A 115388-nucleotide genomic window follows, 5' to 3' on the forward strand; every position below is an offset into this window, starting at 1 on the left:
ACGCCATCAGCTGAGGGTGCTCACGGCCCCGCCTCCCCGCCTGGGACTCCCTCTGGTTGGGAGCAGAAGCCGGGCAGGGGTGGGGGCAGGGGCTTTTGCACGCTACCGCTGGCTCCCTGCGCCAATCGCGGCCCCGCCTCCCAGCCACTCCCCCCGCCCCCACCAGGTATCTGGCCAGCGCCCAGCCGGAAAACCAGAAAATACAGAACATTGCTCGTGACCGGTATTTTCTGACTTTTTTTCCCGGCCAGAGGGCACAAAAACCGGACTGTCTGGTAGAAAACCGGACACCTGGCAACCCTAGATGGAGGGTCCAGCCATTCGGGCAGGGTTGGAAGGCCCGGTGCTACGAAGCCCCCGTAAGACTGGGGCTGATGCTGTGATAGAAGAATCCGAGACATGTAGGACCTCGAGACGTCTTCTCATCCAGCCCCTGCCAAGGGCATGATCAAGGAATCCCAGCCCTGAAGGCGAGTTTTGAAGGACTGCGCCAGCCAGCCGGGCGCCGGGGCAGGGTGGGGGGTCACTCTGCTAAGCTCGTTCGCGGGCGTGGCTGGCAGGGAGCACGGCTGGCCGGGGGGCGGGAGCGGGGTTGGCCCGGGCACACGCAGATCCCGGGGTGCTGCCCGTCCCGCACACGGTGCCAGCAGAGCACACGGGCGAGTCCGGCCCCAGAGCTTCCATCCCGCCCCGGCCCCTCCCCACCACTGCGTAGCTGCGAACCGCCTGGCTGGAAGACACACTAACGCCGGGTGAGCGTGTCTACTCGCTAGGCAGGACGCAACTACACACTGATACTCATGAGAATAAAACTTACTTCAATCGAAAATACCCGACATTTTCATGTCCCGTATTTTCTCCATTTGCTTCCCGGACAGAAAGCTCAAATACCGGACTGTCCAGTTCAAAAGCGGACACCTGGCAACCCGAGTGGTTGTCCCAACTCATTTCTGCCCTCTCCCATCTACTTTTCTCCCCCTCTATTTCTCTCCCTGCCTTTGAGTCGGTGTTTCCTTCCTCACTGCAGCAGCCAGCCGTCACGCCTCGTCTTCACCCCCCTTTTCCCCAGTCCACGGTCGCGTCGGGCGTGTCTGCACCAGGAAGCGATTTCAAAATGGCGACATTCCACTGAAGAACTCTCCATTTAACAAGTGCGAACTGGCGTGTCCTCATGCCGGGGAAGCCTCGAAATGAGTCCGAGGCAGCTCCCTTAACGTGGACGTGTGGGAGCCGCAGGAAGCACCGAGGAGTCATTCGTTCGAATGACTCCGGGGAGTCGTCCACACGGCTGCTATTTCGAAAGAATTACAGGTTGAACCTCTAGTCCAGCACCCTCGGGTCCTGACTGGTCTGAACGAGAGAATTTTCCGGACCACAAGAGAGCAATGTTGTCTAGCAACATGACTAACACTTCCACGGCTTGCCGGGCCGTTAAGCGGATATTTGGGGCAAGGTAGAGCTAAAAACAGCAGAACACTGACAGCCAGGAGTGGGGGCTGTCAACAAAGTGTTTGGCACCCCGGGAAACGGGACAAGTGGACATCCGGCTCTCTCCAATCATTCTGGACGATGGATGTTTCCGGACCAGAGAATACTGGACAAGCGGGGTTCAACCTATATTTCTAAATGAGCGTTATTCCCCGAGGAAAGCAGGAGCAGAGAGTTCGAATTAAGCAGCCCGGTATTTCGAAATAACAGGCTTGGTCGTGTGGACGCGCCGCTTATAGATTCCACATAAGAGGGATTATTTGGAAATAAAATCCGAGTGTAGATCAGGGCTTATTAAATGCTGCCACTTAGCACGGCCCTTGTATGCCAGGGAGTTACCGTTTCAATGAAAGGGAGAAGGGTAATTGGATCAGGTCGGGCACAGGCTCATTGATTTGCGGGGGTTACACTTGCTTTGTACCGGGAAGAGTTTCTCTAGACTAGGAGGGGCAAAGAGACTTCTTTTTGTGAGAAACAAAAGCAGAATGTGCACTGAATAAATGCAGCGGTCAGGCTGGCTAACACACACCGCTGTTCTTGCCACACACAACTGGGACCAATAATGAGAATAATTAATGGCCGCGGATTCCTTGCTGCCTATTGTGTTAATGTTTACAATACCCGTAGGACACAGACGGGAACAGGCCAGTGTTTATGTGCGATGCACCAGGCAAAACCACATGTTCTATTAATGGCTGGGAGGCAGAAGAAATGACACTTTTTTGGCATCTTGTTTAATTTATTCCAACTTTATGTAGTTCAGCTTTTCCAAAAGAGAAAAGAAAAAAAAAAAAGCATAATGATTTCTAAACAAAACAGAAGGTACACACTGCAGACCGGAGCAGATGCTCGCTAGCATTACGTGAAAAGCAGAACAAACCCCCTTGGATGTTAACAGAAAACAGGTAGCACCAATTTGTACGCCGCCGAGGCTTTGCGCGCACACACGCACACAGACACACAAATGCACAACCGAGAGGACTCCTGCCCCTCCCTTTTTAATCTCCTTCGTAATCTCCTTTTAATCTCCTCTTCCTTTGCCCCACAGAGGGAGGAGCTGGGGGGTTACTGCCCCGGGTTCAGTGCGTGTTAGTTGCTGATTCCATGGGGTATTTGGATCCCTTCTGGATTATTTTTTTTTCTGGGTGTGACTGTTAACCCTTGAGGCTTCCTTTGGCCGTGACTGCTCAGCAGCTGCCTTTAAGCCTACAGCTGTTACTGGTAACGAAGATGCTGTGTGCGTGTATGTGCTCAAGGCAGGGGGATATTTACCAATAGAAGGCACTGGTTCTGTTCTTCTTCTCGCCAAGGGCCAACTTGATCACGAGAAAGTACAGTAAACGGGGCAGCAACTACTGAGAGCAAAAGGAGAAGGGGTCAGTCTGGTCTCACCCTACTCCAGGTTTCAGCAAGCGAGCGGAGGGAACGCCCAGGCCGGGAGTTGTGCGACATTAGAAACCAGTGACGGTCCAGCCACGCCCCCGCCTTTCATTTCGGCAGGTAAAAACAGGCCCACTTCTGGCCAGATGCAGCCCCTCTGCCAGGTCTCTGGGCAGCACACGGTGCGCTCCACCCCCTCGGCAGCTCCTCCGAGGGACTCGGACGTGCCGGTGGCTGGTTACTGCCCCCCCAGCGCGTCCCTGCATTGCTTCCCCGCGGAGGGACTTGCTGTCTGCTGGAAGGTTTTCCAAAACCCGGTCCATCTTCGGCCTGCCCGTCCACGAGGGCCACTGCTGGCTCCAGCAACTCGGCCAGCTCCCCACTCCTGGCCCACGTGCTCTGCCTTGGCTTCCCAATCCCAGTCCTGCCGGCTCACCAGCACCTGCGAAATGAAACCACTTGCACCCAGGCGCTGCGACTTCCCTGCCCGCGGCAAAAGCGGCTCAGGGGTTTGAGGCAGGGGCGGGCCCCGTCTCCCTCTGAACGTAGACACGTCTTCTAAAGGCCAGGGGTTGTGCTACGGGTCACTGCCCTGCAGCTGTCCCCCGGAGGCAAAGAAAAGCTGCTGCTTGTTCCCTGTCTCGGGGTGTTTCCTGCAGGAACAAATGACGCGTGTAAAGGAACCGCAGAGACGGCCTCGGCTCCTGAGCCTCAGGGCAAAAGCACCTGCCGCTCCTGGCGTTGTTTATTAAATCTATACGAGAGAGAAAGAATGTGTGTGTGTGTGTGCGCGCACGCGCCTGTGTGTGTGTGTGTGTGCGCGCGCACGCCTGTCCGTGTGTGTGTGTGCGCGCGCACGCCTGTCCGTGTGTGTGTGTGCGCGCATGCCTCTCTGTGTGCGCGTGCGCGCGCGCCTGCCTCTGTGTGCGCGTGCGCCTGTCTCTGTGTGCGCGCACGCCTGTCTGTGTATGTGCACATGCCTGTCTGTGCGCGTGCGCACACATCTGTGTGCACGCCTGTCTGTGTGTATGTGCGCCTGTGTGTGTGTGCATGCCTGTGTGCGCACGCTTTTGCGTGCATGCACACCTGTCTGTGTGCACGCACACATGTCTCTGTGTGTGTGTGTGCGCGCGTGCGTGTGCAGGGCTTTACAAAGCACTATCTATACTGCACTGAATGGCTGATACTCCCTGCCACGTCCGAGGGACGTTGGCAGCCGTGTGGGAGTGCAGGTTTTAGATGGGTTTTTGCTATTTCGAAAGAGAGAGACACACTCCCTGGACTGTTACCCTAAATCTGCAAGAACCCTCCCCCCGCATTTGCTCCTTCCACTAAAAAACGTAGGGCCCGCAGGGACATATCCAACACCAGCAATTTAACTACGGGTGGCCGGGCCCTGGATTACCCCCGTACCGGTCAGGCTCCCGGCCACCAGAGGCGAGGTCGCCCGGCCCGGCCCCAGACTGGCGCCTGACGAGTTGGGTCGTAACTCAGGGCCTGCTGCTGAGAACGAGCCCCCCTCGGAGCAGCCTAGACGTGAGCGCGCAGGGCAGGGGACTGGCGCTGCGGTGACGGCTCCGCGCTCTCTCCGTGGCCCCTGGAGGGAGCAGCTGAGCTGCGCCCTGGCGCGATCCGACGGGGGCCGCGGGAATTCCCCCTCCCGTGGCAGGCACGCGGCAGCCAGGCCCGGCGGAGAGCGTCCAGCGGAGGCGACCTGCATTATTTACAGTCTTTGGTCTCGGGGGGCAAAGATTTCCAGCCATCTCGTTCTGAGCACGATCACCGGGGCTCTTTGGAGACGTCCAGGGAGCGCAGGACTCTACGTTGCACAGGGCGGCTTGGCTTTCCCCTCCGCCTCCGGCAGGGGCCCGATTTACTTGCACTAGGCTATCGCTTGGCGGGGGGGGGGGGTGTCTCTGGAAGCACGCTCATCCCAAGCACACTGCGGAGGGGGGCAGAGCCAACAGCCGCCACGGCTCTCGCTCTCGGTGACGGGAAAGCCGAAAGAGAAGCAAGAGCTGCCCCTGCCCCCCCGGCACCGCACGCCCAGCCCCGTCCTGCCCCCCGGGGCTGGAGGCAAGAGAGCGAGGGCCCCGGGCAGTGCACAAAGCCAGTTGCTTTCAGAGTATAAATAGACACGCTGAAACCCATGTAAAATCCAGCACTGGGGACAGGCCGAGCTGTCTCCACGGAGCAGGAACGCGTCCGGCTACTGCATGCGCAGGGCGTGCGCGCCCCGATCCTCCTGCTCTTGCGGCGTGTAGAAGAGGTGGCACTCCGGGTCTCCGCGGACGGTGGGTGCCCCCTGGATCACCTTCCCGGTGAAGGGGTTCACGCACCAGCACTCTCCTCGCTGGCCGTTCACCGACATCTTGCACTGCGGGGAAAGGGGGAGATGGAGTTAGTCACGGGGTGGGAAAAGGCTGCAGAGGGCTCCTGGAGAACGGTCCCCCCCCGGCGGATGAAATCAGAAGGCTGGCAGGCAACGGCTACAGACCAACGTGCCCTCCAATTGTTTCTCCAGCCATGTGCGGAATAAATTTTGTGCGGTGCACCAGGGCCGGTGCAGATGCGCATCACCAATAGACACACACGCTGCCAGCTGTGGGCGCTCTGCCATTCTGCAGGGCGGCACTTGACTCTCTCCTGGGGGCGCGCCGCTCACAGGGAGCACTGGGGCGGACGCCTTCGCTTTGTGGGAACCGTCTTACACTGACAATACACTAAACTGCAGCTGACGGACGGGATCCAGCCCCAGAGACGGACCCGGAGGGCTCCAGGCCAGAGAGCTTGGAGCCAATCTCAGAAGCCGCAAAGCCGGGGGAATCCCCGAATCTCACGTCCCCTGAGCCACAAGATGCTCGGAGATGGGGCTTTTGTTGAGGCCCATGAACATCTTTTACCCGTCTTGAAAAGGCTTCCTCCTGAGAGCACCCGGGTTGCTTTGGGCCCATGCATGCAGCCACCTCTGGGGTGGGGACCGACAGCCAGCGCACTCCGCACTGGGCCAAGGGCACCCGGCAAACCCTGCTCTTGCAGAAAGGAGCAGGGGATCGTCAGCAGCCCGGGTCCGGATCCTCTCTCCCCATGAGCCACTGCCACCCCCATCGCCGGAGACTTCCAGAGGCCACAGCCCTGTGCCCCCTCCGAGTGCAGCGGCAGAGCGCCTGCCTGCTACAGCAGCGGGGCTCCGAGTGTGGCCGACTAGCTCGCGGGTGGGCCGGGCGGCGGTGGGGAGCGCCCCCCGCGAGGTTGGAGCCAGCGCCAGCTTCCTGCTGCAGGGAGGGGGGGAGCCTGGCGAGTGGGATCCAGCCTGGGGGGGAAGGAAGAGCCTGCTGCTCTCCCTCCCCTCGGCTGGAAAACCGCCCGCCTGGAGGCTCTCCCTGCTGCTCCCATTGGCTGGAATCACAGCCAATGGGAGCAGCGGGGGCGGTGCCTGGGAGCAGCGGGAGGCAAGAAGCCAGATAAGCGCCCCCCCCATCCACCTCACGCTCAGATCCTGCACCCCCATCCCCCGCACACCCCTCCCGCCGAGACCCCAATCCCCTACCTCGCTCCTGCAGCCTCCCACCCAGGCCCCCAGCCCAGCCACCCCCCACGTCCAGCGTGCTCCTGCACCCCCTCCTGCTGAGACCCCCAGCCCAGCCTGCACCCAACCTCCCAGCCACCCCCCACGTCCAGCGTGCTCCTGCACCCCCTCCTGCTGAGACCCCCACCCCAGCCTGCACCCAGCTTCCCACCCAGCCCCCCATCCTCTCCTGCACCCATTTTGTCGTCCTGGGGCGTTGGCTAATGGGCTGCAGAAAAGTCTCTGTTGGGGGGAACAGGCCCCGGGCCAGTGGGTTTGAGAGCCCCAGTGCCACGGGGTAAGTAGTAGCCAAGCGGGGGTGGGGGGGGGGGGTCCTGACGTCCTTAGCAGCTGCCCTAGGCCTCCTGGGGAGCGTCATGCCCCAGTTTCTTTGCACGGGGGAAAGGGCCCGTGTCTGCTCCTGTGAGTCCCTGGCTCCCTGCCTTGGCCTGGAGAGGGCCCGGTGGCCGCCCTGGTGCCTGGCACCTCAATGCCCCGGCAGAGGCTCATTGGGCACGTTAACGCTCAACTCGGACGACTTTCCACCTCTGGACCGAGGGGCGAAAGCCCTGGGAGAGCTCACCCCCCCCCCCGGGCACCCAGGTTCTCACGGGGGGGCTGGAGCGGCGGGCGGGGGGGCTGCACGCAGGGAGGAGCTGGGCGCGGCGGCTGGGCCAGGTGCAGCCCAAGGGGAGCTGGAGGCAGGGCTCCAGAGCCGACCTCCCCTGGCCAGGCCTGGGAACAGCGCTGGTACCAACCGGCTGCGCTTCCCTGCCAAGATCCCCCCGGCGGGAGCCTGAGGCCGGGGACCCCTAGGGCCGCACAGCCCGGCACGGCGGCTCCGGGTACACACCCTGCGCCACGGCCTGGGCATCAGGCACTGGACTAGCCCCTCCCCCTCTGCCGGAAGGGCTTGTGGGTGTTTCCCAGGGCTCCCTGCCAGCACCCGGGGCCCCGACCAGCCGCCCTGCCTGCCCTGATGTGCCCCAGGCGGGAGGCCGGAGGCAGCACCGTTTCCGCGAGCCAGGGCTGCTCGGGTAGGCGGCTGCCGGCCAGGCTGTCCTCCCTCGGCCCCGCACAGGGCCGAGCAGACGCAGCAGCTGCGTTAATTACCCCGCTCTCGCCAGGTCTGGATGCTGCCCCCCGTCCCACGGGCATGCCCCCCGCTGCCAATGGGGCATGCGGCCAGGCACGAAATCGGGGCCAGGACTTTGTTCACACGATGGGAACGTTCCAAGCCGGGCGGATCCGGGAGCAGGCTCCTCCGCCCACCGCCCAGCTGTGGTACCGTGCTACAGCCTGCCCCTGCACCCCCCGCCTGCGAAACCTGCCCTGCGCCAGGCCTGGGCAACAGCCCCGCTTCCTTCCGCCGGATCATCTGGTCCCGGAGAAGGAGCCAGCCCCACGGGGTGTGGTCAAGCCAAGCTAAATACGGCCCCGCCCAGCCAGCTGGCCCTGAGCCTCTCCCGAGCCCCCAGGGCAAGGAGGTGCCGAACCACCCCGCCCGTGCGTCACGCTCCCAGCTCGCAGCAGGTGGGAGGAAGCGACCGACAGGCCCGTGAGCACCAGGCTACAGCTTAAGGCAGCTCCTGGGCACTGAATATGCAGAGGCCACGGAGGGAACAGCCCTGACAGGAGGGAAAAGCGACCAATAGGAGGGCGGAGGGGCAGATGTACGAGAGGCAGTGGGGCCTAGCGGCTAGAACGGTGAACTGGGATTTCAGGGAGCAGAGTGCTGGCTAGCCCACGAGCCTGCGGAGTCACCCTGCACGAGTCATGCCAAAGCTCCCTGCCTCGGTTTCCCCACCTGTAACCGGGGGGTGATCGTGCTGGCCTGGTTTGTCACGTGCCGTGCAAGCTGCGGATTTCAAAGGGTTAGACAGGGTCACGGTCCTCGAGAGAGATGAGGAGACGAATGCGCCCTGCTGCCAACCACGCAGGGAAGTATTTGGTGGGGTACACAGGGGGAATGCGACAAAGCACGGGGGGGGGGGGCGTTTTAAACCTGGGCGGGGTGCTGGCGCCTCCCAACTCCAGCCCTGGCTCGGAGCAAGGCGGGCAAGAACGGCGTCGCCGGCACAGCCCAAGCCGGGGAAAGCTGCCCAGCACCACCCTGCCGCCGTCCGGGGCCTTGATGTCCGCTCCTCCCTGGGTCATAGACCTTTCACCGCCCCCGGCGAGCCCTGTCAGCGTTTTCTAGATGCCACTCCCCCCCCCCCCCGGCTCTCGTGCACTGGGGCACCAGAGCCCCACACTCACCTGCTCCTGCCCCTCCCGCCCAGAGCTGGAACGCCGTGAGGAGCAGGAAGCGCGGGGCTCCGCTGGGTGAGAGGCGCGTGGGGCAGAGGGGGCAGCCAGGGAGCCTGTGGACCCCCCCACCGCACCAGGGAATAATCCTGCCCAAGCCCCTGGGGAAAGATTAGCCGGGACCCTCCTGGCTTCCATAAGCGCAGAGGGAAAAGTCAACGTCCCGATCTCCCCCGCCAACCCGCGGCCTGGCTGCCAGGGCTCTGGGGCGGCGCTGTTTGCTGGGACTTGGGTTCTCGCACGAGGGCTGCCGTGAGCTGCACTACTGTCCCCTCCCCCTCCCCTCGTGCCCTCCCAGACAGCAATGGCTGGACGGCGGCCTGCAAGCAACCCCGAACGCTCCGCCCCGCGGCGAGGGGGCCAGCGCGGCGGCATGCACACGGGGGCGCCCGGCGCTTGCCTGTTTGAGGTTGTAGAAGCCTTGCTTGTCGCAGTTGGGGATGTGCAGGGCGTAGAGATGCTCCAATGGGCCGCGCTCATCTGGCAGGCGCATGGTCGAGATGCGTTCCAAGACCTGATCCAATTCCTGCTGGCAAGGGGTCTGAAAAAAGGCCAAGAAAAGGGAGGAGGGGGAGGAATCAGGAGACCAGCAGGTTTCAGCCAACACAAAAGAGAGGACAGATTCCCTCCCCCTCTCTCGGACGTAGGCAGGACAGAGTCAAGGCCGCTGACAGCTGCCTAGCAGGAAGAGGGATTGGTTCCCGACTCTCGCCCAACACAGCCTTCGGCTTTACCAGCACAGCTGCTTTCTCCTCCAGGGGCCGTCTGTCCAGGTCGCTACATCTCCACACGGGGCCCCCCAGACCTCGTGACCCACACTGGCAACCTGCTCGGAGTCCCTGGGCCTCTAGATTCGCCTTCGTACTTACCGACAGCAAACGAGCACAAGCAGCTTAATGTTTGTCTATCGGGGGAAATACAAGAGACTAAGAGAAACTGCTGGGGGATTCAACTCGCTAGCCATAAAAGAGCCACTGGGAGCTGATCTGACTGCTCAGTGTTTTGTGATCTCTGCTATCCTGCAGGGCTGTGCCCCTCCCCTTTCCCAGCTCTGCTCAGTGTTTTGTGATCTCTGCTGTCCTGCAGGCCTGCGCCCCTCCCCTTTCCCAGATCTGGGAAGTGTCCGATGACCAAATGAGCTGCTCCGTTTGGGGAACAAATGAAGAGCCAGTCATTGGACTGCTCCTGTTCTGCCCGGTCCTAGGAACAGAGCAGGAGGCAGACATCTTCGGCAGGGGGAGGGCTGGAGAGGGCTGCGCTGCTTTGACGTTCCTTAGCACTGAGAGCTCCCAGAGCAGCTCCGCCTTCCCACAACACTGCCCTGTGGGATGCTTACCCACAATGCTTTGCTCTATCTGTTGCCAAGGGAGCTAGTAATGTGGCCAGGAAATGTCAACAATGGGCAGCAGAAAAATCGGTTTGACCAGTTTTCGCTTTGGGCGACTTTTGCCTGTCCTCCGCGACTTTTGTCGCCAAACCTTCCCAGTGTAGACAGTCTAAGGCTTCGTCTACACTACACTGCATGGGTGGTGTCACTAAAAGTCAGGCAATATAAACACGGTTCGTTGGCACTGTGATGGACAAAAACCGTCCACCCCTCCCACTGGCGTTTGCTGTGCCCGTAGGAGTACGCCCCCTCCAACAGAGCACTGTTTAGACCCTTGGCAACGCTTCCCTTGGCAACGCTTACGTGTTCAGAGGGGTGGGGGAGAACACCCGTGAACCACGAAAGCTGTGTCACTCAACTGACAGTGTAGACAAAGCGTAAGGAGACGTCCGCCCTGGAGAGCTCAGAGCGATGCAGCCGAATGGGTGCAGCTGTGCCCCTGTAAAGTGTCCCATTTGCTGCTCTCTGCCACGAGGAGCAAGTTCTCCTACTAACATAATTACATCCCCTCACCCCCCCCCTCGTGTTGGCCGCTGTGCCGGCAGGAGAGCATCCTCCCGTGACAAGCACTGTCCACCCCGGCGGGTGTTTTTTCACAGCGGGGCATGACGTAAGTTCTACAGACACACGGGCGAGTGTGCACACGGACTCAAGGCGTGCGCAGGTGGAAATGGACGTCTCCAGCCACAAAGCCCAGGTGCGATGATGCACTGCGCGCCGCGGGACAGAATCCCTTTCCCCTGCTTTGCACTGATTTCCCCCAGGTCTCCCGGTGGGGAGATTTCCCGAGGTCCCCCCCAGTTCCCCACCGTTTGCACCCCCATCCCACAAGGTACTCGGTGGCTGAGCAGAGATTGGGCAGCAGCGATGCCTCCGTTGCCCACTAGAGGGACCAAGCGGCCACTTACCAAGACCCTTTCAGGGGTCACTCTCACGCCTGGGAAACGGGGCATGGAGGAAGCTTCTCCCGCCAGGCTAGAGAGTCTAGCCGGGGCTGCTCGTCACAAGCTGCCTCAGCCCACCCTACATCCTCCAGGCAAGCCCCTAATGTGGGCTGAGCTGAGGGAACCCACTCTGTGCAGACTGAAACCCTCCCTGGCCCACTCCGATCTGCCCCCCTTACACCGGCGGTTTTCAAGTGACAGTCGTGACCCAGCACTGGGGGGTGGGATGTCGGGTGCTGGGTCTCGTTGCTACAGGGGGAATCAGGTGACCAGTGGGGGGCTCAGGCAGCTCCCACAGACTAGGGCTGGGTGGGGGGAGCGCGCACAGGGCTCTGCGCACGGCCCATGCCCCAAACACTAGCTCCGCCTTCCCATTGGCTGGGAACCAGCTGCTGGCTGCTTTTGGGGCACAGCCTGGTCTGTGGGGCCAGGAGAGGCAGGAAGCTGCCTTAGTCCCCCCTGCTGCACCGCGGATTGGGGCAGGAGACGCGCCATGTCAGCCCCTCCTGGCACCCGCAAACCTGGAGCCCCCTCCCACACCCCAAAGCTTTTCTCCTCGGCTCCATCCCGGAGCCCGCACGCCACTCAAATTCTGTTGGGTCATGGGCACCAACAATTTTCTTTAACTGGGTGTTGGGGAAAAGAAACAAAAGTCTGAAAACGACTGCCTTACGGGACTCCCCTGAGGCCAGCGCCAATGCATGGCACCGACGCACTGCACTGACTTTCCTGGGGACAGGACGGTTACCGAGGTACCGTGCTCTTCCTCGGTAATTGGGAGGTTGCCGTCTGCGGACAGGAGGAGGACCGTGGCCTGCTGGGACCTGTGCTCTGTGTGGGCCAGGCGTCTGTAGGGAAGAGGACAGCCCCTGGGCTACCGTGTGCCATGCCCTGTAGCCCTGTAGCCTTTATTTCCTATTTGGCAGATGCAATCGGGTCCAGACAGCATTCTCGTTAATCGTGCTCCAAGGAGCACGGTTTGCGGCCTGTGGACTGTGGCTCTAAGGGCAGCGCAACTCTGCCACGGCACAAAGGCCATGCCCAGTGCAAAGCCAGAGAGGATCATCATCTGTCACTTTGGCGGTGGACCACGAGGTTCGCCGCGCATCCTCTGCTGTAAATCCCTCCCCCAGGGAATTGATCCACGTTGGGCGCGTGAGGGGCGGGCTCCAGTGGCCCTTCGGGAACGGACGCGAACCCGTACAAGGAGAAATCGCAAATTCCCACCGGGACGCTCATTGGAGTCATCTCGGGAACAGGCGGCGAAGAAACGATGTTTGCCTCATTTCTTTGCCTTCTTAAAAAAATGGCTTGTGGCAAGTGCAGGGTGGCCCTGATCCCCTCCCCCATGCGATATGAACTCGTTTTATGGACACCGATATGCAGAACTCGAAGCTGCTTCGGACAACAGTCCTCACGTGACCTATCCAGTGTCACGTCGCAGCCTGCGGGATCCAGACAGCTTATTGTGGTGTGTGTCCCCCTTGTATATGAATGGGGCAGGGATTGGTTTCAAGCAGGGTTTCCCAATCTATGGGTTGCGACCCATTCCAAAAAGGTCGCCAAGTGTCTCACCAGGTGGCTCTGCCCCCTCTGCTGCCCCCATTTTTGAATTGCCTTGCGTCACCAAATCTTCCTGAATTGTCAAAACGGGTCCCCGTCCGGAAAAAGCCAGAACCGCTGGTTTAGAGTTTCAGATGTGCAAACGAAAGCCATCCAGGGTGTTTCCAACTGGACGCCTTAATGACGGGGCGGTCAACGTAACGACGTGAGAGCAGCCTTGGTTGTTGTTAAAGTCTAAGCAGTGGTTGGTCTTAGGAAGACACGTGACCACCCCAACTGGGAGGGTCCAACCAGGTCATTTTCCATGGAAGGGGACAGAGAGAACAACAGGCTCCCGCCCAAAGTGGAATCTATAAAACACTGCGAAGCTGACCCTCCCTCTTTGGCAGGACACCTAAGGGAATAGCCGGAGTCCCCAGGGAGAAAAAGATCGCCCCTGGCTTGGAGACTTGCCCGAAAGAAGGACAAGTTTGCAATAAGCGAGTTAGAACCAGCTCTGCGTTTTCTTATTTCACTTTTCTCATTTACTTTACCCTCTCCCTTTTCACTTCTGTCTGTACTTAATATAAGTCTTGGTATTTATGATCAAGCCCAGTGTAAATAATTGTTGCCGGGGGAGGAAACAGGGTGCACACCCCCCTTCCATTGTTAAAGGGGGCTTACCTGAATGTGCTTTCAATGTCTGAAACTCTCACATGGCGAAAGTTGCGTTTGTTGGGGGGGGGGGGGGGGTTGATCCCATGTGGGGAGTGGGTTTCCTGGAAGCTGGGCCCCAAATTGCATTCTCCTGAGACCCAAAGAGGTTCAGTGTCGGTACTGCTCTTCGGGGGCGGAGGGGAGGGTAATGGTCTCAGCTCTGTGCTTGGGTAGGGGGAGACCAGGAGATCTGGCCCAGCAGGACAGGGTGGTGAGAAGCCCCCAAGAGCAAGGAGGTGAAGGTCAGTGGCTTTATCAGCACAGAGGGTTCTTCTGGGACCGTCCCCCCATCACACAATTGATGTTTTCCCCCTGGGAGTCTGCAGCTGAAACCAGACTAAAGCTGTCGACTCTTTCACCTTCCCTTTCCCCGCGCCCCAGTGTTTGCCAACTGACCCTCATGGACGGTAGCCGTAACTTCTTCGACTCGTCGTGGCTTGGGTGATTCTTGCCGACTTTCCCCAACTGTCTTTGCTGTTCGTTCGCTTTCTCTCGCAGGACAGCAAACGCTTTCATGGGCTTTCTTCCTCCACCTGCGCTCACCACCCCGGTGGTGCCGTCCACATAATTATCAGAAGGGACTCCTTCCGGCTCCTCATCACCGTTGTCTGCAGACAGAGCAAAGAAGGGAAAAAAACCCCGTCACTCACACTATTCCTTCTGGGATGGTTTCAGTGCTGGCGCATTATCAAGCCATAATTGTTTACTGCTAAATTTAATATCACATTAGCCCTTTCCTACGGAAAATAAGGATGGATCCTTTCATGAGAGAAATTGAAGAGGGTCCAGAGAAGAGCAACGCAAATGATGAAAGGTCTAGAGAACAAGGCTGAAGGAATTGGGTTTGTTTAGTATGGAAAAGAGACAACTGAGAGGGGACATGATAGTGGTTCTCAAGTACCTAAAACGGTACTACAAGGAGGAAGGAGAAAAATTGTTCTCCCTGACCTTTGAGAATAGAACAAAAAGCAATGGGCTTAAACTGCAGCAAGAGAGGTTTAGGTTGGACATTAGAAAAAACTTCCTACCTGTCAGGGTGGTTACACATGGGAATAAATTGCCGAGGGAGGTTGTGGAATCTCCATCACTGGAGATATTTAAACGCAGCTTAGACAGACATCTATCAGGGATGATCTAGACGGTGCTTGGTCCTGCTGTGAGGGCAGGGGACTGGACTCGATGACCTTTCGAGGTCCCTTCCAGTTCTATGATTAGGGTATAATTACTTCTCAAAAAGATAGTTTAGAGGAAAGGGGAAATCATTTCTGAGACATTCTTTCTGGTTTTATTTGCTCTTCTAAATCACTTAGCTAGGAATGTTCTTTTCCCAACACAAGTCCAGTTGGGTTTACGGTGCTAATTATATTTCAGCTTCCAGCTTAACCCTGAAGTGATTAATAATGATTCTTTGGTTCTATCTATCGCCACCTGTGTATCTATAGGAAAACTGACTCCGTATGTTAAAGCAAATGTTCAGGACAGTTCTTAGAAATATCCACCACTTGTGCACTATTGCCATAATTTTTTGGTCAATCCTGTCATTTCAAAGAGACTTCTTGACAAGTCCAACTTCCTTTTATTTTACGTGGATGGTTGGTCACAAGGCACATCACTCATGTTAAACTTCACCCAAACAGGCTCCGTTTGGCGACTTCGCTCGACTCCAACACAAGCGCTAGGGCCACTGTTTTCAGCAGCAAAGCCTACAATCGCATTCGCCATGGCAAACTCAAGCTACAGGACAACTCAAGGTAGCAGCTGGACTTTCCCCAACACTCTGTCCACCCTCTGGCTCTCCTACGACAGAATGCGGGATATTGCGACCAGTCCGTTGCCACCTAGACCATGGTTGGCACTCGGCTGCAAAGCACAGCTACTTTCTGTGACAGCAGTGGGGGGAGAACTCACATTCTCCCGCTTGCTTCAAAAGCGCCAACCATGACAACGCTGATTAAAAGAACCTCCACTAGCAATTGGCTGTACAGAGCCCAGGACACACAGAGGAGCAGTAGCATGCACACACATAAACAAGTCATTACAATAGTCAATAATTGAATCCTAGAACACTAGAACTGGAAGGGACCTCGACAGGTCATCGAGTCCAGTCCCCTGCCCTCACAGCAGGACCAAATACTGTCTAGACCATCCCTGATAGATGTCTATAAAACCTGCTCTTAAATATCTCCAGAGATGGAGGTTCCACAACCTTCCTAGGCAATTTATTCCAGTGCTTAAACACCTTGACAATTAGGAATTTTTCCTAATGTCCAACCTAAACCTTCCTTGCTGCAATTTAAGCCCATTGCTTCTTGTCCTGTCCTCAAAGGCCAAGGAGAACAATTTTTTTCTCCTCCTCCTTGTAACAGCCTTTTAGATACTTGAAAACTGCTCTCATGTCCCCTCTCGGTCTTCTCTTTTCTAAACTAAACAAGCCCAGTTCTTTCACTCTTCCCTGATATAGCTCATGTTCTCTAGACCTTTCATCATTTCTGTTGCTCTTTTCTGGATCTTCTCCAATTTCTCCACATCTTTCTTGAAATGTGGTGCCCAGAATTGGACACAATACTCCAATTGAGGCCTAACCAGCGCAGCGTAGAGCGGAAGAATGACTTCTCATGTCTTGCTCACAACACTCCTGGTAATGCATCCCAGAATGACGTTTGCTTTTTTTGCAACAGTGTCACACTGTTGACTCCTATTTAGCTCGTGGTCCACTATGACCCCTAGATCCCTTTCTGCAGTACTCCTGCCTAGACAGTCGTTCCAATGGTAGTCTTTCACAATTCTTTAAAAGCCTTGAGAACTAGGCCATACTCAAAAGAGACATGCATACAGTCTCTTTCACCACGTAAAAGACCATCTGTAGGACTCCAGCCTGTAAAACCTACAACACATCAACCAATAACAGTAACTGCAGCCTGAAGTAAACTGGGATTTGTTTTTACGATTTGATGTAATTTCACTCCAGGCAATTCAGAACTCTGGCTGTCAGCACCGTGTGCAAAGTGAAGTAACGGTACAGCTGCGTTATGGGCTATATATGCATGGCTAGACCACAGTTCACGTAACAGTCTTAATTGTACAGGTCTCCCCTGCATCCTAGGAGACTACGCTTGTAAAACAGTGACATATTTCTACAACATGAAGTTGTATCAGGATGTAAGTGTGCGGTCAGGACCCAAAGAGAGAAAGTAATACCACTTCATGCTCTCCGTGTCAATCCAGGAGTTGGGCAAGGATTTAGACTCTTAATTGTTTACATACCAGTGTCTCCAGTTTAATTAGAAACATCTGACGGGGATGGGGGGAAAGATGATGACAAATTAAATTGCCTTTAAAATGAACAGAATTAAAGAAAAAAAATACTGTGCCAAACCTCAGCTTCCTCCAAGTCATTCGAGGGGTTTTGGCCTTTTGATGTTATAAAGCTGAACTAAGACATCATTTGCTCTAGATATCGGTCAATTCCAGTTGAAAGTGAACGGTGCCCTGCCAATACTGTCAGGGTTTCAGACCAGCGGAGAAAACGAAAGGGGGCTATTTCACTCAACCATCTCCTAAGTAGTCCCCGGCTTCATTCAGAAAATAACCGAACATGAGCAGGCGCTAACGGAAAGCAAGTCAATCCAAAGCCAGTCCTTTCCTGATCCCCTCCCATTGCTTCCTCCTTCTCCCTGCAATACACACACACACACATGTGCCCAAGGACGCATTGTTCTAGTAAAACAAGGCCAGAGGATAAACCTCTTGCCGGCTGGTTCATTCACAAAATCTGCTTCACACACTATTTTCAGACATTTCCCGCCCCTCCCCCCCCAAGCAAACAAACAAACCCCCCCCCCGAAGGAAACATTGGATGCGAGCAATGGGAGCGCGCCCACACCCTGGAGAGGGGAGAGTGGTTTTGGAAACAATGGGATGAGAAGAGTTAAGCTGCAGCAGGAAGCAGGGGCCAGAAATCTCCCTCTGGTAGCGCCTGCATCCCTTCCTCTCCAATGCAGACACGGCCAAGGCGAGCCTCGCTGTCATCCCCTCCGAGATGGACTCCTAGAACATGCCCTGCCTGGGAACGATGGGTGCGCGGTGAACGCCACTTTCCTTACGGCCGGGATGGCAGACTTGATGCTAGCTCCGTCGTTCTTCTTTTCAGAGCTGCGAGCAGGCCGCGGCACGACCATGCAGCCCCGTGATGCCGACGGACATCAGAGGAGTAAGAGGGGCGGGGGACCCGAACCACCTTAAAATCAAGCTTCAATCTTGATTCCTTCGGAGCATCAGAGGGGAGGCAATTCTTTGCATGGCTAGTTCCTCAATAAAGGAGGCAGCTAGGTGGCCAGGCTGAGTCCTTCCATGCCCTAGACAACAGGTTCTAAAATGACCTACCCAGTGGTTCGTGGATTATTTGCTGGTGGGCCATGAAGAACTGGCTGGACAAATCGGGTTGGCTTTCCTTGCTCCCAGCAGCTATGCTGCATTGTTGTCAACTACAAGGACTTTTACTCTCCAATGACCAAAGAACTAAGTGCTAGATGAGGAACCCGAGAGGATGGCCCGCGCTTGGAAAGCCCCAGGATTCTGTTAATACGTGTCAGGTGCTCAAATGTGCCTGTCCCAAAGTTCCTGCTAAGCTGCGCAGCAGCTCGGCCATGCAGCTGCTTAATGAGCCCCACCCAGGGGCTCAGGGCTGCCTGGCTGGAAGAGGGGCACGCCATGCGCAGCAGCCCTGGGCGGGGTTCTTTAAATTGCTGCGGGGCCGTGCTACTGTGCAGCTTAGAGGGAACCTGGCTGAGTGCCTGAGTAAAGCAGATGAGACTGGATTAGGATGATGTTTGACAGAACCCATTTCAAAGAGAACACAAGCTAAAGAATGACATTTTTACAATCCTAGAACACTAGAACTGGAAGGGACCTCGAGAGGTCATCAAGTCCAATCCTCTGCCCTCATGGCAGGACCCAGTACTGTCTAGACCATCCCTGACAGATGTCTGTCCGACCTGCTCTTAAATATCTCCAGTGATGGAGATTCCACAACTTCCCTGGGCAATTTATTCCAGTGTTTAACCACCCTGACAGATAGGAAGTTTTTCCTAATGTCCAACCTGACCATCCCTTGCTGCAGCTTAAGCCCATTGCTTCTTATCCTATACTCAGAGGCCAAGGAGAACAAATTTTCTCCCTCCTCCTTGTGACAACCTTTTAGATACCTGAAAACTGCTATCACGTCCCCTCTCGGTTTGCTCTTTTCCAAACTAAACAAGCCCAATTCTTTCAGTCTTCCCTCATAGCTCATGTTCTCTAGACCTTACATCATTCTTGTTGCTCTTCTCTGGACCTTCTCCAGTTTCTCCACATCCTTCTTGAACTGTGGTGCCCAGAACTGGACACAATATTCCAACTGAGGCCTAATCAGCGCAGAGTAGAGCAGAAGAATGACTCCTCGTGTCTTGATGTTGCCTTTTGAAAACCATTCGAACCAGTTATGCCACCCATTAACCCTGAAGTATCAGGTGGCGCAAGTGTAAGGCCGACAGGCAGAACCAAACCTGGGACCTCTGGAGTTTAGCGCATGAGCCGCTACCACATGAGAAATGCATGGTCACTGCTTATGGTGAACTCAGTGATCCAAGCCTAAGCAGCCAAAAAGTTTCCAATCTGCTCTCTCCCCAATAACAGTAAAAACATAAGAATGACCAGACTAAAGGTCCATCTGCCCAGTGTACTGTCGGCCAACAGTGGCCAATGCCAGGTGCCCCAGAGGGAGTGAACCGAAGAGGGAATCATCCAGTGATCCCTCCCCTATTGCCAGCTTCTGACAAACAGAGGCTCAGTATACCATCCCTGCCCATCCTGGCTAATAGCCATTGATGGACCTAACCTCCATGCATTTATCTAGCTCTTTTTTTAACCCTGGTAAAGTCCTAGCATTCACAACATCCTCTGGCGAGGAGTTCCACAGGTTGACTGTGGCTGCGTGAAGAAAAACTTCATTTTGTTTGTTTTAAACCTGCTACCTATTAGCTTCATTTGGTGACCCCTAGTTCCTATGTCATAGGAATAAGTCAATAGCTTTTCCTTATTCACTTTCTCCACACCTGTCCTGGTTTTATAGACCTCTATCCTATCGCCCCCTTAGTCTCCTCTTTTTTAAGCTGAAAAGTCCCAGTCTTTTGAATCTCTCCTCACATGGGACCCATTCCAAACCCCTCATCATTTGTGTTGCCCTTCTCTGAACCTTTTTCAGTGCCAAGTTATTCTGCTTGATTTGGCACATTTCGCCTGAGGACAGGACACACGTTGTAATTAATTAATTAGGCCTCACAACACCCCGGAGAGATTGTCCCATGTTGCACATGAATAAACTAAGGCACAGAGAGGTTAAGAGCATTGCCCCAGGAGACACAGCAAATCGGTGACTGAGGAAGAGACCCCAAGAGTCCTGAATCCTTATTTCCTCCTCTAACCACTAGCCCATGCTTCCACTCACAAAGACACAAGGGAGCCATTATAAATATGCAACCGAGGTGGAGCAAAGCATCTAAGAAGCCAGTATTCATGAGCGCGAAGTTGCTTTTTGACCCGATTTTTGACTGCGGCTCGAACGGCCTGGAAGCCCGTCTCTTGCGTTTTCAATGCGCACGGGGCCTTCGACCCTCGTTTTATACCTCTTCGTTCAAGCGAAAGCCATTGCGGTGGCTGCAGACAGGTTCCCTGGGAGAGGGTGGGGAGGGAGCACACGCATCACACCCACCCTGGACACCTGTCCCCCGCCACCCTTCCCGAGGAGTCTTTGCACGTGTAGGAGGGTCCAGGGCCGTGGCTCCAAAGCAGATTTTGCTCACATGGAATTCACAGAGCCAAGAAAGAGGCTGGCAGCAGCTGCCTCAGCCATGTTCCAAGTTCCTTGGAACGGGCACTTGCCAGAACAAAGGTCCCATGTGATTTCCTCCCCCACAACCCTCTCCCCCCCCTTGTTTGCTCACTGGCATTGCTCGCAGACACAGGGCTGGGGTTTGAGGCACACGGCCTTGGATACTCCACTGGGCCTTACCTGGTAGCACGTGGTTACCAGGCAGTTGCAGGACTGGATGCAACTCTCTGCAGCTCAGTATTTACGATCAGCCCACTGCTCCTCGCTCCCCAAAATCCCCCAGGGGGACTGACTCGGGGGGCGGGAAAGACCACAGTGAAACCCGAGAGAAACAGTCCGAGCGGAAGCAAAGGAATGGGGTGAGTGAAGTTGGGGGGAGTTGTGAGGAGAGAAATCCAGTGCCTACTGAAGTCAGGGGATGGTTTGACTTTGCCTTTTTAGCCGTGTCCCTTTAGCAAGCACCTAGATCATGGGTTCCCAAACTAGGGGGTGTGCCCCTCTGGGGGGGGGTGAAGAAATTCCAGGGGGGCACAAGTTGACCCAGCCCCTCTCACCCCCGTCAATCTCACCCCAAGTTTTGCTGCTATTTTTTGGGAGGGGGGGGGCATGAGAGTTTCTCAAAAATCAAAAGGGGGCGTGATGCCGAAAAGTTTGGGAACCACTGACCTAGATATTTCATAGCAGGAAGCCCAAGCGCTTTTACAGGTCTGTTCTCCCCACCCACTTTTTTTGGTACCTACACACTCACTCAGTGGCACAGTGTAACCATCGTGCTAGACTCACCAGCTGGCCCGCAAACCATCTGAAACGCTCGGTGGTCAAACAGGTCTGGCTTGGTAACGGGCACAGAACTAACACGGGTTCTTCTCTCGCCACTGGTTCCCGCTTCCCATGGAAGGGCTTTGGTCACCTGGACTAGGGATGGGAATGGGTAACCAGCTGACATCGCCCCTACCGGGTACTGGTTAACCGGTACTCTGGAGCAACCCCCCATCCGCGGCAGGGCCGCGCACAGAAGCTGCCCCCTCCCCCTCCGTGTGCAGGGCGGAGGTCACGGCTCAGAGAGGGTTGGGTAGCCCTCAGGTAGTTAACCCCAGTGCCTTGGACACATTCCAGTGTGTTCGGTTATATTCTCCCCAACCTAAAACGTCTTGGCAGTTTCAGCGGGATGCGGTATTCTCCCGCCCTGGTCTACAGCAGCCTGCAGTGGTTTTGCGGGACGGTGCCGTGACCCACCTGTGGCTGCCTCCGGTTCGGGTCGCTCCCCTGCCTCGGCTTGGACAGTTGTGTCCTGTCCTGATTGTCTGTGGACCTGTCAGACTGCTGCCTCAGCGTTTCCTTGGGCTCCTACCTCCAAGGGTCCATCTAGACCCCTCAGGGCTCCGTTCTCTTCCCTTTATAGTCTCTTCTGGATCAGCCTCCGACTCCTGCGGTTGTGGCTCTTCTTTTTCTGCCGATGCCCTCAAATCTAGTGCCCGTCACTGATATCTAGCTTCCCTTCCCCCCATCCAAACTCTGCCATCCCCTCGCAGAATGTCCTCATCCCAAATTTAACCCCGAGCTCTTTCCTCCCTTCCCACGGGCTCCAGATTCAAGTATCCCTGCTCCTCTACGTCCACTTTCAGGCCATGGCCACGGTCACGTTTTCCACTGCGATCCAGCATCTCTGCTCTGTTTCCACCGTGAAACCCCTGACCTATTACCGTGACTAACTCTGGACTTGACCACTGCGCCTTCCACCCGTGCGGCCTCTACACAACGCAGCTGGTTAATATCCTCCCTTCCTGTCCTCCTCATCAAACTTACCCTAAAGATTAGGCAGGGATCTGACTGGCCTCCCCCCGCCATCCCCAGACGGATCCTAGAATGCCCCTCCTGTATCCTTCTCCCATTCGAGTCTTCCACGCACTCCTTGGAACGCCTTCCTTCTTCTCGTTCTCCTCTCCCCAGCTACTCAAATCCCTCAACAGCACACTTGTCCCTGTATCTGCCACTGAGGTATCTGACCTATACCGTTTGCCTCATTTCGTTTGTGGAGGCGGGTTCCGTCACGCTCTCTAGGACGGCACAGTCGTCGTAGGAGTTAGCTAATGGGATTCATTCCACGATCACTGGTTACACGTGCACGCTCCCTCGCACAGCCGGGGGTTGTACTCTTGACACCCCTAAAACTCCTGCTGAAGGCACAAGGTGTTGACAAGCTGCCTGTGCGAGAGCCGTCCACCCACCGTTTGGAAGGTGCTTTGAGATCCTTCGGGAGGAAAGGCCCGGCAGAAAAACACATTATTTCTGCTGTCCGCTCGTTACTGTGCAAGCCGGGAGTGAATGATGAAGCAGAGAACAGTATGTTCCGGCTGGTGGTTGCTTAGCAAGTTCCTCGTCTTTCCAGAGCTGCTGGCATGGGGGAGATCCAAAGGGTACCCAGTGCTCCCCGTTGGCTGTAGCACAGCACAGGAAACTGTTTAAATCCTTGACAATCGCTGCTCAGCAATGGCTGACTGCGTGCTAGCAGTGTGCAAGTTGCCAGGTTTGTTTTCTTTACTTCATAAGAACGTAAGAAAATAAGAAAGGCCAGACCAGGTCAGACCAAAGGTCCATCCAGCCCAGTATCCTGTCTGCCGACAGTGGCCAATGCCAGATGCCCCAGAGGGAGTGAACAGAACAGGGAATCATCAAGCGATCTCTCTCCTGCCATCCATCTCCATCCTCTGACAAACAGAGGCTGGGGACACCGTTCCTTACCCATCCTGGCTAATAGCCAGGGCTCAACGATCGCAGTGAAAACCACTCTCCAGCCCCGCACTGCGCTTGCGCGAACAGCCGGTGAACGAGGCGACCGGCTGAAATCTACTCGCCATGGGCGAGTAGATAAGCAGATTTGTCGAGTCCTGCTAATAGCCATTAATGGACTTAACCTCCATGAATGTATCTAGTTCTCTTTTAAACCCTGTTCTAGTCCTGGCCTTCACAACCTCCTCCGGCAAGAAGTTCCACAGGTTGACTGTGCGCTATGTGAAGAAGAACTTCCTTTTATTTGTTTTAAACCTGCTGCCCATTGGGCTGAACACACAGCTGTTCTTTCACATCCATTTCCTGGCTAGTATACATTGATTTAGACCTGGATTTAGACCTGGGATACCTGCAGCCCGTCGGGTGGGTGTCCATGAGACGTTTTGTTCACTGTTGCCCAAGTGGACAGGTTCACAAGGGTTTTTTTCCATGCCAGAGTGACACACCCGGAAAGCCAGGGCCTGTGTGTGTGCTGAGAGCACACAACTTTTGCCTGAGAGAGCCGTGCACTCCCTCTGCATGCCATCAAAGCCCCGCTACGGATCAATCCGCACCCCTTGCAAATTCTAGGTCCCCAAGCTCAATGAGCAAAACCACCCTGCCCCGGAAAGCGTCCGGGTTAGGACAATCTTGAAGCCTACTGAGATGAAGGAGGGTCCCTCCCGCGGCCCGTCCATCAGACGAGGTTGTCCATCGCTGGGCTAGCCTACGCGCTGTAGTCCATGCACAGCGCCGCTTCAGATGTAAAAGGGGGCGCCAGGCAGGTCTTACCACACACCGGCTCCTTATTTGGCATGCAGAGAGCAAAGAGCTTCAGTAACTGGAGAAGCAGGATGACGGCGCAGGGCATCCTCCCCTCTCCAACCTCCTGGCTTCAAAAACTTGTTATTTGACACTGAATTGCCATGTTGCCTCGGTTGCTACCGGAACCGTTTAACCCACCGTCATTCAGAAATGGTGTTGGAGACACTCCTCCTTCCAATCATGAGCCCAGAGCATCTCTATGGCAACTACAAAGCAACTGCTTACACAGAGAAACCACAGCAGGGAAAAGATAACGTACGGTTAGCTTCCTTGCAACAGCATTGAAGAACGGCCAAGTGGAAGATCAGCCAGTATCGTGTGACCCTCCACAGACCACTGTGGGCCACACAGACCCTGTCTCGATATTACCCTTTTATAGCCAACTGGCAACCTGAAAGCCCTCAATGCTTTCATTAATAACTCAGATAAAGTATACTTGTAAAGTCTGCCAACGACACCAAGCGGGGAGGGGTTGCGAGCAATTTGGAGGAGAGGATTAAAACTCAACATCATTTGACAATTCGAAACACCGGTCTGAAATCAACCAGAAGAAGTGTCACGAAGACAAGTGCAGAGTATTTCACTTAGGAATGGAAAATCAACTGCACAACTACAAAATGGGGACTGACTTAGCAGGTGGAAGTGCTGCTGAAAAAGTATCTGGAGATCATCACAGATCATAAATTGAATAGGAGCGAGTCACCAATATGATGCAACTGCCAAAAAGATGAACGTTCTGGATTTACTAACAGGACTGTCATATGTAAGCCATGGGAGGTCATTGTATCACTCTTCTCAGCATCGGTAGTGGGCACCAAACTTGCGAGAGATGTGGATAAATTGGAGAGAGTTCAGAGGACAGCAAGAGAAAGGACAGAAGATTTCGAAAACCTGGACTATGAAGAGAGGTTAAAAAAACTGGGAATGTTGAGACTTGAGAGAAGAGTGAGGAGGGATTTCATAACAGAGGAAGGGCTAGATAAATTCACGGAGGATAGGTCCTATTAGCCAGGATAGGCAAGGATAGTGTCCCTAGCCTCTGTGTGTCAGGGGCTGGGATTGGGTGACCAGAGAGAGATCACTTGATGATTCCCTGTTCTGTTCATTCCCATTGGCCAGTGCTGGCAGACAGAAACTGGGCTGGATGGACCTTTGGTCTGACACAGTCTGGCCGTTCTCATGTTCTTAACAGTCATCAGATATGCTAAGGGCTGTTATGAAGAGGACAGTGATTAATTGTGCTCCATGTCTACTAAAGGCGGAACAAGACATTTAATCTCCAGGGTGATTTAGGTTAAATATTAGGAAAAACGCTCCCTCGACAAGGATAGTAAGTTCTGGAAGAAGCGTCCAAAGGAGGCTGTGGAATCCCCATTGCTGGAGGTGTTTAATAACAGGCTGGACAAACACCTGTTAGGGACGGTCTAGGTTTACTTGCTCTTCCTCAGTGCAAGGGATGGACTTGAGGACCTCCGAAGGTCCCTGTTATCCCTACAGGTCTGTGATTTATGAGGAGTCTGAAGCTGTTTGCAACCAGACCTTTATGAAGAGCAAACAGCTCAGACACAGTTCAGGTGTTCCTTAATTACAGGAAGAGCTCTGACTTGATAGGCCCTGGGGAAGACTCCCTTTGCTTAGCAGTATCCCAGGTGCAAAGGGAAGAGTTGTGTAAGAGAGATCTGATTTTTCCTCCTCCCTTGTGAACTTGTGAGGAATTAAGGCCCCAGATCAGGAAAGTATTTATGCACATGAGGAATCCAACCGAAGTTAACGAGATCACGCATGTGAACTGCCTTGCTGAACTGGAGCCTCGTACAGCTAACTCTGAATTCCTGTAAACAGCCGTTATATGTTTTCTCAGGCTCTGGAGAGTGAATCACTTTCTTGGCCTGACTCTTAGGGCTTGTTCATACTGGCACATTTTGTCACCGAAAGCTGCCTTTTGGCGACAAAACAGTGAAAGTGTTCACACTGCGATGTGACTTTTGCAGGGAAAAACACCCAGTTTTGGTGACAAAAAACTTCCACTCCTGCGAGAGCCTTTTGTCTTTTCCCCTCCTTTTACTGTCAACAAAAAAACAGTGTGGACTCCGCTGTTCGTTTTGTTTAATGCTTCCATCAGCACTGCCCTGATGGCTGTGCCCAGTGTTTTGTGATCTCTGCTGCCCTGCAGGCCTGAGCTTCTCCCCTTTCACAGCTCCAGGAAGTGTCTGACAGCTGAGTGAGCTGCTTCATTTGGGACCAAATCATTGGAGTGCTCCTGTTCTGCCCTGCTAGGAACACAGCGGCAGGCAGGCTGCTGCAGGGAGAGGGCTGGAGAGATGGATGTGCTGCTTTGATGTTCCTTAGCACAGAGAGCTCACAGAACTACAAGGGAATCCCCCAAGCAGTGCAGGGATCGGCTCTTACCCACAATGCTTTGGTCCATCTGTCGACAGGGACGCTAGCCACGTGGCCATGAAATGTCGAGAATAGGAGGCGGTTTGATCCGTTTTCACTTTTGGCATCTTTTGCCACCAAACCTTCCCAGTGTAGAGACAGACTTAAACTTGTGCCCTTTCCCTGGAAAGCAATGACACTGAAAAGGATCTAGGGGCCATAGTGGGCAAACAAGTCCCAATGTGATAGTGTGATAAAAATGGGTGATATCTAAACAGGGGAGTTGCGCATGAAATCAGGGAGTGATTTTACCTCTGTACATGGCCCTGGTGAGACTCACACTGGAAAACTACTTCCAGTTCTGATGTCCACATTTTTAAAAGGCTGTTGAAAAACTGAAGAGGGTGCAGAGAATGAAGCAAGGGCTGGAGAAAATGCCTTGTAGAAAGAGATTTAGCGAGCTCAATCTATTTAGTGTATAAACAAGACCAAAAAGTGACTTGATTGCAGCAGGTACGAGTGGCTTACTGGGGAGAATAGTAATAGAGAGGTAGCAGTGTTAGTTTTTCCTTTTGGTTTTGCAAGATCAGACTATGTAGCACTTTAAAGACTAACATGATGGTTTAATAGGTGACGAGCTTTCGTGGGCCAGACCCACTTCCTCAGATCATATTCTGGAAGAGAATGGCATGACCATATATACCGAAGGATGTTCTTTTTTTCATTGTATTCCTTCGGTATATATGGTCATGCCATTCTCTTCCAGAATCTGATCTGAGGAAGTGGGTCTGGCCCACGAAAGCTTGTCACCTATTAAACCATCTTGTTAGTCTTTAAAGTGCTACATAGTTTTTCCTTTTGGTTTTACTGGGGAGAAGATACTGGCTACTAAAGGACTTTTGAATCTAGCAGAGAAGGTCAAAACAAGACTAGAAGCTAAAGCCAGATACATTTAAATCAGAAAGAAAGCACAAAAATTTAACAGTGAGGGTGATGAACCATTGGAACAAGTCACAAAGGCAAGTGGTGGATTCTCCATCTCTTGAAGTCTTCAAATCAAGAGTGGATAGAGTCATTGCACTTAGCGCAAGGGCGACTGGGTTAAATTCTCTAATCTGTGTTATGCAGAAGCTCAGATTAGATGGTCTAACGGTCCCCTGACTAGGCCACGAGTGTGTGGATCTGTGAATCCAACCTGCACTGACTCATTAGGGAACAGGGTAGCTGACCAAATAGGTTGTCTCTATCCCTAAAGTCTAGAGGCCAGATTCTGCTCTTAGCCACACAAGCCAACTCCCGCTGAAATCAATGGCTGCTACACACAGGACCCGAAGGACAGAACTTGACCCTCGGAATCTTTGGCGGAATATTTTTGCACGCATTTGGAAAAGGATGCGGCGTAGTCCTGCCAAAAGTCTGGCCTTCTCCCTCAAGGAAGCATAAAGACTGAAAAACAAGAGGAAAATGACTAGGAATACCGTTAAAAAAACCTCCCAAAGGTCAAAGCAATGCCTCACCCTGCCTTTTAGAGCGGTCTGGCCCTCCAGCTTTCATTTTGCTCCATTCTTCCTTTGCAGCTATATTGGCTTCCATTGTTGTTATGACTATGGCATGCAAATGGAATGGACTTCAGCGATTGGTATTATTAGGCTTTAAATAACATCTCACTTTTCCACAGACAACTTTCCAGACAGTGCTTTGATCCAGAGCTTTCCCCCTCCCCGTCCTCGCCCAAATCTCATTGTGCATTTCCTCCAAGTCTGCCTTGGAAAAATGTAATATTATTCTAATTCCTTTCTACCTTGTCCTCAGGATCAACCCCAGGCCTCAATTCCAATGACTATCAGTGTCGTTTGCAGGGCTGGGTTAGCTAAGAAACTAAAATATCCTTGGACGCCTCTGCAAGCAAATCTCTTATCTGCTTTCTCCCCACAATCACGCGTCCCCCTCAACCCCGCCTCACATTTCTTTTAAGAACATTAGTTGTCAAACTGACTTACATTCTCCATGATCAAGGATATTGACTACTGAAAGGAGGTAAAACATTTTTATTAGATTTCTGGCACTTCGTGCCACATCCCTACATCCCCTGGCAGTGTCAAAGGGCAACAGACGTTCTTTACTTCTTCTCTTACCACTACTAGTAAACAAGCGCCGTGCTCCACCGTAGAAGCAGCCACTTGGACATCAGTCAAAGTTCCTCACTCCGACTATATCTACATGGTGGGTTTTTTGCACAAGAGGAAATGCAAATAGAGCGCTCATTTGCATATCTTGCACTCTCATTTGCATATCTTCTTCTGAGCCTTTTTGCAGAAGAGGTTTTTGCGCTAAAAAGCCCCGGGGAGATGGGTTTTTTTCCTGACAAATGGTCCCTTTTGTGCAAGATCCCTTATTCCTTAAAAAAATGAGGTTTACAAGCTCTTGTGCAAAAAGATTTTTTCCCCCGACATATGGCCCTGTCTACACAGGGCTTTTTAGCGCAAAAACCTCTTCTGCAAAAAGGCTCGGAAGAAGATATGCAAATGAGAGTGCAAGATATGCAAATGAGAGTGCAAGATATACAAATGAGCGCTCCATTTGCATTTCCTCTTCCACAAAAGACCCGCAGTGTAGACAGTCTCCGGCTAAACTGCCACTGAAATAAAACAGGAATTTTGCCCGAGTATCGGTTTCCAGATTTATCCCGTTTTTAAGGGCTTATCTAGATCAGAGAGTTTCACTAGTTTAATTAAAGGACTGATTTCCAATAGGTTTAGTTAAACCAGTGCAAACCCCCGGGCGAAGACTTGTTTTAGTTACAACCAGGTTTATTTCACTTTATCTGAAGTCAGTTAGGAACTGGTTTAAACTAAACTAAACTAAGCCATTCAAATGGACATAAAAGCGCGTCCACACATAGTCCGCGCTTTATTTTAACCTGTTTAAAAATGATTTACGTTCAACTCTCACCAACAGGTAAGGCCTAAGACTGCAGAATTCTTTGGAGTCCCATGAAAGATGCTCTATAAAAGAAAATAGCATCAGACAATCTGGCCAAAAGCAGAGGATGACTTTATCCCTGCCCAAGCCATTCAAAGGGTAGGGAGAAAGCATTCACTAAATATCAGCTAGAGAGAAAAGACCAACCAGGCAGATGTTATTCACCTCAGAGTCTTACGAACAGCCATATTGGGTCAAACTAATGGTCCATCTAGTTCAATACCCTGTCTCAGAGTGGCCAGTGCCCTATGCTTCACAGGGAATGAACAAAACGAGACAGTTTTGAATGATCCATCTGCTGTCATCCAGTCCCTGCTTCAGGGAGTTGGAGGTTTAGGGATACCTGGAGCAGGATGTTGCATTCTTAACCATCATGGCTGATATCCTTCATGAAAGCCTTCCCTCTGTAGCTAGATCTTCGCCTCGATTTTCTCCACCAGTAACATACGCAACTCCAGCCACGTGAATTCCATACCCGGAGTCAACGTACCTGGCATCGATTTTCTGGGGGTGGCCTCACAGCAGGAGGTCAACAGGAGAAATACTCCTGTCAACATCTCTCACTATTGGCAGTACTGAAGCTGATGGGGGCACCCTCAGCATTTGATTTAGCGGGTCTTTACTAGATCTGCTAAATCGAGCCCGGAGAATCGATCACCAGAGTGTTGATCCTCTGGCAAGTAGAGAAGTCGCCCGAGACATTAACTTTCACATTGCTTCTTTCAATCTGCAGGCTTGGAGCTCTGAAATTCTACCTGCCCTGCATTCACCCTTCAGGGAGGGAAATTTCCTTTCAGACAGGTAGCAGTATGAAGTGAGACCTCAGGACAGCGTGCCGGTAGAATTTCACTGTGTTATTACTCATCTCTTGCACAAACAGGCTGGATTTCATGATGTCTTTACGCACCGTTTCCAATTTACCTGCTTTTTGGGCCATTTGTGGCCTTCACCTGAAGTCACACATAGTCTCCTGCTGAGTGAGAAGCAGGCAGGAGGAGTTACAAAATCCATGCTGTAGCTACTGCCATGTCTATCGAACACGCGGTCATGTACAACTCCTACATCAGCAGCTTTTTCCCTGCCATCCAGTCTTACCAGCCGGCACGTATCTTTCCATCCCTGATATGCCGGTGCTATAATCACACCTTCAGCTGCAGTGTTGGCATAATCTGAGGCCAGGTCTACACTAAAAGGGAATGTCAAATCAAGATACACAATTCCAGCTACATTAATTACGTAGCTGGAGCCACTGTACCTTGTTCCAAGTTTCCTCACTGTCCACACAGTGGCAGGCCAATGAAAGCAAACCATCCTACTGGAGTACCAGCCGCCGACGGGGATGCCCTCTGAGTTTGATTTAGTGAGTCTTAACTAGACTCGCTAAATCAAACTTCAGAAGACTGATTGTGGCAGTGGCGATCTTCTGTTTAGTGAAGACGTGGCCTTAGAGCTGTGGTTCTCAAAGTGTGGTCCATGGCCCACAAGTGGTCCATGACCAACTTGCAGGTGGGCCATAGGCTCGCTACTGACTCCCCACCCCACAGTAGAAAGGTCTACTTTGAGTAGGTTGGGTTGTGGACCGAAAAGTTTGAGAGCCAGTGACTTAGAGTCACTTCCATTCTCCATTGGCTTTAGCGTGCTAGGTAGAAGGATCATGGTGTTATTTAAAGAAAGACAAAGCCGTGAAGTACAATGCACATGGCAAACAGCCACCCACGGCACCAGGCTGACTGTTAGATGGTGACGGGTTGCCACAAAGGAGGAAAGAAAACTCGACTTACATGTCTATACGTTCTGAAGAAAAGCAGATTGGTCAGGCATACAGGCACCCTTGTGACTTCCATGACCTTTATACTGGACCGTTCAGCCTCTCAAAGCTCTTAACAACAAACCCAGCAGAATCACTTTCCCTACCCTAGAACTGCAGCCATTTCTAGAGTGCAACGGGGCTGTTATTTAACTATTGTCCAATAGTTTGGGACAGGAAGGGAAGAATAAGCTAAATGAGCCTGTTTGGGGGGGGGGGGGGGAATTAAGATGTCAGACTGTACGTAGCCAACCTGGAACTGGACCAGAGCATTGTCACAAATGCCCCAAATTCTTCCGAACAACACCATGAGATCTTCTCAGCTGGAGTACTGTGTCCAGTTCTGGGCACCACATTTCAAGAAAGATGTGGAGAAATTGGAAAGGGTACAGAGAAGAGCGACAAGAATGATTAAAGGTCTAGAGAACATGACCTATGAAGCCAGGCTTCATGAACTGGGCTTGTTTAGTTTGGAAAAAAGAAGATTAAGGGGGGACATGATAGCGGTTTTCAAATATCTAAAAGGGTGTCACAAGGAGGAAGGAGAAAATTTGTTCCTCTTGGTTTCTGAGGACAGGACAAGGAGTAATGGGCTTAAAGTGCAGCAGGGGAGGTTTAGATTGGACATTAGGAAAAACTTCCTAACTGTCAGGGTGGTCAAATATTGGAATAAATTGCCAAGGGAGGTGGTGGAATCTCCCTCTCTGGAGATATTTAAGAACAGGTTAGATAGACATCTGTCAGGGATGGTGTAGACGGAGCTTGGTCCTGCCTTGAGGGTGGGGGGCTGGACTCGATGACCTCTCGAGGTCCCTTCCAGTCCTATGATTCTATGATTGACCCCAGAGGGACCACGTTGGTGGAAACACAGCGCATCTTCAACTCCGCTTCGACACCCCCTCACGCACACCAGAATGGCTGGCCAAGAGAGGCCTACGCAAAGGAAGAAAAGCTGGTCTACAAGCACCTGCAGTGTTCTGTTAAGTTTAACAGTTCCTACGAATAAATTCTTCCTGCAACCCGTTACGTAGCACCCCCCCCCCCCCGGCCTTTCAGTTAATAAAACGCTGCTGCTGCGACCGCCCCCACATCTGCTAGTGTTTTAAAAACAGATACGTCTGGTTCCATTGTGCTCTCGGTTTCACTGCTGCTTTATCTCCATCTCCTGGACCGGGCCTTTGTTTTGTTTTGTGCCTTTTTTCCACAGGGACTCCACCCCAGGCAGGAATGAAAGCTCCCACCATGGCCCGCTCCTGCGTGCCGAAGAAAGCCTCCCGTCTAGGCGCTGAAGCCGATCCTAAGGGTTCTGGCAGAGCGGGTTCAGAATCTGCAGAGCATTAACTCGCTAACTCCCCTGCCTCCCACTCTCCCTCCATCCCCCTGGAAAAAAAATCAGCGTTGTTGGCTACAGCCATCTCAGCCAATGCCAGGAAAAAAAAAAAAGAGAGAGAGAGAGAGAGAGAGAGAAAAGCTCACTGCCCCTGCAGTGTCTGAAACGTCAAGTTTGCCAAGTTACAACAAACAGGAAAAGCAAAAGCAAAACACAGCCCCCGCCCCCCTTCCATCAGCCCACTTAGTTCTGTGCTGATGCCAGGCGCAGCTCACAAACAATGGCATTGAGAGACTCCTCCGGCACATCCTTCCAGGTGGCCAGAACAAAAACCCAGGAAGTCTGCGTCCGACGCATGTGGAGTTTTAAATCCCTTCCAGTAAGGGCAAACAAAGGGTCTGCACGCAGGGGCTGGAGAAAGGGTTAACAGCAAGCCGGACGGTCAACACACCGCATAAGAGCCCTTTGCATGAGGTTCGCAACTGCCTTACGCCTCAAACGGCTTGTGCACGTCCTACGAAGGGTCACAAATGGCAAAGAAGGGGCAAGTCTGGGGTGGAGAAGAGCGTCAACAGCAGGGAAGTCTGCCCATTCCTGAGCCAGGCCAGTGGGTCCCCATCACTGGGGTGGATAGAACTCCAAGTCGAACTTCTCTAGTCTGGGGCCGTCAGGACCTGATGGATGATGAACCAGAGAATTTACCGCACCGTGGGAGGTCAATATTGTCTAGCAACATTTTTAACTGCTAGACCAGTTATTCTACTCCTTACTGGGCTCCGAGAAGACAGTTCGGGGTAAATGAGAACTAAATCACAGCACAGTACACTAAGCACCAGGACTGGTGGCTGTAAACAAACTTTATGGGATCATGGGAAACTTGGCCACATCAATGTTAAGACGACATCCAGCTCACTAAAATCATGCCGGACCATGGAGGTTGCCGGACCCACGTGCCGGACTAGAGAGGTTCAACCTATAGTGATCCCCCCTGCCGACAGGAATACCCCGCTGGGCCTTGGTGTGCCCTCATTCCCCGATCCTGTTCAATGCTAAGTGTGCTGCCTCAGGACGGGGGTTTCAAACATCCCGAATCCCATTGCTGTGAGTGTGCTCACAGCTAAACAGTAGGAAGCTGGGATTGGAAGTGACAGCTGAGGTGTTAGTCTGGTAGAGGAGAATTGCTGCCTGAGACAGCTGGAAAACCTAGTGTCACGCCGATAACAGCGCTCCATTTCACCGCTATCACCATCAAGCACGAGGACGGCACCTGTGAAGACCCTGTCTATAGCACTGCCGCAGCCGGTATCCTGTAGGTCAGGTCCTTCTCTTACGCAGCAGAGTGGGAGCCGGTCCCTACAGGTAGGTCCACGTTACTCAGGGAAAGGTGTTGCATTTCTCAGACCCCATCTTCCGCATGAACATTTTCTGGACTGTGCATTCTTGAGCCGGTAAATCATTCCCTATGAGGGCACGCATCTGCACACAAGGGAATCGTGCTAGACTGGCCTCTAAGATTCTCCCCGGCAAACCGCTGGCTTTTCACTCTTCCAAGAGGAAGCTGAAGCTGATGGTTTCTTGGCACAGGCTGGGGATGGAGCAAAGATGTTGAAAAAGGAGTCAGCTTTCTCAGTGCCATGCTCTAACCGGATTTCATGCTGCAACACTTGGTTCGACAATCTAGTCTATCTGCTGCCAAGCATCTTCTCTCAGGTGGCTGAGAAATTATGTGTATGCCCCATCCCAGCAGCTGCCCATCAGGCACACAGCTGGAAAGCAAAAGCAGCTCATGTTCTCCACAAACAAACTCTTACCAGAGTGTATGCCCTGGCTCCAAGTGGACACATTTTTCAGATTCTGGAAATGGGACATTTGAAGGACAGGTTGCAACGTAGCCAAACCTGAACTCCCATGATCACATGCTACCTATTGATATTCTCATCTGGACTCATGATGCTTCACCTCTTCTTCTAAGCTGTGATGCTGTTTGCGCGGCATTTATTTCAGTGATGGAGAAGCAAACCTTAGATCTACAGCGGGGATAGCAACTTGGGGTTCTTTTGGACCGAAGGGTTTTATTAATTAGTAACAATATCTAAACCTAACTACTTGGCTCTTCAAAGCCGGAGGAGGGTTCACATTCATCGGTGACATATTTACCCACGCAGAATCCATTTTTATCTTTCAGAGCCTTGTTGGGCTCCATGACATGGGCCTGGCAACCCTGGAAAAAACCAAGGGGGTGTTCCCAGGGTCTAGCGTTGCCAGTTCTGGTTGGACGTCTTCCTGAAAGTTTCGCCCCATGACACAAACTTCCCTTCAAGATTAAGCTTCAATTCTGTAAGAATCCAGGACAATCCTGGAGGGTCGGCGCCCCTACACGGCTCTGTCGGGCGAGGAGTAGAATTCAGAGAAGCTGCTGAATCAAGGCTGAACCCGGGAATGTAAAAGAACAGCTCCTCAGACACCTCTCCCTTGCTCACCCTGTGAGCATCCTGATCTGGTAACCTGAGAACTCAGTTCAGTTTATTTACCGGCAGTGCCCTTCAGAGTGGTAGAAAGTTACAGTTTAGAAAAGGCTATCGTGACCCAAAGACGACATGAGGAGGGGGTAGGGAGAGACCATGTCCACAGACTGACCTGTTGAAATACAGAGGGATCAAGGTACAAACAGATATTTAGCCAGGGCTGTGACAGTGAGGGGCCAAGGAAAAAGTAAACAGGGTTGAAGCTGCTTTTGGGATTCAATATAAGATGGAAACCCTCCCTATACACTCATTATAAGATCCCACAGGGCTTTCTGCAGGAAGAGTGGTGCTAAGCCATATGTCAGATTCCAGTTAGAGTTATTATAATATGCAAGCCTCAGTCTCATCTGGGTACCTTTAAATAATGGGTCGAATAGTGGCCAGATCTGAACTCCTGTGATCACGTGCTACATATCGATATTCTCCATGCCGTCTCACCAGGACTCAAGATTCTTCACCTCCTCTTCATAACGGTTATGCCCCGTTACGGTCTGCAGGCCGATTCCTCTCCTGTGCTACGCTGCCGTGCATTGTGCTCTATGCTAATCAAGAGCAGCATGAATCCCAGGAGCTTTGGTTGGTGCAAAGCCGTGGGCAGCGCCAGCGCCATCTCAGACTGGTACCAAACCACATCCCCCAAGGCGAGGACTTCATGGCTGCCTCTCTGCCGTGCGTAATAATTCCATTGCACAGACCCCTCCTGCCTCCACACCAGTGCTTGAGAATCCTAAGACTGGAAGGTATCTCAAGGGGTCATCTCGTCCAGTCCCCTGCTCTCGCAGCAGGACCAAGCATCAGCTAGATCATCTCTGACAGGTGTCTGTCCAACTGCTCTTAATCTCTAGTGATGGAGATTCCACAACCTCCCTAGGCAATTTATTTCAGTGCTTACCCACCTTGACAGGAAGTTTTTCCTGGTGTCCAACCTAACCCTTCCTTGCTGCAACTTAAGCCCATTGATTCTTCTCCTCTCCTCAGAGGTCAAGGCGAACAAGTTTTCTCCCCCCTCCTTGTAACACCCTTCTACATACTTGAATGGGAAATCTCCATTAGTTGTGACCACTATAGAGCTTGTGACACACACCTGAACAGCTATGATTCAGCCCAGCAGAGGGCGCTGAAGACACATACACATATCTGATTGCCTGCTCGGTTCATTCCCTCTGGCGTTGGACACTGTGGGCAGACAGGACACTGGGCTAGTTGGACCTTTGGTCGGACCCAGCCTGGCCGTTCGTATGACCGTTCGCCCCCCAGAGAGAGGTCTAAAGCACAGTCCTGGGAGGTGAGGCTGGTTAGAGCAAGTTCATGTAGAGGTCTGAATACCAGAGGTGAAATCCTGGTGTTCTGTTCCAACACGTTGAAAGGCCTTTCCCTGGATCAGTCTGTGCACTAACACAAATGTGTAGCAAGTGGTCATCCCTTACAGTTCAGCTTATGGGTGACATGAGTGTGATATGCATCGCCAGCACACCTCTGGAAATTACTGCAAAACTATTGCTGGGCCTTCTGCCAAGATCCCCTTTCTTTTAAGGCAGCATTTCTCAAACTGTGGGTCCCGCCCCCCCGGGGGGTTGTGAGCAACTGAGAGGGGGGTCGCGGTATCACAAGTTTGAGAACCCCTGTTTTAAGGCAATAGAAGCAAACGTGATTCTGGGAGGCATTAGCAGGCGTGTTGTGAGCAAGACACGAGAAGTCATTCTTCTGCCCTACTCTGCACTGATTAGGCCTCAGTTGAAGTATTGTGTCCAGTTCTGGGTGCCATATTTCAGGGAAGACGTGGAGAAATTGGAGAAGGTCCAGAGAAGAGCAACAAGAATGATTAAAGGTCTAGAAAACATGAGCGGTGAGAGAAGGCTGAAGGAATTGGCCTTTAGTTTGGAAAAGAGAAGACTGAGAAGGGACATGAGAGCAGTTTTCAAGTATCTAAAAGGATGTCACAGGGAGGAGGGGGAAAAATTGTTCTCCTTGGTCTCTGAGAATAAGACAAGAAGAAATGGACTTAAACTGCAGCAAGGGAAGTTTAGGTTGGACATTAGGAAAAACTTCCTACCTGTCAGGGTGATTAAACACTGGAATAAGTTGCCCAGGGAGGTTGTAGAAATATATCTGAGTGGATCCAAGCCCCAAAGGGTATACATGTAGTCAAAGAAAACAAGAGGCCTCGTTTTTGAAGATATTGAACACACCCGACTCCCACTGTCTTCACTGTCTTCTGATTAGGGCTGTAAAATCCCGGTTAAGCAGCTAACCGACTAAACGTTAGGTTAACCGAATATTGAACCGATCAACCGATTAAGCAGGATCCAGGCGGGAGACAGTTCCAGCCCAGCTGGCACAGACCCCAGCCCGCAGGGCTCCCGTTCCCAGCCCTGTGCTTGGGTTGGTTGCGGGATCTCTGCCCCTACCAGAGCAGCCCCTGTCCACGGTGGACTGGACTCCCCGCAGACAGAGGCTGCTCCGGACTCCAGGAATCCCCTTGGTGCCAGTCGGTGCCTCTCCATCTGCCGGAAGGGATGCCACGGAGTGGCATGAACCCCTCCCCGCCAGGACTTATGCAAGCTGCCTTGGAGCACCGCCCATGCAGCAGAGTCCCTCCTGAGCACTGTGTATTACCCACCCAGATCAGCCCCCCCTCGCGGAGCCGCTGCCCCCGTTCAGAGCACAGCGCTGATCTCTGCCTCCGAGCAAGCAGAGGGCCCAGTCGAGACACCTGAAAGACGTTGTTGTTAACACGGATCCGCCTCACACAAGGAAACGAGACAAACAGGAGACAATGCAACATGGGCAGTCGGTGAAGGTAGGTTGGGGGGAGGCAAGTCTCCAGCCCCGCCCCTCAATGCCACCCCTTGTGCCTAGGTCCCCCACCCCCGCAAAACCATGGGGAGGATGGGTGGTGTGCAGCCCGGACCACGGGGAGGGTGGGCACTTGGGGGCAGTGACGCTCTGCCAAGAGCAGGCATTCTGGGGCCGGAGTCTGGGAGGCGCCAGGCTGGCGGTGCCTATCCCCACCTATTCCACCTGCCGCCCCTGCAAAACAACTTGTTCAGACCACAATGAACTTCTGCTCCAGGAATTTCTCATTCCCCTCCCAGGTATCTACACTCGTCATCCCGACCCGCTTTTGTACCAATGCCAGGCAAACGCCAAGCCAAACGCCTTTGCTAAGAAGGATTTCCACGTGAAAAAACAAATGGAGATTATGACATGCATTCTGCACTCTTGCTAGTCACCAGCTCCCAACTGGAGGGGTGTACGTATTCAAAAGGATCAAGGGCCTGGAGGGGAGGATGGAGGAGGAGAGACAGAGATTCAAGTATGCCTAGCTTGGGGTATGCCTATGCCTCGTGGAATGAGGAGTAACGGTAGTTCGAACTAGGAAGCCTAGTTCGAACTACCTAGTTCGTGCCCTGTGTAGCCGCACGGCACGGGGTTCGAACGAGCGGGGATTTAAAAATGGCGGCTCCCCGCTTATGCAAATGAAGCCTGGGAAATTCAAATCCCGGGCTTCATTTGCAATTGCGGTATGCCTACATTACCCTCCTAGTTCGAACTAGGAGGGTAGTGTAGACATACCCCTGGAAAGGAGACCACCTGAGAAAGGTCTATACACCCAAGAAAGAGTTGCCAGTAACAGAGGAAAAGCAGCCCTGAGGGGTGCATGGGAGAAGAACGACTTTAAAACCACAGAAAGGAACATATGGATTCAATACCAGGCCTTTTAAAAACAAACAGCATAAGCTAGTTTTAGGGGGCCACTATCCGTAGCTCCCTTCACTAGATACAGTAAAAAACAAGTTAGATAAAATACTCATGTACACATCCCTATAGCAACACTTAGCTCTTCGATAACGCTGTCCAGCCCAGGTTCTCAAGACCACCTCGAAAAAAGAACAATGAATCAAGCAAGCCTCATCACATCCTTCTAATACAGGGACGTATTGTCCCATTTCACTGATGGGGAATGAAGAGGTGCAGATTCAGAGTTGAAGCAATTTGCCCAAGGTTACATGGAAAGTCTACAGAAGAGTCAGGTCTAGAATCCAGACCTCCCAGTCCCAGATCTTAACCAGTCCTCAGTGAGGACAACTGTATGCTGTAGGAGTTAGGAGTAGAACAGGCTATATTTGATAAGCATAGTTCCAACTATAAATATACGAGGAGGTCTCAACTAGCTGTTACCACTCAAGAAAGAAAACTTGGAGACTCTGTGAATAATTCTCTGAAAACAACCACTCAATGTGCAGCAGCAGTCAAAAGAAGCTAACGATATTGGGAATCCCTACGAAAGGGATAGACAATAAAACAGAAAATACCTCATATTGCCTCTATATAAATTCACGGTGTGGCCACATTTTGAATAGTGTGTGCAGATCTGGTCGCTCCAGCGCAAAAAAAAAAAAAAAGGTATAGTGGAATTCAAAAGGTACAGAAAAGGGCAACGAAAATGGTTGGGGTATGGAGTGGCTTCCATCTGAGGAGAGATTAAGACTTGGACTTTCAGCTTAGAAAAGAGGCGACGAAGGAGGGATAGGATAGAGGTCTTTAAAATCATGACTGGTGTGGAAAAAGTGAATAAGTAAAAGATATTTACTTGTTTCCATAAGAACTAGGGGTCACCAAATGAAATTAACAGGTATCAGGTTTAAAACAAACAAAAGGAAGTTTTCTTCACACAGCGCGCAGTCAACCTGTGGAACTCCTCGCCAGATGATGTTATGAAGTCCAAGTCTATAACAGGGTCCAAAAAAAGAGCTAGATAAATTCAGGGAGGATAAGTTTGTCAATGACTATTAGCCAGGGTGGGTAGGAATGGTGTCCCCAGCCTCTGTTTGTCTGAAAATGGGTGACAGGGGAGGGCTCACTAGATGATTCCCTGCTCTGTTCATTCCCTCTGGGGCACCTGGTATTGGCCACTGTCGGAAGACCGGACACCGGGCTCGATGGACCTTTGGTCTGACCCGGTACGTCTGGTCTTGTGTTCTTATACTCTAGGAGCTGCCTTACTGAAGTCAGAGATCCTGTGAAAATGGGCTATGCAGACATCAAACCAGACCACTCCTCAATAAAGACACTGATGGGCAAGCACCTTCTCTGCCCCCTGCATAAGGAACAGTCCTTTTACTTTCCCAATGAGTGTTTGAGATTGTCTGTGATGCCCCGGCCAAGGAGGAACCAGCAACGCCTGCTAGATGCAGTGTAATACCACGAGAGTCTCAGAGAGAGCGCCACAAATTCACAATTAATAGTCTCCGGGTCTTGCGAGGGGGAAGGTCATTCAGCCCCATGCAGGGAGAGCCCTGACTTTAGAGAGGCTGCTCTCAACATCTGTTCAGCAGGACACACTCCTCACGACGTGACGGCCACAACTAACAGAAGACACATTGACAGGGTCCGGGCTGAGACAGGTGGCAGCACTATCCTGCCGGCCCCAAGGACCCCACCTACCGCTTTAGCCTGGAGAGACGCAGCTGCTGACGGCTGGTTCTTTCTTTACTCGGTCAGTTACCCAACGTGCCACCTCCTCCCCCGATTCACCCGAATGCAGAACTGACACTGTGACAATAGAGCAGTTTACATCCCTCCCAGGAAATGGAAACTGGGCTACAGAGGCTGGAGAGTTCGGCGAGCGCGGTATCCCCCTGATCGGGTGGTTCTTATAAAACAGGTGGGTGAGCGTCACTGGTTTTCAATACAAGTCCTGCCTCTGAGCTAAACGTATCACAGGACACCTGGCAGCAAGGAAATAGGGATGTAAAACAGGTAACTTGCATAAGCAATCTTATAGCCTCTAAACCAGTGTTTCTTAAACTGTGTTCCGTGGCACATCCGTGTACCGCGAGGCAGTCGGAGGCGCACCATGGAGAACAACGGAGTTAAAGGGATAGGTGACTTTTTTTTTAACTCAGTAACTTCCCCCCTGACCCTTTTTCCCCTTGACTATTTTTTTTTTTGTGCTCAACCAAAAATCCATGGTGTTCCTCATTAAAAAAATCATTAAGAAACACTGCTCTAAGCTTTTTCATCCGTGCGCAGATTTTTTCCATCCATGTGCGGAATAAATTTTATGTGCACTAAGGCAGGTGCAGATGTGCACCACCAGTAGAAACACAAAAGCTAACTGCGGGTGCTTGGCAAAGCAGCTGGGAGGCATTAAGTCTCTCCTGAATGGCCACACAAGCGCACACCTTCCTGCGCACCTTGGTGTGGAGCCTTTGGAGGAGGCACAGTCAGTCCATGTCACTGACACGTGAATAATTGAGTCTGGTTCCCTCTGTCTAAGATAGAGGAGGGCAAAGTATGGACCAAGGGCACCCGCTGGAGAGCAGGACCTGGGACTTGCCCGGCACCGCTCGTGCCGGGGGTCCCAGCAGCAGCATTCTGGTTGGATCCCACGCAGAGGGGCGGCTAAGGGCTTTGTGTGCTGCCACCACTATGCAGCTCCCATTGACCGGGAACCGCAGCCAATGGGAGCTGCCGGGCATCACCCACAGGTGGAGGCAGCTCAGAGAGCCACCGGACCACGCCTCTGCATAGGAGTCAGACGGATGGCGGACATGCTGCTGCTTCCGAGAGTTGCTTGAGTTGGTAAGTGCAGCTTGGAGTCTGCACCCGAGCCTCCCCCCTCACATGCAACCCCTTGCTCCATCCCAGAGCCCCTTCCTATCACCTGACCCCCTCAGTCCCAGCCCAGAGCCCCCTCTTGCATCCCAGGCCCTAACCCAGAGCCTAATCTTCCAGCCTTCACCCTCCTCCGTGCCCCAACTCGGAGCCCCTTCCTGCACCTTGAATGCCTCATTTCCGGCCCCTCCCCAGAGCCCACACCCCCAGCTGGAACCCCCACCCCCTCCTGCACGCCAACCCCAATTTCGTGAGCATTCCTGGCCCTCCATACAATTTCCATACCCTGATGTGACCCTCAGGCCAAAACATTTGCCCATCCTGATCCTCAATTGTGAGCTGATCCTCTCCACATGGTACCTAAGTAGCTAACGAGCTTTACGTACAAGTAATATGGAAATGTATTTTAAATCTTAAAAAAAAAAAAAAGTTATACCGGCAGTTCAGTTTTGCCACCCGAAATATAAACCTTTACTGACTGCCCCAGCAGCAACGTCTCTGCTTCCTCTCTAGAGCGCGCATTGGCTTCCTCCCGACGCTTCGGCAGCCTGATTTCCCCTCGAATGGCACTGCCAGGCTATCGGCGCTTCGCAGCCCCTGTGGAGGTTGCACGGGAGAAGGAAACACCGAGGTGCTCGAGCGCCCTGCCAGTGGAAGGAACAAGCCGCTGCTGGAAAATGAAACCTTCCACTGCCTGCCAAGAGCATCTGGACAAAGGAAGCCGGAGGAGAGAGGGGGACACACAGTTCGCGATGTGCAATGAAGTGATTTTAAAGGGGTGGGGGGGGACGGGCTCCCCAAACATACTGCACAGGTGCCTGGCAGGGCTGGCCAGAGCCTCCCCGGGATCCGGCTCTCCAGCAGCAAGGCAATAAACGCGGCCGAGTGCTCCCACGGGAAAGGAACGGGCCGAGGCAGGTGTGCAGCTGGCCGGGTGGGGAGATAGCAACGGAGCTGACTGCTTAGGTATTGCAAACACAAGAGAGGCCCTGCCTGACCCTGTCCCATCTGTTGCCTGTGAGGCAAGGAGGCCCTGTTCGGGCATGCAGATAGCCTCCAAGCTGTGTCAGGGAATGGAAATAGCATCGGTCCAGGTCAGCCACGGCATGGGAAAGCCCCACACCGGGGGGCGGGAATGACGTTCCACTGTGAGCTCCGTTCTTCTCCCCCAGGGGCAGGGGAGTTGCCTTTTCCACCCGCAGGACTGATACGTTCAGCTTCAAACCCCTCGGGTTCCCCAAAAGACTCACTTGAGACCAGAACGCCCTCGCGCCTGCCACACACTCGGCCTCCTGGCTTCTCTTGCCCGCCCCCGTCTCCGTGCTCCTTGTGGGGGTTCTGCTCCGGGTGGGGTTCTTGTACATTTCAAGAGGGATCAGAATCGCAGCAGTACTGATTCAGTCCCCGCTCACGCCGTTTCCTGCTGTGCCTCTACCTCCCCTGGTCCCTGCGGAGACGGTGCTGGGGGGACCCGCTTTTAAGCCAGAGCCCCTCAGCACCACCTCCTCCCGCACCCTCCCACCCCCCGGCTGCCTCTCTCTGATGGAGGAAGCAAGAGGGGGAAGCGACTAATTGTATCACTAGTCGATTCTTCAATAAAGCTTATGCTTATCGGACAGTCAACTAGTCACTTACTTCCCTCGTTGACGGGCCTCGGATTTGTCACACCCCCGACCTGACCCTTAGAAAAGAGAGAGAGGAAGAGAAAAAAGAGCCGTGTCAGGATGGAGGACAAACACAGGCACGTCACCAGCCCCTGTGAAGGACGCCGGGGGGGGGGCGTGAAATCTAGGACAAGGCTTCTGCAGAGCAGCTGGGCTTTTACCACTTCAACAACCCTCGTTTGGGGGAGGCAGCAAAAATAATTAAAAAAACATGATGTGGACGGACGGGGCTCAGATTTGGGGCCTGCTGGTTCCCACGGCAGGAGAGCTCCTTGAGAGGTTGCGTTTTCTTGTGAATGCAGACAGCTACACGAGAGGACGTGAAACCGGCGCTGGATTTTACACCTCCCAGATGATTTCGCATTCCGCTCTTTCCACTGACTGCCGAAGGCGGATGGCAGGAGAATGGGAGGAATTCACACTTGCACATTATTTATTAGACCCGGCAGTTACAAAACCTCTGGGCATCACCAAGCCATGGAAACAGGAAGAGGCACGTGAGGACTTTTTCCTGTTGGACAGTCTGGGGGTGTTTTAACTAACTTTAGTGAATGACAACTGGCATTTGAACAACTTCTAATTCCTCCGTTAATCTCCCACTCCGCATTCAAATTGCCCCAGGAAACACATTCCTGTGCCAAGTGCCTTCCAAAGATTTTCACCACCTATTGTACCATTCATAAGTAATGAGAACAAGCACAGAAACACGCAGCTTCTCTTGCATGGTCATCCTTCCGTCTAGATAGCACATGGCTAATATTGCAACAAATTAGCTGTTGTGTGTATGTGTGTGTGCAATAATGCAACGAATTAGCTGGTGCTCGCGCGTGTGTGTGTGTGTGTAATAATGCAACGAATTAGCTGGTGCGCGTGTGTGTGTGTGTGTGCAATAATGCAACGAATTAGCTGGTGCGCGCGTGTATGTGTGTGTGCAATAATGCAACGAATTAGCTGGTGCGCGCGTGTGTGTGCAATAATGCAACGAATTAGCTGGTGCACACGCATGTGTGTGTAATAATGCAACGAATTAGCTGTTGCGCGCGCGTGTGTGTAATAATGCAACGAATTAGCTGGTGCGCGCGCGTGTGTGTAATAATGCAACGAATTAGCTGGTGCGCGCGCGTGTGTGTAATAATGCAACAAATTAGCTGTTGCGCACGTGTGTGTGTGTAATAATGCAACGAATTAGCTGGTGCGCGCGCGTGTGTAATAATGCAACGAATTAGCTGGTGCGCGCGCGTGTGTAATAATGCAACGAATTAGCTGGTGCGCGCGCGTGTGTGTAATAATGCAACGAATTAGCTGGCGCGCGCGTGTGTGCGTGCACATGTATGTCTAATATTGCAACAGATTAGCTGGGGTGTGTGGGTGTGTGTCTAATTTGCAACAAGTTAGCTGGTGTGTGTGTAATATTGCAATGAATTAGCTGATGGCTCTGTGTGTGTGTGTGTCTAACACTGCAACAAATTAGCAGGGTGTGTGAGTGTGTGTGTGCGTGTGTTACAATCAGCTCAGCTGGGGGTCACAGATCTAACAGAGACGCCCCCTGGGCGAAGGCAGGCATCCCTGCTTTGGGACTGCACGCAGCCTCTGAGATCAAAAGGCAAGGGCAGGAGCGGAGGGAAATGCGATGCCCAATGCAGATGGACACAGGACAAATGGCATTAAAAAGGAAAAACGCACCAGCCCTCCAGCTAAGCGCACCCGAGCGTTTGGCCGGCCCGGCCGCGAAGGGAGGGTACAAAACCGGCCGACTAATTCACGGAGATGGCTGGATACTGTGTCCTAATGGGCAGGTGCATTGTCACAGGGCGGGCTCGTCACCCAGGGCGCCTCCCGCTGGTCATGCAGGGAATTAACATTTTTGGTGCTGGAGCGCCCCCTTCTGGCTGGGGTCTCACCCGCTGTGACTGTTACTCTCCACCTCTCTGTCAGGGCGCACGTCTCTCCCAGACCGCGGGGCCCTCCTACCTGGGTATGGCCCTGCCGCAGCGCCCCCACGCTCTGGGGTACGCCCCTTCTGGAGACCTTCAATCTCCCCCATGCCCCCCTTGCCTCAGGGGCCCACAGTCAGGCTTCAGCCAGCCCCTGCCACGGGGCCAACTGCTGCCTGAAATGGCCACTCAGCCCTAGCAAGAGGGTGCGGACCTGCTGCCCTTGTCCATCCTGGCTTCCTCCCTGCAGCCCTAGTACCTCAGGTCTCAGGCCCTGCCGAGTTTGCCTGGCGAGAGCTCCCCAGCCCTGCCTGCCCTTCTCCTGGGCTGGGTTTCAACCCCTTAAAGGGCCAGTGTGGGGCAGATGCCCCATCACATGCATCCAACGAGACTTCCCTACAGGTGGAAATAGACAGGTTGCTGGCAAAGAGCAGGGATTGCAATTTACTTTGACCAGAGAACTTCACTCCAGGTGTAGAGTTGGCCCCTATTACACCCCTGTAAGCAAAGTCAAAATCCGGTCTACTGGTTGGAAGTGAACATAAGAACATAACATAAGAATGGCCGTACTGGGTCAGACCAAAGGTCCATCTAGCCCAGTAGCCTGTCTGCCGACAGTGGCCAGCACCACATGCCCCAGAGGGGGTGGACCAAAGACAATGATCAAGCGATTTGTCTCCTGCCATCCCTCTCCAGCCTCCGACAAACAGAGGCCAAGGACACCATTTCTATCCCCTGGCTAATAGCCTTTTATGGACCTAACCTCCATGAAATTATCTAGCTTCTCTTTAAACTCTGTTATAGTCCTAGCCTTCACAGCCTCCTCTGGCAAGGAGTTCCACAGGTTGACTATGTGCTGTGTGAAGAAGAACTTTCTTTTATTAGTTTTAAACCAGCTACCCATTAATTTCATTTGGTGTCCTCTAGTTCTTCTATTATGGGAACGAATGAATAAGTGCTCTGTCTATTTAGGGCAAAGTGATTTGTAAAGCTGACTGCTGAGAACAGGTTAGCCTTGTCCACACTAGGGGACCTTACCACTACATTTTTTCCAGTGTTAATACCAGATGGTGTCAGGTAATGTTTCTCAACCTTTTTTATGAAATACTTTTTTTTTAAAAAAGGGTCCAAGTACTCCCTTTTTCAAAACAATGTGTAAGTACCCACAGTACCTACAGTTTTCAGACACACACTTTTTTTTTCTCTAGTATTGCAACACATTTGTTTAAACAACTTAATCATAGCCAGGTGGGCAATGAAAATTTTGGGTGTAAAAATTACAAAAATAATAAAATGCTGTAAAACTTAACACAAAAGTTCAGTTTTCTCCAAGTTTCCGTTGTGTTGACGTACCCCCCAGACTTCTCTCAAGAAACCCTAATGTGGACAAGATTTGGCGTTGTCAGCATTGTTTTCAACATCTAGTAGCATTCTATCATGCGACACCCCTGTAGGGCTCCTAATTATGTTATCACCAGAGGAAATCTCTGATAAAATATCTTTGCACAGACGTGGTCTTTAAGGTTCGACAAGAGTTCGTTTCTGAAATGATGCCAAAACCAGTTAGCTTCAGGCCTGTAATTAAACCACTTTCCGCATTGACTCAGATGCGCCCTCTGCTGATGCCCACTGCAGCAATGGGTAAGTTTCCTAGTACAGGCAGTCCCCGGGTTACATGGATCCGACTTGCATCGGATCCCTACTTACAAACGGGGTGAGGCAACCCCGCACTAGCTGCTTCCCCCCAGCAGACATGGGAGACGCGAAGCTAGCGCGCCCCCCCTCCTCCCCCGCAGACCAGGGAGACGCGAAGCTAGTGCCCCCCCCAGCAGACCAGGGAGACGTGAAGCTAGCGCCCTCCCCCCCCCCCCCCCCAGCAGACCAGGGAGACGAGGAGCGGCTTTTCTCAGCAGACACCTCAGCTTGAGAATAAAGGACTGAGGGAAGTGAGGCGTGGGAGAATAAAACTGAGCTCTGGAGAAATGTTTGGCTAGAGTTTCCCCTACAACCGTGGTCCCCAACACGGTGCGCGCGGCGCTTGCAGGGGAGGGCGGGGGAGGAGCGCCGGCCCAGGCGCGCGGCACTTGCGGGGGGGGGGGCCCGGCCCCGGGCGCGTGGCTATGGGGGGGGCCCCCGGGCACATGGCCTGGCCCCGGGCACATGGGGCGGCGCTTGCGGGGAGCATCGGCCCCGGGCGCGCGGCTATGGGGGGGCCCCGGCCCCGGGCGTGTGGCTATGGGGGGGCCCCGGCCCCGGGCAAGCGGCTATGGGGGAGGGCGCCCCCAGGCGCGCAAGTGTCCCCGCCCCCTGGCGGGCGAACGGCCACGCCCCCTGGCACCCGATAACCTCAAAAGGTTGGGGACCACTGCCCTACAATATGTACCAGTTCCGACTTACATACAAATTCAACTTAAGAACAAACCTACAGTCCCTATCTTGTACGTAACCCGGGGACTGCCTGTATACACAAAGCTTCAAAAGTCACTTAGCTAGATACAAAGCTAGATACAAAGCATTACAAAGATAGCTTCCGCAATCATCACCCCTAATATCATTATCTCAGACACTAACCTCCCTCCCTACCTCACCCCCCTGCTCTAAAATCTGATTTGTCAATTTTATATGTGTTCACTTTTTTTTTTCCAATTGTATCCCTTTGGTATATATGGTCGTGCCAATTTTCTTCCACAATTTGATCTGAGGAAGTGGTTCTGGCCCACGAAAGCTCATCCCCTAATAAACTATCTTGTTAGTCTTTAAAGTGCTGCATAGTCCTGTTTTTTGTTTCAGCAAGACCAGACTAACACAGCTACATCTCTATTACTTAGCTAGAGATAGGGCTTCCAATGATTAGATCAGATTTTGACCTTATAGCGGTGTGAGTAGGGACCAATTCTCCACCTGGTGTGAAGTTCTCTGAGCAAAGTAAAATGCAACCTGCCCATTGCCTGCAATTTCCTCTCCAAAAGGAGCAAGACCCACTTATATATGCTAATGGCTTCCACACACACATCCTGAGAGAGAGACACCCAGACACCAGGCAACTGCCTGCTTTTGGGAAAGAATTCACCATGAAAAATGATTTTTCTCTCTCAGTGTGGCTCACATTAGCTTTCTGAAAGGCGCCAGGTCTGTTTCAGCATTGCAGCTCTTACTCACGAGTGGTCCTACAGGATCAGCTCTCAATATTATTACTGTTCCTAAACTGTGTCCATCAATGATGCGATTCACTAGATGCTTAGTCAAGCTAGAGAACAAAAGGGGGGAGGAAAAAAAAACAACCCTGTGACAAATTGAAAATTCAACGTGAGTTGCATAACTGTATGAATACTTCTTTTCAACCCGAAGGGATTCCTGCAGAAATACTGAGGTTTGCTGCAGTTCCTGGGTGCTACTTAGTGAAAGGGCTCCTAGATTATATTCTTCAATTGCTTTCATCCCTCTTGCAGTCTTTAAGATGCAACTGAGGTTCCACTGTTTGGCTCCCTCTGCTCGTCCCAAATGGCATGAGAGACAAAGCTATCGTCCACAGGGCCGGGGGAGGAATGAGTTATCAATGACTGAGATGCCTGTCTTTTCATTGGAGTCAATTTTACATCTTTGTGATTTAAAAAAAAAAAGTGAGAAAAATTAGAAATTTACTGGGAGAAAATCCCATGAGAAATATGTTCTTTCAAATAGTTAAATGAGATGTATTAGACTGGGGGGATAATCTCACAACAGGAAAAACAGAGGGAGAAATGGAGACTGAATAAAACTGTCCCAACGGTAAGAGCCGGGGCTGGTGAATAATTTCCAGAAGGAAAGAGGGACGCTTTCTCTCACTCAGGCTATTTAAAAACCAATCAGATACTCTGTAGAAATCAAGGAAAGAACCCTGCATTTGCAGGGGATAGGTGGAATGGAGAGGTCATTTCCCTGAATAATAATTCAGCGCAAACTTTGGTCAAAAACATCTCAATTTGTACCTTTCACCTCAACTCACAGGCTCACCTCAACGATACCCAGAAATAATTCTCTTACAATGACTTGTCAAATCTTTCCAATGTTAAAAACAATCTCAGAGGGGTAGCTGTGTTCGTCTGTAACTTTAAAAACAATAAGTACTTCTGTGGCACTTCCGGGTGTGTCTACACTACACCGTTATTTCGAGATAACTAACGTGATTTCGAAATAACGATGCCAGCATCTACGCAGCCATTCCGTTTATTCGAAATCATTTTGAAATAACGGACGGCTTATTCCAAAATCTGTAAACCTCATTCTACAAGGAACAACACCTATTCCAAAATAGGTACTTCGAAATAAGACGTGTACGGACGCTCCATTGCAGCTATTTTGAAATAGTCCCTCATCAGGGCCATTCTAAGTTATTCCTCCCCAGTGCCTTCTGGGGCTCTAAATCGAGATAGCACGTCTACATTGGGGAAACCGGCCTCGGACTCATTTTGAGGCTTCCCGCCAGTGTAGAGGTGCTATTTCAAAATATGCTATTTCAGAATAACTATTCCAGAGTAGTTTATTTTGAAATAAACGTGCAATATAGACGTACCCATCAACAATATATAGTATCTTGAGTTTTCATGGGCAAAACCCATTCAAATGAGTTGGAGTGGAGATAACAGAAACCAAGAGATCTCTCTAGCAGCAGCAGCAGAAGTACCTGCCAATTGTTGGACCCGTATTAATGAGGCTAATTAACTGAGCTGGATGTGTCCCATCCATAGCTTTTGACGTGGAAACATTATTAAATCCAATTTTGGCCAGTATCGGTCGGCCCATTGAGACCACTTGTTAGTTTGCTCGGCAATTTTTGTGAAAGTCTGGGGAAGCACCTGCCCTAGTCAGAAAGGGGACTGTTTGCATCTCTACAAGGCTCACCAATTCCCTTTTCTCTCATCTGCCTTGTACTAAACCCTACTGGGTCACGCGCACCTGGATTACATACATCTTTAAAAGAAGCCATGCTACTATTTCGCTGGCAGAATGAACGGTAAGGCAGCCACGGTCTGACAGTCATATAACACCTTCCCGCCAGAACGACATCCAAGGCTCTTGAGGACAATAATCACTCCTGGGACACAGGGCCAGTTCGTGCACATCCTGGGCTCCTGCAAGCGCAATTGATTATGAGGCCAGAGCTACTCTAAAAGGGAAGGTCGAAGGCAAGAGACGCAGCTCCGGCAATGTTCACTACATAGCTGGAGTCGACATACCTTGTTTCGAGCTTCCCCGCCATCCCCACAGCGGGAGGCCAATGGGAGTCAACATTCCTATCAGCGTCCCTTCCTCCTCGCAGAAGCAGGAATCCAACTGCCAATGGGGCTGTCCTCGGAGTTTGATTTAGCAAGTCTTAACTAGACTCTCTAAATCGAACTCTGAAAGATCCATCGCAGCAGCATCAATCTTCTGTTTAGTGAAGACATGGCCCACGGCAGGATTTTAGAAGCAGGCTTGGGGAGGAAGGGAAAAAGTCAGAGTTGTGCAACCATATCCAAGCAGAAAGGCAATGGTCAGGGAAGGGAGAATGGTTCTGAGACACCCCTAGTATATGGAGCAGGTAGCATCCTGTCTGCAATAACTAGACAATCCTGTAGGATCCTTCAGCTGTGGGAGCAACAGGTAAGGTGAGAGGAACGACAATGCAAAGTTCTTCATCGGGGCCGGATAGTCACCAGTGATGCATTTGAATGTGGGTCACTAGATAGGTCTACAAAGTCGTAGCTGCCTAGCAAAACTTGGGGCACTCAGGCATCTCTACCACTGGCAAAAGCAGCAGCATGCAAACAGCCCACTCTCTGAAGTGCTTTGCTCAATTAGGACCTAAGTCGTTCTGACTAAGCCCTACCTTCAGCCTCCAAACCCAAGCCAGAATCCAGAAAAAAAAAGTCACCTCTGCTCTTTGGTTTCACTGAGAACCTGCTCGGCCCACCATGAATCATGCACCACAGCTGGCAAGTTTTTTCACAGCTCCTCTCAGTCAGTCAGTCAGCAGAGCGAGGGGAAAATTGCAGACCACGCACATTAGAGGTATAACCATCTCCCCTGTTCAAACGCTTGGCACTCTGTCTGGGCATGTTTACCTCAGGAAGTCAGCCCTCAGGACAGCTTTGCTGACAGAAAACAAAGGTTAATTTTTTTTTAAAGAAACCCTCACTAACGTGGCTGCTCTCCCTTCACTCTCTGGTACGCTGCTCCCTACAGACAGGTCCTTCCTGGAATTCGAGCACTGATAGCTTAAAAGAAAATCAAAACAAGCCCATTCATCCAGGGTCCTCTCAGGCCAACAGAGAGGGGGCAGAAAAAAGGCCAAGGAGACTGAACTGATAAATATCAAGGTGGCAAACACAACTATTATCATATGCCGAAATCGCAGCCTTATTAATGTTTCATCACTGGTTAAAATAAAACCCTTCTCTAGGAACCACGTGCCTTGTGACCTACTGTAATTTGCCCTCCTGTCACATGACTTCTCATTCTTTGGAACCCGACACAGTCAATGTTATGTTACATATCTAAGGCATGTCGTTTTGCAGACAGGTAACTGTCTTCCCAATTATTCCCTTGCATTTTGTTTCTAGTTTCTCCCCCCACATGCAAGGTGTGGAATTAAATGCCTCACCTGAACAATGGACATTACCTATTAAAACATAATAATGCCTAATATAAACAAAACACAACTTAGCCTTGCAGAATAGGAGTGTCTCCATCACTTGACAGTCATACGGGGTCTATGAAACACACAAGCAGTTCTGATTCTGTCCAACAGAGAGCAATCACACACACACACACACACACACAGGACAACTCATTAAAATTTAATGAAAATTAGAAAGCCTTCCGAAGATCAGTACCTACGGGATGAGCTCCAGTAGCTAGAGATGCATGCTCCTCATCTCTCTGAACATCATTGTAATTTACTTACTGCAAGAAATAATCATCACAACTCTCTAGATCACATGAAATATGAAGAACAGATTAACAGCAGCTAAGGAACTGCTTTTTCTTGGCACCAGCCAAGTGCCCATGGGATTTAATGAAAGCTCTGTTGCCTTGATGCAAACACCCAGGTGGCAAGACAGGGAAATAACAGACACTGCACCAAACGCCACAAAATCCAGTACCAGGCGGAATAGAAGCAGTAATTTCCTCGGCTAGAAACTGAAACTCAGGCACTGTTGATTCCTGAAGCCCCTTCGCCTGGCAGATCAGAGGTACAAGGTGACAAAACCCTTCACCTCTTCTAAAAGTCATAACCCGGGAGAAATCCCCCACCCAGACTCACACTGAGCCAGTTAAAGGTTAGGTTAACCCAATGTTTAACCAGTTAACTGATTCATCGGACTTGGACATCCTTAATACGCACAATGGAGAAAGCAAACCCAGTGAGGGTTTCTTCTCTTCCCAATAATCTGCCTCCTAATTATCAAGTCGCATTCTGAACTTCAAGGCTCAGCCCTCTGAATAAGACCCATATTCAAGAATACCGTAAAGTTCACCGAAAACGGTAAAACACGGTTGTCTGGCATTAAGTACCAACGTCATACTAAACACACACACACACACACACACACGGCCCAATTTTCCAAGGACTGACAGCTCCTACTTCAACCAGCCTTTGAAAATCAGACAACTTACTGAAGCGCCCATGTTTGGAAATGACAATTTCAGGGCGCATGGAACTACCTGCAATTTACCAGTGCGCTAACAGCACCCACCCACGAACACTGATCATGGGCAATTCCAAGCATTTGAATGGTGGGAAATTAACGTCTATGATACAAGGAGCTCAAGGCTGTGCCCTATGTCACTAGAAAGGTCGTTTCCCTTGGCTTTGCAGCACAGGGTTGGATCAGACCACTGTCTTCGATGTGTCAGAGCGCCCATTATCTCTATATGCGCAGCCAAACAACCATCTCGTCCATGGTTCCTCTTGGAAAAATTCCTCTCACTTAGTGCTGCCGGACTCTTTGTTTTTACGATCTCTGAGCTCGCCAGGGGCTTGGCTGAGGTCAGCACCTGGGTGAGGAACAGAGGCGTTGCTGGTGGGGAGAAGTTGCCACTTCTGTAACGTCGTCCTCCCTTAGGAAGTTTTGCTCTTGAATCATCAGCTAGGACAATCTGCAATGTTGGTGTCCCCTGGACTCCTCCTGGCTTTTGGAACCGGGAAAATTGCCCTTTTTCATGCCAAGAGTCCCCCACGTCCTCTGTGAGAGCCGCACGCCGCCAGGGTAATTCACAACTTCAGGGCCGACAGGTTTGGCCGTCACGCTTCTCGGTGCCGAGGGACAAAGCCGCTAGGAAAACGTTACAGATTGCTCAAAACCTGGCACCCCACCTGCTCAGCGACACAGGGGACGTCAGGATTGCGTCCTCATCTCCCCGGCCTCTCGTTGGACTGGCCTTAGTCCACAGAGGAGCTGTCCTGCCTTGTCTTTGAGCGCAACCTTCCAGGTCATTGGAACAACAGGACTGTCGGCCTCAGGAGCGTGCCGGAGAGCACGCTGCCTTGGAAACTGGCTTGTCGATATAGACCTCCATGCCCAAAGAACCGGCTGAGCACGAACGGAGCAGCCTTCAGAGCCAAGTACAAACTCCACTTCCCTGGCCGAGCCTGACCACAATCACACCACACTGACAACGACAACACACAATCAAAACCACAGTATAAAGGAAGTCCTGTCCTGAAAGACTGCAGAGATCCCTTTCTATACTTGTAGGAGATGCTAAGTCCTATGACCCATATAAGAACCAGATTTGAAAATTGCAAGCCACATAGGTATCTAGAAAAGTTCCCTAATTCTTCACACTGCGTGCAATCCTGCTCCTACGAGAAACCATGGAAAGACTCCTGCTAACTCAACAGGGAGTTGGATATGGCCTTAATATAGAGGGACTCTTTGTTAGCAATGAACTTGAAAGCATGGCTTAAGAAATCAAAGGGCTTGTAATTCCCATCGATCAAGAAGCTAAGTAGCTCCCAACTTTTTTTTTCCTTTTTCTCCCTTTTTTCCCCGCACTTCTTCTACGTTTGTTAAAAAAAAAAATCTAAGAAATTAAATACAAAACTCCTCTACAATAGCGTAACATTAAAAGTCAGGAAATGCAAAGGTTTAATGGTATAAGAATATTAATTCAGATGCACGATACATCGGCAGTGTTTGCTACAATTCTGTAGTTAAACGTATTGCTTATGCCATTACCGTTTCTATTACAAAATGCAGGCCCTAAGCCAGAAGTTCACTGGCTTGTTTGGCTGAGCTCTGCTGTAAAATGTTCTGACACACATGGGGAAAGGATGCCCAGAGCTAGAGACCCCCTTCCAAACTCCCTCCCAGAACCTAGACCCGCTACACCCAAACTCCCTCCCAGATCCCAGCCCAATACCTCCCACACTCAGACAGCCCACCTCCCCCACCCGGAGCCTGCACCCCACACCTCCTCCCGCACCCCAACCCCTGCACTGGCCTGGAGGAAGCGAGCGAGGGTGAGGGAGAGCCAGCAACAGAGGGAGGGGGGACAGAGTGAGCAGAGCAGGAAAAGAGCCTTGAACCAGGGCCAAGGCAGGGCCAGAGGGAACTGGCGGGGCAGGGGCGGGGCACAGGCCTTTGGGTTTGCGCGATTCGACCATTGGCGTGCGGAAACCCTGGCCGCGCGGCTGGTAGTTCGTGATGGCAGGTGCCCGGCACAGGTGCGGCACCGCCCAGGCAGGCTACGTCCACGCAGAGACCCACTAAGTGTGCTGCCCGGGGGCCCAGAGGAAGTGAGCAGGGATGCACTGAAGGGCTTGAGGCAGAGGCGCCAGGAAGGTTTCGCCTTGAGAGTACCCAGCAGGATGCCGCCCTGCGGCCTGGCCCCATCCACTCGCCCTGCGCAGGCTCTGTCCGGCAGGGGACGCAGCCGGGGCCATGCGCAGGGCCAGTGTCCAACAGCATGGTCAGTACTCGCAGGGTGCAGCCCTGTGCTCCCCCTGGGTGGCGACTGCAGCTGCACCAGCGGGGGAACGAGGCTGGACACACGCTCAGGCCTGGCTAGACGCCCCTCCCTTTCCAAGGCGCGCTCCCCGCCTAGGACGGAAGCCAAACTGGAGGGGTTTTGTTCAGCGTCACAGGCAGGGGACACGGTTTGGAAGACAACCCTGCTCCCGGGACCTGGGGCGGCCAAAGGCTCGCCAGCAAGGACGCTCTCGTCCCCCCTGCGGCTTGGCCTCACGTACGGGCGCAGGCGGGTGGGGGCGGGGGTCACACCGTTCCCGGGAGCGCCGGGGATTCCGGGACGGGGCAGCAACCTCTCTAAGGCACAAGTCGAGTTAGCAACGAAAACGATGTGGTATTCCAAAACCGGACACTCCAGCAGGGGCGCCGGAACCACCCCGTCCTGCCTCTTCCCTCTGAGTTCCTGCCCTGGTCCCTCCTCTTCCCCCAGAGTCCTTGCCCCTTTTTCTACAGGCCCAACCCCACCTCTTTCTCCAGGGGCCCCACCCTGGCTCTGTCTTTCCCCCAGAGGCCCTAGCCGGATCCTGTGACCGAGGCCCTGCCCCCTGTTTACTCCTCTTTCCCTCTCCCCCCCGACACTCGCCGCTTCTCCCGTCCCTTGTTCCATTCCTTGCCCAGGAGGGACTCACCTGCAGATCCAGGGCTGGGAGCTGCAGCCACCTGATGCAGGTAGGAGGTGGCTCTGGCTGAGTAATTAGGGTTGCCAGATGGTGTCACCAAAAATACCAGACCCCCCTCTCCCCTCCCAAAAAGAAGTGCCAGGAGAATTTTGTTGAGCTCCCCCGGCCGCCGTGTCCATCAGGTGCCAAGCCGAGAAAAGCAGAAAATACTGGACATTTTATGTGTCCGGTATTTTCTCAATTTCTTTACCGGACAGAAGGCACAAATACCGGACTGACCGGTTCAATACCGGACGCCTGGCAACCCTCGGAGCAGGAGCAGGCATGAGTGATGCCCCCGCAGCTCTTCCCCTGCAGCTACCAGACTTTGGGCGTCCGGTCAGTCGATCCGAGTGGACACTATCAGGTCCCCTTTTCCAATGGGCTTTCTGGTCGCAAACAGGATGGCTGGCCTGGAGCTCTACAGGCACAGTCGGGAGCCTGGGCCTCGCGGACAAGACCACCCACCCAGAGCTCCATGCTGGCTGGGGCCCCTCCCCATGGCCCTGTCCGGTCCTCGGGCTCCCGTTAACCTCGCCGCACGCCCCCAGAAGGGCACCTCCCCCCCATCTTTGAAACCCTCGGCCCCGAAAGATACAGAGTGGCGAATACAGCTAGCTAATGTTCCTACACGTGGGGACGGGAACTTAGCTTCTCTGGCTTTATGGTTTCCACAGTGGAATTTTAACATTCAGCACAGAACTATTTCCATGCAAGAGAAATCTCCAAATACCATCGTATCTATGCACCTGTACAGACACAGGCCTGCATGGGCGCAGTCGTTAAGTGGTGGGAAAGCACAGTATTAATTAGGTCTTTCCTTACAAGCGCACAGCACTTGGCACTATGATAAACAGCCAATAAGTGATACAATGAAATCAGGACTTCCCCCCACCTCTCATGCTATTGCTCTAGTTCCTTTCTACGTTTGGTGATCAGACAATGCAAGACTTTTTTTGTAACTCACGGGCTCAAAGCTCGCGGTGACATTTTTAGACGTTTTTGCATTTTGGGTCTCGTGCCAACATAAGTTCTAACGACATATTTAAAAAAAAAAACAAAGAGATCTGTAAAAAATCTGCCCCGGTGCATCCAAAGAGTTGGCAGTAGATCCCAAAAGCCAAACTGAATAGAAAAACGAGCTTGAGAAAAATGTCAACCAGAAAACCCCAAGATAAAACTAGATATATTCTAAGTCATGTAAAATAGACTTAGAAGCCTTCTACTTACTGTTCTGTATTTTTTAAACACCAGAGGAAAAAACTTACAAAAAATTAAAGTAACAACTTTTACACACACAGAGAGAGGCTACTTGAATATAAATAAGTAGTGGAAATAGGTCAGCTTTTTCTTCCTCCTTGGCCACTGAAGTTTGATACTTTTCACTTGAAATTAGCCTGGCCAGTGGCTGCACACATATTGTACCAGCGAAAGCTGCAGCAAAGGAAAAGCGGGGAACAGCCACATTTCCTCCTTGCGGGAGATCCAATCCCTAAACCAAAGAAATCGGCAATGGTGTTTGTATTTACCACACGGAGCACTGGAGTCATCAGCTTTCCCCTGGCTTGCTGTTCAAAAAGAGCTGGATTTCACCCCAGATGTAGCTCACCCAACCCTTCTATCGCTCCTACACTGGGGTAGTTTTGAGGCTGAATTACAAGTGAAAAGCACTACAGAAGTGCAAAATATTGTGTGTGCTGGTGAAAAGCACCCGATCAAGAACGGAGGATCACAGTACTCCATTTATCTGCACAAAAATGCTCTATGGGGCGAAACTTTGCAGTATGGTTGGAACTATTAAGGAAAGGGGAGAAAAGACGACAGAAAATATAATGCATATGCCACTCCAAACCCACAGGGCACCCACAACTTGAATCGCGCCTGCAATGCTGATTACCCCATCTCCCTGCTTGGAAAAAGGCAAAAGGAACAGCTTTCCTTACTATAAAGATGAGGGCTGTCCATCTTAGAAAGGAGACAAGGACGGAGGGGGATAGGATAGAGATCTATACAATCGTGACTGGTGGGAAAAGGTGAACACAGAACCGTTATTTACCCTTTCCCACCATACAAAAACCAGAGGTCACCCTAGGAAATCAATAGGCAGCATTGATAAGCAAAAGGAAGCACTTTTTCATACAACGCACAGCTAGTCTGGGCATCTCATCGCCATGGGACGTTATGCTGGCAAGAAGAACTAGACAGGAGGATAGGTCCATCAACGGTGTGTGTGTGTGTGTATACACACACACACACACACACACACACACACACACACAGGCCTTTCTCGGAGACAGGATACTAGGCAAGACGGACCCGGGTCTATGGCATTTCTCAGGTTCTGACATCCTCCCAGGCTCAACGGAGGGGTGACGGAATGGAATTTAAGGCCTATGATATATAGGTCCCTTCTGACTTAAACTCTATGAAACCTCTGAAGTCTCCCAGCAGTCCCTGAAACGCACCCACCTCTGCGCCCACCAGGGTCAACCAGAGAAATTCTATCTCCGTGGCTCCTTTGGACCTTGGCCTCCCTGCTGAGCCAGTCTATGAAGGGAGCAAACGGAAGGAAAGTTTTGTGTGAGAGACACAAATACATTCCCGCTGCCGATGTGGCTGGAGAAAACCAATTTGTTTCACGGTCCTAGGAAGATCGAGCAGGGAGTAACATTTGATCACTCTACAACCTGGGACAGATTCCATCACCCAGTCGGAGAGTGGCCGCCAAGTTGAGTGGTGTAGCAACCCCAAGCACCAGGTCCTAACTACTCACACAAATTTAGGCCAGTTACCCCTGCCTCATGCTTACCTTAAAGAGCCACGTGTCCATGGCATCTCTTCTACCCTGTTTTGGAATGTAGCCTACAAGTGTAACGCCAACCAACCCCTGGTCTCTGCGGGCAGAACCAAACCTGGGACCTCTGGAGCTTAGTCCATGAGCTTCTGCCGCTGGAGCTAAAAGCAAACCGGCTGTAGAGCAGGCTCGTAATTCTCTCTGTAAGTAGTCTTGGTGACACTACCTAGCAGCTAAACTGCAGCCGTGATTTTAACCAGCGGTGGCTGCAGCTTTTCAATCCAAAAAAAAAAAAAAAATCACAAATTTCGTATAGCCCTTCCTTGCTAGCCAATTTGGCTGTTAACAAAACCAACACACAAAAGTCATTGATACCAAGTAAATAAAACTCCGGGAAACTTTAGATATATAACAATCAGTTGCTATGCAAATTGCAAAGGTTTAGTAGGCTGACTGTAAGAAACTATCGCCACGGAGGGCAAGCTCTTAAACTTCTGTTTCTGTAGCGCTATCCTAGCACACACACGGCAGAGCTTGCGTGCAGGGGATATATTAATACCTAAACACATTTTATATTTGCATTGCTCTGTATATTAGGGAGCATTAGTTGGAGCGTTGACAGCAGATCTAGAGAAGTGATTGTTCCTCTTTATTCAGCTCTGGTGAGGCCACATCTGGAGTATCGCGTCCAGTTCTGGGCCCCCCATGACAGCAAGGGTGTGGACACACTGGAGAGAGTCCAGAGGAGGGCGACCAAAATGATTAGGGGGCATGTGACTTGTGATTAGTAAAAAAATGATTAGTAGAGCACGTGACTTGCAAGGCGAGGCTGAGGGACTTGGGTTTGTTTAGTCTGCAGAAGAGAAGAGTGAGGGGGGATTTGAGAGGACGGAGAGAGGCTGTTCTCAGTGGGGGCAGATGGCAGAACAAGGAGCAATGGGCTCAAGTTACAATGGGGGAGGTCTAGGTTGGAGATTAGGAAAAACTATTTCTCTAGGAGGGTGGGGAAGCTCTGGGCTGGGTTCCCTAGGGAGGGGGTGGAATCTCCATCCCTAGAGGTGTTTAAGTCCCGGCTTGACCAAGCCCTGGCTGGAATGATTGAGTTGGGGTTGGTCCTGCTTTGGGCAGGGAGCTGGACTCGATGACTCCTGAGGTCTCTGCCGGCCCTGGGATTCTAGGATTTTAAGGGGAGGAAAAGGAACGGGGCTGCAAGCGGAAAGGGCAGGACCATGATTTCAACACTAAGGCCCCTACTTACTCCAGTCCAGGGCCCCAGGAGACCTTAATGCGCCTCTGACTGTACAGTCACCCAACAGCCGCCGTGGATTTCTGATGAGTAAACTGCCACGTGCATCAATCCCCTTTCTAAATGAAGCCCATTGGGCTCAAATCACGCCGGTTGCTGCTAGCTTCCAGGTCAGTTAGGGGAGATGGGTTGGCAGTAGGTGGCTTTCAGCCCCACACCCACCTGTGCAAATCTGATGGGGGGTAGCACTGACGGCTCATTGAGCACCCCCCCCCCCCCCGCAGGGAAAGCGAACTGCGTTCCCCAGTTTCCCACCCGAGAGAAGGCATGGTCTGAAACAACACGAACGAGCCCGCCCAGCCGTCTCCGGAGTGGAATGGGCATCGCTGGTACAGGGAAGGGTCACTTGTGCCTCTGGTGGATTCATGTCTCTTTCCCAAGTTCGCACAAAGAAAAGAAAAAAATATATATAACCAGCCAGTCAGCGTGCCAATTGTGAGCCTGTCTGTAGTTAACCTAGGGCCCAGTCAGGGCTCAGACACAGCAGGTTGGGTTTCTCCCACTGCCACACTCATGATCCCTGGCTCCAAAGTTGTTATTGACCAATATGGAGACAATTGCTCCCAAACGGACGGGTGGCTAGTCCATATTCAGAGAAAACAACCCATGAGCGGAGACCCGGTGTGTTTTGCTTGCTTCCCACATTATTTTTCAAGTGCACAGCCAGCTTAGAGAAAAATCCAAAGAGCTGACTGAATAAATACAGACCAGGGTCAAGAAAAATAGCAATAAAATATTGTCTTCTGGGTGCAAGACAAAATAACTGGAGATTGTGCAAGAGCATCCTCATGTAAACACTGCACAATCCCAGGAACTGTAATAAACCGAAAGGCAACACTGCTCTTGCCCTTGACCCCAGCGCGCTTTTGTGTAATACACACACCAGCCAGGAGGTCTGAATTCCGAGGATCTTCTAAGACCCTGGCATTAACCAGTTAGAAAAGCCAAAAGATGCAGCTTTGCTGGGAAACAATTATGATCATTCTGTTTGCCAACTTTTCCCAAGATAGCAAAGCTTCTGAAACTTCAACCATTAGGCAAATGGTGCCTGCCAGCTTTACACACACACACACACACACACACACACACACACACACACACACACACACACACACACACACATTCTAGTGAAAGGCTGTACAGCTTTCCACACACACACACACACACTCTAGTGAAAGGCTGTACAGCTTTCCACACACACACACACACACACACACACACACACACACACACACACACACACACACATTCTAGTGAAAGGCTGTACAGCTTTCCACACACACACACACACTCACTCTAGTGAAAGGCTGTACAGCTTTCCACACACACACACACACACACACACACACACACACACACACACACACGCTAGTGAAAGGCTGTACAGCTTTCCACACACACACACTCTAGTGAAAGGCTGTACAGCTTTCCACACACACACACACACACACACACACTCACTCTAGTGAAAGGCTCTACAGCTTTACACACACACACACACACACACACTCACTCTAGTGAAAGGCTCTACAGCTTTACACACACACACACACACACACACACACACTTACTTTCTAGTGAAAGGCTGTATAGAAATATTGAAAGCTTGTTAAAACAAAAGTCCTGGCAATTCAAGATTCCAGCAGGTCATTAGGGGCTGCGAGTAGAATGATGACTTTAAAAAAAAGGCATCAGCTCTGAGCATAATACTAGAATATTCCTGCCCCCCAAAGAGTCCACAAAGTCTGGACTATGCCCATAAGTTGAACCTCTCTAGTCCGGCACATCTGGGTTGACAACATCCATTGTCCGGCATGATTTTAGTTAGAGGGATGTCCACTTTTCATGCGTGTGGCCAAGTTTCCCACCATCCCATAAAGTTCACTTACAGTCCCCAGCCCTGACTCTCGTTGTTCTGTGTGGTTATTTAGTTCTAAATGACCCCCAAGTCTTCCCAGAGCTCAGCAAGCAGTGGAAGTGTTGGTGATGCTGCTAGATAACATTGACCTCCCATAGTCCGGCAAACTCTCTGGTTCGGCACCGGTCAGGTCCCCAGGGTGCCATACCGGAGAGGTTCAAACTGTAATATGAAGAACAGACATTTCAATGGTGCCTTTCCCGTGGAATGATCTTAGCAAGCTTTACAACCCTGGTGTAAGACGGTTAGTGACATTAAAACCACACAACATGACAGAACAGAAAGTGACAGAGAAGAATGTCACCAGTTAAAACTGCCAGAAGAACGTTAAGGCGGCAGGAAGTGTCTGCCACGTGTGTCGGACCGGACATGTTACTATTACAAATGATGAAGCCAGTAAAATTACTCCAGATCTACACCTGCAAAATAAGAGACCACCGAGAGTTAAGACCATAAGAACGGCCATACTGGGTCAGACCAAAGGTCCATCTAGCCCAGTATCCTGTCAGCCGACAGTGGCCAGCACCAGGTGCCCCAGAGAGGGTGGACCGAAGACAATGATCAAGTGATTTGTCTCCTGCCATCCCTCCCCTGACAAACAGAGGCCAGGGACACCAATTCTATCCCCTGGCTAATAGCCTTTTACGGACCTAACCTCCATGAAATTATCTAGCTCTTTAAACTCTGTTATAGTCCTAGCCTTCACAGCCTCCTCTGGCAAGGAGTTCCACAGGTTGACTACACGCTGTGTGAAGAAGAACTTGCTTTTATTCGTTTTAAACCTGCTACCCATTCATTTCATTTGGTGTCCTCTAGTTCTTCTATTATGGGAAGTAATAAATAACTTTTCTTTATCTGCCCTCTCCACACCACTCATGATTTTATAGACCTCTATCATATCCCCCCTCAGTCTCCTCTTTTCTAAACTGAAAAGTCCCAGTCGCTTTAACCTCTCCTCGTATGGGACCCGTTCCAAACCCCTAATCATTTTAGTTGCCCTTTTCTGAACCCTTTCCAAGGCCAAAATATCTTTTTTGAGGTGAGGAGACATCTGTACACAGTATTCAAGATGTGGGCGTACCATAGAGTTATACAGGGACAGTAAGATATTCTGGGTCTAATTTTCTATCTCTTTTTTAATCATTCCTAGCATCCTATTTGCCTTTTTGACCGCCGCTGCACACTGCGTGGAAGTTTTCTGAGGCTGGAAACTCAGTTCTCAGTTAAGACACGACTTGATGGGAGATAGTAACAAACACTGGGGTGAGACAGGGCAAGAGTTCCAAGGAGACTTGTGTGGCTGCTTTAGCGTACATGTTTTGAGGGTGCCCGGGGCTGGGAGGGCTGGCAGTGTAGCCAGGAACCCTGCAGTGGGGGGCGGGGGTGCCACAGGATGGTGCATCCAGGGATTCCCGGCCCTGGGGAACCCCAGCCGGGCTGGGGGAAGCAGAGGTTTTAGGGAAAAAATTGGGCGAGAGACGGCTGGATTAAGATGAAAGTCTGAGGCCACCTTAAGTAAAAACCTGGGATGTGCCTGTAGCGACACTTGACTTCTGGGGAATACTGTAAACGAGAGGACGGGTCAGACATTAAGGCCCCCAATGCGCCCACCTTCATTGCTACTAGGAAGGCCGCCTTCTACGACAGAGCTAATAAAGAACTTCTAGCTAGTGGCTCAGAAGAGTCTTTCATAAGGCAACGAAGCACTCGGTTCACAGTCTCCGCTTGGAGCAGGATCTCCAATTTGTAGGGAGATCATTAATAAGCTCCCTAAGTCTCTTGCCGTACTTGGGTACTTGAGTGACGCCCCTCCCCCAGGCGGGAAAAGCTGCTATTGCTGCTAAGTCAATCCATGGGTGGTAGACGAAGACCCAGATGGGGAAGGCAGCCAAAGCCCCGCCCCTTCCTCCAAAGCCCCGCCCCTTCCTCCAAAGCCCCGCCCCGTCACAACCTTCCTCACGCACAAGCCCCACCCAACCCCAGCTGTGGATTGGGGCTGCTGTGTGGTGAACCCTTTCCTGTATATTGTACGGTCCCAGTGTGCCCCCTCCTCAACCTAAAAGTGAAGCATTTGATGTTATCGCTATGGCAGAGGGAATCTGTAAGAACAGAACACCTGTGCAGGTTGTGCTTGGGCCCTTCCACCAACTGAGCGATTGTAGAGCGCACAGGTGAACAGGAAGCAACCTGCCTCAAATGTGTTTGCTTGGTTTGTAAGCCATTCAAGCCATCTCTGTAGACCTCAGAGGTACACTCTGACCCAAGCGGACGTGTCCCAGAAATGGACGACCGTCTCTCAAAGTTTCTTGGGCACTGTCCCGAATCTTTGAGAAGAGAATCACTAGTGCGAGAAATCTGCTGGATGGTTGGTATCCTCTGCCTACCCTTGTATCCAGGAAAGTTCCTGTGAAATGTAGACGCTACAGTGGAGTCAAAATGAACTTAAGGTTGATTTGGTCGTCCAAATCGGGAACACGTGATCCTCACGAATGTCCACACTTCCTGACACACTCTGCCCCGATCAGCCAATTCTCTAGCCATGGGAAAACGATTATTTCCACACAATATAGATGAGAGCAAACCACTGCCAGAGTCTTTGGAAATACTGTCAGTGCTAAAGGCCCAGAGGAGACACCTTATATTGGTAGCACTTGTTATTTAGCAGGAAATGAGAAAACCTTGTGTGAAGAGTGAATAGAGAGACATGAAAATAAAACGATGCATCTTCTCAGTCGAGAGTTGCAAACCAATCTCCTACTTCTCATGAAGGAATTATTGCTGCCAGGGTCACGATCATGAATTTTTGTTGCTTTACATATTTGTTTAGAGACGTGAAGTCAAAAATTGGCCTCCACCTGCCATTCTTTTGGGGAATCAGGAAGTATTTTGACTAGATTCCTTTTCTCTTGTGTGTTGCACGGGAACTGATTCTGCAGCTGCTACATGCAGAAGAGAGGTCACCCTCTTGCTCTACCAATTGATTGTGAGAAGGGTCCCTGAAGAGGTACAGGGAGGGGGAATGGGTACGAGAACTAGACTTGAAATGAACAGCGTGGCCAGATGTTACAGCTTCCAAAATCCTTATGTCCACTGTTGTGTGCTCTCATGCATCCTGAAAACAGGAGAAGCGGCACCAAAAAGCAGGGAGGGGTATGATGTTGCAGCTGCAAGATCTTGTTGATTGCACGGTTGAAACTTGACCAAGCCATCGAAACGGTCACTGGAAGGACACGGATGACTGAGAAAATGTAGCTGAAGAGGTTTGGGTGAGTTTTTTTCAGTATCTCAGTCTCTTCGGTCTACACGATGTTCAATATGGGGCTGGGTGTACCCTTTGTGCCATATGAGCCTCATATTTACATAAACAAATTCTTAGGGAGCTGAGTCCTTTCAAGTGTAGAGAGATGTATCCGTGGAGGCTGCAAAGAGCTTACAACTGCCAAAGGGGAGGTCTTCCATAGTACTCAACCTGTCTTGCAAGCCCGACACCAGTAACCAAGACACACTTCTTATGACCACGACAATGGAGATAGACCATCTTGCAATATCTGCTGGGTACAAGGACGCGTGGAGCCACAGATCCTGGGTGCCTGCGGGGGAGGAGTTGTAGGGATGGCCACCCAAAGGAACAGGGAAGGGGCATGAGGAGGCAAACCAGTTAGTAATTAAATTTTTGGCGGGGGCACAAGGGAGCGGTGCCCCCCTGCCGTGTGCTACCACGAGTCACGTAAGCCTGGAGCGATGTCTTTCCCAGGAGCATTCCCTCTTGTACTATGGTCTTACACTGGTTCCAATATTCTTCTGGCAGATGATTGATAAATGAACTGAGTTTGTTCTCATTTAAAATAGTTGCCCTTGGACACAAGTGCCTCTTGGTTTGCTATCCTGAACCTAAGAGCGGCTGAAGAACAGAATTTGCAATCGAAAAAGATTGAGCCTCTAGTGCGGTTTACTGGTGGGAGTTGATTTTTGAGTTATGTTGATTGCCTTGCTCCTTAATGGCATCCCCATGTAGGTAATTCGGAGCTAGGGGGAGAAAATAGAAACTCCCATTCCCTAGCCAGAATAGTGGTAGAAATGTAGCCGTGTTAGTCTGGTGTAGCTGAAACAAAAAACAGGACTGTGTAGCACTTTAAAGACTAACAAGATGGTTTCATAGGTGATGAGCTTTCGTGGGCCAGACCCACTTCCTCAGAACCACTTTTTATCCACCCCCTTGCAGATAGGTGGCGCAATAGCGAGGATCTACAAAACCAACTTAGCGAACTCCGTAGGAGCTTCACCGACTGGAATAGCGATCTTCATAGCTACTGAAGTGTGTAAAATACCTAGGAATGTCTGGTGGGACTTCTGTAAGCTCCTCTAAGGAAATCCGCAGCAGAACTACAAGCGGCACCATCAGTTCCCGAAGGTGCCTGACGTAATCTGCCAGAGAAGGCGGTGGAGGCATGACAGCTCCATCCGGCAGCAAGGACGAAATATTAGTACAAGGGAGCACCTTCTCCTCAGCCCTGGACTCTCAAAGGTCTCTTCCTCCAGAGCCCGGCATGGTAAAGGCGGTTGAGGAGCGTGAGTTCTTCTCTGTTCCCTTCGCATTGCAAGGATCCTCGATGTCACTCATTGGTCACAACAAACCCATGGATCCAAGCTGGGACCCTGAGGGGGATCAAACGGCATAGACGAAGGCAGCCATGTTGGTTCTTCCCAGGAAGGTGTCATTTAAGGTCGATCCTTAACGAATAGGTCAGTTGTAGGAGGGAGAACGATGTGTCCTAGAGTAGGTAGGGGACATGCACTGAAATTGGTGCATCCAATTAGTCCTCTTCCACATGCCCCAAGGAGCTGTTCAGCTCAAAGAGTGGAGAAGAGTGCCATGTGGTATTTTAGAGGAGTTGGTTACCGAGAGAGTCTTCACACTGACAAACCGCCAGCACTCGTTAACCCAGGGAACTCCAGTCCAGAAGGTATTACAGGTTGAACCTCTTTAGTACGGCAACATCCATGGTCCGGCATGGATTTTAGTGAGCCAGAGGTCCACTTATCACGGGTGTGGCCAAGTTTCCTGCAGTCCCATAAAGTTTGTTTACAGCCACCAGTCCTGGCTCTCAGTGTTCTGGGCTGTGATTTAGCTCTAATTTACTTCTAAATGTCTTCCCAGAGCCCAGCAAGCAGTGGAAGTGTTGGTGATGCTACTAAATATTAACTTCCCAAAGTTCAGCAAATTCTCTGGTTCAGCATCGGTCAAAGGGGTGCTGGACTAGACAGGTTCAGTCTGTAACAGGATTTTAGGATCCCTAAACCAAGGACCGGCCCACAACATTTTGGCACCTGAGGAAGGGAGCTCAAATGACACCCCCATGGCCCCTCGCTTGGGCCAAAACTTTGAACATAAGAACATCAGAATGGCCGTACTGGGTCAGACCAAAGGTCCATCTAGCCCCATATCCTGTCTGCCGACAGTGGCCAGCACCAGGTGTCCAGAAGGGGTGGACCGAAGACAATGATCAAGTGATTTGTCTCGTAACATCTCTCTCCAGCCTCTGACAAACAGAGGCCAAGGACACCATTTCTATCCCCTGGCTAATAGCCTTTTATGGACTTAACCTCCATGAACTTATCTAGCTTCTCTTTAAACTCTGTTATAGTCCTAGCCTTCACCGCCTCCTCTGGCAAGGAGTTCCACAGGTTGACTACACGCTGTGTGAAAGATCTCAATTCTGCCTTCTTCCTGTTCTACTCCTCTCATGGCACTCCACCATCTCTGTGCATCTAGAGCAGAGAGAATACATCTGCACCAGCAGCAGACACAATTTTCTACACTCTGGGTCCCCTCCCTGCAGTCTGGCACCTGAGGCAGCTGCCTCAGTTTGCCTCATGGTAAGGCCAGCCCTGCCTAAACCCTTGTGTACTGATGGTAACAAAGACTGGGTCGAGAGGAAAATCATGCAGCTGGTAACCAAGGGTCTGGTATGGGGTGCCCTTGGTACAGTAGATACATGAGCTGTCTTTGTCCTGGGCACTCTTGGTATTCTTGCATTGATGCTGAGTTTTATTCAGAAATGGGTGTGGTCTCTTCAGACCTGGCCCTGACGCTCTGGGTAGGAGTACCCCAACTCGGTACCAAGCCTGCCGTAGATGGCTCACTTCTCTGCGCCTTTGTGGGCCTAGCCTCACTCGGGAGACAGCCCGGAAGTCCCCTTGGGAGCGGAGGTCTCCACGGCCGTCTTGTGAGACAGCGACTGGGACCTTCTTGGAGCTTTGCGCCTGACTCCTTTCTGCTTACGGACAGAGGAGGAAGAGAGCGGCAGAAGTTTCCTAACAGTGGAGAGCCTGGCAGTGCCCAAACCATGGCCTCATGTCAGCGCTTCCCGCCAAGGCTCTGCCCTCAGGCCACCCCTTCCCCCGACCCTAATCTCGATGGCTCTTCTCTGCCCCCTCCCTGCTTGCGCCACCAGTAAAAAAGCCCCGGGTCAGTGTGTCACCCATGAGAACACCTTCCCGGGCGATGCCTATTGGTTCCAGTTAACCGGGGGGGGGGGGGGGGGCTGGGGCCTGCTCCAGCCCCCATAGGGCCCGCTGTGGAGAGGGACTGCTCTGGCCAAGCTGGAGCAGCCTGGGCGCACCACAAGGGCTGCTACAGCTGTTCAGAGCAGCCCCTATCCGCGAGGGGAGGGAGAGCTGCAGGCAGGGGCCACTCCAGCCTGGCTGCGACGGGCGGGGGACAGGGGGGAATCTAGCCCAGGCAGGCTACCCCCACCCCCGCACAACCCCCCTTTCATCATTTAACCGGTGAACCCATTAAACGGGATTTCACATCCCTAGACCACACCAGGGAGTTAACCCGCCACAGAGAGCGGAACAGTTTACCCTGCTATAGCGATCTGGTCAATTTCACAGAGGAGACAAGCACCGGGCGGCAGGCTGATACGTTTCAAGGAAGAGGATCTGTATAAGTGAGCAGTGAAGGTTCTCTCGGGAACAGCCCTTTCACCAGGCTCCAGATGTTTCAGGGCAAGTGCTTATATAGAGGTGGGGAGGCCTCTTTACGGTTTCTCATTTCCCTTTAAAAAAAAAAAACACACAAAAACCCCTATATCCTGGTTTTGTTCAGAGTACAAGAGAGTCATTCATCATTTTTCTCTAAGCACAAGGAATGATCTTACCTCCCCATCACTCCTAAATCTCTTGCTCCCCCCCCCCCCACACACACAAAACAAGAGAGACTCAACAGCAAAGAGGTAAACACACACACACACACACACACACACAAAACAAGAGAGACTCAACAGCAAAGAGGTAAAAACTCTCAAGATACTGCAAATAGCTTGAACACAAAGGGCCAGATTCTGAGCTAGGGTGCCAGCCCCAAGGGCCAAACCGCAGCTGAAGTGAGTGGTAAGCCAGAGAACCTGCCTAATTTTCACCAGATTGAATTCTTTGATGATGCAATACGAGTTGTAATGTACATACTTCCTTTTTCTATCTCCTCAACAAAAAGACCCTAAAAGGAGGATGGACGATAAATAATTGTGGCAGGATATTAATTTTATTTTTAAACAATTTTGGCTGATGATAGTGTTTATTTTTCAGCACTGTTTTCATTTTCATCGGTTTAAATAGTCACCGTTGCATGAAATTACAAGTGTCGAGCATTTTTTTCCATTTAAATGTTCAGTTGTAAGCAACGGAGGGGCAGCATTTTCTGACTCTGCCCATGTGTACATTTATCCGTTTGTACATGTGGATTGAAACTGACGTTTACCAACATATATCCGTGCAATTCTTAATCCTGCCCAGTCGAATGATAAAGCAGCTCCTACTCCTTCCTTCTGTACTAAGTGCACTTGCACTCACCTGATTCACCAGCTCTGGAAACTTTCCCTGCAAAATCCTTTACCTGCTGGGTTCCAGAGCAAAACAGAGCAGGCTCATGGAGAAGTTTCCAAACTTAAATTGACCCATGCGGTTTTGACGCCAATCCACCCAATTCATGCTTCTGTGAGGCCTGCATGGAAATTGGGGGGGGGGACCTCAAACGTGCTGAATTCACTGGGGTGTTTGAACCCAGTCTCTCAGGGGTGCAAACTCTCAAATATCGAAGCCACAGGAAAAGTTCAAACAAACTCATGCAACGCTACACGGGAGAGCTTTGCTGAGTCGTCCCTGAAATCTGTGAGCAAAGACACAGGCTCAGAGACTGCCCTGTACTGCCGAAATGTGGAGGGGACAAGCTTGGACAAAGCAGCAACTCCCTTAAACTTCTGTAATCCTTCTGCCCTCGTCTGAATGGAAGTTCTAGAAGCCTATTGACATTAGGGAGCCATGCAGCTAGGGGGGGCAGGTACCCCATTGAGCTAAGCTACACAGGGGCACTCAGCTTCCACACAGACAGAATCCCACCTCCTCAAAGTGTCCCGAAATCAGCTGGTTTAGGAGAAACTCGCCCCTCTCACCCGTTAAGTCCCCTTCTTCCCCACTTTGTCATCACAGTTTGGAAACATGCACCATGGGCATGTGGCCTGTACCGGGCCAGTCCTAACCAACTGGCAGCCCCAGGCATCAAGAAAAAAAAAAGGGTGGGGGAGTAACCAGGGAAACCTGGGGGAGGGAGATTCGGGAGCTCGGGCCAAAACTAAGATCGGCTTTGTCCGCGGCCCCTTGAAAATGGCAGCCCCAGGCGACCACCCGGCTCACCCGCCCCTAAGACCGGCTCTGGGCCTGCAACATTTTGCCCATATCACCTCCTGTCTCTCGACAGCCACCTGAAAGTCTTTTTATTGCTCATTCCTAAAGGAAGGGAAGTTTTGTTGCTGTCGCTGGAACTTGCCCCTGTTCTGACTGTATATAAGATAACAGATGGTTCTTGTGACCCTACTCAAGAAAGGTGCAAGAACTATGCAAGTCATGGCCTGAAATAAGGGGATTAACCGGACTTTAGAGGCAGTTAAAAGATAAAGGGAGCTGTAGCGAGGCACACTGGTTTCCCCAAATGCTCTCAAGGGAGTGCTAAAAGCTGTGAATAGATACAAGGCTGTGAACAAGTCGTTAAAAACAAGTGCGCATTTGTATGATAACCATCCCCGCGTGAAAGTCTTACTGTGTGTGTGTGGAGAACAGGTTTTACTAAGTGGAAAGAGACTGAGACCAGACATTTAACCCAAGTCTCAACCCTGGGGCTTTCCACTCTTTTTATCCACACCCTTCCACTCTGTCCTTTTGCTTCTTTTTAAAGTCTCAGAGGGGTAGCTGTGTCAGTCAGGGCGTGTCTACACTAGGAAGCTATTTCAAAATAACTAAACTCAATTGAATAGTGGTAGAAATGTAGCCGTGTTCGTCTGGTGCAGCTGAAACAAAAAATAGGGCTTGATTAGTCCTTTTCATACGTGTTCGTTTTTTTTATTTGTCTCCTTTGGTATATATGTGTGACGGGGCAGAAACGCCCTGCACTTCGGAGCGCACGGGGGCCGCATGCCTGGCGGCCCTCGGGACAGGGCGGGGAGTGACGGAGCCGGACAGCCCGAATGGCCCCGTCGCAAGCCACGCGGTGGTGTGCCGGGTGCTCCCGAGCAGCCGCTGCGGCCAGACGTCTGGGCAGCCCCACACAGAGTCAGGCGGGGCGCAGAGATTTAAACTCCGGACGGAGGAGAGAGGAGGGGGGAGCGTCGCTAGCGTCCCCCCCGGGAGAGAACATCGGATGGGCCCAAGGCCGAGGAGATAAGCTCCGGCTTGGCAGATAGAACCCAGGTGGGGAGAGGAAGCAGCCCAGGGCGGGCAAAGTGGAGCCTGTGGGCTGGCGCGTTTCGGCTAAGGCCCCGCCAGCCGGACCGGACAGGCTTGACGTCCGTGTGCTTAGGGCCCTGGGCTGGGCCCGGACCCCCCCTCCCCATTGTGGGAGGCGAACCAACCAATATTACGAAAAAGACCTAGAAGACTATTAACATAATTAACTGGGACGCCGCGGGGCGATCGTTAGGGTGACGGATCCATGGGACTAGGGGACGGAAAGGGGGCGAGCGAGTGAAACACACCCTCCGGGGCTACGGGGGTGGCGCGGTTACAATATGGTTGTGACAATTTTCTTCCACTATTTGATCTGAGGAAGTGGGTCTGGCCCACGAAAGCTCATCACCTACTAAACCATCTTGTTAGTCTTTAAAGTGCTACATAGTCCTGTATTTTGTTTAAACTCAATTGAGTAACTGCCAAAAGCAAACTAGTAGGAAGAGTTTGAAGCTACAACCCACTGAATTCAGGAACAAGAAGAGATCAACTTACAACAAGCACGGGGTCTGGTGATAAGGGTGATGAAGTGGCCTTTCTCTTTTACAATGAACAGTTCAGTTTCTGGACTTCTAACACTCCGGTCATCTGAAGAAGTGGGCTGTACCCATGAAAGCTCATGATACCATCTACATGTTTTGTTAGTCTTTAAGGTGCTACTAGACTATTTGTTATCATAAAATTGTCCAGAAACCTGCTTCTGCTCCCATTCAAGTCAACAGGAGTATTGCCATTGACTTCACTGAATGAAATTCACCTCCTGTGCAGAAGGCCCACAAGCAGCCATGGGTCCATGATTACTCACAGGAGCAAATTACATCAATCACAGGAATCAGATATGGAAAAGATCCTTTACTGTCATTACAAACACTCCCGCATTGTCTAGTGCAAAGACTTATCCCGGGACACTCAGCCACCTGGAGAGCACCAGGAAAGGAAGGTGGGACAGATTCAATGATGAGAGGAAACCGATGGTATTTTTTAAAGAGAGGAAAGGTGCCAGGGTCCTATCTTGCTTTCACTGATGCCAATGGCCAAGCTCAAGCCTTAATTCGGCACAGCTAGACAACCCAGCATCAAATGCTGCTCGCTGGACTTACTCTTGTAACTCCATTAAAATCAGTGGGCTGATGACATGCCTAAAGAAAAGGGGCCTCGGAAAAGGCCACCAACAAAGGGGAATTATTTCCATTAAATAGCAAAGAGTGTATTGGCTCGTGTATACAGGCGGAGATTAAGGATGTCTACGGATTCCGCAGTACATTCAACCTGGGCTGCTTTATGCTGGATCCAAACATTGGAGCAGGCAGTCCACCTGCACCATTAATAAATGTGTCCAGACAAAGCACACCAAACCTGACCCTTCCCCCCTCCCCCCAGGATAGCCCCACAAAGGCCTAACGCCCCAGGAGGCAGAACAACAGGTTTGAGCAGGTCTTCAACTCAGTGGAGCTAGTCTGAATTACCATGTCAGAGAAGAAAGACAAAGACAGAAAATAAAACAAAAAACAGGACTATGTCTAGTCCTGTTTTTTTGTTTCAGCTACCCCAGACTAACACGGCTACATTTCTATCACAGCAAATAAAACCACAGACAAAACTAAGTGTAGGCGGAAAAGAACAGAAATGAAGGGATATAAAAAGCAGAGAAGAAAACAGTTAAGTTCACCGTGCCTTAGAGCAGGACACAGTAGAATCTCGGAGTTATAAAACCCTTGGGAACAGATGTTGTTTATAACTCCTCAACGTTCATAACTGAACTAAACACTGTGGTTGGTCTTTCAAAAGTTTACAACTGAACACTAACTCACATGTTTGTCCCCTCCCCTTTGTTTTTATTAGTTTCCATTTAACACAGTACTGTACGGTTTGGGGTTGGAAGAGGGGCTGGTTTTTGCTTGGGTTGGTTTCAGCTGCTGCCTGATTGTGTACTTCTGGTTCCAAATGAGGCATGTGGTTGACTGGTCAGTTTGTAACTCTGATGTTCATAACTCGGAGGTTCTGGTGTACAGGTTACTTCTATGCTGCATTTTAAACTCCACAGCCGTGTCTCTCACAGCCCAGATCTAGAGACTCTGGCTTATGCAAGGAAACTAAAAACCATCACCAACATCGCTGCACAAATAACAAAAAATGGTTATTTCACTGCAACAACACCAATATAATGCAGAAGGCTGCATCTCTCACAGCAAACAACAGTCCCAATTGATACTGTCAAAACTTCTGGTTTGCTTATCTAAAGAGTTTGAAAATCCCAAATGGGCGCCTGTTTCAATGAGACGGTTACAAAAGCTTATGCTAACTGTTTGGTGTTGCATATCTCTCATGGTGTGATTTAGATAGCCACAAGAACAATGGGGGTCACTTCACTTGGTATGAGGCCTACACAAGGGTAATTTTGCCCAGAGGAAGCAAGCAAGGTGTATAATTAAAATACAAGAGAGCTCCACACAGCTCACATTCTATGGGGGGAGGTGAAGAGACGAAAAGATACCGTCTTGATTAAACATTACTAGGAGCTCCCTCACATTTTAACTCTGGGCTGTTTTTGAGGTCAGCTGGAACATTGCAGCCCTGCTAGAACAGAGCAGTGTCCCGGGAAGAATTCCACAGTGAAACACAAACACACCTTGGAGTTGAGAATTCAAGACTAAGCAAGATAACAGAGGAACAGCATGTTGCTGGACGGGTGCTATTTTCCTCCAGTTTACAGCCCACCAAAGCAGAATCTCTCTTCACCTGCTGCACCCAAAGCTCACACAGGGAAACAGGAGAGCGTGGCAGGTGCTGACAGTTTTGTTTGGGAGTCTTGGAACAAAGTCCCATGAGGAGGAGGGGCGAAGAGCAGAGATTGCCTTACAGACAAAGAACTAGGCGGCTGCTGCACATGTGGAAGGTCAGATTTTCCAGCGGAGACCAATGTCAAGGTAGTTAGTAAGGTAGGTTACTCTCAGGACACCTCAGAAGCATTAGAAGGTTTGGTGAAGCACAAATCTTGGACAGTGGGTGAAGGCCCAGGGAAGGCGAGCCCTAGCTCCACCCCTTCCACCCAAGCCCTGCCCCTAGAGCCAAGCCCCACCCACCCTACGTCTGATCCTTCTATTGCCAGCCGCCCCTGGTACAAATGGTTTGGAGTGCTCACTCTGCGGTCAGGAATACTGGACTGGAAGTCCTGTAGGACCAGACTTCTGTCTCTAGCTAGTGGGAACTCCCCGAGCTGAAACCCTGAGCCGCAACAGTAAGATACAGGACACGGTCTTTCAGGGATCGTACCTGCACGTGGACCGGATGCCCTACATTCTCTCTTAGCATACCCTGGGCTCCATGCACAGAGCTGTGTCCTCTGGAAGGCAAGTCTCTTCTGGGGTTCCAACGCCCTTGTCAAGTATTGCCAAAGAGATTCCCTGGGATGATAAAGCGGAGGCCCAGGGCTTTGCGTGATGTATTCTTCCAGCCACCCTGGGGTAGAGACATGGCAGGACAAAACCAGAAGAAGGTGAAGGAAATCAAACTAATGGTGACTAAAAGGGACTTTCATCCTCCTGGGGAAACTTACAAATGGATCCATCTCAGAACAGGCCCATTACTTCGTTTTCCATTATTTTTGGAGGCTCACTTGGCAAATGATTGAAGATTTACATTTCACCCCTTCCTCAGCTCAGCCGCTCTCCCAAGCTAGACCTCACAGTGAGACCATGGTGCTTAGGGTCGAAAGGGGCTGCACATGCCACATTCATTCAGTTCAACAGGAGTTACAGGTGCTTGGCGCCTCCTTGGCTCGGCCAACAATATCGATCTTGGTGCCTTCCCTTTATGGCCAAAGCAGACAGAGATGGATTTTATCTTCTTTGCTAGATTAGGCAGACAAGGAAGCTGATAGGGTTGCCAGATGGTTTAATCAAAAATACCGAACACGTCCCTCCCCCACCAAAAAACACACCAGGGGATGGGGAGAGACCAAAGTTGTTGAGAGAGAGAAAAAAAAAAAGGACCCCGAGAGTTATTAAGCAAAAAAAAAAAAAAAAAAAACCAGCATTCAAACATGATGGCCCCTTTAAGAAAAGTCTTTGGGCTTTTTGCCGGCAGCCATCTTGTTTTCTTGATCGGAGCCAGAAGGCAGCTTCCATGCAGAACCATGTAAGCGCGGGGGGCTGGGCCCGGTTGCTGAGTGTGTGTAGGGTTGCCAGGTGTCTGGTATTTTCACTTCCTGGTGGGGTGGGGGGGGGGAATCAGAAAATACTAGACATTTTAGATGTCTGGTATTTTCTGAATGTTTTAACCGGACAGGAGGCAAAAATACCAGACTGTCTGGGTCAATACTGGACACCTGGCAACCCTAGAAGCTGAGTTCCAACAGAGAGAGCTCCTGTCTAAACACAAGTATCTAGAGCAGTAAGAGCACCGCAAACAATGAACTGGATGGACCAAGCAAGCTGCATTTTGCATTAAATACCCCTAATATAATGCAAATACCAAAAGAAAGTGTCAGAGACACAGGCAGGAAAGAGACTAGCTTTTACGGGATATTACATCATCCGCTTGGTTTCCCTCATATCCTGAGACCCCCATGGCTACGGGGACGCTGCATGAAAGAAAGCTTTGCCATTTCTAAAAACAGACTGAAATCTAATCAGAGTAAATATGTGAGGAGCCTCTGTTCATAATGCTGAGCAACAGCTTGAGGGGGCGGGGAACCTTTTTGGGCCGGGAGCTCCCAGGAAAATCAGCCGGGGGCCGCACACAAATGAGAAGCCAACAAACAGACTAACAAACAACCCTCACCGCCATGGCCCCAAATTGAGGGGAAAGACACTCCCCACATTCCCCTCACACGCCAGAACCTAGGGGGGCAGGCTAGTGGGTTTTGTGTGCTCCCGCCCCACAAGGGGAAGTGAGGGGTCAGAGCGCCAGCGCAGGCTCCCCAGTGCTGGAGGAGGGGAGCCTTAGCCCCAGGCAGATCCAGGCAAGATGGGGGCTGCACCCTTAGGACGTGCACAGACCTAGAACGTAATACATGTTGGATCTCGCCGGCTTGGCACTCTTGGAGTGGTCCCGAAGGAGGGAGTGTGCCTGACCACAGAGGTCAAGCCTCCGGCTCTTCCAGAGCTCCCTTCCTGGCTACCAGCCTGGTCAGTGCCCTGCCTCAACCGTTGACGGGGGTCCATTCCCGGCTGCTGCCCCGCTCCGGTTCCTGGGGCTCGTCCCCTGGCCGGCGGAGTGACGCGCTCAGCTGGCAGGACTCCCTGCCTGGCCCTGCTCCCGCTGCCAGCCGCTGGCTGGGCTTCCTGACACCAGGACACTGGCCCTCCCGGCTGCCCGCCTGGCTGAGCTCCCGGTCCCTGCCAATCTCTGTGGCTGGGGTTCTCTGGTCCAGGGACATCCAACCACAGATATTGCCAGACCATAAGAATCCCAGACCGCAGAGCTTCAACCTCTACAACAATAGCAAATAATAGCCCATCGATGTTTATTCAACCTTCAGCTATTGTTTCAATGGGCTAAGAACCCGTTTTTGCTCCGATTTTTTTAGCATTCAATTTACTAAGACTAACCCAGCCTTTTCTCGGAGGATTTCAAAGTATTTTACAAAGGCCAATGAAGTCTCACAGGCCCACCCGGGGAAGGTAGGGCCGGGGGTTGTTGAAACGCTCCATCTCTGGGATGGGAAGGGGCAGGTGTTTACAGAGTACACAGGAATACTGCACAATAGCTAAGGCTAGGAACTGAATAGCGTATCAACTTGCAACTGCGGGAGGAAGTTAGGAAGGCAGGACCGGATCGCTTGACTGGGGATTAATACCTCCAAAACATGCCAGGGCATCTTTAGATGCCCCACCTGCTCCGGACCTTTGTTTTAGGACTCGTGAAAGATGACTGACAGCCCAGGCTAGCAGCAAGGGAAAGCTTCTTCATTTAACATGTCTGTGTGCCCTGGATTTCCTTTTACAAACCATTTAGATCTCACTCAGTTATTTTAGTCCCGTTTGGATTTTTCAACAGGATTTGTTCAATGTTTCAGACAGCACGACTGGCACAGAAAGGACACTCATCATCAACAATGAAGCAATTCACAAGAACTAGATTAGCAAAGCAGTTACCTGTATAAGTTTTATCACCTGTGAAAAACTGCTAAGATTAGCCATTAATCTGGCTCTGGTCATAGGACATTTCCCATGGCCTTCAGGGATGCAAGAACAGGCTCCAGATGGCTGCACATCCACTGTCTATCATCATTACCTGCTCAGCGTCAGTAAACCAAGCATTAGATGTTTTTAAATGTGCCACTGAGACAGCATAACATCATCATGACGCGCCATGAACGCTGCATACAGACATAGTCACCTCATCTCAAAAAAGATCTCTTGGCATTGGAAAAGGTTCAAAAAAAGAGCAACAAAAATGATGAGGGTTTTGGAACAGCTGCCGTATGAATAGAGGTTAAAGAGACTTGGACTTTTCTGCTTAGAAAAGTGAAGACTAAGGGGGAATAGGATAGAGGTCTATAAAATCATGACTGGTATGAAGAAAGTGAATAAGGAAACGTTATTTACTTGTTCCCATAACATAAGAACTAGGGGGTCACCAAATAAAATTAATAGGTAGCAGGTTTAAAACAAACAAAAGGAATATTTTTCCCCCTCAGTGCACAGTCAACCTGTGGAACTCCTTGCCAGAGGATGTTGTGAAGACCAGGACTTCAGCAGAGTTCAGCAAAGAACTAGATAAATTAATGGCAGATAAGTCCATCCATACTTATTAGCCAGGATGGGTAGAGATGGTGTCCCTAGCCTCTATTTGTCGGAGGCTGGAAATGGGTGAGAGAGGATGGATCACTTGATTTCCTGTTCTGTTCCCTCCCTCTGGGGCATCTGGCATTGCCCACTGTTGGAAGACAGAACATTGGGATAGATGGACCTTTGGTCTGACCCAGTATGGCCGTTCGTATGTTTATCCATGTTCTGTCATTGAATCCAGGTTAAATATGCTCAGTTTAAAGGCAAAAATGGTTTCACTCGATCCTACCAAGTAAGCTGGAGTCAAGCAGAGTTTTCTTTCTTTCTCCCAAAACATCGCTGGCATTAAAGGTTTGTCAGACCAAACTGTGCCGCCACTAACACCTGTGCAATCGGATTGTCTTCCATTCATGCTAACAGTGACTCCTGGACAATACCTTTCCACCCACAGATTTGAACATGTGGAGATGATTGGTCTTTGAAGTGAACTGTGGTGCATTCGCTGGATAGCGCGCCAGAAGGTGTAAAATCTCTCTCGTTCCCTCTTACCTGTGCAGGACTAAGGCTGTGTCTACACTACATGCCTCTGTCGGCAGAGGCATGTAGATTTGGGTTGTAGGCAAAGGTAAATGAAGCCGCGATTTAAATGATCGCGGCTTCATTTACATTTACATGGCTGCCGCGCTGAGCCGACAAACAGCTGATCAGCTGTTTGTCGGCTCGCCGCTAGTCTGGACGTTCCACCTGTCGACATCAAAGCCCTTTGTCGGCAGCCCCGTTATTCCTCGTGGGATGAGGTTTACCAGGGCTGCCGACAAAGGGCTTTGATGTCGACAGGGGGAACGTCCAGACTAGCGGCGGGCTGACAAACAGCTGATCAGCTGTTTGTCGGCTCAGCGCGGCAGCCGTGTAAATGTAAATGAAGCCGCGATCATTTAAATCGCGGCTTCATTTACCTTTGCCTACAACCCAAATCTACATGCCTCTGCCGACAGAGGCATGTAGTGTAGACGTACCCTAAGAAGAGTAAAATGCTGTAAGCACTTTATTTTAGCCACTAAAATCAGCAAAAATGGCTCTAAATCCAAACAGGGAGCAGGTCTGTAAAGCAAGGAGGTGAAGTTTGACGCAAGCTCTACGCAGGGCCATCGTAACGGTTTTGGTTCCGGGATATTAGAAAGACAAGGGGAGTGAGGGGAAATTCTTGTATTGGACCCAAAGAGGAGCTCCGTGTAAGCTCCAATTCTTTTCTTTCTTTCTTTCTCTTTCTCTCTCTCTCTCTCTCTCTCTCTCACACTCACACTCACACACCCCCCAACAGAAGATAGCCAATGAAAGATACAACCTCACCCACCTGTCTCGCTAATATTCCACACTGTCCCTGTTCTGAGTTGAACTGAACTTTCTCTTCCACTTGGACCACTGATTAACCAAAAGCTCCAAGATGACAGCCCCTAGCGCTGTCCTTTGCGGTGAGCACTGGGTACGACTCAGTTCAGGTTTGGAACTAGAAGCCAAGACTTTTTGATACGGTTGACAGGTATCCAGTATTGAACTGGACAGTCTGGTATTTTTTGCCTCCTGTTCGGTAAAAAAATTCAGAAAACACTGGACACCTAAAATGTCCAGTATTTTCTGTTTTTTTCCCAGCCAGGAGGGGAAAATCCCGGGTGCTTACCGGGTTCTGCAGGGGAGCTGCAAAAGTGTTTCTTAAAGGGGCCATGCTGGTTTGTTTGTTGTTTTTTTTTTTTTTTGCTTAACTCTCATGGTCCTTTCCTCCCCCTCCTCCCCCCCAAAAAAACCCTCCAAACAACTGGTCTCTCACTTTTTTCCCCCCCTTCAATAGAATTTTTTTCCTGTTGTTTTTTGGGGGGGGGGGAGAAGAGGTTCAGTATTTTTGATTAAACCTTCTGGCAACCCTTCCTTTTCACCCAAAAGAGGTGACTCCTACCCACAAAGCCGCATGGGCCCTATCACAGTGGCTATTGGACAAGGGAACACTCCTGTCCCTTGCAGTGTTGAAGTCCAAAAATAAATGCAGAGAAAAGATGATTGTATGTCTTAACACAACCCACTGCAAAAAGAATCTGGTCAAGATTCCTAATGACAACAGACACAGAAAAGGCTCCTGGATAATTAACTACATGCATTATCCCAATTAAATTCCTTAAAAAAAACAAAACCCACCAAGCCACACACATACAGTGCAATCCTAACAGACATTGTTCATTTCGGGCAATACAAGCCTTTAATGAGGCTAGTCGATTGTTTTAAGCGGTGTTTGCCACTTCCTCCTTGCCCTGCATACGATCTCCGAGGATGGTGGATTATTAACTACCCAATTAAAACTGCAATAAGCATTAGGGTATCCAGATGGAAGAGAGCCCTTCCAGAAAGCCAGGCGGGGAGAAGTGGTCGCCCCATTTAATTAAATATGTAACGTGTACGTGGCACTTAGAAGATGGAACATGTTACATTAGTGGCAAATATTGAAACAAAACCCATGGCCAACTAGGAGACGACAGCTGTCTGTGCGTTTCTTGGGACTACTCAGTGATAGTAGCGAGAGAAGCAATATCCTTTTTCTACAAAGCAACACGTCTATGCCACTCAGGCAAACGGGGAACCGCCATGAGCAGTATAGGGCATATGACAAAAAAAAGCCGTTTTGTTTCCTCCAATGGAAAGCAATGCAGATAAATTCACACTGTTCAGCACACTGCAGTATTAGTAGTATTTCCGCCTGATCACTTTCATTGCACAACAAAAAAAATGAAGCATCTCTAAAGGGCCATATGAATGGCTAGTTTGGTGAGAGATGATTCCCCAATGCGAGAGGACACAGATTATCTCCTTAAAAGCACTAAGGGATATTCAGACAAGCCGCCTGGGCCGAACATGTCTGATCTGCTAACATGTTGGTTGGAGAAGCCTGGGACAGTCCATGCAGTGGAACACTTTCAACATTGACAGATGACTCCTTTAGATAGTGGCGGCCATTGGAGTCCGTGGTACTGTAGAGAGTTCGCACAGTTTGAGTCGTACTCCCCTTCTCCGAGGACATTCTAACCTCAGTTGGGACAGATAACTGAGCAACGAAAGAAAAAAGAAACCAACCACTGTTGGCTAGATGGGAGAAAAAGACAGGGAACAGGAAAGGCTCCAGTGCCGTGTCTGGGGGGAAAGGCACCCGATGGAGAGTGGAAAGCTAAGAGTGGGCATATCCACGAAGGCGTGGGTGTAGGGAAGAACTGCAATTTGTCTGAGAAATCTGTCAGCCTGCATTGTCCCCAGGTTAGCGTGCATGGCCTCCCACACAGCCACCGTTCAGCTCTGTGCCCTCCCGGCTCACTCAGAAGACACCTTCTTCGATCCAAACGGAAGGAAACTCGGAAGTTACACTCTACAGCAGGCGTGGGCAAGAGGCAGCTAGAACAGGCCAGATCTGGCCAGCTGGATCCGCCCCACGGCCACCTCGCCCTCACCCTTGCTGCAGAGCGGCTGCAGCCGCTTTAAACAGCAGGCTGCTGATTGCTGTGCAGCCGGGGCAGGGAGGAGACAGCTTTGTGCGCTGTCCCCACCCCCTAGCAAAATCCCTCCACTCCCATTGGTGAGTTTCCAGCCAATGGGAGCTGAGACATTTCGCTGAAGGCAGGAGCAGCAAATGAGGCCTTCTCCCTCCCTGCTTGTGCTGGAGCTGAGCCATGTGGAGCAGCCTGCCCACCACACAGGCAAGGAGCCTGCCTCAGATTCCTGCAGGGCTGCTGGCTGGGAGCCACCTAGGTAAGCACCTCTCAGCCAGAGCCTGCCTCTGGCACCCCACCCTCCTTCTCCACCTCCCACTACCTGCCCCAGGCCACCACCAAAACCCTCTGTATCCCCTCTCCCCACCTCCGCCAGGTCACAACTCCCTCCCAGACCCTGCACCCTCTCCTACAACCCTCGCCCAGTCCAGAATCCTTTCCTACACTCCTACCCCTTCTTGACCCTGCACCCCATTCCCCTGCCCCACATCACCACCCAAACCCTCTGCACCCCCTTTCCCCAGGTCACAACTCCCTCCCCCCCAACCCTACACTCTCTACTACACCTTTCCCCCAGGCCAGAATCCTCTCCTATACCCATAACCCCTCCTGGACCCCGCACCCCAAACCCCTGCCCCAGATCATAACCCCCTCCGTCACCCAAACTCCCTCTCAGACCCGACACTCCTTCCTGCACCCCAATCCTCTATCCCAAGCTCCCTTCTACACCCCACCCGCTGTCCCAGACCCTGCGCCTCCTCCTCAGAAGTGCAGCCCTTGACAACTTTCCAAAATCTTGGTGTGGCCCCCCCACTAAAAATTATTGCCCACTCCTGCGCTACAGACTCAAATTTTGGTCTGACAGGCCTGGTCTACACTAAAGGGGAAAGTTGACTTAAGATACGCAACTCCAGTTACGTTAATTACGTAGCTGGAGTCAAAATGTCTTGAATTGCGTTTTGGCGCTGTCCACACAGCGGGAGGTTGACCTTCCCATGGCTTCCCGTTGTCCTCATGTGGAGCAGGACTACCAGCACCAACGGGAATGCCCTCTCAGTTCAAATGAGTAGGTCTTCACTAGACCCACTAATTCGAATCCCAGAAAATCGACTGCAGCAGTGTTGATCTCTGTGGTGTAGGCAAGCCCTTACACTGGGGTAAATCCAGAGTAGCTGTATGGGCTTCACGAGCTACACTGAGGTTTTAAAATACACACACGGCAAGAAACTGTTACAAACAACTTCTACCATGTTTCAACAGTGCAACTCAGTTCACAATCTAGCCCTATCGCTGTGCTCTGCTCGGCTCGGAATCCTATTCGGAGACAGCGGAGTTGGTTTTCCTCTCACTGATGCGAACGTGAACCCGGAGCATCTCCACTAAAGCTCAGTGAGTCAGTACATGAGAATCAGGCCCAGGGAGCCAGGTCTGGCATAAAATCAGTCACATCACTAATGGGGCAGAGGAGGAAAAAGAGCAAGGGAGTGCCCCCTATTACTCAGCAGAGATCCCGCCAGATAATTAAGTTATGGTGATCGTCAGGTGAGTATGCAGAATGGCATCTTCTGACTCGTTAAGACTCCTTCCTCTTGTGTATTCTGCTTTAGCTCTGCTGATTTTACTGACCTTTTTTTTTTTTTTTAAACTACCATTACTCCGTTAGCCTTACAGATGAGTCAGAGCGTTGCATGTGGGAGCTGGCGCCTACTCTGGGTAACACCGCAGAAATGCCTGCGTTCCAATTTCTGAATCATTGATTGCTGGTGATAATGACTATCCCGGCCTAGGTGGAATTCACAAGGCTGGCAATTGGGGGCAGAAAAAGTACCTGTATTCAGAGACAGAAAAATCAATCCAGCACACAGGAATCTCCACCATGCCATTTTGGAGTTCTGATTTATAATCACAAGGCAGCACAGGCAGACTCATACCCCGCTCCAGACAGTGGCGGTGCTGCCGGGAGATGAAGATGGGAACATCCGTCTCCTGTTAGGAGTGGGAAGGATACTCCAGAAAGTAACAAAAATTACTTTGATAGCTCATCCGCTCTGCTGCACAACAGGGTCTCACCAGCATATTGTCAGGGATTTGGGTGCCCATCCAGCCTCGCAGTTAAGTGACAAAGGAAAATGGAGGATGGTTCTCGGGAAAACTCTTCTCGCACCCAAGTGAAAAGATTCTAGGAGGGCGGTCTGGTTGCAAACGGGCAGCGGAGGGTGCTTTGTCATTGGGGCAATTAAAGCTAGGCTGGCCAGAACATGGAGCAACTACTATCGATTTGTCTGTGCGTCCGCCTGTTCGTTCAAGAATTCCTTCTACACGGTAAGAGCTAGGACCACCACATTCAGCAGGCAGCTTCCTCTTAGCGTACCTTAAAGCAAGATCCGGATGTGGCTGTGTCAGGACAACAGGATGTGCCTGGAATGGGACTGCTCCTCATAAAACCATACTGAAAAGAGACAATCACCAGGCACGGGAAAGGGACTGGCTTGGGGCACCCCCCCCCTTTCCAGGACTGTCCCAGCCCTGAGCTTCCCATTTCCCAGGCCCCTTTAGGGAGCACGGGGGGGAGGGATGAAAGTCTCCCCCCCTCCCCGATTCATACAGGAACGTTGCTGGCTGTTCCCTTCCATCAGGGAGCCAGGAGAAAGGTCACAGTTTGCTGCATTCCTCACTCTGGCTGGGGAACGCAGAGGGCAGACAAACCTGGATCTGCCCCAGCTGGAGGACATGTGCCCGCTGGAGTTGCAGCGGCCATGGAGAGGCACTTCTCACCTGGCCCCAAGCTGCTGCAGTGAGAGGGGGCTGGGGTTCCCCTCTCTCCCTGGGGCAGCCTGCATCCTGAACCCTCCTCCCCAGCCGCACCCCAGAGCAACGATTTAAACGAAGCACCGACATTCTCATTTTATTGGGAAAAAAAAGATCAGTTGAGTTAAGGACCCGAGCAACACTGGGTAAATCTTCTAGGATTCTAGAAAGGGCTATTCTGGCTTCACCCTGGAAGATGGAGTAGGTAGGAGCTAGCAGCTTCTCTCTCTAGGCTTTATGACAGTAGGACATTAGAGTTTGACATGCAATCTCCCTACAAACCTTACCGGGTTAACTCCTGAATGAAGTCAGCCTTTGTATCCAACCCAGCCAACACGGCAGTGATTCTGCTCTCAATGGTCAGTCTTTGCCGCTGCTTAAATCAAAAGCGGAGCAAGGATTTGGGTTCTATCCCGCGCTGAGTGTCCAAGATCTGCGACATATTGACCAGCACGGTGTTGAAGGTGGCCAAAAACTTGGAACAAGATGTGCCTGGGCTGTATGGGCCACCGCAGCTGGATGACTTAAAAACCTCTAGGGATGGAGATTCCACCTCCTCCCTAGGGAACTCAGCCCAGCGCTTCCCCACCCTCCTAGTACTGGAATGGGTTATCTAGGGAGGAGGTGGAATCTTCATCCCTAGAGGTGTTTAAGTCTCAGCTTGACAAAGCCCTGGCTGGGTTGATTTAGTTGGGATTGGTCCTGCCTTGGGCAGGGGGCTGGACTTGATGACTCCTGAGGTCTCTTCCAGCTCTATGATTCTATGTGCCCAAAGCATATTTTTGTTTAAAGACAATTTTTCATGGAACGTGTGAGAGAGTTGCAGCCACATGATTAGCTTCTAGGAAAAACAAGATAGTTCTGCAATCCCTTCAGAGACTCGTATTAACAGAAAACTGCATGGCTAAGCAGTAGTAATTTCAACAGACCCCAATTCCCTCATGCACAAACGATCAACAGCCTCACTACTGACCAGACGCCGGTGAGAGATTCCGTAATCCACTATATAGTGCTCCTCAGTAAAGAATTAACGCCATGAGAACCGTTGACCAGACGGGAGACAAGGTAGCAAAGACGTAACTTTACCAGCCCAGAGGCACAACTCAGCTGTGCTCAGAATACCACCTGAAATGCTGAAACATTATTTTACCATTTGCAAAAATGACGTGAGATCATAGTTGCGATCACCTCTTTCCATAAGAAAGAACCTCGATTGCTAAATCTTTTCTTTTTCAGATAGCTGTCTTCCATTGCAACGGCACAAAGGAAGGGCTTTGCTTTCTCCTGGTCGCTACACAAGGATTTGCTAGCCTCTGGATGCAATCAATGAAATAATAGGTAGTCCTTTTCAATTGCTCCTGGATTTTCAACCAAACGGAAGCAGCATGTTTAAAATGCTAAGTCACATCAAAAAGGAACCTCCACCTCGCCCATCGAGTGTGCTTCAGCTGCCATTCCACTTCGCATTGTTACTGTAGGAGAGCTCTGATGCTCAATGAAGGTTAGGCTGGGCCAATTCTTAGCCTGGAACTTACAAACGAGAATCTTAATGAGATGCTGGAAGTGGCAGCCTGAGGGCTAGGGCAGGGGAGGGCTGGTGGTGAGCTGCTGGAGGGGCCATTCCTACCGGAGATTTTAAATGGTTTGGGGCATTCAGAGATGTGGAATCAACCTGGATGTGTCACAAATGACATCTCAGGAAGTTCTGTTCTGTCTTCCTCAAATCCCCCTTCTAATTTCAAATGGAGAGATCCTCCTCCGAGCCCACTCCCAAACCCCTGCCTGCATTTCGCAATTCACATAAAATGAGGTACAGTCATTCCTCATTTAACACATGCCACTTAACACGTTTTCACGGTAGCATGATTTTTTTTTTAAGGGAACGTTTTTTGAATTACACGACTGTCCCTGGAATAACACGATTTCCCCTGCCGGCCCATTTCTGGCGGCTTCCCCCACCTCCCTGCAAAGCAGCGGAGAGTTTGCTGCTCGCTGCGTCGTTCCCCACTGACTCCCCCTTGCCGGACTCCTTGTCCCCTCTCCTCTGCCCCCGCTTGCAGGTTGGCAACTGGGTTTACCCAGCCGGCCCATTTCTGGCGGCTTCCCCCGTCTCCCTGCAAAGCGGCGGAGGGTTCGCCGCTCGCTGCGCCGTTCCACAGCGACTCCCCTCGCCAGACGCAGTGCGAGTCCCAGCAGACCCGTCATAGGGGCATACTCCCAACCCAACCCCCTTCCCCTTTTCTCCCCTTCCCTTCCCCAGAGCCAGACACCTCCCCGCCCTGCTGTAACCCAGTCCCCTTTCTCCGCCAACTTTATGTCCCGGTCCCAACAGACACCACCGCTTGAAACGCAACCCCACCTTTTCCATTATTTTCAATGGGGAAATTGACCTCGCAGAACACGTTTTCACTTCACACAATCATTTTCTGAAACAGATCAATAGTGTTAAATGAGGAATTACTGTACTGCAACTCAGGCCATGTCTACACTAGGGTGTTTCAAAGCGGCAGCACCACATGGAGCTGGGGACTCTGCTGACCCCAGGCTCCATGAGCCACTGCCACTGTGAAACACCCCAGGGAGCACGTGGACCACTTGAGTCCCCCGCTGGCCCTGTGGTCCCCGCAGCACTTTCCCCTTTGAAGTGTAGCAGAGGCGTCCTTATTGTCTTATCAGATAGTCGATGGAAATCACATCGACGATTCGATTAGCCCGTTAATCTAAATGTCACATCCCTAACGAGCAGGGTGAGCCATGCCTCATGGCTGGGCCATAGGATAGTCCGCACTGGTTGGCAACGCTCTGGCAGCGGCAGCCTTTTTAAAGGACGGGGAAAGAATAGGAACAGCTTGCAACCTAGGGCAAGGGAGCAGCAGCAGCCATCTGCCTCCCAAAACTTTGCCCCTCCCGCTGGGGGAAGGGGAGCAGCCCACGTGCTAGGATTTGTACTCCCAGGGCCATTGGAGAGCGGACCTCGTGCTCCTCACTATCCTCGTGCGAGTCACAACGTTCTCTTCTTCTCGCCCCGCAGGTTAGCCCCTCTCCACTCAGCTCCGGACGCCCCCCGGCTCCTCCTGCAGCGAAACACGAACATTTGCCACAGACAAATGCCCCAGGCTCCCCTAGCCGCTTTTCACTATCGCCCCGTGCAAGTGCGAGGGGCATTCGTAGGCAGCAATTCACGGCGCTCGGCTACTACAAAACCATCCACGTGTGAGGATGCAGCTGTACTGGAGTGACCAACTTCGGGATGGCCTCAAGGGGCTTTGCAGGGACTCCTCAGCTCTCTCTAGACTTCTAGTAAGTAAGTGGAGCAAGGGGACCCCAGATACTTTATCCTCTTGCTCCGGGGAAGGAGTGGGAACGAAACAAATGTGGGGAAGAGGTGGGGAGAGGGTATGGGGGGGGTTATCTGCACCCTTCCCCAGGCTGGGGGAAGTCATATGGCCAGTGGCCCCACCAAGTATCCCCGACAATACAGCGAGAGCATGAGGGGGTTGCCCCGTAACCTCTGCACACCAAATATGACAGCGATTTCACTCTTCTTACGCGCAGCCGTGCACGGACTTGCACGCACAAATGATTGGTGTGACTAGTGAAAGGTGTGCGAGAGTCCTCGAGCAAATAAGTGCCTTGGGCAGCATGCTCCTGTATAGGAGCAGGACAATTAATAAAGCATGTCACCAAGCTACCCACGCCAGAGACCTGGCACGAATACAGCGAATCCACCAAGAAAAAGAATATATGGAAAACCAACTGGAACCGCAACAGAGCCCACGTATGCAACTATTTACAGATGTGAACAAAAGAGACCAAGAAATGTCATTCATACTCTTGGAAGAGGCATTAAATACGGAGGAGGAACAGGTAACACAGCAGCCACGAAGGAAACAGGCAGGCGAACGTGGGTGGCAACGTCTTTGCAAACCGTTCTACATGCACAAACGTTACTTTGTGCCACTAGCACAAGATACAGACAACGGTAAAGTCTGCTCAATAGCCTACAGATTAACTTATATTGTTCTCAGTCAGAGAAAGAAACGCAGCTATTTTAAATCTGCAATCTAGGCACATAACTTGGGCCAATGCTTTCCTGTGTGAAAGAAAAACAATACAGTTTTATACAGTTTATAAAGTTACAAAATGTCCTAAACTTTATTTCCAGCTCTGCCTCTCTCTGTGTGTGTGTGCGTCCCCTCTTCCTCCCTGAAGGGTCCACAGAATTTCTCCAAAAGAATTTAAATTGCCAGTGGTTTATTTGACCTTCCTCCTCTTCATAAAGCAGGGGCGGGCAATAAGGCAGTGGCCTGGCAGGCCATGGCTGCTATATTTACTTGGGTCTCGGCAGGTATGGGCAATTGTGCTCCCATTGGCTGTGGATCGCCGTTCCCGGCCAATGGGAGCTGTGGGAAGCAGTGTGGACGAGGATATTTCCTGCAGCTCCCATTGGCCGGGAAACAGTGATCCATGACCAACGGGAGCAGCAATCACCCATACCTGCGAAGGCGGGTAAATACAGCAGCGGTGGCCTCAAACCGGATCCATGGGCCAAGATCTGCCTACCGCTATCATGAAGCTAAGATCAGCCAATCAAGAACAGAAAAAATACCATGTGATTTACAAGAGCTAGCGTAACCCACACACCTAGTGTGGTTACTAAGCAATGCAACTGGTACCTAGACAACAGCAACAGTTAAGACCAAGAGACCTCTACAGCATGGGCTGGGAGCCAGCTGGCTTTTAGCTCTGGGGGTAGAGGCTCCTATACTCCATTTCAGAGAGTCCAGGTTCAAATCCACATGGTGGTAGTTACACTAGCACATGACACAAATAACAAATACTCTGAATATTAATAGAAATTCTTGTGTATCAGCTAAAATGTTTGTACAAGAGAGTCTGTAAACAATCAGAGTAAAAAAAATACATTGTGCTCTTGGGTAGGCTGTGGCTAAACTACCCAGATAAAAAAGTCACAGCTAATCATCTGACAAGCTCTAGCGCTAAGTTTCATACATAAATACACCCCCTGCGCTCCATTCTTTACTGCTCACCCTTCTGCATTGTTTATCTGAGCTCAATTCCTGGATGTAGATAAAACAAATTGCATGAAGTTTCTCTCAGCCAGAGCTTCTAACTGGTCCCTCAACAAATCCCGCTTTCAGTTAGCGACAAACTGGAACCAAGAGGAAAAGGAACAATTGCCTCTTGGGACAAGAAGGAAACAGAAAAATGTGCCAAAGGACGGGACAAAAATAAACCACGTCTTTAGTAAGGGTCCTGAAACCTTCAGAATCACCCTCCCCCTTCTTACAAACCACCACGGGAAAATCTGTAAGAAGAATTGCTGTTATACTCAATGAGCTGCTTCCTAACTATTTATTACACCAATACAGGCAGGTCTCGACCAGTCTAGGGCCTCATTGTACCCGGTCCTGTACAGACATGTCCTGCTCCAAAAGAGCTTACACAGATTAACCAGCCCATTCCTACCACCGAGTGAAGCTGCATCACACACTAACCTTCCACAACCATTGGAAGCAGGTAGCCACCAAGATTTGCAAAGAGTCAACCTGGTCCTGAAATTGACAAGCACAATGAGGAGGATCAGCACCGGGGACACGTGGATCAGCAATGGTCCATCTACACTCCGTAGCTAAGTTCTGGGCACTGGTGTAGACGCAAAGTAGCTACGCTTGACTTGTTGACGTCCAACTCAACACTGCAATGCTGCAAGTCACTGGTACTCTCAAGCTGACCCCAATGCTTGGCTGCCACTGCGGTTGGACATTGCTCCATCTGTTCATCTCAATGCCTCCGTCCTTCGGGAATTCCAGCAGATCGCGGGAAACAACCATCTTGCCATCCCACAGAACCATCACAACTTCCCTCACCACCACTTGAAGTCACGTACGCCTTTTTGGACCCAGGCATTTAACCTTCCCCAATGCAACTTCTCCTCTGCTGCAGACTGGAAAGTTGCAACGAGTTCACAAGATGTCACACACCTTGTGAAAGACCGGATGCAGTAGATCCCTGGCTGTGATCTCTTGCGAAGCTCATAGGCAACCTTAAACCGCATCCGCACAAAAAAAGAGGAGACAAAGGGGTATATGAGAGAGGTCTATAAAATCAAGACTGGTGTGGAGAAAGTGAATGAGGAAAAGTTATTTACTTGTTCCCATAACATAAGAACTAAGGGTCACCAAATGAAATTAACAGGTAGCGGATTTAAAACAAGAAAAGGAAGTATTTCTTCATGCAGTGCACAGTCAACCTGTGGAACTCCTCGCCAGAGGATGTTCTGAAGGACAGGACTTTAACTTGAACTAGTTCATAAAAGAACTAGATAAATTCATGGAGGACAGGTCTATTCGCCAGGATGGGTAGGGAGGGTGTCCCTAGCCTCTGTTTGAGAGAGGCTGGAAATGGGTGACAGGGGAGGGATCGCTTGATGATTCCCTGTTCTGTTCACTCCTTCTGGGACATCTGGCACTGGCCACTATGGGCAGACAGGACACTGGGCTAATTGGACATTTGATCTGACCCAGCCTGGCCGTTCGTATGTTCTTTAATTTTGGCAGATTACTTGCTACATAAATGGAAAATAAAGATTTCCCAGTGTGTGACTGATTACCCTGAACTGATCAAGGAAGATGTAACTACTCCATGCCTAAGTCACATGAATGAAGGAGGGATCATAGCAATCCACGCTGCTCCTCCTGACACAATTATCCAGCTTAACCATCTGAATGTAAAATTATAGCTGCTGTTCTACCTCAGCCACACTCAGTAGATCGCAGAATCTATTGCAAGCACTGCAGAGCAATGATGAGAGAATGAGCTATATTCTATTCTGGCTCATGCATCATCAACACAGTCGCTACATACATTCTTATCTTCAGGTAGGAATAAGAGATCCTCCGGAAAAGGGCTTTATTCCGGAGGATCGCGCCAGTCTAGACGCTTTTTTCCGGCTTTTCCCCAAGCCGGAAAAAAAGCGGCGGACATGTTTATTTAAATCCGCGGGGGATATTTAAATCCCCCGCGGATTTCCCTATGCTGACTTACCTGCTTTGCATCCCTTTTCCGGAATTTGGGGCCAGTCTAGACATAGCCTCAATGTATTTGTTAGGTACCCTCTATATTCGTAATCATCAATGTGAGGTAGAATCTGGACTGAAAATGCTTGATTGTGTTCTAGCAGTTGTTGGGCATTTGGAGTTTGTCAAATAAGCACTATGGCTGGGTGTTATGATCCACAGTGAAACAGTTAAGAATTCTGATGCAGACATTTGTATTATTGCTTTAAAAGTGAATACCCTATTGAAGTGAACAAGCCAGCTTCCATCTCTCAGAGCTATTGTTTCAGGCTCTCTGCTTAGTTAATGTTTGGAAGCTTTTCTCTGCAATCACAAGACCAAGAAACTTATTTTGTAAATGAAAGCTGATATTCTGGAGCATAAGTCAGTGGCTAAGGGTGGATTCTGTGACAATTTCGACGGACTTGGAATTGCAAAGTACACAAGGCCCTGATTACTAGTGATGATACATGAGCCAGAAAAAACAAAGGTTGACTTTTACATCGCATGATCGCATGAGCTGATTGTGCAGCTCTGGCAGTTAGAAAAACAGCCTTTTTGCTAAATTTGAGCTAGAATAATTAAGATACAAACAAGGAAACCTGCACTGTGCAGTGCCACCTTTAAAGCCAATTTTCAGAATAAGACAAATGTTTGTAACCCTAAAGTCTAATCTGCAATGAGGAAAGAGAAGTTCTCTCTTCATGGCTCAGCTAACTAATTCAAGATCAAATCCTAGTGAGGAAGACAGAGCAGTTGGTTGGTTTTGCACAAGTTAGCTGGTCCAGTTAGAGACTAGTCCCTCCTCATCCGTACTGCAATTTGCTAACTTGTGAAAACTGAAAACTTGCTAAGATTTTCCCTCGAGTTAGCGAACACAAATTAGGAATACATCACTTGTCTTAGGGTACGTCTAGACTACATGCCTGTCGCCAGAGGCATGTAGATTAGGCTACCCGACATAGTAAAATGAAGTGGCGATGTAAATAATCGCCGCTTCATTAAATTTACATGGCTGCTGCGCTGAGCCGACAAACAGCTGATCAGCTGTTTGTCGGCGCAGCGCGATAGTCTGGACGCGCAGGTGTCGACATCAAAGGTATTTGTCGACCACCCAGGTAAACCTCATCCCAGGAGGCTTACCTGGGTGGTCGACAAATACCTTTGATATCGACACCCGCGTGTCCAGACTATTGCGCTGAGCCAACAAACAGCTGATCAGCTGTTTGTCGGCTCAGCGCGGCAGCCATGTAACTTTAAATGAAGCGGCGATTATTTAAATCGCCACTTCATTTTACTATGTCGGGTAGCCTAATCTACATGCCTCTGACGACAGGCATGTAGTCTAGACGTACCCTTAGTGAAGACGCTGCCCAGATGTCCCAGGAACAATTTAAATTCAACACAGTTAAACCAGTATTTCTCATTCTCACACTCCTATGCTCTGAACTGTGATAGCAAACTTTTTCTTACACAACCTCCCTACTAGTAAACCTCACTCCTGCTCTGTGAAAAGGCAAAAGAACCGTCTACATGGCTCATTCAGGTCTTTGCCTCTCTATAACTGCATTAGAGGAAAGCAATTATTTTGACTGCGGTTGTGTGCATGTAATCTGAACACTTCTTTCTTTGCTCCCTGATTCTCTCCCAACAGCAACAACGGGGCCAAATTAAATCTTTCCACCCCTATCTATCTTGTACCAGCTTCACAGTTTCCTCTATTTCTCAGTCTTCCTCTGTTCCTGGTTCTTTGCCCTCTGGAATGCGTTGCCCTGCATGGTGTCCTTTTTGGGTCCATTCTTGACACACGTCCAGACCACTGCAGTAGTCTTTCTTGAATCTCCTGTAACAATGTTTTTTTGCTCTGTTTTCTTATCTCATCATTTTTTAATTTCCTGCCGTCTTGAAACTCTCAGTATGCCCCTAAGTCACTTCATTTCTCTGCAGTCAAAAATCTTTTGTTCATCAGCTTTCCTCGTATTCCAACACTGATTTTTGATTTTACATGCACAAATGATTTTGACCTCACAGCTTTGACTGAGGAAGATTTACAGATAACTGACCAGACTGACTGGAAAAGCCGAGAGTTTGGTTGAAAGATGAGCACAGAGAAGACAAAACTTATAAGGGAGGGAGGGAAGAGAACAACGGGAAAAAATTGTGTCCCTTGGAGGATTAGGATTGAAGTATTTTGAAGAGGATAAGAATCAGACCAACTGTTTCTACTTTTGGAGAACTCTGAAAGACCCGGAAGGCTAAAGACATTTCAATAAAACAACAATCTGGACATTCATCCACTAGGAAATAGACTGGAACTCACCAAATCATTTCATATAGGCCTCAGAATAGAAACTCGCTAAATCATTTCAGAAAATAAGAATGGTCTGATCCAGCTATGTTGTCCTTTGAGACACCTAGCTTCAAATTCCTGCTCTGCTACAGACTTCCTGACTAACTTTGGGCAAGTCATTATTCTTTCTGTCCCTTGGTTCCCCATCTGTGAAATGGGGATAGCAGCATTTTTCCTACCTCCCCAGGGTGTTGTAAGGGTCCACGTGTTGAAGATTCTGAGGTCCGCAGATGATGGGAGGCATACAAGCACTTTAGCTAGATGGTAACAAATTGGTCCCAAGCTTAAGTTTCTGTTGGATGAGTGTACAATTTACTATACAATGATGCAAAATAAACTACAAAAAAAGTACAATTTCAGTGGCATCAAAATTATTGCTCAGGACCAGATCTTGAGGGGCACTGATCACCTCAGCTCCCAGCTTTTGTGGGAGCTGAGAACCCTAAATACTCTGTAGCATCAGTCTTTCCAAGGGCGCATCTCTAAATTCTCAGACGTGTTATTTTGTTCCAAGATTCCTAACAGCATCAAAACATCCAACCTCCCCTTTTGCAACGGGCAACGGTGCAGGTTTCCTAGCTGTGTGGCGGTTTATGTTTCTTTCTGCCTGCAACCATTTCTGGATTGGATTGCTGATAAGTGGAAGATTAAACAATGCTGGAGCCCACAACAGGAGAATTCTCGGTCGTATTCCTTGTTTCATTTGGGCAACCTTCCTAACTCTCGTCAGAGATGAAATAACTCGCCAACCCCCTAATTTGAAGAATAAACATACGAGTTTCACATTCCAATCCCCAATCAGCAAAAGGCGACTTTTCCAACAGGCAGGGTGAAGACAGGACAAATTCTTTGAAATGCATAAAAAGAAAAGATCAGCACCTGCCTTTTTGCAGAAGCATGGTTCAAACCTATTGGCCATCAGCATCGGAAAGTGAATTTGATTCTCCCCAGCTCTTGAGAACTGAACAAAATGAATGTCATGGTTCTGTCGTAGTTTGAAATGGGGGAGGGACCCTCTCCCACTCTTATTGTGGGTGCAGCTAGAGGGCACAGTATGAATTTCAACAAAACAACATCAGGGGGAGCTGACAGGGTTATTTTTCTGATATTGGGAACTTTTTATTTTAACGATAGCAACAGCCTGTTACCTGAGTAGCTCAAAATGACAGAACCCTTCTCACCTGAAGTGGGCTGTGCCCACGAAAGCTCATGATACCATCAACATTTTTTGTTAGTCTATAAAGTGCTACCAGACCATTTGCTTGCTGTTTTTTTTTTTTCCTGTAACAGACTAACTCGGGTACCCCCTGAAGTTCCTTCTCACGTTGGTATCACAGTATGTCCAGCCCAGAGCATGCCTTACATTGCTCTGGTTAAAAAATGTCCATTATTTTCATTATTCATCTCTATGGGCATTACAGAGTAACACATACAGAGCGCTAAAGTGTTTTAAAAACGTTATTGTGGGGGCTCAAATATATATAACCCCAGTGAAGTAACAAAAGTTCTGAGAGAAACTCACAAATGCAAGAAATCAGCATTCAGTGAGTCAGGAAACCTGGTCTCAAACTGATTTTTACTATGTTATTGTGCTAGTCTTCGTCCCCCGCTCTACCCTCTTCTCCACTTCTAATTGCACAAGTAAAAACTGGAACGTTAGCTCCAGATACCTTAAACCTAAATGTGCAATGACTTTCTGGAGTGTGTAAAATCAGGTCCTTGACATTTGTTTTCTGTAGCTGAGCAAGATTTCACCTCAACAATGTTCTTGAGAGCGTTGGCTGTCTAAAGATCTTTATACACTTTCTGCTACCTAGTAGCTCCCAATAAGATCAGGACCCTATGTTAGCGAGGTATCCTAACGGTATGTCTACCCAGCACAGTAAAATCTGAGGCTGGCTTGTGCCAGTTAACGTGGAAGTGTTCCACCCTTCCCCTCAGCTACTCCACCAACTTCCCAGGGGTTCCCCCTCGGCCACCCTCTGGGGCTCCCCCACAGCCTGGCTCCCTTCACCCCACTGGGGTCCCCATCACCTGCCCCCCATCACCTGCCTTGGCTCCATTCTTCACACTGGGTTCCTTTCACTAACATTCCTGGCTGCCCCTCAGCCTGGTCCCCCTCACCCGCCCCCTTCTGCTAGAGCCATGCCACAGGAGTTCCCCTCACCCACCTCATGACCTTCCCCATGAGCTCCCACTCAGTCCAGCTCCCCTCATCCACCCCCCAACACCTCTCACCCCACTGGGCTTCCTTCCCCTCGTCCTCCAGGTCTTCCAACCCCCAGCTTCCTCTCAGCCCTTCTCCCCTCACCCACCCTTCCCTTCCCTCAGCTCCCCGGACCTCCCTCTTCACCTAGACCTCTCTCCTCACCTGCACCCCCAGGCACCTCTCATCTGTGTTCCATCTCCTCGGATCTCCCTTCACCTGTGTCCTCCTATGTCCCTCCAGCTCCCGCACCTGCACCCCCAGCGTCCCCCCCGGTCTCCCCTCACCTGCACCCCCAGTGTCCCCCCGTCTCCCCTCACCTGCACCCCCAGTGTCCCTCCAGCTCCCTCACCTGCTCCCCCAGTGTCCCCCTGGTCTCCCCTCACCTGCACCCCCAGTGTCCCTCCAGCTCCCTCACCTGCTCCCCCAGTGTCCCCCCTGGTCTCCCCTCACCTGCACCCCCAGTGTCCCCCCGGTCTCCCCTCACCTGCACCCCCAGTGTCCCCTCTGGTCTCTCCTCACCTGCTCCCCCAGCGTCCCCCCGGTCTCCCCTCACCTGCACCCCCAGTGTCCCCCACAGGCTCCCCTCACCTGCACCCCCAGTGTCCCCCCGGTGTCCCCTCACCTGCTCCCCCAGTGTCCCCCCTGGTCTCCCCTCACCTGCACTCCCAGTGTTCCCCCCCCGTCTCCCCTCACCTGCTCCCCCAGTGTCCCCCCCGGTCTCCCCTCACCTGCACTCCCAGTGTTCCCCCCCCGTCTCCCCTCACCTGCTCCCCCAGTGTCCCCCCTGGTCTCCCCTCACCTGCACTCCCAGTGTCCCCCCCCCGGTCTCCCCTCACCTGCACTCCCAGTGTTCCCCCCCCGTCTCCCCTCACCTGCTCCCCCAGTGTCCCCCCCCTGGTCTCCCCTCACCTGCACTCCCAGTGTTCCCCCCCCGTCTCCCCTCACCTGCTCCCCCAGTGTCCCCCCTGGTCTCCCCTCACCTGCTCCCCCAGTGTCCCCCCCCCTGGTCTCCCCTCACCTGCTCCCCCAGTGTCCCCCCCCCCCCGGTCTCTCCTCACCTGCTCCCCCAGCGTCCCCCCTGGTCTCTCCTCACCTGCACTCCCAGTGTCCCCCCCCCCCCGGTCTCTCCTCACCTGCTCCCCCAGCGTCCCCCCTGGTCTCTCCTCACCTGCACCCCCAGTGTCCCCCCGGTCTCCCCTCACCTGCACCCCCAGTGTCCCCCCTGGTCTCTCCTCACCTGCACTCCCAGTGTCCCCCCCTGGTCTCCCCTCACCTGCGCCCCAAGTGTCCCCCCCGGTCTCCCCTCACCTACTATGTCCCCATTTCCCACCCACCCTCTAGTGTCCCCTCACCTGTACCCCCAGCATCCCCCCCGGTCTCCCCTCACCTGCATCCCCCGGTGTCCCAAGCCCACGAGCGCCCAGGGCTCCCCCCGGCGTCCCAACCCCCCAGGCTCCCCTCGCCTGTGCGCTGCGGGTTCCTCACCGGTGCCCGGCTCGGCGCTGGCCCCGTACTCGGCGGCGTCCCGTCGGCGGGCGCAGGTGCCCTGGCCCTGCACCAGCGCCTGCAGCGGCAGCTCGGCGCCGGGGTGCGGGTAGCAGCGCAGCCCGGCGGCGCAGCGCGGCGTGTACACCCCGCACGCCTGGCTCTCCAGCCGGGCGCACACGGCGCAGCAGCCGCAGCCCGGCTCCCGCACCAGCTCGGCGCAGGGCGGCCCCGGGGCGGGCGCGCAGGCGGCCAGGCGCTCGGGCGCGCAGGGCGGGCAGCGGAACAGCACCTCGGGCAGCGCCGGCCGCGCCGCCAGCAGCAGCAGCAGCGGCCCGAGCCAGGCGGCCGGAGCCGGGCGGCAGCGACCCAGCCGCGGCAGCATCGTGGCGGGACTGCGGGCGGCGGGCGGGCGGGCAGGTGGCAGCCTCCTCCCGGCCCCCCGGGGAGCGCCGCGCGCCGGGTCCTAGAGCCGCCCCGCCCGGCCGGGGGGCAGGGTCCCTTTGTGCCCCTCCTCGTGCCCAGCCGGGGGGCAGGGTCCCTTTGGGCCCCTCCTCGTGCCCAGGCGGGGGGGCCGCCCCACACCCAGGGCCGGGGGGCAGGATCCCTTTGGGCCCCTCCTCGTGCCCAGGCGGGGGGGCCGCCCCACACCCAGGGCCGGGGGGCAGGATCCCTTTGTGCCCCTCCTCGTGCCCAGGCGGGGGGGCCGCCCCACACCCAGGGCCGGGGGGCAGGATCCCTTTGTGCCCCTCCTCGTGCCCAGGCGGGGGGGCTGCCCCACACCCAGGGCCAGGGGGCAGGATCCCTTTGTGCCCCTCCTCGTGCCCAGGCGGGGGGGCCGCCCCACACCCAGGGCCGGGGGGCAGGATCCCTTTGTGCCCCTCCTCGTGCCCAGGCGGGGGGGCTGCCCCACACCCAGGGCCAGGATCCCTTTGTGCCCCTCCTCGTGCCCAGGCGGGGGGGCTGCCCCACACCCAGGGCCAGGATCCCTTTGTGCCCCTCCTCGTGCCCAGGCGGGGGGGCCGCCCCACACCCAGGGCCGGGGGGCAGGATCCCTTTGGGCCCCTCCTCGTGCCCAGGAGGGGGGGCCGCCCCACACCCAGGGCCAGGGGGGCAGGATCCCTTTGTGCCCTTCCTCGTGCCCAGGCGGGGGGGCTGCCCCACACCCAGGGCCAGGATCCCTTTCTGCCCCTCCTCGTGCCGGGGCGGCCAAGCTCAGGGGCTGCCCCACACCCAGGGCCGGGGGGCAGGATCAGTTTCTGCCCCTCCTCGTGCCGGGGCAGACAGGCACAGGGGCTATCCCTTACCCCCTCAGGGCCGAGAGAGGTACGCTAAATTCCTGCCCCTGGGATTACCCCCACTCACCCAGTGCTAAATTCCTGCCCCGGTCTTTCTAGGAGAGGGCAAGGCTAAGTTCCCGACCCCCCCCTCCCCGCTGGGATAGGGGGAGCTGGGCTCAAGGCCTGCCCCCACCCCATGCCAGTGCAAAAAGGCTAAATTCCTGCCACTTTAAATGGTGGGGTGGCCAGGTTTGGGGGCTGGTCCCCACCCACCGCCAGGGAGAGGCTAAATTCCTGTCTCCTCTCCAGTGCCAGGTGGCTTCCCTCGGGTCTCCCCCCATGCCAGAGGGCTGTGCGAGGGTGCCCCCACCCATTACTGGGTGCCCCCTTTCCAGTGCCAGGATAGTGGGCTGCCCCAGGTCTTATGCAAGGAATCTGCTGGAGTTCCTTTCCACGCCAGCGGAGTTTTGAAAAGTGAATTTGCAGGGGTTCGGGGGGGTGCCCCTTCTGCCTGCCCGCTGGGAGATGCCCGGCCTGTGTCCTCCATGTGGAAGGAACAAACAGGGACAGGCGGAGTGAAAAGAGACCAGGCACTTTCTGGCTGGATCCCAGCTATGGAGGGACTGAAGGCAGCTGCTGCAAAAGGAATCAGTTTCAGACTGAAATACATGAGCAAACTGCCTCACTCTACTCCCAGAAGAAACACCTGGAAGGTGAATTTCCACACATGAATAGCACTTTCTCCCCACCCCTCTCTCAAGGCCTCTGGGTTGTAGAATAGTGATAGAAATGTAGCCGTGTTAGTCTGGTGTAGCTGAAACAAAATACAGGACTATGTAGCACTTTAAAGACTAACAAGATGGTTTATTAGATGATGAGCTATTATTATTAGCTCATCATCTAAGAAACCATCTTATTAGTCTTTAAAGTGCTACATAGTCCTGTATTTTGTTTCTGGGATGTAGGGCAGTTTTATAAAGGTACTAAGGCACTGAGAAGTTAAGGGACTTCCTCAAGGACACATCCCGAGTCTTGCGTAGCGCCAGGAATAGAAACCTGGTCCACTACCCAGATTTCTGGCTTAAGCACAAAACCATGCTTCCTCCCTAGTCCAGAAGAAGCATGCATTGCTGTTCAATCGCACTGGTCTTAAAGAAGTTCCCTGTGAGATGCTCCAATTCGGGAGTATACTTCCCTTAATGAAGACTTGCTGACTTCACAAGTGTTTATAGTGCCCATACTGATTCTCAGATGGCAGGTGCACAAGGAAGGCATAGTTATATCCACGTGAAACCTTCTCCTTGTGAGATTTCCCAGACTCTAGCTATTGATGCTTTCAGGAACCAAACCTCAGAACCTTTGGAAGTTCATCCAGTCACTACTCCAGCTGGCTACCCCACGACCTAATGATCCCCATTGCTCATATACAGCTTTTCACCAGTAGAGATTAAAGTGCTTCACCGTCTTCATTGTACTTATCCCGGGAGGAAGGGGCGTATTCGTATCCCCACAGTACAAACAGACTGGAGGCACACAAAGCCAGCTGACTTTTGGGGATCTGTGGCAGAGCAGAATTCTAGTCTAAGTTCTTAGCTAGTGCCCTAACCATTGGGCATTCCTTCTCTCTACGCCAAGAAACAGCAGCGCACTGACAGAGTCAGATAAAAGAAAAGTTAACGAGAGAAGGCACGAGACCTGCAGTGATATTGTTACTATTCCCAGTGCAGTCACTACCAAGAGGCTCCAAATGAGATCGGGACCATCCTTAGGCTACATCTACACTGCAGGCTTCTTGGGCAAGAACTGTTTTGCGCAAGAATTCTTGCGCAAAAGGTCTTGAGCAGGAGCGCTTCAACACTGCCGTGTGCTTTTGCGTAAGTGTCTGGCCCACGAAAGCTCATCACCTAATAAACCATCTTGTTAGACATTAAAGTGTTGCATGGTCCTGTCTTTTGTTTCAGCTAGAAGAGACTAACACGACTGCATCTCTATCGCTATATGGCATTGTGGACACTCTTGCACAAGAAAGCTCTGGTGGTCATTTTAGCCATAGGGGTTTCTTGTGCAAGAAACCCCTGTTGCCCATCCACACTGCCTTCTCGCGCAAGATGGCTTACTCCTCTTGGGGAGAGAAATAACTTGTGCAAGAATCCCTCTTTTCTGATGCTTTACTGTAAATTTACTTGTGCAAGAACACTCGTGCAGTGTAGACACGCCACAAGTTTGTGCAAGAACAGCTGTTCTTGCGCAAAAAGCCTGCAGTGTAGATGTAGCCTCAGGGTATGTCTGCACAGCAGAGATAAACCCATGGGCCAGCCAACTTGGACTGAGGGCTGTTTCATTGCTGTATATGTTTCCAGGCTTGGGCTGGAGCCTGTGCTGTAGGACCTGTTGGGTCCAGAGGGCAGCCAAGGGTGTCTATCCGCAGTGAAGACACATCCTGCGCAGCTGTGATGGATGCAATCCTGGTAATTGATCAGGGACCATGTTCATGCCTACCCTACCATCTGGGTGATGTAAGTGACAGCCACATACATAAAGCCCCCACAATAAATGACGCATGCATGAGGATGCTTGCATCGGCCCTGCACACAGTCACCAAGAGCCCTTGTGTCCACGCCGTGCGGTGTACAATGAGTAGGTATCTCAGTGTGCAACCCACATTGTCTGTTGGGAAGGCTTGACAATGCGCGATGGGACAGAAATGAGTTGCTCAGGGTTCACCGGGGGCAACGGTACAACTTGCCCGTGTGCAGCTGTCACCCTCCCATCATGTTACCCGTCTCATGACAGCCACCCCTTTCTGTGACAACCCACTCACCCAAATGGCTCTCCTTGCTGTAGCACAAACACAGCAAGCACAGTGATTCTTGATATACCTAAGTACATAACAGCCAGACTGGGTCAGACCAAAGGTCCGTCTAGCCCAGTGTCCTGTCTGCCAACAATGGCCAACGCCAGGTGCCCCAGAGGAAGTGAACAGAAAAGGGACTCGTCAAATGATCCCTCCCCTGTCGCCCATTCCCAGTATCTGACAAACAGAGGCAACGGGACACCCTCCCTACCCATCCTGGCTAATAGCCATGGATGGACCTAACCTCCATGAATCTCTCTCACTCTTTTTTTGAACCTCATTAAAGTCCTGCCCTTCACAACGTCCTCTGGCAAGGAGTTCCACAAGTTGACTGTGTGAAAAAATACTTCCTTTGGTTGGTTTTAAACCTGCTCCCTATTCATTTCATTGCGTGCCCCCTAGTTCTTAGAATCATAGACTTCTAGGGCTGGCAGGGACCTCAGAAGGCATCAAGTCCAACCCCCTGCCCAAAGCAGGACCAGTCCCAACTAAATCAATCCAGCCAGGGCTTTGTCAGGCTGGGACTTAAAAATCTCCAGGGATGGAGATTCCACCCCTTCCCTAAGGAACCCAGCCCAGGGCTTCCCACCCGCCTAGGGAAATAGTTTTTCCTAATCTCCAACCTAGACCTCCCCCACTGCAACTTGAGACCATTGCTCCTAAGTGACCAAAGTGACCCAATGCCACACGATTATGGAGAAAGATGTGCCAGTGGGTTATACTGCAAACAAAATGACAATAAGAGTAATGTTTTGCTTACCACATACATGGGTGTCACCTTTTTCTAACCCAGGCCTTAGCGGCAGGGTACACTGTCTGGATACAGGTGACAGGAGAAGGATCACGTGAGGATTACCTGTTGTGTTCCCTCCCTCTGGGGCATCTGGGCTGGATGGACCGTTGGTCTGATCCCGTCTGGCCATTCTTATGAGGATTATATTTTATGTCTGTTAATGTTAATGAGCTATCATTAGAATCACATATATATATATATATATTTTTTTTTTTTTTTTTTAAAAAGAGGTCATCCGGCCCAGACTGGGAAAATTGAGCTCCCCTTGGGAAACTCCAACAGGAAATATCCCTCTACTGAGGCACACTTGGCGAGGCAGCCATCAGACCTTGAGAATATCATTAAGGATGCGAATAGATTTGTTATGTGTGTGCAGATCTTTATAACATTTCTATATGCTCGGGGAACCATAACTTTGAATGTAATAAAACTTGTAAAACAAACTAGACCTAGCACTTAGACTCTCAGACTCATAGACTTTAAGGTCAGAAGGGACCATTCTGATCATCTAGTCTGACCCCCTGCACAGAACAGGCCACAGAATCTCACCCACCCCTCTTAGAATAATCCTCTCACCTATGTCTCAGATATTGAAGCCTTCAAATACTTCGAAGGCCCCAAGATGCAGAGAGTCCTCCAGCTGTGATCTGTGCCCCATGCTACAGAGGAAGGAGAAAAACCTCCAGGGCCTCTGCCAATCTACCCTGGAGGAAAATTCCTTCCCGACCCCAAATATGGCGATCAGCTAAACCCTGAGCATGTGGGCAAGACTCACCAGCCAGACACTCAAAGTTCTCTATAGTAACTCGTATCATCCCTCCATTGACCTATTTCCCACTGATAATGAATGGTCAATTAGTTACCAAGATCATGTTATCTCATCAAACCATCCCCTTATCATAGAATCATATAACTGGAAGAGACCCCAGAAGGTCGTCAAGTCCAGCCCCCCGCTCTAGGGAGGACCAATCCCAATTAAATCAACCCAGCCAGGGCTTTGTCAAGCCGAGACTTAAACACCTCTAGGGATGGAGACTCCACTACTTCCCTAGGTAACCCATCCCAGTGCTTCACTACCTTCCTAGGGAAATAGTTTTTCCTAATATCCAACCTGGACCTCTCCCACCACAACTTGAGACCATTGCTCCTTGTTCTGCCATCTGTCACCACTGAGAACAGCCTCTCTCCATCCTCTTTGGAACCTCCCTTCAGGAAGTTGAAGGCTGCTCTCAAATCCCCCCTCACTCTTCGCTTCTGCAGACTAAACAGACCCAAATACCTCAGCCTCTCCTCATAAGTCATATGCTCCAGCCCCCTAATCACTTGTGAAATAGATCTGTGGTCACTCTCCTTGGTCTCTAGGTATTCCTAGAGACTCTTAATCTGAAGCAAGTAGCAGAGGAGACTTTCACTCTGGGAACATGAAATTGTAGCCACTGAGCTGAACTCAGGGTGGTGTAACACCACATTACAAAATCCACTTACACTAAAAAGCTACTCTTTCCCAACTGGGGGATTACCATTGGCAATGTTGAAATGCCAATAGCAATCCTGGGGGACCCAGCCTACCCCTTGCTTCCTTGGCTTATGAAGCCATCCACGGGCCAGCTTCACGGCACTAAGGAATTATTCAACTCCTAGCTCAGCAGAGGCAGAATTACAGTGGAATGAGCTTTTGGGAGACTGCAGGGCTGCTGATGGTTTTTACTTACCAGACTGGATCTCAGTGAGAGAAACATCCCAATGGTGTGTCCTGCCTAATATCTGCTCACTGGCCTGCAGGATTTCATGGAACATGTTTGCTTCTTTCTCCTCCTTCTCTGGGTCAGGCATTTATGGAACTCTCGAGGCTGCAATGGAAGCACCAGAATTCCTTTCCCGTGCTCCCCTAGCGTTTTAAACTAGACATGCCTGTCGTGGGGTAGTTTCTCAGTCCCTCGCCCAGGGGGCACTGTTGAGCCCCATGGCCTCGTGGCAGCACACCCTGCGTCTTCTGCAACCCCAGAGTCCCTCTTCCCCAGGGCAGTGCGGCCTAGTGGTCAGAATTTCTACTACTCCCCTTTTCACTTGGGCAGCATGGCCTAGTGGCCAGAGTCTCTAGCAACACCCTTTTCACCGGGGAAGCTTGGCCTCACAGCTGATTCAAAAGTCAAGGTACAGCATCCCCTTGAGGAATAAGGAGGTTTGAGTAGGGGGACCCAGGCCCTCCTTCTCCACCAGGTCCCAGCCCAGGGCCTTGTCTGTGATGGACACATCCCACCACTAGCGCAGTGGCCAGCCCACCCAAAACACTCTCAGCTTCTCAGGGTTCCAGTTCCCCACCCTGGGCTACTTCCCATCCTGTTAGGATTGCTGGCATCTTCCCCACCTGCGCCCTCTGAGCCGGGCCCTTCTGTGCGCAGCCTCTGCTGGCTGCGTCCGCCTGCTGCTCCTCCGGGCTGGCCTCCAGGTCGGGTCTCTCAGGCAGCTCCCATGCAGGAGCTGGGGTAGTACATCCTTCCTCCTCAGCAGCCATCCCGGACTGAGCCTCCCTCCAGGCTTTTATACCTGGGTTGTGGTCTGAGCATGCCCAGCAGGGCTGCGGGGGCGGGGCTTCTTCAGCCTGGTGAGCCTGATTGGGCTCAGCTTTCCCAGGGCGGGGCCGGTCCACCCGGTCACACTGCCTACACCCAATTCTGCCTCAGAGTGCTTGTGCACAGCCCCACGTACAGCCCCAGCCACCGTGGGCGAGGGAGATGAGCGAATGCCCTGCTTGCACGACTCTGTGACGGTTAGGCAATGCACTGAAAACGGACCCCATTTTCCACCGGCGGGGGTGATTTAGCAGCTCTCTCGTTCCTGGGGGTAAGAAAAACACAGAGCAGAGCACGCAATTGCTGCTGGTGCCCCAAAGCCACCCAGGTTCATATGCTTCTACCCGGTGTGCTGCAATGGTGCCTGCCAAAGATATTGCCGCCTGGCATGGGAAAGCGGCTACCCATGCCGGAGGAAGAAATGAGGCTGCCGTCCCTAGAAGTCTTCAGGAGAAGATTGCAGAGAACCTCCAGGAAAGTTTCATCGAGACCCCAGGAAGATACAAAGAACGTCTCTGTGAATAGATACAGACTGTTCTGTACAGTCGCTGCCTCCTCCCCACCACCCGTTTCACCGGGGAGTGAAAAGCAGACAGCAAAGCACCTGCTCTTTGTTGTGCTGCTACTTCTTCTAGTACAAGAAAACTCATGAAAAGTCGCTGGCTGAGTCCAATGAATTTGGGGGTGCCATCCACACATCATAAGAACGGCCAGACTGGGACAGACCAATGGTCCATCTACCCAGTCTCCTGTCTGCCCACAATGGCCAATGACAGATTAAAAAAAAAATTTAAATTAAAGGAGATTGCCTATCTTCTAGAACTGGAAGGGACCTTGAAAGGTCATCGAGTCCAGTCCCCTGCCTCAGGACCAAGTACCACCCCTGACAAATATTCACCCCAAATTCCTAAATGGCCTCCGCAAGGATTGAACTCACAACCCTAGGTGTCCCAAAGGGGTGAACACAACAGGGAAGTCTCACATGAGCCCTCCCCTCTCACCCATTTCCAGACACACAGAGGCCAGGGACACCATTCCTACCCATCCCGGCTAATCGCCATGGATGGATCATAGTAACGGGAAATACAATTTCTGAAGGCTACGTCTAGACTGGCATGATTTTCCAGAAATTCTTTTAACGGAAAAGTTTTCCGTTAAAAGCATTTTTGGAAAAGAGCGTCTAGATTGGCACGGACGCTTTTCCGCAAAAGCACTTTTTGTGGAAAAGCGTCCGTGGCCAATCTCGACGCCCTTTTCCGCAAAAAAGCCCCGATCGCCATTTTCGCGATCGGGGCTTTTTTGCGCAAAACAAATCTCAGCTGTCTACACTGGCCCTCCGGGCCCGGTGCTGAGCGGTGTCCATATTTCTGTGGCTGGTCTGCAGCTGGACCTGCATCACTTATTCTCCCACAGGTCCAGGAGATCCAATATCTCCCGCGTACTCCAAGTCTCAGCTGTGCAGGTGGCGTGGTCAGCTGGGCGGTGGCACACCATAATGGAGCGCTCACCAAACGGAACAATCAAACTGCCAGGTAGCACTCACCAAACTGGACAATCCTACAAAGGCATTTCAAAAATTCACAAGACTTTAAGGGGCTACGGGGGAGGGGAGCCTTTCAGTCTCCGTGACCTCTGGGCAGCGGAGTTCCCAGTGGTGACCCAAGTGCTCTGTGTCTGGCATTGCAGGACAGCTCCTGGAGGACTGTTAGGGTGCACATAAATATCACTGCATCTCTACTCATGCTGCATCAATCTCAGTGCATTGACCAGGGCTCGCTGCCAGCTGGGGAGGCGGTGTGATTCCTCAGGGTAACAGCACTGACATCCGGGGGATACACATCGAAGTGTAAATACGTGCCCAAGCAGGTCAGTGCAAAGTGGCTTACGTGGACCTAATTTTGTCACGTAGACCAGACCAGGCCTAAATCAAGAGCCTCTGGAGCTGAAAGCATAAATCACTCCAGCCTGCTCTAAAGAGTCTTTTCTGGAGCCAAAAGCTGTAAGAGACTCACATCCTCTGTGGACCAGGTGCAGAGAAGGACACACGACATACACTGACCAGAGACAAGTCTCAGAGGGGGAGCCGTGTTAGTGTGCGTCTACAAACACAACAAGGAGTCCTGTGGCACCTTAAAGAAGTACGTCTACACAGCAACATTATTTCACAATCAGTAGCGGTTTTTTTGAAATAACTTAGGGTACGTCTACATTGCATTCCTCCTTCGAGAGAGGAATTCAAATGCAGACAAGCAAAATTGCAAATGAAGGCCGCTTTTCCGAAATAGCGTCCAAAAAAATGAGGAGTAAGGGTTATTTCGAAGAAAGGGGTTTTTCTCAAAATAACCCTATGGGGACTGCGTTTGTTTTCCCGAAAGATGCTAATTCAGTAAAGCGGCGGTCCACGATTATGCAAATGAAGCATGGGAAATTCAAATCCGCGCTTCATTTGCAATTTCGCTTGTCTGCATTGGCATTCCTCTCTCGAAGGAGGAATGTAATGTAGACATACCGTTAGTCCGCATCTACACAGCAGGCGGTTATTTCGACTTAATGTCGAAATACTGTCAAGCTGGAGGACTTCTTACGCCAACTCCTGTAACCTTCATTGTACGAGGAGTAAGGAAAGTCAGAGGAAGAGTGCTCTATGTCGAAATAAGTGCTGTGTAGACCCTCCCAATTTCAAAATAAACTACACAATCGACGTAGCTCAGTTTGCGTTGTTTATTTCGAGTTCAGATCTGCTGGGTAGACGCACCCTCAGATTAACTTGGGCATCAGTAAAACCCACTTCATCAGATGCATGCGACTGACCAGCAAGCTACGGTAGTGCTTGCTCCTGTCAGCCCTTCCTACAGAATTCAGGCAACTCTAGCAAATTCAGAAGCTGTTGCTGCTTTTCCTCACAGGCTACTGAAAGTTTAGTGGCTCTTGTGGTTTTTGGTAAAGTGGAAAAGACAAACCCCTATCTCTGCGTCATTGACCGCTCTGAGTTAAGGACCCTGGTCCTTCCTGGGGGGTTTACATCAAGATCTTTGTAGTTCACGTTTGGACAAGCAAAACAAAGCTCGCGTCGAGGAGATGTCAGTGTTCCAAGGCCCAGAAATGAAGTGTTGTGTGTCCATGAAAGAAACCATGCTGTTAATTCCCTCTTCCACTCTCAGGCCTTTCCTTCCCCAGATGATCTGTGCTCAGAAAATCCAACTCAAACAAAGCAGGCCGCGCTTTCCCGGCCTACTTCTTGGTTCAAAATATGAAGGACAAGCAGAGATATTTTGTCCGTGACTTTTGTCATAGAAATGGACTGTCTTGAAAACCACCGCTCGCGAATATTTGGGCGAAGTACAAATGGCTCTTCCCTTTGACCAGGTGTTGCTTATGAGTAACAAATATTCACACGACAGGCTGGAACAGGCTTGGGCAAAAAGACTTTAAGCAGGCACTCGGGCTGCCTCCGAGACAATTTTCCCCTTTGAAAATACTGCCATAAAAATGTAACACTGAAGAAAACTCCCCATTGCGCTCACCTCCGTGACATATACGCATCTTAGTGTTTATAGGGCTTTTTTAAAGGCAACATTATGCAAAGGCAATTTATTTTTTCTGCTCTTTTAGCAAACCACAAAGAAATTAAATGCAAACAAGTAATCCCAACCTACCCTCCCTCATTAAGACAATGGTAAGGTTATGCAGTTCAAATTCAAGTCAGGAAATGAAGAATTTTTTGTTCCAAACGCAACATTAATGAACCGTGTTGCAACTTACGTAATATTTATTTTTTTCACATTCATTAGGTAGCTTAATATACTGGTCTATTATTTATGCGCCTGCTCCTACAAATACATACCCACCTGCACGTCATTAACCGCAGAACTACTCATGTGCACGGATGTTTGCAAGATCTGGGCCTGTGACATTAGTTTTAGTCCATAAAACACATTTAGTGCCCAGAGGCAGGGCTGGCTCTAGGCACCAGCAAAGCAAGCTCGTGCTTGGGGGGACACATTTCCAGGGGCGTCATTCCGGCCATATTTGTGTGCACTTGTGTGTACTGTTTCGCCCCCGTTCTGCCCCCATCCGCGGTCACCTGCCAGCAGCAGCCCTTTCCACGCGCCTCCCCATACGGGGGGGTCCCAACACCCAGGCAGGTACCCCATAGTCCCGCCCTTCCACGGGCAGCGCTGCCCGAGTCTTTTTCCCGCAATGCCGGGACCTGTGTGTGCCCCGCTGCGCGTGCTGATTGGCCGTCCGGTGCCACGTCACAGACCCAGCGGGGAGAATAGGAAGGGGAGGAGTGCGGGGCCCTGCGTGGGGTTGTGGTGCACGGGCGTCCATCCAAACAGGGTGGCCAGGGAGCCCCTGCCCCTCCGTCCCTCCCCACCCGGTCATCGTGCTTGGGCAGCAGCATCTCCCCAGCTCCCGAAGGGGAAACTGAGGCAGCAGGGAAGCAACTTGCTTCAGGCCAGCTGGCGGCAGGGCCGGGGACAGAACCCAGGCATCCGGGCTCCAGCCTGGCACTCTGGGTCATTTGGGGCCGGTCCTGGTCTCAGGCCGAGTTCTTATCCCCGTGCCAGGCTGTGTCGGGCCAGATCCTGTGGCCCGGATTAAGCGCACTGAGCAGAATGCCCCCTCCCTCCACGCCAGAGGGCCTAAGCCGTGGCCAAAGCCGCCCCTGCTCCAGGTCCGGGTCACTGCCAACAAAAAAAAGGGGGGGTGGGACGGCCAAAAAATGTTTTGCTTGGGGTGGAAAAAAACCTAGAGCCGGCCCTACCCAGAGGGACTGAGACAGCATTCCTGTCGGAACCTTAACTTTTGTTTTTCATTATTCTGTCTGTGATTTTAACGTAGTGTTATACATCAAAGTCCCTTGTTACTAGTAACACCTCTGATCATTAAAGAGAAAGAATTGTCAAGGTCTAATTTGCTTTTCCAAATGTATGCAATTCACTTATTCCACTTCACTCCACGCGAACAAGGCATCCAGACTTTTCAGTTTCACCTTCGAGAGTCAATTTATTTCATTCTCTAGTTCCCCTGCAGTAGCATTGCATTGTGACATCTGGTTTGCAGAAAGGGGGGCTCCTAAAATCCAAGCCAACAAAAACAAACAAAAAAGTTTTCACTGATATTAAGAACAAATCATGAAATTATTTCCAGTCTGTCTGATTTCACAGGAACCCTTCTTAATTTACATTCTGGGCCAAAGCTATTTGAAAAATCTCTCTTTTAAGAAGAAAAAACACCTAAACCCCCCAAATCAGAGATTTTCCCCTGTGACTCTCGAAAATGATACAGGAGGTTGAATATTCAGATGCAATCCACTCAAACGCCCCATTTAGAGGCCATATTAAGCAGATGTTCAACAGAAAACGTAGCAAAAGAAGTTAACTGCACACTCACAGTTCCCCAGGAATGCAAAAGAGTCCTTATGTAAATTTGTGAGAGCTGCAGTTGACTTCACTAATTAGTGACAGTTGGGTCACAGGAAATATTTTCACTGCTCTAATGAAGCCCTATTTTAGGCTTCTAAGTTTTCAAAGTGGGTCTCCCTTTAGATACAAATGTTATGCTGCTGTGATAGAGGGTAGGCATTTTAAAGGTACCATGGCCCTTTAACTCATAACTAGATAGCATCAGTCTCTGTGTGTCTGTAAAAGAGATGGCCTGAACTTAATTACACAAAGAACAAATCCTGCATTTTTTGGTGGGCAAAGGTCACTACCCAAGGGACAATGTAAAACCAATTTTTCAACACACGCTTCATTTTTGCAATAGTTCATTTTGCCCTGGGCATTTACTAGCAAGCCATTATTAACTCCTGGCAGTGACAAATTCCTGTGGAAAATGATTGTTTAGGTAGAGCGTGCGCAAATCATTTTTCCGCGGGGTGTTTCTTAAATCCATGCGGAGGAGGGGGCTGGAGGAGCTAAATTGTAGGTACAGCTGCCTGGGTTGCAGGCTGAAATTAAACGTAATGACACTGAAGGGAAAGAAACGGTATGCGGCTCACATGTGGGAATGAACCAGAATTTCCTGTTTATACGTCTCTTACTAGATGCTTGGGCCACTGTCCTGTTTTTATTTATGTCGTTTTCATTGGCTCGGCCAGAGAGTAATGGTGCAAATACCATAGGTTCTGGCGTTCCTTGCGCTGCTAATGCAACGCCGTTCATTGATCCGGTGAGGCACCGTTAAAATAGGAGACCTCTTTTTAAATCTCTTGGGCTCTAGGAGAACAATAAAGATTTTACAGCTGTTCTGGTTTGGTGGGGGAAGCGGCGAGGAGGAAGAAGCAGAGTTAGTGCTAGTGGCCGGCTATAATTTCTCCAGTAGGTCTTTGCTGACAGTTTTAGGATTAACAAGTGAGCTCTGTTCCCAGGCATTTGCTCTTCATATAAGTTGGGCTGTTTGTTCTCAAGGGTTTATTTTACGCTACAAAATATGGCATTGCCAAACAGATGCAGGCTTGTTCCTAGAAAGAAAACTTATAAGTACGACAGCATCTCACCGAGGCATGAGCCGCTGGAATTGTTTGCGAAAGCTACAGTATTTCTAGGGCCCTTTTCAAGGCTGGTTTTTCCCACAGACGTTGTCAGTTGATTCTTTTGTGGCTCTGTGGTTTCTCAACAATGAATTAAGAAAAATGAACCAGCAAACAAAAAGCGGCGGCCAAGCAGTGAGGTTCTCCTGGTCGAAATGAATGAGAAAGACTCTGCTGAGCTGCGGGAAAGGAAAGGTATTTACTCCTCTTCTCTTTCCCGAACTTGAAGAATTCAAATTCTTGGTTATTTCTATAGCCCCATATTGTAGGCACACACGGTATTTTGCGGACAAACGGACAGCTGCCTGCAACATAGAGCTTAGGAGCACATTAAGGACGACAGGCCAAGGGTAGCATGGATGGGCAGGGCGAAGGAGACAAGAAAAAGGGTTGAGAGATATGCTAGGGGCCCAATCCTACACAGTGTTCAGCATCAACTAGCCACGAGGGAGGGAGGGAGGGAAAGAGAAAGAAAGAAAGAAAGAAAGAAAGAAAGAAAGAAAGAAAGAAAGAAAGAAAGAAAGAAAGAAAGAAAGAAAGAAAGAAAGAAAGAAAGAAAGAAAGAAAGAAAAAGAGCTTTGCAGACTAACCACAAGAGAAGAGTGGTTATAACTCCTTTCAGAGGGGTAGCTGTGTTAGTCTGTTTCAGCATCTGTCGAAATGGGGTCCAGCCCATGAAAGCTGATGCTAAATAACTCTTTCCCATGAAAGCTCATCACCTAATAAACTATCTTGTTAGTCTTTAAAGTGCTGCATATTTTTTCCTTTTGTTTTACCAAGACCAGACTAACATGGCTCCCTCTCTATTGCCAAATATATCTGTTAGTCTTTAAGGTGCCACAGGATTCCTCATTGTTAGAACTAATGTTGCACTCAAGCGACATCAGCGTGACAATAGGGAGAGGCACTTCCTCAGGACGCAGTGGTGTGGAGAAAACAAAAGGAAAGCGTCTCAAACATGGAGTTCCTGGAGACGCTGAAAGACGTGCTAATGTTCTTTCTGACCTGTGCACCCCATTGCTTTTCGGGGAGGGGGGCTTTCTACCCAGGCCCTCCTCTTTGTCTCTCCTGCCTCCTGATTCGACTCAAAATGACTTGCCCAAGGTCTCAAACTGCAGCAGTACCAGAGCTGGGCTTGGATGGCTTGAGACTCGGAGGGCCGTGCTCAGTGGATCAGACGAGGCTCTCTTACAAAAGGGGCTCGAAATCCAATTACAGGGCCCCCTCCTGCTGTGAAGACACAAAGGGGCTGGCTCAAATGAAGCTGCTGTTGAGCATTCATTGCTTCCTGTGGTTGCTGGGGGGGGGGGGGGAGAGACCCTACTTGCTATGCATTTGAGGAAAGGGACACGTTTATTTCCGCGACCTTTCCGAACCACGGCACACTGAAATCACGGACAGAGCGCTAGACCCCGGCTGCTCCCTTCTGAGCACCAGGAATTCCCCTTTCACCCGCTTACAGCAGCGCTCCCTGGGCAGGCCTTGTAATGAGAGGACAGAGTTTGTATCTGGGAATCTAGGCATTATTAATTGCCCTCCCGATGTCAAGCTGGGCACTCCTCCCCCGCCAGTTACCGTCTGCCCTCCCCAGTCACCGCGGAGAGAGCCAGGGCCAGCTAGTGCATCATTCCAGCACCGCCGGACTCGCCAGCAATGACTCTGTTGAGCCTGATCCAAGATCTGCAATCAAGTGGACACGGGCAGCGAAAGCCAGCTGGATTTACTTAGTGTGTCAGACTCTGCGTCCCACCCGTATGTCTGCTCGGCAAGAACATGGTTTCCAGCTGCCTGGGGTGCTGGTCTGCTGCCTAGGAAAGGGCTGGTCACGTGCTCCAAAGTCCCAGGCCGCAGGAGGGGGGATGCCTGTCCTGAATGTGGACAGACCTTTGAGTTGCCGGGGGCGCTAGGTATTGTTTCCTGTCTGAAAGCGAGGCATCCGTCAACCGGAGAGGTAATACAGGCGGTTCGTCTGTCACCGACGACGCGGTAACAGCACCTCACCCAAGGTCTGGCGGAGCTACGGGCGCTTGCCCGTACGGAGTGGGACACAGCTGTGCTCTGGGGCCTACTTTGGGGAGGCTGTAGTCCCAGGCTCCGCGATTCAGAAATTGACGCAGCTTTGGGTATCTGGCCCAACGTGAGAGACGAACTCGTTATCAAGAGTAGCGGGAGGTTGCTGGTGGTGTGCAGGAAGCCCTTGCGATTCGTAGATTCGCTATTTGCGATGTTGTATATTCACGGTATGCTGAGCCGTATCATCCCTGATTAGGGATGTTAATGGTTAACCAGTCACGCTGTTAAACGGTAAGCATCGGGTGATACTTACTGGTTACCAGTTAACCGGTGGCCTGGTTAGGCTGGAGCAGCCCTGTGTAGATGGTTAACCGGTTACGTATAACATGTAACCAGTTAACTGCTTCAATAGGATTTTACATCCTTATGCATGATGCAGCAGAATGATGCTTTTTCAGTGCACTCTAGTAAAAAAAATTATGTTCACTAAATTGCAGTAGCATTTCAGGCTTAACACGCCCCCTTAACTTATGGCACTGAAAAGAAAAGCCAGGAGGCAGAGAGTGGGCAAAAGCTGGGTTCCCTCTGTTATTTCTTCCATCGATGCATGGAATAAATTTTGTTATGTGCGCTGAGACATGGGCAGTTGTGCACCACTAGTAGAAACACATGCTGCCGGCTGTGAGAACTACAGGCACTTTGCTAATCAACTGGGCAACACCTGAATTTCTCCTGGGTGATCATGCAAGCACTCAGCTTCCAGGGAACTCTGGGCAAACGGCTACAAGGAAAAAAAGGTGATAGCTTTAAGCCAGAAAGCTGAATTATGGGCTAAGCTTGTGAGCGGAGTTTGTTTTCACTCCAGTAAAAGTCCAGTCAAAGGACTTTTTTGTTGGTTTTAGATATGACATGTGTTTGTTACGTTCTTACGTGCACATATTCACCTACTGCATCGTTCGCCTATTTTATACAGAAAATGGGGTTCTTTTGTTTCGGGGAACACCCGCTGCCCCCCAGCATCTGGGGATTGAACCATGTGCGGTGATCTCACGAACGTACGCCCCCGTGGCAAGAATCTGTGAAACCAGGTCACGCTTGGATCAGCTCCAGGAACCAAAATCGCACGCCGTGAACGTCTGTCTCCAGGCACCCTGGGATCCAACTGGAAATTGCTCTCATGGTGCTAAAATCTCGTGAGGGACCAGTCCCTACTGCCTCGTTGTATTCAGATCCACCTGCATCCTCGGCAACAGCGCACAAAGCCAGCCAGCCCGGGCCACCCACAGCAGTAGCCGCAGGATTCGCTTTACGGGCTGCAGAAACAGGGCAAATTGCAGCTCCTCATCCTAACCCCACCACACCTGTCACTTGTGAGCAAGGGGACCCATTGCTCAGGGGTAAGTGGAGGGCTCAGCAGGGCCCACTCCATCCAGCTGCTTTCAACCTCCGACCATTTCCTCCGAGGGAGCCCCAGCTGCAGCCAATGAGGGCCCAGCTGGGGCTGTATAAAGAAGGGCTCCTGGAGAGAAGAGGACTCACTCTTGTGCCTGCTGGGGAGCAGGAGGGACCTGGCTGCCAGGGAAGCTGGAGGCTTCCTGAGACAGAGCAGGGCTGGGGAAGCTCTGGCCTGGCCCAACTCCCAGGCTGCAGGGCCTGAGG

At 51.2% G+C, this 115388-nt stretch overlaps 1 protein-coding gene across 1 annotated transcript; it reads right to left on the bottom strand.

Annotated features, from left to right (window-relative positions):
* Positions 1-4595: 4595 nt before the first annotated feature.
* IGFBP2 (insulin like growth factor binding protein 2) lies at positions 4596-98083 on the bottom strand. Its single transcript, XM_075933017.2, has 4 exons — positions 97679-98083; positions 13730-13941; positions 9144-9284; positions 4596-5245 (listed from the first exon to the last, which is right to left on the bottom strand). Exons 1-4 carry the CDS (start codon positions 98061-98063, stop codon positions 5078-5080), a joined length of 906 nt encoding a protein of 301 aa, XP_075789132.2. The 5' UTR covers positions 98064-98083; the 3' UTR covers positions 4596-5077.
* Between the last annotated feature and the right edge of the window lie 17305 nt (positions 98084-115388).

The sequence above is a fragment of the Pelodiscus sinensis genome, chromosome 7 (genome assembly GCF_052426305.1).
Source record: "Pelodiscus sinensis isolate ZL-2025 chromosome 7, ASM5242630v1, whole genome shotgun sequence".
In the NCBI taxonomy this organism is placed as follows: Eukaryota; Metazoa; Chordata; order Testudines; family Trionychidae; genus Pelodiscus; species Pelodiscus sinensis.

Excerpts from the sequence above, each read along its gene's own strand:
- IGFBP2 (XM_075933017.2), bottom strand. The coding sequence starts at position 98,063 with ATGCTGCCGCGGCTGGGTCGCTGCCGCCCGGCTCCGGCCGCCTGGCTC. Across the intron at positions 13,942-97,678 it reads CAGCGCCGAGCCGGGCACCG|ACAACGGTGATGAGGAGCCG; the intron begins GTGAGGAACCCG and ends CTCTGTCTGCAG. Across the intron at positions 9,285-13,729 it reads TACGGCTACCGTCCATGAGG|ACCCCTTGCCAGCAGGAATT; the intron begins GTCAGTTGGCAA and ends GCCTTTTTTCAG.